Genomic DNA, 122,359 nt, shown 5'->3' with positions numbered 1-122,359 from the left:
GGGGTCACAGCCGTCCTCCGCGCGCTGTCCGGGACGATCTGCCCCCGGGTTTCTCGGGGGTCAGGAGGCTGGTGGCGGATGACAAAGCACCTGGGTGACATTCGCTTGATGCGGAGCGACCCGCAGTGGGCTCGAAGCGAAGCAGAGCTAACGTCGAGTGCGCAGAGTTAACGCGAAATGACACAGATCAAAGATCAAACTGGTCAAAGGCCGACGGTCACATGTCCCGGCGACAAAGAACTGACGCAGAACAGCATGCAGCCACGCACGCGTTGTCTGGACTAGACCATAAGTCCTCGGCCTGTGGCTCCTGCAGAATGATGCTCAAAGTCGTTGGGATCTGGTCGGCGTCAAGCTCCGTTTGCCATTCTGTAAATCGTGCCGCTCTTACCAGAACCGCCGAGTTCAGGCCTGACGGGTCGACAGAACGCGCGAAACGTTAGGCCCACCCTACTTATAGCCAAATGAGCGCAGTAAACAACTGAAGTTGTCCGTGATCAGGAACGCAATACCATGCTTATGTCCCTTGAAGATAGAGATGTTTTCAAGCAGAAGTGGAGTAAGCTTGCAGCGCCACATTACTTCGCACGCCTCGTCAGTTACGGCTGCATTGCATGGCAACGGGGTGTACCAGCTAATGCAACAATCCATTGCAGCTGACATGGGATGTAGCTTCGCGTGACAGTACGGCGCGCGGCATGCCAAGACACACGCTCCATTCTCAGACCGGCGAAGACAAAGGACGCAGCATGCCAAGACACAGACTCCATTCTCAGACCGGCGAAGCCAAAGGACGCGGCATGCCAAGATACGGACTCCATTCTCATACCGGCGTAGCCATAGGAGGCGGCATTCCAAGACACAGACTCCATTCTCAGACCCGCGTAGTCAACGGACACGGCATGCCAAGACACAGACTCCATTCTCAGACCAGCGAAGTCAAAGGCGGACCACTGTATTTCATCCGTTGGGATCTTTCGACTTTCATTATTTTAGACACCTTGCTCTTTATGTTGCCGAAAGACATGTAACATGTATCAAACAATGCCAATGACTTTTACAGTTGCTAAGGATGCTGCTCACCGAGTAGCGTATTTACCATTTATAACGCTCTGGTGGTCTTCCTTCATCGGTGAGATTGGCGGCCTGCGACGGAAGCTCCCGTCTGGCTCCTTCCGCCGCTCCCCCGCCCGGAAGGCACGGTCACCTATCACCGGTCGCGGACGACAGTGACGTCACCCTTCCCGGTATGATCTCACCGTGTGAGGTCACCTCACGAGACTGGGCCCCGCGCGGTATCCTCCGCCCACGAGCCGCGGTGAGTGACGTCATCGGACGCCGTGGCTATGGGGACGGTACGGAGGCGGAGGCGGAGAGGGGGGGGGGGGGGGAGGGAGCACTGTCGTCCGGGCCAGATGACTCGTCCTTCGGCCAGCTGACGACCACAATCCGTCACGTCCGACAAACAACCGCCGACGGCAGCGACGCGCTGGCGTGCGGGCACATCCACATACACGCGACCTATGCCCTCACGTCCCGACGATGGTCTCTCCTCCACCTCCGGCCGCTGTTGAAGTCTGCCGCTCCTCCACCTCCGGCCGCTGCTGAAGTCTGCCGCTCCTCCACCTCTGGCCGCTGTTGAAGTCTGCCGCGAAAGCAAACTTCCTGGGTGCACCCTTGATGGCGCAGTGGTCTAATCTGTTAGTCCCATGTCAGCTCAGCTGGCCAGAACTATTTAGCGGCCGTCTCAATGGCGCAGATTCGGCCCAAATGCAGACGATGGCGGCGATGCCAGCCGCTGGCTGTTTCTTCTGCTCGACACGTAGACGTTACGCCGCGTGCTGACAGCGGCAGCGGCAGCGGCAGCGACAGCTCCAGAACCCGTCGGCGACGTCATGAACCCAAATCGGTCTCGGTCATGTTGCGATGGTGATGATTCCGCGCCCAGTACCCATTACACTGGCGTGGTCTGTGTGCCATGTTCTACACGGTGCTACTCAAAAGCAATTCTTTGGCCATTAGGCACGGTGTACTCATGAGCAAAAATAACATCGGGTCAGCTTTTCGCTTTTCCTTGTTTGCATGCATGTGCGTATGTATGCGCATATTACTTCCACGGGCCCATTCACAATGGAGCGTGGCTATTGCAGACCCGTGTCAAAAGTGCAAGAGATAAGAACATGCAGGTAAGAATATCACACAGACACCCAGCCACCCGGCTACCAATAGCACACAGACACCTAGCCACCCGGCTATCAACAGCACACAGACACCCGGCCACCCGGCTACCAACAGCACACAGACGCCCAGCCACCCGGCTACCAATAGCACACAGACACCCAGCCACCCGGCTACCAACAGCACACAGACGCCCAGCCACCCGGCTACCAATAGCACACAGACACCTAGCCACCCGGCTACCAACAGCACACAGACACCCAGCCACCCGGCTACCAATAGCACACAGACGCCCAGCCACCCGGCTACCAACAGCACACAGACACCCAGCCACCCGGCTACCAATAGCACACAGACGCCCAGACACCCGACTACCAATAGCACACAGACACCCAGCCACCCGGCTACCAACAGCACACAGACACCCAGCCACCCGGCTACCAATAGTATTAGCGCTCAAACAGGTGCGCTCTCACCGCGCTTACGGAACACTGCTGTGCTGCGGTTCTTGGCCTACATAGGTGTAGGAGTCTGTCCAGTCGAGTGGGTCGCGAACGTGTGTCGCGACTTAGCACAAATATAGCCTTCACGAAGTGTCTCACGCAGGTCAGGCGCATGATGAAATCTGCGTCGGCCAAAAATCGCTTTGGCAGCAAGTTTGGGATCGTTTGGATTCTATCGCAAATTTCCTGTGTGCCGTTGTCGTAAGTCGTGAGATGGTATCTGACCTGCGTGGCACCAACGTCGTCACTGGAGTATGATGACACCATCTGGAAGGCAGTGTCGCACGTGGGACAGTCCTGTCAGCTCACAAACAAGGCGCTGTCAAAGACAACACCTAGGTTCCTCACTTCCGCATATGGTCGCAGCGCAGCTCCATAGAAAGTTGCGGTGAAGTCCGGAAGAGCGCATACATTTTGACGAATGCCGAAAGTGATAGCTTGCGTTTTTGTTGCATTCGCCTTGAGAAAATGCGCTGAGCAGCTAAAAGCCAGCAGCTAAGTGATGCAAGCAATGATTACATGCGGGAGATAAGTCCCCTAAGGTCTTCCTTCGGACCGCTCACCAAAACCTGGGTGTCATTTGCATGTTGAAAAACCCGTTCGTTTCCTGCGTGCAAAGACGGCTAATTTGAAACAAACTGTGAAAATAAGCGGGCCTAGTGCTGAACCTTGGAAGACACCCATGTTATCTGCGAGTGTCTCCGACAACACACTGCGTCCGGCGGATTATAGGAACGCACACTCTGAGTATGTCCTCGAAGATAGGCGGAGAACCAGGAGGTCTCAATGTCGTGCATCCGAAGCCTCTATAAAAAGTTGTTAACCGATGACTTCAAACCATTTGCTTAGACCAATAAGGCATAAAAGTGAGACCTCCCCTATCGATAGCGCCAAACATTTGATTGGAGACCGACAACAGTGCGATTCCCGTCGAGTGACGGAGACGGAAACCGTGCTGGGAGGATGCTAGGAGATGGTTGTAGGATAGGCAGTGGCAAGGAGATGGCTGCAGGATAGGCAGTGGCAAACACTTGGACGACTGCCGTTGGACGACCCGCTCGACCGCTTTGGTGATAACAGGCACGAGCGTATAGGACGGAAATTGGACGGGTCAGATGGGCTACCGGCCTTGAAAACGGGTTGAACCAAGGAATGTTTTCAAGCGTCGGCGTATCTGAATGGGTCCGGCAGAAACTGACAATGTGAAGGATGACATCACCGATAGCTAGGACGCCGGCCTTCAGTCCCCAGACACACGAGCCATCTGAAATCGCTGATAGCTAGGAAGCCGGCCTTCAGTCCCCAGACACACGAGCCATCTGAAATCACTGATAGCTAGGAAGCCGGCCTTCAGTCCCTAGACACACACACACGCCATCTGCCATCTGAACCACAGGCCGCTGAGCTCCGCACGCCGAGAACCGCGTGTCCGAGCGTCTCCCGAGTAGCAGGCGATACCACAGACGAGCAAGCCTCGACGCGAGCGAGACGTGTCGCCAAATGAAGCATTGGTTCTTGTGCCGCTATTTCGGCTGTAACACGAAGGCCAGCCGAAACAACAACAAAGCTCGTTCAGCTGATCAGCTGTCACATCTGGTCTGATTGATTTCTCGTCGCTCTTCCCAGTTTCCACCGTCCTCATGGCCACACTCTGCTCGTACTCTGCTCGTTAATCCCCTCTGTATCTCACTACATCGATCGCTACGGACGGCGGATGGAACGGCACGGTTCAGCTCACGGTATTCGCACTAGTCTCTCCGTAACTGCACCGAGGCGGCTCGGTGGCAGCCCATGAGACCACGAGTGGCAGTGGAGGTCGGTGGGGTAGTGGGGTTATGAATGATTAGTTTGTTAAGTGGGGCATGAGCGTCAACGTCAGGTAAAAACGTGTCACAGATGCGGTCCACTGATCACTGACGGTCAAGGGCAGAAAAGATGCCCCCAATGAACACAACGAAGGTCATAGTTAAAAGGAGCGATGCCAATGCATTCCAGGCAGTGGGATAAAATCACATTGGACTTAGCTCAAGGCTCGGGACGTTCACCAGTGCACTCATGACTTAACGTGGTCTAAAAAGCCAGAAGCTGGCGTTGCATTTACGCACGATGTCATGGTCATGGTTTCAAAAGATGCACATGTTTAAAAGAAAGACGGTGAAGAACGTTGGTACGGTCACGAGCACAAGGCAACAATACTCGCGTGTCCAGCACAAACTATGTCCAGAGGCGCACGTGCAGTTCGTAAAACACAATTCGAACCCGACATCGTCTGCGAATTAGACACCACTTATGGAGTCTTTCAGAGCTTTCCGAGCCAACCATGACCAGCGGGCTCTTTACTGGCTTCGTAACTTACCTTATTTTTTATCGTTGCTTTTGTTATTTTCAGATCTGGTCTCTTTATAAATTACGGCGGCGAATAAAAAAAGCTGCACCATCATACCTCTGCAAAGCATGTGAGTGTGGCACCTGCAACGTCACTGAGACATATTCCTGCAAAATTGCAATAAGGCTGCAGCTGTGAGCCGATAGCATAACATTGGCGGTAGCAATGAGATCTAGGTGACGGAACATATCACACACACAACAGTTGCAATAGACAGCAGCCGCTGGTGCATTCCTGTCAAATCACTTGCCGCGTGAACACTTGCCAGAGCTATGCGTGTGTATGCCGAAATCAGTAACTCGCGAAGTGTTCATCATGCCAATCGTTACGTACAGGGAAATGCCCACACCAAACATCTGTCAGCGCATATGTATGTTCTCTTGTCAACAACATGTTCGTGACCGGGACGAAGCCCGCATAATGAGCTGATGTTAGATGCATAAGCCTATGTGGATCTCGAAACTCCCCTGCCTGAAGTGCGTTTTTACGACCGATCTACATCAGAACACACGCATTGCTCCCTCAGCTGACTGGCTCGTGTTGGCAACCCGGTGGCGATGTGTCGGGACGTTCCCCGGGTCAGGGCGGAGACCGTGAGCGCCGCGCCTGACGCCTGCCGGCCCGCCCGGGAGGCTACCATCCCACGGACGGACACCGACGGAAGCACCCACTCTTCATTACGTTGTTTGGGCAAAAGACCGGCGACGGATGGATCTTGCGGTCAGATCATTCGCAGCACAGCTCCAGCTCGCTTGTCTCCCGACGTCCTCGGTCGTGTTCAGGGATAGATGATGAGCTTAAAGTCGTGCAAGATGTGCGCTCCGCGACAGCCATCCTCGCCGCGCTGTCGTCTCGGTGGACAGGTACCCTGGCCGTGAAAGAATACCGGAATAGCTCGAGTGCGGCCCAATACAAGCCTGATCGCGGAAAGTCGGCACCACTGGAACGTCACACCACCTGTGCACAGACGGGCCGCGCTCAGGCCTACGCCGAGCGGCGTTCTCCTCTGGCCGCTGGCATCCAAGGAAAGATTGGCTCGGGCCAGACTGGCCAGTAGTCAGGGGTATTGGTGATAGTTCTCTGCCCAGCCCTTCACCCCTCCCACACTCGACGAAACCGTCGCAGAACCTTTATAAGTCTGAGAAACCCTGATCCCGCCCTGAATCTCCATCGAAGGCTAGACTCCGAAAATACGCTCTAGCATGTCCAGATGCATAAATCATATGTCATCCACGGACGCTCTATGTAGAGACCGTGGACCGTTGGGACGGCGCTTCCACGACGGCAATCTCACCGTCTCGAAGCGTCGGGACTGGTTGGACCGGTGCGGCCGCGATGGTTGACGGCGGGCGCCAGCGTCCGGCTCCCGTCCCCATGCACGGCATGCCGGATGACGTCATTCGACTGACGTCACCCGACGCGGCGCACCCGTCTGACTCGCCGTTCGCCGACTGCAATACGACGCTAAGACTCGGAGTCATAAGCCGGTTTGGCGAGTCAGCCGGATGGCGATTCGGCGACCCGTGAGATCATCAGCACGTGAGCCGAGTCGGGCACTGAGTCAGCGCAGCAGCGACCAGTCGCCGTCTGGCATGGACGAGTGCACCACACACGTCACGGCGTAGACACGAGCGAGGACGCGGCGGGATTTGTAAGGTCACCCTGAGGTTTAGGAGTGCCGAAGCCGACGGCGACTGGGCCTGGGCCTATGCCCGCCTGGGCCCCTGACAGACGGTGGGATGGAGAGACGGAAATATGGGGAGAGAATCAAGTACAGATTAAAGTCATTTCAAAATGTCAACTTGCTCCTTGATCTTTACTCGATTTGACCACTTGACAGAACTTAAAGAGGGGTGGAAGAGATGCATTCGAGCCACACCAACTACATCCAAATTGGAATAATTACAAACATTTGTCATATCTGAAACAAACCATCACTTCGGTCACAAGTATTACACAAAGTGATGGTGCACTGGCTAGCTTGACAGCGTATAGGCGTCAGTTAACTTCTCACCACATCGCATCTTTGTCTGACTCGTCCGTACCGCGCCGACAAACAGAGGATGCGGACGCATCCCAGCACGTGACAGTGGTCGTCTCCTTTGACGACCGCTGAGACGCGCCCCTCCCCATCCTGACGGCTCGCTGGGAGCCGTCAGTGCTGGGCATGCACCGCAGGGCCCAAGTCCAGCACGGTCTCCCTGCCCTCACACGTGAGGCGCGCCTGCACCGCCGGGCCCGCGCTCACCGAGACGGAGAGGTTTCTAACCGCGGCCCGCGCGTGCCAGAATGCCCTGCGGATGCCCGGCGGCTGGCCGAGGCGCTTTCATTAGCGGTCTGACGCGGCTCGGCCCCTCAGTTTCACCTGGCCCACCGGTCGTGGGTGGGTTCAGTTGATTATGCGGGACGGCTCGGCCCAGACGCCTCCTCCGTCGCCACACGCGGCGAGCGTGGCGCGAACATGAACCGCTCCGTCGTGTGAGAGCCGTTTCTGACTGATGTGTGTGCGATTAAGAATGCGCTGAACACGCGTGCTTTTAACGATAATAATGTTACAGCTTAAAGCATATTTAGAGCTAAAGCTGCGCCACTTAAGCGGCCTTCAACCTTTCTCCAGGTGTCACCGATGTCAGATGCTCTCTCGCACGTGTTTAAACGTAGCCGATTCTTGCGCGTAAAGCAGTCACCCACGTGCACACGGCTTGGTTAAGATCAAGATCCTACGTCTTGCGCTTCGTGCTGTTCATACGTTCAAGGCGCGGCAGAACCATTGGATGCCCTGTGCGCGTGGAACGAGCGTTGTAGTAAACAAATGTCAGTGCTACTACCATAATTCCAGTAGCACTAGCTATATAAAGATTGCAAAGTTCCTACAATGAAAAGTAAACAATAACAAACCTAAAGGCTAACTGATCTGCGAAGCAAAACAATCACTATAAGTTAAATTAATTGCGTTATGTAAGTTGTCCAGTGCATTAGCGAGGAACAATAGTCACATAGATGAGACAGTAGTAATAGCCTTATTCCTCGGAGAAAACGAGGAAACACGAAACACAGGCTGTTAAGCCGGATGGCTACGATGGCTCATCCCCAGTACCACGTTAGATGATCGCTTACCACGAACATCAGACACCACGAACACTGGACGAACGCCACGAACATTTCCGGTATTCGGGTCCTCACGTCCTATAGGACACACTGTAGTGTCTACCTAATACACTGTACTGCTAAGTAACCGCTACCTGAAAATGCAGACGACTAAGGAGAAATGTTTCGAAGACCCGTTCGGAGCATCAAGATAGAACAAAATTCCAGCGGCCATCGGTGCGCATCTCAACATATATATATATATATATATATATATATATATATATATATATATATATATATAGATGTTTTGAAATGTGCATAAACCCAACAAACTTGTTCAAACTAGACCACGTGATATCTGAGTGTTCCACCTCGCACTAGGGCTACGAATGCGCAGCGGTGGGAACATCTTGGGGCCCGCGTTGTCTTAAGCTGTTGCTAACATTTATATTTCGAAGTAGGCATTTGTTGCGCTATGGTTCATAGCTGTATGTCGGTATAACATATGCTCACCTGGCGTTGTGTACGCTCTCCGAAAACGCGCATCTCCAAGGCGTTCATGACACCGATCACGACTGCTACGCTTTGCTTCTCCTCCATCAAATATTCCTGGGCAAAGATTGCATGAGATCTGAGACAGTGCAGTGTGCGCACTCCGCGTGCATCCTGGCAGCCCCATGACGGGCAGTCGTGCGCGCCGTGAATCACGCCGGGCAGCTGCGGGTGCCGTGTTTAGGTTTGCCAGTCCCGATGTGCCGGGGCATATCTGTCAAGCTGGCGCTGAAGTGTAAATCAGAGGTGCTGACGTCAGGTACCGCCGTTTTATAAACACGTTTCGTTTCATTCAAGGCGCGCCGCACCAGGCATGCAACGTACGACATACCTCCTGATGACTCGGCCTCGAGACGTGGCCTGCCAGCTCAGACATGGTCGTGTCCAGAGGCTGACCGGCAAGGCCTGTCACCTCACTTTTTTCTGTTAGCAGTAATCGTGTGTACTATTAAAACTCTCGGTATTAGCTGGGAAATTACACAGAGCCCAGGTTTTTGCTTTAGGACCGAGACAATGCCAATAGGCGGTCAACACCTCGCGTCAACACGGCCGAAGCCTGTCATGTAAATTGTTTCCATTGCATATAGTTCAACGGACGCAGCGAATGAGCTTGCGAAGACAACCCTGGGAACTGAACTTCTACTCTGGCGTATCCCACACCTTAAAGATGCTCACCCAGAGATGCTCCATAGCCGCCCATACTCGTCCATGGTCGGTGCCTGCCGTGACCTCGCTCCGCCAACTGACGAGCCGACGCGGCCTTCCAACAGCAGCAGACTGCCCTGCCACTTCAGGCCCGGCCTCGCGCTCGCCTCCGGGCAGAGCGGGAGGGTGTCTCCGATACACCACTGGCTGTGTGTTAGAGGGCCAGCTGTGTGAGGGGACGGGGCATGCCGACAAGCGAGCCAAGATGGCGCCATTAGTCATTTTGAGAATAAACGCTGGCCTTCGCCACACTTTTGTGAAGGTATAGCTGCAGATTAGCAGCGAGTTGCGTGCATCTTAACCCGTTTACTCTGATGCGTGGACACACGAGTTCATGGAAAGTCATAAGTGATACAGTGCGTCACAACACTGAACTGCCGGTGATGGCCGTCAACTTAAGCCTCCGAAACGGTGTTTAAATGCATCAAGAGGTTGTTTTGACCCGCACCTCGGTGACCGGCTGAATACGACGCGCTCATGTAGGGTTAGGGCAACTTTACTCTCTTATATGAAAAACTAATCACGCTAAAGACTCCAGATCCGCAAGGTAGGTAGGCTTTTATGTGAGCCCACTTTTCAATTTTTGAGGGCCCTATGCCATGATCTCCGGGTCAAACAAGATAAAACTCCCGATCGGTTTCCCAAATGCCCTCAGGCCTCCTCGTTGAAACACGTTTAACCAAAATACCTCTTCTAAGCAAAGTTAGTGGTGCTCATTTCAGGCCAGTAACCTAAAATGACTTAAAAAATGTCCTGGTGGCCAAAAATCTACGAGATTGTTTTGATTTATGAATTCAAACAAACGCCACCGATTGCGCTAGGAGACATCTTCCCAGCAAAAAAAGTCTGATTGCGGTCACCTTAAGTCAGTGCGCTTCTCTGGCCTTCATAAAGTCCAACAGAAATATCTGTTGATATCCCTGTGATCAAAAAATTATAAATAAGTGTCAAAGGCCACCTCACAAACCAAGTAACCAACTGCCAACTTGGATACTTACATATCGGTGACAAATTGTCGGAAAAAACACCCACGTGTTCTGTAGATGTGAAACCATCATCAATCGCGAATAATTACATCACTGCAAATAGTTATGAATGCAGGCGTAACTGCAGCAATTATAATACAGCACTTGTGACGTTTGTACATTTTTGGGCCGGCATTTGTTGTCAAGCTGAATTACAGGTTATTGAAAAACCTTTTCTGGCAAAGCTTTCGCCAGCTTAAAACATCAAACGAACTCAGTCATCACAAAACAAAACATGGAGCTTAGCAACGTGGCTAAGCTCTCTATGAATATATATATATATATATATATATATATATATATATTGGAATATTTTAGCAGAATTCTTCCTTTGATACATGTTTGATTAAAAATAACTGCTGACTCAGCATTAACGAGCCTTTTGATGCATCGTTCTAGTTTCCGGGCCTTTGACTTTGCGTCATCGCTTAGATTAAAGATGGTTCGCACAAAATTACTCATATATTCATCACTCCTTCCATTCTAACGTTTCGAGATCTTATCTCATCTTCGGAGAAGACTAAATTGCACAAGAAATAAGTTTTGAGTTTAAAAGGATGAAAAATTGTGCACTACTGTTGGAAAACATCTTTTAGTACGGAGGACATAAATGAAGCACAACTAATTGAAGTAAGAGGGATTGCTATTTTCATCTTCATCTTCAAGAAACACTCATAATGGGAACATCACAAAGACACAATGGGACACGTAGAAACCGACATACTACAAAATGACGACATAAGACCGGACATTTACTGCCGCTACGTAAACGATATATTTGTAGAAGTTAGGGACATTGACCAACTAGGACATCTCAAAAACACCTTTGAAGAACGGTCTGGCTTAAAATTCACAACAGAGCAAAGTGTGCAAAACGTAATACCCTTTCTTGACGTAGCTGTTGATGGACAAGGACAACAATTCAAAATGGCTGTATACCGAAAACGGACTAACGGCGGACGGTGCTTAAATGCTGACAGTGAGCGTCCTCGACGCTACAAAATTAGCGTCATAAGGTCCTTTCTTCGACGAGCATTTAAGCACTGCTCTAATTGGACAGGACTACATTCAAAATTGACACGAATCAAACAGATCCTGGTGAACAACGGTTTTTCAAATTCTGACATTGAAAACGAGACACAACGACATATGACAAGACACTTCGACAGCAAACCAAGGCAAGACATCCAACCGACAGTCAAACTGTACTATCAAAATCAAATGACATCTGCTCACAAACAGGATGAAAAAGCTTTACGGGAAATTATCTCTCAACATGTTAAAGGCAAAAACGACCACAAAATAGATATTGCCATTTACTATTGTAATAAGAAGATATCGAACATTCTTATGAGAAACAGCCAAGACAAACCCGACAAGCTGAAATGCACCAATGTAGTGTATCAATTCCAATGCAACATCGAAGGCTGCAAACTTCGTCCCACACACTACATTGGTGTGACCACAACGACACTCTCACGACGCCTGACAATGCACTTACGTGACGGGGCACCTCTGGACCACATGCGACAGGAACACGACATGACATTGACACGACAACAACTGACAGACAGCACTGACATTTTACGGACGTGCTGTGACAGAAGACGCCTTCAAATTTGGGAAAGCATGTTCATTAACGAACTCTCTCCGGCCTTAAACAGACAGACAAATTCTTGCAGAACTCTTGAGCTACTAGGTGGTGGGTGGTGAGCACTTCTGATGTGATTGTGACAATAGTGTTCCCATTGTGTCTTTGTGATGTTCCCATTATGAGTGTTTCTTACATGTATGAAGATGAAAATAGCAATCCCTCTTACTTCAATTAGTTGTGCTTCATTTATGTTCTCCGTACTAAAAGATGTTTTCCAACAGTAGTGCACAATTTTTCATCCTTTTAAACTCAAAACTTATTTCTTGTGCAATTTAGTCTTCTCCGAAGATGAGATAAGATCTCGAAACGTTAGAATGGAAGGAGTGATGAATATATGAGTAATTTTGTGCGAACCATCTTTAATCTAAGCGATGACGCAAAGTCAAAGGCCCGGAAACTAGAACGATGCATCACAAAGCTCGTTAATGCTGAGTCAGCAGTTATTTTTAATCAAACATATATATATATATATATATATATATATATCTTTAACTATGAATGGTTACGTTCCTGCACTCGCGTCGCCGCCGGCTTCCACACCCGCCCCCGCGCACGTGGCGCCACCTGGCCGACCGGCGACCGTGTTCATGCGCCAGTACACCTCCTCGATCTCGAGCAGCATGGCCACCAGCCACCAGCGCATAGATGAGCCAACGTGTGTTCTCTCCCAGCGACTTCACGAGAAACACGGGCAGCAGCAGACGACGTTCCTGCCCACGCCCATGACGGCACCGTCAGCGTGCGCCGGGACGGGGAGCTCAGCTCTGCAGCGTACTCGCACAGCAGCGGCGAGGCAGAACAGTTGAGAGAGGCAGCCAGCAGCGTCGAACAGCAGAAAATCGGCAGCGAGAGCGGCAATTAGCCGGCGACCAGCGCCAGCTGTCAGCAGCGTCGAACAGCAGGGCATCGGCAGCGAGAGCGGCAGCTAGCCGGCGACCAGCGCCAGCTGCCAGGTGAAACCGGCGGCGGCGCCCACCAGGAGGGCGACCAGCGTGGTCCGCAGGCGGCCGCTGAAGAGGTCGGTTAACCGTGCCACGAGCAGCGCCACCAGGCACCTGCTGACGCCGGCCCAGAAGCCGAGCCAGCCGGCCTGCGCCTTGTGGACGCCCAGGGTGCTGACACCTATGCAGAACACGCCGAAGTAGGCGGCCTACATGCCCTGCGACTCGCTGTAGGCGGCCACCACCCAGGCCAGGTGGCGCGCGCACGCCGCCCGCCGCTGGTCGCGCGACGCGCCGGCGGCACTGGCGGAGGGCGCCAGCGGCGGTCGCGACGGACAGCGCAGCAGCGCCACAGGGAAGGAGGCGGCCGTCAGCGCCGCTTCCGCGTACATAGGCGTCATGATGTTGTGCCGCGCGGCGCCAGCAGTCGCCGCGCCGTCCCCGGCGCCCGCGCCACGTACGGCCCGAGGAGGAACGCGTACGTGCCGCCCAGCTGGTTGGCGATGTTGGGTGGGCTGGTGGCCGTCGCGCGCTACACCTGCGGACACCACAGCTCTGAGATGTGCGGCGGAGCCGCCATGGCCATGATGCCGGTTATGCCGTTTAAGATAGCGCTGGTGAAGGCGGTGGCCGTGAAGACGGCCGGCTGGGAGGATTTGCAGCGGACGGCTGTGCCAGCCGCTGTAGCGACGGACATGATCAGGACAGCCGGCTTAGCGCCGTAAAGCGCCAGCAGCCAGCAGTACGGCATGACAAACATGACGACGGACAGACGAGCCACGCTGGTCAGCGTGGAGATGGTTTTGTTCTTCCAGTTGGTGAAGGTGGACAGTCAGCGGCCGTGATGGGCCGACGTGTTCCATACCGCGCCCTAGAGGAAGCTGTGCAGCGAGTAAGCCAGCAGAACGCACGGCAGTAAACCAGCGCCGCCTATCTGTCCGTTCCGGTCCTGGGTCGGCGGTCCGGTCCAGTCCGGGGTCAGCGGCTAGGACAGTCCCGGGACAGCGGCCTGGTCCGGTCCTGAGACAGCGGCCTGGTCCGGTCCCAAGACAGCGGTCCGGTCCGGTCCTAGGTCAGCGGTCCGTTTCGGTCTAGCGGTCCAGTCCGCCGACCTGATCCTACTGGGATGCCGCTTGTCGTCCGCTTGCCATGCGGACAGATCTGAGTAGTTGCCTACCGGAGTTAGACATTTAAAATATGGCGCTCACGTTATAGATACTTCAAATATGGCTAAATGCAGTCAAAATATTGCAATGCAAAATATGACCGTTAATCGTAAGGCGACTTTTTCAGTTTAATTACATTTTATTAATTCTCGAACATCCCAACGTTTACATTTCTACTTGTTTTGTATTCGAACAATCACGCAACGCCATACACACCGTCCTGGATCGCGACACCGCCCCCCCCCCCCCCCCCGCTGCGGGCGCCGCCCCGCGAAGCACCGCGGCGATCACCGCAGAGCAACATCCGCCGGCCGCCGGCCGCTCTAGCGCGCGAGCCGGCCAGCTGTGGACTTCGCCAGGCGGCAGGGCAGGACGGTCAGCCACACCCCCAGTCGGCAGCCCGGTGCCACAGCTACCTCTGAAGGGCCGAGCCAGGCGGCCACGGCGGAGAATCAACACCTGTAATGACGTCATGAAGAGTGACAGCGCAGACACTTACTAACACACTTCCTCATGATAGCGCAGACACTCACAAACACAGCTCCTCATGATAGCGCAGACACTCACTAACACAGCTCCTCATGATAGCGCAGACACTCACTAACACAGCTCCTCATGATAACGCAGACACTCACTAACACACTTCCTCATGATAGCGCAGACACTCACTAACACACTTCCTCATGCGCATACGTAATCGAACACTAATGGTATTGTGCTCGGTACTAACGGGAGTTCATCGCTGACTGCCTCCTCCACACGATACCATACGTTGCCTCTCCCCCCCCCCCCCCCGCCCCTTATGTGATGCTCAACCAGGTGAGTACACAGTCAGCCTCTCCAGAATCACAGACCACGTCTGGTCGTAAGTGTGGATTGGGTTGGTGCCCACAGCCACCCGTCTCTCTACATCGGAGTACCTTTGAATGAACCCACAGAAACCTCGGCTGTATGGCTCACGCGACGCATGCGACACCGCCAATATAATATACCGCCAAATGTGCTGCTTGTCAATATCAAGCACGGTCGGATAGCGGACACACTAAGTGTTTTGACCGGATCGACAGGACTATAAAGGCTAGTGATAACGCCATGTATAGTGGTTGTCTGTGGAGTCGCAATCGCGAGCTCAGGTCAGTCCAGAAAGTTGGCGACCCAGGGCAGAGCCAGGACACATGTGGTACATCCTCATTATGGTTCTGGCAGCGCGGACAAGGATTTTTTTCTTTGATCCCATAGAGGTGAAACATGCGCTTCGTCGGTAGGATCCTATGGATGATTCTAAACTGCAGCTACCTTAATTTGAAGTCATCTGTTGTGTCGTTCAGTACTTTGTATATTTCTGTCCATTGTTCTTACCCCATGAGTCCAAGCCTAAGTTCCCATTTCGCCTGAGCATTGTCTGATGAAACATAAGTCGAGGATAGGAGCGCACTATATCCCCACTTTACTGTTCCCACGTACTTGCTTACCTGCTCACAGGCGCATGGAAGGACTGCATTGGTGGGCTTTTCCTCAGCAAACGCTTCCTTCCAAGAACGGGGTATGGCATGCAACATGGATTGCCATGTGAGAAAATTCCCGTATCTGAATTGCATTTGCAACTGGTCTGCGTTAAGGAGCTTTCGGTCCTGGTGGTTGTAAAGGTCGTTTATTTGAAAGGCTGAGCGGTGAATCACCTGGTGCTTGTTCAATGATACATTCTGTTCAAAGATCATATCAGCGCTGTTCTGTATGTGGCCAGTATGTTTGCTCCTGAGAGTTTGGGCTGTAATGAGTGCGCGAGCCGGATCGAAGCTTTCAATGCTTGTTACCAAAACGTACTGCACTCCGGATTAAGCAGCTTCTTTATCCAGACCGATTTAAGACTGTATGTCTGTACTGATGGATCGGGCACCCCCAGTCCTCCCACGAAAAGACGGTTTTTTATCACCGACCGTTTACTCCTATCTGGAGATCGGTTCCAAATGAACTGGTACATCATCGCTTCTATCTTTTTAAGGACATATGGTTTGGCTTTTCTATGACAGTCATAAGATATATCAGCTGGGAGTGAGCCTCTGACCTTATCGCATGCACCTTCCCGCATGCAGTCCAGCCACGCCCGAACCACGGGCTAAGTTTGGCTCTCAAGCTTTCTATTTTTCCGGATAGTTAATGTTGCCCAGGTAATTGTATATCACGGTGAGTTTTACTCCAAGGTAGTTTATTGAGTTACGCTCCCACAATATTTTTATCTCTGGACAAATGACATCTACTCGGTTTCGTGCTGACCTAAGGCGTTTTGTTTGTGAATGTTCTGACTCTACTGCATACAACCCCAAAGAACATTTTTATTCTTGTTAGGGAGTAAATGGGCTGCAGCCTATTTATAAAGGTAACGCCTGATGAAGACAAGCAAAATAGCGGAGCAGGATCCGTAGTATAGCAATTCTGAGCACTCACCTGGTGTTCCTGTAATATGTGCCCGTTAATGCACTGCTAACAGCTCACTCGTTCCACTTTTACCATTTACCCGGCATTCAACAAATGACGACAGTTGCCGCTGCATCCCGCACGGCTGCTGAGGACAGCATGCCGAAGCGTGCCTCAGGTCAGCGCAGCGTCGCGACACTGGCAGGCCAGGTCAGCACAGCGTCGCGACACTGGCAGGCCAGGTCAGCACAGCGTCGCAACACTGGCAGGCCAGGTCAGCACAGCGCAGCGACACTGGCAGGCTAGGTCAGTGCAGCGTCGTGATACTGGCAGGCCAGGTCAGCAGACACTGGCAGGCCAGGTCAGCACAGCGTCGCGACACTGGCAGACCAGGTCATCAGAGCGTATCGGACATATTTGGAGTCGGATCGGACATATTTGGAGTCAAGGTAGAGTTTGGTTCTGTGTAAACTAGCCGCGCCGCCTGTACACGGGCCCTCCGTGACTTGATTACAGACGATTTTTCAATCATCTACACTATCTGCAGACTAGCACGCGGTCGATGCCTGCAGCTGGGCTATTTCCTGTTCAAGGCCAGGCATAACTAGCGTTAGTCTGCCCCGGCGCGGTCTCTTCGCATGGGCTACACGGACCGGGCTGCGGCTCGGCCGACGAGGCGTTGACTCATGCTCCTCGTTAACCCAGTCGAGTGAGCACATTTCCCTGTCTTTCATTCAAGAATATCCCTTACTGAGATATTCCAACACTCGTGGCTCGGACAAGTCGGAAGCGTGTCAGACAGCGTGTTTTTCCTTCTTCACGACTGGCGTTAGGATTCATCAGCCTCCGGAGGCTACTACTAACTTGGCGACACGGCGCGCCCCGCGCTCTTGTGACGGCGCGGTACCATGGAGCGCGGTCTTCTGTCTTCTTTTGCCATCAAACTGGAACCAGGGATGCCACCACTGACGCGTGATTGCAGCTCTTAATGCGTAGATCGCTTTGGTTGACCGCCACTGCCCAGTGAGAAGGATGCCAGTCTCTAATGCCCTTACCCTAGCTGGTCAACGACCCAGCCCTGTCAAAGTTTACGTTCGAGTGAGACAGCGCACGCCACACGTGGCTGTGTCTGCGCGCGTGAGGGGCCAGGACCGACTTCACACGGCCCGCCATCCCCTTCGAGTCGCCTCATTGTAGTAGGGCACGAGTTCCTGCGCGGAGGGATGTCGTCCGACGTCTGCAGCCGTTGCTGGCCAGCCTTCAAGAGGCTCGCCGTGGAAGCCCGACGCCGGCTGGAGCTGCGTCTGGTCTGCGGCGAGCCCGGAGGAGGCCGAGGTGACGGCCGACAGCGCAACCGGCACTTCACCGCCGAGAGGCCCGCACCGCAGCCGACCCACAGGTCGCAGTCACCACTGGCTGCAAGAACCCCCAGACCCCCTGCTGTCTGTGGCGCCGGCTGCTCGCTCCGACCTTTGGAACTTCCAGAGCCGGCAAAGCGTGTTCGACGCAAGGGCTCATCGTAAACGGTGGGGATAGATGGCATTCTGTTCGAGACTGCGTGTGAGCGGTTTTCATTCGTTGGTCTAGTTCATTTAAAGCCCATTATGCTGTCTGTCGGGACCAGTGTTCAGAGATAGCTGAAACACAGCATATGTCGTGCCAATTCCAAAGTCGGGTGACGAGGCTATGCTGTCTGACAATAGATCCACACCTCTGCTCTGTGTGTTATATAAATATTTCAAAAAGGTAGCATGTACACAGCTAACAGATTACCTGACGGTGGCAGGGCTACTACATCCATCCCAGTATGCCTGTAAGGCACAGACCACGCCACTCAACCGAGGATGCCTTGCTCGCCGTTCGTCGGCAAAGACGGTCGATCTTTCAAAGGCATGCAACAGCATCGGCAACGACAACCTACGTACTAAGAGGTCTTAGTATATACCTACGGATGTGGGACGGCTTGTTCAGGAATTATTTGAGTGGTTGAAGGTAGATGGCGCTTGGAGGACGGCTCGCTTTTCCGATTTCATACGGTGTATCCCAGGGCTCGGTCGTCGCTCCTATAATGCCTGCCAACCATCGAACTGTTGGGTACTTGACTCACGGCAGATTCATCCCCCGCGCTGGTGACACCATGCACGTGAATTGAGCGCTTCTTGACATGCTGGGTCTTGCCGACCTCAAGACGAGACTAAAGCTTGTCATGCCTGATGTTTAGTCCTGATTCAGGTTTATGGCTTCGACATGAAAGAAATACCCGCTGCCTTAAGGCGGTTGGTTCAAAGCAGCGTGAAACATAGTACGCACACTTTTACTTTAGGGTAGTCAAAAATCTCGGTGTTGCAATTTATTCTGGTGTGTGTACGTGTTGAGTGCTCGGAGGACACATGTAACGGCACCTTGTTTCTCCGTACAAATTCTCCCCGTACCTATTTTCGGACTTTCTCAAAATAATCATCCAGGTGCACGTGCCCATTACGACACGCAATCCTTATTTATGCATGTGAGGTGGGACGACCAAGAGTCAACTACGTACAATTCCAAACCATTCAAGGACTTAAAGACGTTGCTGCAAGAACCATTACCAGCAACAAAAAAAACATCACGATTTAATTTCGGCCCCGAGTCACCCAGGGTGGCTGAGGATCGAGGCAATGGTGGTGCACTGCTGCGTGATCAAAATGTCTACTGTGCTGAAGAAGAAAAATGCATTTCACAAGACCCGAGCGTGTTTCGTTCAATACTCCGCAGTGACATCACGGGAAACACATGCCCCGGACAGGGAAGGTTTGTTGCTGCGAAGAGAAAACACCGAGTGGCTAAATTAACAAGAAGTGTCACATTACACAGGCGGCGTTTTCGTATTGTGGCGCAGCCGTCTTGAACTACCCTTCTTCGCACGCCAGTGATACCGCAGTGTTGATTGCGTTTAAGGCATTCACACGTGAAGCGTTCATGACAAATGGCCACTGACTCTACTGAGTCAGGGGCCCTGTATCTCATTGACCACTGGGGCCATTTGGAGACGAGAAGCTTTAATAAGATACCATGTGGGATGCGGTAGTAGTGAAACCGAGGCTTGAATCCAGGACCGACGGGTCGTGAGTCGAGTACGCTTATCAGCTAACAATCACCGTGCGTACACCCGACCGCTAACGCCAATCTGACCCGGCTGATGCTGCGTAGGTAAGTCTGCTGTAGCTTAAACTATTCGATGATTACTCCTATCATTTCAGGGAACACTTTTGTGATACGCCTTGTGTGCCTTTTTAACGTGCCCCTTAGTGAGTACGTTACAGCATGTAGTCATGACTTGGGGCCGTAATAATCATCCTTTAGATAGTTTCCAATAGACCGATACTCCTTACTGCTAATTATGACCTAAGGCAAAAGCCGGTGTTCGTTTGACGTGAGCTGGCTCGTGTGTACGGTTCGACCGGCTGCTGGTTCGATGTGGTCGCTTGTAGGCCTCCAACGTCGACGTTTTCGCAGTATCGTGACTAAGCCGACACCCTTCCACCGCTGGCTCCCACGGACTCCGGACTTCTCGCCCCCGCGCGATCGCGTGCAGTCAAAACGCGGGTGCACCGGCTGACAAAACGGGAGCAATAAACAAACCTGCAAACGGCTGCAAGCGCGAGTGTTGTGCCGCACTGACGCAGCTTATCGCTCTGCACGGACATTGACACGATCTTTTTGAGTGCCGCACCATTTAAAAACTTGGACACGACATCGAGTCTACCAGAGGAAATAAATGCGGATCTATTGAGGTACACCGCTCGCAGAAGCGTATCACAGGAAAGCAGCTTCTCTGCTGCCCCGTCGCCCTTTCGCTGGTGCTGTGACCTTACAGCCGACCAGACACCAAGTCTGCACACTGGAGCGCCGTCTCGCCCCCTGTTAAGCCCTGACGCACACCGCCGCCACGCCATCTTGCCCCCTGTTCAGTCCTGACGTATATCGCCGCCACGCCGTCTCGTCCCCTGTTCAGTCCTGACGTATACCGCCGCCACGCCGTCTCGCCCCCTGTTAAGCCCTGACGTACACCGCCGCCACGCCGTCTTGCCCCCTGTTCAGTCCTGACGTATATGGCCGCCACGCCGTCTCGTCCCCTGTTCAGTCCTGACGTATACTGCCGCCACGCCGTCTCGCCTCCTGTTCAGCCCTGACGTACACCGTCGCCACGTTGTCTCGTCCCCCTGTTCAGCTCTGACGTACACCGTCGCCACGCCGTCTCGCCCCCTGCTGAATCAGCCCTGACGTACACCGCCGCCACGCCGTCTTGCCCCCTGTTCAGCCCTGACGTACACCGCCGCCACGTCGTCTCGCCCCCTATTCAGCCCTGACGTACACCGTCGCCACGTTGTCTCGCCCCCTATTCAGCCCTGACGTACACCGTCGCCACGCCGTCTCGCCCCCTGTTCAGCCCTGACGTACACCGCCGCCACGCCGTCTTGCGCCCTGTTCAGCCCTGACGTACACCGCCGCCACGCCGTCTTGCCCCCTGTTCAGCCCTGACGTACATCGCCGCCACGCCGTCTTGCCCCGTTCAGCCCTGACGTACACCGCCGCCACGCTGGCTCGCACCGCCGGGTGTGAGTCTGCACGGCGTCGCGTGCTCGACACCGGTTGTTGGGACCGGGCCGCTCCGACAGAGCCGCCCGCCTGCGGTTGTGAACCGGCGGGGAACATCTGCGTGGGCAAGCCCGTATCGCGTGGAGGAAATGGGACAGGGCGTTGTGAGGGACAGGGAAGGCTGATGTAAACAAGATGTTTCGCAATGTGGTTGAAGAATGGCACAATCTGCCTTACGTCAGTAACATACTCGATAATTAGGTGTGTTCAGCGACATTCCCAATGTTGAACTTGTGAAATTTGGTAGCTGATCAAATGTTTTCAGCGTGCCAAAAACACGCATGGGCGAATACCCGACGCTAGCTTTTATTCACGGCATTTACTAGAGCGTTTGCCTTTTAGTAGAAATATTTCACTCATTCGATGCCTTCTTCATATTCGCGTCTGAAAGAGCAAAATTTAGCCAATGAGCCTTGTTCTACAGATACATGCTGCAATCACAACCTGGAATGCATCGGCTGTTGAAGCAGACAGCAGTCATTTATCAGTTGACAACAGCGGACAATTGCCAGCCAGAGCTGAAGACAATTACGTCCGGAAAGGCCAGCTTACCCAATTAACAATATGGCGCGCTTAACGCTATATTAGTGACTGCAACGAAGCTAAAATGACCGGCTCCGAGGCAATCCACTCGCTGGAATCAGGCGTGCTCCGTGACATCACGCGGTGACGTCACGTCCAATAAGGAAGAGGCGTTCAGCTGGTAATGTATTTACCGAGCCTGCAAGCTAAGACGCGGCAAAACTGTGACCAGACCCGCGTCGTCCACAGCCAGGCAATCATACGGGGAACACGCAGCAAAACCATCGCGAGCTACAAAAGTCAGTAGAAACGACTGCGTCGCAAGGCCTGTTATCACATTCTCCATCGGCGAAAAAAGACAGCTGTTACAAACGGCTATAAGCGACATGAGCCTCGCACCTGCTCTACAGCCTACGCTTCGTAGCTCTCGCCACCTAAACACAAAGCGGGCCGCTGGGCGACACGGTTGATCACTTCAACAGGCACCAGGTGTCGACGGTGGTCGCGCAGCGCAATGTTACGCAACACAGCACGTAAAGCTGCAACAGTGGCTGAACGCTGAATGCGAGGCCTTCAAACCTCGCGTACCTACTCCTGAACCGCGCCAAGAGCTCGAGTTAAGTTTCGCGTGAGTCCAAAACACCGGGGAGCGCGGGTGGCCTGAACTATGACCTGCGCGCCTGCGTGACGAGGGTACGGTGCGATGGGCTCCCTGGCAGCTGCATTGTTCACGTGCTAGCTGAGCTGTGAATACTAAAACTCAAAGCTCCGCTCTCGAGGCGTTCAAACTTGCACTCCTCAATAAATAGTATTCTGAAACGGGGAGAGGACGGGGATCATTTAGAGTGCATCAGGCGCTCACTACGTGACAGTCATGTTCAGTCACGGATGGTTATAGTGGTTTGTTTGTATTAGGGCGTTTCAAAGACGTACGCGCCTGGCAATTACTCCAGTTTAAAAACCGTGTGAGGCAAGAACAAATACAGACCAGGTGACAAGTCCATGTGGCATGCAAATAAAGCGATGAGAAACCGTCTGCAAATGCCAAGTTCGCCATGCTCCCAAATTCCAAAAACAAAACACAAGATAAACGTCATTGCAAAAAGACCGAAAAAGCTAAAAAAAAGCTGCGAAGTCAAAATGTTGACAACTACGATTATTCAGCAATGTGATTCTCCCCCGTTACATCTCATTTCCATTTTCGTTCCACCCCCTGCTCTGTCCGTGCTGGTCCACCTCGCCAGCGGCCGGAAGCGGCCGACCGCCGCCGCCCGAGCTGCGAGCCCGGCGCCGCGCGACCCACGCGTCCCACTCACCATTGTCGGCCTGGCAGCTGTGACCAAGCCGCTCGGGGCCGCAGTCGCACAGGCCGGTCACCGGGTCACAGGGAACGTCCGGGGGACACCGGCAGCGGCGCCGGCAGGCCGGTCCGTAGCGGCCGGCCGGACACCGCCGCTGGCACCGGTCCCCCGCCCGCCCGGCCGGACACCGGAACTCGCCCGTCTCCGGGTCACAGGGCGTGCTGACGCAGGCCTCCTGGCAGCCGGCGCCGTGCGTACCTGACGCACGAGCGGCAGCGTTGGTGAGGAGGGGTGGGCGAAAGAAAAGGGAAAATAATATCAACTTATAAAATTAAAGTATACCTACTTACGAAAAATAATAAGTGAATACAAAAACCATGATTTAAAATAATGGTGATAGAACCCAAGAAGGTATCTGCTGAGTGTCGGTCTGATCGATGGTATGTTTGTGTGAGCTATTTACAAAGCGCTTTCCATCTCCTTGACGCCGACTTGTGAGCTTTGGTGCATGACCACCACGTCATAGTTCGGGCCCTGCCAATTTTTCAACGTCTCAAAAACAACCCATGTCAAAAGCATCCAGCATTCGACCTTCATTACACCAGGAGATGCTGAGTAAACGATCTTATCGAAGACGCACTATCTACATTGGCAAACCCGACGCTTCAAGCCGCGCACATCGCTTCAAGTCGCCATTAGCACAGTTCAAAGCGTCGAATTTTGATAATATATTCAATATTTACATTATAGTATCGTTCAGCTAGTACCTACTGGCATGTTGTAGGCAGGTTGATGGTAAAAGAACTTCCAACCCACAATCGCGAAAAAGGGAGCTAAAGGTTTTTCTCGCTAATGTCAAGTTCGTGGTTGCATGCGCTGCAAATGACTGAACAACACAATGAACATATTCCAAGAGGTGATATGGACAGATTCCACATGAATGATGTGCAAATGATGTAACCAAATCGTGAAGGATGAAAGACTTCAATCAACTGGATTTGTTGGAGCTGCATTATTATCAGCTAAATGTAACGTAGCGATTTTCACCCTGCCAAGCAGACAAATAAGCACAGCACGCCATGTAACACTGTTCAGCTCGGCATGCATGATCACGAAATGGCTGCTGCGCTATTACCGCCAGAGTCTCGAACGCCCTGACTTCGAGGGCTCATGTGTGTACGTGTCCGACAGGCACGTACCCTGAGGGCAGACGTCCTGACACAGCTGGCCGATGTAGCCTGGCGGACACGTGCAGGCCCCAGTAACGGCGTCGCATCGACCGCCGTTGTAGCACCAGCACACCTGCAGCAGAGCGGGCCATTGTTCAGCCGAGATGGCACTCTATTGGGCACGAATAGATGGACCTGCTCGCGCGGATGAAATTGAGGAGTTGCGAACGAGATCCGCCCAAAACATCCTGTTGTGCCTACAGGGGAATGAAATCGTACCTGCGCTCTGCAGCGGGCAATGTTTGGTATCACGGCATTCCGATCTATCTCATGCTTAGCAGCAAACACCTTGATAGGGAACAGGTATGGGAGTGGCGCCGATCATGGTTTCAGCTTCGCGAAGCCGCATGTTTTGCTCCAATGGCTTCGGCTTCCGTCTCGTGCAAAATTATAAACGGGTGGGTTCGGTTTTGTTTTCCGGTGTGCATCATTTCTAGCAGCTGGCTTCGGCTTCGGTTTCAAATATTATTTTTCTGAATTATGGCTGCTGATTTAGCATCTTCAAACCTTGCCTTGCTTTGTCAGTATGTCCTTCTCCGCCATGCTGTTGCGACTGTACGTCCCCACAGTCTTGCCCGTCCTGTCGCCCGCACAAAACACACACCATCTGAGGCTTCCGCTAGCGCGTGGCTGAACGTCAACACAACCAACCATTCTCAAACAGCCGGCCGCAAAATAGTCGGTCATTGTCAGGGCAGGACCACCACCTGACCACAGCCGAACCGCCAGGGCAGGACCACCACCTGACCACAGCCGAACCACCAGGGCAGGACCAACACCTGACCACAGCCGAACCGCCAGGGCAGGACCAACACCTGACCACAGCCGAACCACCAGGGCAGGACCAACACCTGATCACAGCCGAACCACCAGGGCAGGACCACCACCTGATCACAGCCGAACCACCAGGGCAGGACCACCACCTGATCACAGCCGAACCACCAGGGCAGGACCAACACCTGACCACAGCCGAACCACCAGGGCAGGACCACACCTGACCACAGCCGAACCACCAGGGCAGGACCACCACCTGACCACAGCCGAACCACCAGGGCAGGACCACCACCTGACACAGCCGATCCACCAGGGCAGGACCAACACCTGACCACAGCCGAACCACCAGGGCAGGACCAACACCTGACCACAGCCGAACCACCAGGGCAGGACCACCACCTGACCACAGCCGAACCACCAGGGCAGGACCACCACCTGACCACAGCCGAACCACCAGGGCAGGACCAACACCTGACCACAGCCGAACCACCAGGGCAGGACCACCACCTGACCACAGCCGAACCACCAGGGCAGGACCACCACCTGACCACAGCCGAACCACCAGGGCAGGACCACCACCTGACACAGCCGAACCACCAGGGCAGGACCACCCTGACCACAGCCGAACCACCAGGGCAGGACCACACCTGACCACAGCCGAACCACCAGGGCAGGACCACCACCTGACCACAGCCGAACCACCAGGGCAGGACCACCACCTGACCACAGCCGAACCGCCAGGGCAGGACCACCACCTGACCACAGCCGAACCACCAGGGCAGGACCAACACCTGACCACAGCCGAACCACCAGGGCAGGACCAACACCTGACCACAGCCGAACCGCCAGGGCAGGACCAACACTGACCACAGCCAACCGCCAGGGCAGGACCACACCTGACCACAGCCGAACCACCAGGGCAGGACCAACACCTGACACAGCCGAACCGCCAGGGCAGGACCACCACCTGACCACAGCCGAACCACAGGGCAGGACCACACCTGACCACAGCCGAACCACCAGGGCAGGACCAACACCTGACACAGCCGAACCGCCAGGGCAGGACCACACCTGACCACAGCCGAACCGCCAGGGCAGGACCAACACCTGACCACAGCCGAACCGCCAGGGCAGGACCAACACCTGACCACAGCCGAACCGCCAGGGCAGGACCAACACCTGACCACAGCCGAACCACCAGGCAGGACAACACCTGACCACAGCCGAACCGCCAGGGCAGCACCACCCCTGACCACAGCCGAACCGCCAGGGCAGGACCAACACCTGACCACACCGAACCCAGGGCAGGACCAACACCTGATCACAGCCGAACCGCCAGGGCAGGACCACCACCTGACCACAGCCGAACCGCCAGGACAGGACCACCACCTGATCACAGCCGAACCGCCAGGGCAGGACAAACACCTGACGACAACCGAACCGCCAGGGCAGGACCAACACCTGATCACAGCCGAACCGCCAGGGCAGGACCAACACCTGATCACAGCCGAACCGCCAGGGCAGGACCAGCCCCTGACCACAGCCGAACCGCCAGGGCAGGACCAACACCTGACCACAGCCGAACCGCCAGGGCAGGACCAACACCTGATCACAGCCGAACCACCAGGGCAGGACCACCACCTGACCACAGCCGAACCACCAGGGCAGGACCAACACCTGATCACAGCCGAACCGCCAGGGCAGGACCAACACCTGATCACAGCCGAACCGCCAGGGCAGGACCAACACCTGATCACAGCCGAACCGCCAGGGCAGGACCAGCCCCTGACCACAGCCGAACCGCCAGGGCAGGACCAACACCTGATCACAGCCGAACCGCCAGGGCAGGACCAGCACCTGACCACAGCCGAACCACCAGGGCAGGACCACCACCTGACCACAGCCGAACCGCCAGGGCAGGACCAACACCTGATCACAGCCGAACCGCCAGGGCAGGACCAACACCTGATCACAGCCGAACTGCCAGGCCAGGACCAATACCTGACCACAGCCGAATCGCCAGAGCAGGACAAACACCTGACGACTGCCGAACTGCCAGGGCAGGACCACCAACACCTGACGACAGCCGAACTGCCAGAGCAGGACCAACACTTGACGACAACTGAACTGTTGGAAACGTCCTGTACACACTAGCAAATGATGATGACGATACAACGAAAAACATCCCGCCAGTAATGCATCACTTTGCAAGACCCTATCCTATTTTCTAATCCCATACAATTTCAACAAACACGAAAATCGTTTTTTCGCATTACAACGTTGTTCACTACATACGGCCTCAGCTGGCTTCGACCTGATGATTTCAGCCAACTGGTTCGACTTCGGCTTCTTTTTTTTCTAAGTTTGCAGTTGCAGACTTCGGCTTCAGCTTCACGTGTGCAAAGTTCGAAGCCACTGGCTTGGGGTTCGGCTTTACGTATAAAGAATACAAAGCCTCTGGTCTTGATGTTGGCTTCATAGCCCAAATATCAAAGCCACCGGTTTTAATTCAACTTCGGCTTCATGCCGTTATCTTGTCTTGGCCCCGGACTCATGCCATTGTCTTGCCTTGGCTCCGGATTCATGCCATTGTCTTGTCTTGGCTCCGGATTCCGTTTCGAAGGTAGGAACCTGGAGTCGTCCTTGTGCATGATGGGGACCTGAAGTAATCAGTACTTATCGCTGATGGACAGCCGTAACGTAAGTGGCACGTGTTGATTATCACGCTAGAATTTGCCCCACCCGCAGACTACTTCCTACACAATACATCTAACATCTATGCAGACCCGAAGATGCATGGCTGCTATTGCTGAATCCCATTTACGCCATGAAAAGTCACGGAAGACGTGCTGCGCGCTCAAGCATTTGGTTTTTGTTTAAGCATCAATTGAATTTGTGTGTCAGCCGTCCATATGTCGTAGATGTATTTAAAATGCTTATGTCATTGCAGGGGAAACCACTGGCGAGGCACGCCACTCAGTCTTGTAAAATTGACTTTTGCACATTCTCGTCCCCCACCACAACTTTGGCCTTGACACAAACGGTTATCGCATTTACTCCGTTAACAAATGTCATTGGAAGTCAGAAGTTTCTCAAATTTGTCTTAAGCCTCCTCGTTCTTGGCACCCGGTAACGCTACATCTGCACCTGATGTCTCCCCCAATGTCGTGATGCGCTTTTCGCTGGCTCGGAGATGGGGACACCCACCTCGGAGCACTGGCGGCCATAGAAACCGTGCGGGCACTTGGTGCCGCACAGTCTGCCGAAGAAGCCGGACGTGCACAAGCACGTGCCGCTCACGTGGTCCAGGGCACCGCCATTGCGGCAGCGGCCACGGTACCGGCAGTTGGGCCCGTACCGGTTACGGCGACACGGGCTGCGACATCTAGCGACAGGAGACGGCCGCTCATGCCCGGGTCGCTGGTGCAGAAACGTGAAGGTATACACCGCTTTATATGCACTTGACGAAACAATAGCACGGCCAATCATGGACATGTTCAAGAAACAAATAATGGACATGACAAGTAAATGACGGACTGAACGCGCCTGCTTCGAGTGAGATTGTGCTGCGAAGAGTTACAATCGGTGGAGTCTCCATCGTAAGGATAACTGTCACTTCGGTGAGATTGAGAAGTGCTGTGAAAGAATAGATAATGGGCTAAGGCTTACCTACGACCTCTGAAGCCTGGTGGACATACGCAACGCCCCTGTTCATTGCACACCCCACCGTAGCAGACGCATCGCCTTCCTGAAACGTGCAAACATTACAATCATTGATGGCCACAAGGATGCTTTACGATCTCATTTGTCATTCTTTCGTCATTCTCGCTTTATCCTGCATCATCGCGACGCCCTGTTTGCCTGGGGCAGCTACACGCGCCAGCCATATGAGTGGGTTTGAATGCCGGCTGTCGGGACCTCGTCCGAGTAACCAGCACATACCTGGTACAGCGGCCCCTGTGCTGGTTACACCTCGCTGGATTGACCCCTAGATGCATCTAGTTTGTTGACTTTCCCTCGCCTCATAGCTCTGAAATAGCCATACTGGCCGCAAGGGCTCTAATCCGATGAAAAACGAAACCTTACGGTCTCTTACTGAAGCTCGCATGACCAGTGCACTGGACTACTATGTTTCAGATGGATCGCATGTGCTGACGCCTCTGGACTCCATACCTATGGTGACTAAAAGTGAGGTGCTGAGATATTCGTACAAGAGAAAATGATGATCTTATAAGACAGGTGAAACACCATTCATCTTCATAAACAGAGTTGAAGTTAGCACGCAACTTCTGATCTACCACGAACTCAGCGTGTCTGCAGTCTGTAGATGTCTTTGTATGGAAAGCGATCGAAGCCATTTCAGCCAGTGGTGGCCATTTCAGGTCCATAACGATAACGAGGAAAGTAGCAGTGGGGCCACACTTCGGCCGACTTGGGAGCCTTCGGCTAACGTGCCTTACTCCGCGTATGGTACAGCCTTGTCAGGGCTCGCGCGGGCGCTCTGTCGGCTGTCCGGCCAGCGGGGCCGTGTCACGGACTCTTGACTCGTGCCGTGTCGTGCTCGTGCCGCAGTATGGTGCGGAGAGACGGACGTTACGAGTGTTTAAGATGATGCGGTGAGCGAGGAGAGCAGGGTGGGTCGCGCTTGTCGTCGGCGTCATGGGCGGCGTGTCTTCTGCGTGGTCATCGAATGCACAAGACTAAAGATCTCCATGTCACAAGATATGTCTGGCACAGATGCAAATGGATGACATGGCGTATTTGGATTACCAGTTAAGGCTTTGTGCTCACCACCACAACCGCGTTTCCCACTGGTTTTGTGCTTGCGACTCCAGATCGCGCCACTGCGTTACCTCGCCTCTTTTTCTCGGACGGCACAATCTCGTTGTTTCGGGTGTTGTCTCCCTTGGAGGCTGGGCCGGCAGCAGAAGTTAAACATTTGCCCGTCAGATGGTGACACCGTGCCCTGGGACAGTTCTCGCATCGTTGCGCGCATCCAGCTCCAAATGAGCCCCTCGGACACTTGGAGCGGCATTGTTCACCAGCGAAGCCAGGCTTGCAGATGCATTCGCCCGTCTGGGAGAGAACAACAGACGATGACATCAGCCGACCGCGTCCGTCGTTTGTTCATGGGCAGACGACGAAAGGTGTCGATATTTTCAAGAAAGGGCACTGCACGTCGTACAGGGAAACTACAGTCATCAGTCGTCAGCCGCTACGGGTGACGATGCCAACAGCCAACCCATAACTGAGCTTCGGGGCTGGAACTGACAAGAGAGCTCCTTCCGGCGAAGAGTGCTGACACTAGAGTGCTGTGGTTTTCCTTTTAGGCAGCAGGGGCGCATACTAACGCAGCCGGAGTCAGTCAATGTCAAGTGAAGGTCAATCGGAGCGGATGCTTACCATGACATTGGACGACAAAAAGGCGTGCACCACTACCAAGGCTATCTTTCGATGACGGCAGCTTCGCGGCGTCATGGCCAGCAAAAAAAAAAAAAAATCAAACGAAAAAAACCCGGATGTGAGGCAGTACAGCCAAACGCCCCCGTTAGGTGTGAAATAGTTGACAGCTGAAGCTAAGCGCCACAACAGGATTTCGAGACCAAGCCACGCGGCGATGTGGTCTGACAACACGCTCAAACCTTGAGAGACCACGAGACCGGTGCTGCAGCCAGTACGGCACTTACCTCCGCGTTGCATTTGTACGTGTTTCGGCTGTAGCAGGTGCACTTGTTCTGACAGTTGACCCCGAACGTGCCTTGTGGGCATATCTCAAAACACTGCGGGCCGAAGTATCCCGGAGGACACTCACAGTAGCCAGATTGGCGGTTACATCTGCAAACGGCAACGAAGCACCAGTTAGGAAGACACTCATAGTAGCCGGATTGGCGGTTACATCTGCAAACGGCAACGGAGCACCCGTTAGCTTATGCATTGGTCAGGACACCTTTTCCTTTGAAGAGCAGGACTTTTACATGCCTAACAAAAGAAAGCGGTGCATTCTTTTATCTAGCAAGAAAAAGGCGAAGAAGCATGAACCTTACGCATGTCTGTAAAATATCTCAGGAGGCACCATAACTTATACACGACATCAAATTTGCCTAACCTTGTCTCCGAATGAACTTGAGTTGCTGGTACAAGCGATTACTAAAAACGGTTGGCTGAACCCACAACTGAATCGGCAGAAAACAAACGTCAAACGCCTGCAGCGATACACCGGTCTGTGCAGTCCGCCTGCGCTGTGCATACCTCATGACGGGAGGAACTCTCATATGTACGAACAGGCTGTTCCTAACACCCCCGATGCCAAACAGCCGAGGAAAGAGAGGCGACTCAACAGGTATCTACACCCGGCTTGACGAGTCCAGGGCGTTGCACCTGCCTGTTGGCGGGGCAGCGGATCGGACAGCGCTTCTCGCAGTCCTGTCCGTACTGTCCGGCCGGACAGCCGTGCTCGCACCGCTCGCCGCTGACGCCGGCCGGGCAGCTGCAGCGACCTGCACCGCCGGACATCCGCCAGACGTCAGGTCACGGCAACCAACGATAGGACAACGCGCTGTGAACCTACGACATGAAGTTACCAGCTTTTCGACTAACGTTTGTACAGACGCAAAAAATCTTACCACGAGCGTGCTACGCCTAAGGCAGACAACTGACCCCACGAACCAGTGTGTACCGGACGATCCTGGCGGACCTTCCTGTCAGAGGTCTTCACCGGCACCCATGGGTAACCATGTGGATTGAGCCGCACGATGGGTTGGGTACAGATTTTGGGAAACTTATGGATGCATGCCAGACACGGGTAAGACGTTTATGCAATGCTGGGTAGATGCTTCAATAAATACTCCGCAATGTTACCCTGTGCTTTTCTCGGTCATTACCTTTACTCACACTAATTTTGAAGTTATTAGCGCAAAAGTATAATATTGGGTGCAAACTCTCCTGAAAATAGTGTCCAGGAGCAGCTACTTAGGAATCGGTAGCGGCCGGGTATGGGCACGGACCTATGTGTAGCCCGTGGATGGGGTAAAAGCAATCTTGAAGGCCTCTCCTCGCTCCCACCACCGCTGGCTAGTACAGCTAGCGAGAGGTCACCCGCCACGTGGTAGCAGCTGGTAGGAGCTCGCCCGTCGCGTGGTAGCAGTTGGTAGGAGTTCACCCGTCGAGTGGTAGTAGTTGGTAGGAGCTCACCCGTCACTTGGTAGCAGCTGGTAGGAGCTCACCTGTCACTTGGTGGCAGCTGATGGGAACTCACCTGTCACGTGGTGGCAGCTGGCGCCATTCTGGCAGACACACAGCTGGTTACAGCCCTCGCCGTAGGTGCCGGCTGGACATGGGGAGCCACACAGCGGACCGCTGAAGCCCAGCGGGCAGTCCCCTGGAGCAGAGCGGGAGAACTAGCAAGGCCAGCAGACCGCCGGTGAAAGGCAGGGGGCGCTGCCGCTGCCGTCACACCACAGGATTGGTGGAACGGGCGGGGAACCGATGATTATGATTGACAACGCTTTTACGACAGGCCAACACAGCGCGGGCCGCTGAGGATTAGAGAAGCCCGTGGTACGCATGCTGAAACAAGCTCGCATCAGCAGTGATAAGGCATATCAAATTTTTCAGTAAGGATCGGGCACATATAACAACTTCCCAAAAAGAAGTTGCTGCTCCCCACTTCTCCACCACCCGTTGCGGGCCAGAATCGGCACTGCAAACTCTTCATCGTTGGGACAACTAGCATAATGACGATCGGTGTCAGAGACATTGATTTTCCCTCGCTTGTGGCAGATATTTGGCAATGAAAACGCGATTAAAATTCCGACTTCGAAACCTTCGATACAGGGTTGACGCTCATGCAAACATTCATGGCATCACTGAGTACACAGTGTTGCCAGCCGTTGCGATGAGTGTGGCCGCGTGTACCTTGCCGGTGGGTGGTCGGCGCTGGAGGCGGCAGTCGGTCGCCCTGCAGCTGAGGCCTGCGGTCCAACTCCGCAGCGGCGTCCAGCCAGCCCGCAGCAACTGGCGGAACAGCCACCGCACAACTCCCACCGATCCCATCACTAACGGCTGCCGAGCGGCCGCCGCCACAAACTAATCCGAATTGATTGCCGGAGGTGGAGGCGCCGACGGCGCCGTTGGCAGGTCAGAGCCTGCACCGGGGCGAGCCGGGCCTGGGAGCCTCCAGAACGACAAATATTGTAATCCCGTCTGTGGCGCCGCGCGTAAATCCGTCAACGTAGCCACGTCGCCTGCCCATGTCTGCCGCATTAGCGAATACTTTCGCTGCGACTTATCCGCCGTAACTTCAACGAGACTTCCAGCGCGCATATCCCGGCGTCACTGCACGTGATAATCCCCAATGTGACGCGCAGGGGCGTCGATCGCAAACCAAATGGGGGGGGGGGGGGGAGGAGGGGAGGAAGCAAAAAGGAAAAATGGGATTCTATCAAATTTGATCTGCTCCCATCAAAGTTGGAGGGGGCGGGTTTCCCAACTAAACCGGCAACTACACCCATGTTAACATGGGAACAGAGTGCCGCTATATAGGGCACTCAGGCGGAGAAACACCTCTGGCACTCACTGACGCACGAATGCTGGTCCTGCACGAGCTGGTAGCCGGGCCGACACGAGCAACGGTACGAGCCCTCTGTGTTGTCGCAGACCTGCTCACAGCCACCGTTCTGTACTGAACACTCGTCCATATCTGAGAAACAGAACGTTCGTTCATGTCTGCGAAACAGAGCGCTCGTCCATATCTGCGAAAACAGAACCCTCGTCCATATCTGCGAGACAGAACGCTCATCCATGTCTGCGAGACAGAGCGCTCATCCATATCTGCGAGAAAGAACGCTCGTCCATATCTGCGAGACAAAGCGCTCGTCCATGTCTGCGAGACAGAACACTCGTTCATATCTGCGAGACAGAACGCTCGTCTATATCGGTGAGACAGAACGCTTGTCCATATCCACGGCATAGAGTTCTTGTCCATATCTGCGAGAGAAAACTCCCGTTCGTGTCTGCAGAATATAGCATACGTCCTGGTCCGAGGCAAAGAGCGCTGGCGCATCTCTGCAGTAGAGGGCGTTCGGTCCCGTCTTCGGCATGGAACACTGGTCCGTGTCTCCACAAATGGTCCGTGTCTGCGGGAGACACCACTGGTCCGTGTCTGCGGGGAGACCACTGGTCTCTGCCTGCGGGGGAGACCACTGGTCCCTGCCTGCGGGTGGAACACTGGTCCGTGTCTACGGAGGAGACCACAGGTCTCTGCCTGCGGGAAGACCACTGGTCCCTGCCTGCGGGTGGAACACTGGTCCGTGTCTACGGAGGAGACCACAGGTCTCTGCCTGCGGGGAGACCACTGGTCCCTGCCTGCGGGTGGAACACTGGTCCGTGTCTACGGAGGAGACCACTGGTCCCTGCCTGCGGGGAGACCACTGGTCCCTGCCTGCGGGGTGCGACGCTGGTCCGTGTTTGCGGAGGAGACCACAGGTCTCTGCCTGCGGGGAGACCACTGGTCTCTACCTGCGGGGAGACCACTGGTCCGTGTTTGCGGAGGAGACCACTGGTCCCTGCCTGCGGGGTGAAACACTGGTCTGTATCTGCGGAGGAGACCACTGGTCTGTGTCTGCGGCAGGAAACACTGGTCCGGTCTGCGGGGAAGACCGCTAGTCCGTGTCTGCGGGGAGGACATTCGTCCATGTCTCAATCATATATAGGGTATGTTCGGTTTGCTCACACCCATGAAACAGCGCACTTGGTCATGTTTGTGGAACAGAGCACACATCTCCGCCTGTGGGGGAACGAGGCACTCGTTCACGTCTGCCTGCGACAAAACACCTTTGTCGACATCTGCGGAACGTATTCCGTATGAAATGGTTCCGGAAGCGAAATCGCTGCTAAAATGCGGCAGTGGAACGTCCCCTCGCCCATGCATACTACACAGGGAGACGCACACTTCTGCGTCCTTGTGTAATGATCGCAGCCTAGTTGTGCATTGTAGCCTGATCGTCGCACGCGCATGTTCCCTAGCGGACGAAACAAGGAAAACCATGCCGAATTCCTGTAAATGTTGACCGGTTGCATCGAGCGTAGGCGATTAACTTAAGACAGCATTTACTACTCTGCACAAAGGGCCCGCGACTTGATTTTACGATTGGCAAGCTTTGATTTATGACACTATAAAACGGCAAGTATTTTGAATCGGCCGCCGTGCTGGGACTGAGGTGACCAATTCTGCTTTCGTCTCCAATCATGCAAGCATGGCGTTGCCATCAGGTTGGCCTCTATGAACTGCCTGCACAGTACACAACTGATTCTGTCTGTGCGCCTTATCAAATCAGATGTTATCTCACAACTCCCGACACACGGCCACCCGTTTTCGTTTCTTGGTCCCAGTGTTTATTAGTTCATTCCCATCCAAAGTCAACGCCACCGGCATTCCGACTGTATCTCATGACACCATCAGATAAATTCTCGATGCCACCTGGCCTGGGCGAGCCATGCGGCGGACGATCAGACCTTGGCAGTCGGTGCCGTTGAGCAGGAGGTAGCCGACGCGACAGGAGCAGCGGTAACTGCCAGGAATGTTGTCGCACTGGTGCTGACATCTGTGAGCGCCCCCTGTACACTCGTCCACGTCCTGCGAAGCGATAAAACCGGCGTGAGCGAGGTGGTCTTAGAAAATATTGTCCGGATTTTTTTTAGGCTAGGCAGACAACGATGCTTACCTAGTTAGCATTTGAAGTTAGCAGGAGACTTCGGGTACCGCTTGTACATGCCACCGTGCAAGGATATTTTTCCACCAGGTTACTTCAGTGCACCCTATTGCAGATAAACGTTAATAGCTTTATGAGTTGAACTTAGGTATGGTTCTTCTACACCCAACAAATCACAATTTGAAATAATGTTGTTTGAAAAATGATGGCAAAACTAAGGGCACACCTGTCTCACGAACATTGGTCGGTAAAAATTGTATGATACGATAAGAACCATAGGAGCATGCAGGTGTTATAACAGTGGACAGCGTCACTTACTAGCAGTAAATTAAATGTATGCCCAGCGTTTTCAATGAACTGACAGGAAAGGCAGCACAAATCGAGAGATACCAGGTATAAGCTGTGCTGTATGCTGAACACTGATTGTCGTGCGCAGATAGAGGTTCCTTGTTTGAAACGGAAAGAAAATGGACGTGGACAGCAAGCACTTGGCTCTCTTCGGGGACTACATTATGGGCTGGTAGCTTCTTAATGTTACCAGATAGTTCAGAACATTAAGGCTCCTTCGATATCATCGCAGGACGAAAAAAGCACCCTACGCAAACTGAACCTGACGTTGCACGACTCCGAGTGAATTAATCGTTCCGACGAAAGACGAAATGTGGCCATTAAGCATCGCGCGGGCTGACGGCCAAGCCATGTGCCTCTCAAACGCCGGAGCCACTTAGGCGAGGCGTGAAGCCTGTGCCATTTGCCATGTCACTGTGTTGGTAGCTCTCGGACGACTCGATCTTAAGAGTGCGGATCTGTGGCCTTCGGATCATACTAATAAAGACACCATTGACAAAACGCCCGGAGCGCGGACCGAACATGACGTAAGCCAGTAGACATATATGGATTATTATAAATACATGGGCATGGTCTTAGTCTTGGAAATAGTGGCGATACTCCTGGAAATTCCAAGCCTTTTATTTGCTATGCAGCAATAGTAACCAAACGATCTCGTAACCCGTCAGGTATCTGGCATACCCAGTCGTCCATGACAAGCTTCTCCATGGTACATTTGGTAACCCCTAGTGGTGCCTATCCGCCCCTGAATTGAGATATCCATCGTTTCCGTCCCAACTCTGGCCTGACGCTTCCGTGATCCGTGATTCAGACATCCCCGAATGCACGGATCTGACGCATCCGGCCATTCCGGACCAATTCTGACCAGACAGATCCGGCCTTCCCTGACCCTCCCTGACCTCACACATCCTTTGGTCGTCGGCCAGCTGGTAGCCCGGGTGGCAGGAGCACGTGGTGCCGGCATCCGTGGTGGAGCACATGTGGTCGCAGCCGCCGTTGCCATGGAGACACTTGTCGACCAGCACGGTAAACACACCTGAAGAGCGCCGCGAGAGGAGGGACTAAACATGTGACGTCACGCCCGGCCCGGCGGCGCTAAATGGGCCTCTGGCGCTGGGAGGGGCCGGAGACACCGGGTGGTGTCTCGCGACAGAAAAAGGTCATGACTCAGCGGACAGAGCGGCCAGCAGATGACCACGGGGCAGCGGAGGACAACGGCGCAGCATGGGGCAGAGCTGTCGCGTACAACAGCGGGCTCTGTCAGAGATGCACGTTTTGACGCGTGGCTTTTCATGATGAAAAAAACGGAAAGTTATGTTTAAAAAGAACCAAAAACTCTGGTTTTCGTGTGGCTAAGCTCGCCGACTCGTAGCTAGCGAGCTCAATTTTCCTGGTAAAGACATATTCAACAGCACGCATTGGCTGAAATCAACAGTGAACACTTTTGTTTTTCTGCAACATTTGGGGTTATGAAGACACAGGCCAACGATTTTAGACTACCAGCGCTTTTCACAGCATGTCAAAGCCATAGAATATGTACTATATGTGCATGCTCATTAATTAAGGTTGCATGATGTAACTGTCGAAAATCATGCGGCCGCCGGCCGCTCGCTTCCCCAACCGAGGCCCATCAACTCTAAGAGCCGGAGGCAGTAGCCGGGAGATTGCATCGCACAATCCGTGACGTCCTGTGCCGTGCCTTACCTCCACAAGAGCAGTCGTCTCCGTGCAAGCCTGCCCTGTTCGCCACCGTTATCGATTACTTGCGCCCAAATCTGGCCGTCTACCTCACTGAATGTTTCGCGGCAGGTCTCGATCCGCTGTTATGACCCGCCGCCCGCCCCCCCCCCCCCCCTCCCCCCTCCTTCACCTCAGCGCGACACACGACCCAGGCCTCGCACTCCAGCAGAGTTTGCCGGGCGCGGCTGCAACCCTTCGACGGACCGACCCGGCGGCGCCGGAGCGCTCACTGTAGCATGTTCTGGCATCGCTGGCCAGCTGGTGGTCCGGCCGACAGTGGCACAGGTAGGAGCCCGGTGTGTTGGTACACAGCTGGTTGCATGGCGCCTGCTCGCTGCACTCGTCAATGTCTGTGAAGACGAATCGGCAGGGCGCAGGTAACCGCGCCCAGGTTGATTAGATACTTTATCTCCACAGGACCAGGGAGATTGCGTTTGGGATCTCATATCCTGGCATGATCGTGCAGCGTCGCTCGTGCCAACGCATTGCTGGATCCAGACGTAACGTTGGCATGACGCATGACTCATCCCTTATCCTTTGCACCACGCCACGCTATATGCAAAACGTAGTGATGGAGCCGCTGGCTTTCGTGGAACAGCATTGCATCACTCAGTGGCCATCCGAGACAGCCGCGTCTCGCATTCACCTTCGCAGGAGGTACTGTCAGTGCCGCGTCTGTAGCCGCTGTGGCACGAGCAGCTGACCTGACCTGACCTCAGGCCACACACGTGTTGACAGCCGCCGTTGTCCAAAGCGCAGGGACTCCGCGAGCAGGATCTGCCGTCCGGCCCCAAAGAAAACCTGGCAGACACGTCAGCGATGTGGTCGGAAAACATCGGACAGCCATGTCGTGAGACCGCGGCTCAAATCTAGTGCATGGCATAAATATTCTGTTGCTCCCATTGCGACAATCGGTGTGGGACGCTAGCGGAGCTAATAGCTGAATGCCTAGAACGAGATTATGATATTAAGAATACGATAACGATAGGGAATATAAATACGATGCACACATACATGAATATATATATATATATATATATATATATATATATATATATGTAACATATGCGATATTGGTAGGCAAACCCACAGTGGAGGACTCAAAGGTCGCCAGCAGCATGTGGAAAACCGCTGTGGGATGCTGTGCAGCATGAACGCTAAAGCGCCGGCGATAGCCCATGCGATAATGAAATCCCCTCCACACAGCTTTGTGGCGGCAGGTTTCTATCCCCAGACTTCATCGCTTACCCGCTCTACCTTGCCCAACTGCAATGGCTTGTGGCTGCTGCAATGTAGGCTTTTCCACCAGAAATCGCGCTCTCTTATGTGACATAGCGTTTTCCCACGCAAAGTAATATAATTCGTCGACCACGAATTATTCGTCGCGAGCAGGCGTGCAATTGTCAATGATTCCTGAACATCGCTAAGCACTAATTACATCTGACACATTCAAGATTAAGAAATGGGACAAGGAAAATATACTCGCTATTCTTTTCTCCACTTCCCTCGAAGGTCCATTAATCGATCAATGCCACAGGTAGCTCCGAATTCCAGCGCAATCGCCACAAGGAAGTCACGAACATGGTGGAACAAGGAACTTCTCACAAAAATATCCAGCATTCAGCATAGCAGCCTAAGCGCTGCATTGTCAGCCCAACATGCCCATCGATTCAGCCGGTAACACAAGCGGCGGGCGGGCGGGCAGGCGGGCGGCCGCGGGTCTCAAGCTGCTCGACAGGAGTGGCTGTCGGCGTCGGAGGTACCGTCGCGCCGCACCCCTCCCCCCTCGAGCTCAGAAGCACGCGCCCCGGCGGGGTTCCGGGGCTACCGGTCCCGCGTCCGGCGGCGCGAGACAGACGTCACGTGCAGCAGGCCTGCGCGGCCGCCGCCGGTCGCCACCGGCAGCCAAAGAAGGCGCCGTGTCCGACACGGTCCTGCCGCCACTCGGCCGCCCAGCGCCGCCGCGCCGAAGGTTATTTACGAGACGCTGCCGGTGGCGCGGCCGGGCCCGTCCCGTACATCAGCGGCCTGTTGATCCTGTACAGCTGGGACAAGGACAGATTGGAAACGGGTCTCCCTCTCCCTCCCCCCCCCCCCTCTCCCTCTCTCCCTCTCTCTCTCTCTCTCTCTCTCTCTCTCTCTCTCTCTCTCTCTCTCGTCCCCCTCTCCCCCCTGTGCTGCTTCAGCCATGGGTCCCAGGGTACCCGTTCCTCCAATTTGTATTCTCGTTGCCTCCGTGGATGTGCCAGTGTCTGGCTGGGTCAGCTAGGCCGTGACCGTCCCAACGACGCCTCACGGCCGCCGCGTGCGTCCGTCGACCACCCACGGCCACCGTGATTAAGCAAGCAGACGGGTGCCGGCGATCATCCACGCCGTCGGCTAATCTGGGCTGATGACGGCCAACAGAGGTGCGGACGACAGCGGCGGCGGCGGCGGCGGCGCCGGTGAGCGCGCTGGCGCCCGCGCCTCCACCGACGGCACCGCCGGTGAGCACGCCGGCGCCCGCACCTCACCGACGCCGCCGTCGGTGAGCACGCCGGCGCCCGCACCCTCACCGACGGCACCCGTCGTGAGCACGCCGGCGTCCGCGCCTCACCGACGGCACCGTCGGTGAGTACGCCGGCGCCCGCACCTCACCGACGGCCGCCGTCTGCCCGCCGACCAGAGGCAGCGCCGGTCGGGCCCCAGGCGCGCGCGCCAACTCGACGGGTTAACCGGAGGCCGACTCGACAGGTCAATCGAAGGTCAGCTCGACAGGTTAACCGGAGGCCGCCAACCCGACAAGTCGATAGGAGGTATGATCCGGACGGCCTTGGACAGAAAACGGATGTGACGTCAGATAACGCAGACATTTCGGACGTCGGTGCCTGTGCAAGAAAGAGTCTTCAGAGCTTATATACATATATATATATATATATATATATATATATATATATATATATATATATCGTGGGGCCAGCTCCCTATATCGCCCCAGGGCCATTTTTCGATTGTCTTTGTATCTCCGCCTACTTGCAGTCGTGCTGACTGATCTCGTATAAAACCCTGCCAAAACGAAATTCGGGACTGAGTGAAGTGAAACGAGTCAGTCTTTTAAAAAATACTCACCCCGGATGACACCGACACTGGACCTGCCCTCGAACGTCTTCACAGGTGTGCTCGCACCCTCCATTGCCGTCGGTGCACACGCCAGAATCTGTAAGAGGCAGGCTCGAGGGAGTGCGCTGTATCGTCACCGAGCTGCTTCGCCCCCAGCGGCGTCGCCACGAGCCGCTGCAGCCGGCCATAGTGCGGCCATGCCTCAACGTGTCACCTCCCCATACTTATGCCGTCGGACAGTGAGGCACGAGTTAATCAGGATATCCCACCGGTCTCCGCGACAGCAGTGAGACCGACGGTGACCAGCAGCCGTTCGTCAACGAGTCTGGCTATGACGCGTTTACAGCCTGGACACAACATTCAGCATGTGAAGATCCCCTTTTGTACGCGTTACTATTGTAGGAGTTTGTGTTTGCGATCCAGTGCGAGTTCCCCGCGACATGAATCGTAGGGTCATGTGTCAAATTGAATGAATTATCACAGTATAATCATATACATCTGCCAAGAATGCCTCTTGTACTACTGCTCCATCGTCTTCATGTCTACATTCGTGCCATGGGGATATGTAAGACACAATCCTGGCAACTTATTCACCAGTCCAATACATCATTGTTTTTTTACCGTCACCAATGAGTGGGCAACCAGAGGTACCACTCCCACGATCCCCGGCGATGCCAGAGGAAACCACTCCCACGATCCCGGCGATGCCAGAGGTACCACTCCCACGATCCTGCGATGCCAGAGGTACCACTCCCACGATCCCGGCGATGCCAGAGGTACCACTCCCACGATCCCGGCGATGCCAGAGGTACCACTCCCACGATCCTGGCGATGCCAGAGGTACCCACCCCCACGATCCCGGCGATGCCAGAGGTACCACTCCCACGATCCGGCGATGCCAGAGGTACCACTCCCACGATCCCGACGATGCGCAGAACCGTAAGTAACACCGAACAACATCCAGAGCAGTGCGGGGCACTCTCTACTAAGAGATCGAAGTATACATAAAAAGGCGAATAAAGTTAAGCAAGGTCAGTACAGATCAGCGCGCATGGGCAGCCTAAGTGTGTTGTGTTTGCTTAAGTTTGCATACCGAGGTCCCGGCCGTCACCCAGGAGGTCCGCACGCATTCGTCATGTCAGTTTACAAGGAGCACACACACGCTTCAAATAAGCTGGGCCCAACTGGTCAGGGTGGCTGCTCGCCGTCTCGGTGTCCGTGAGCCCACTCACATAAGCGGAGTTTGTTACGGGATGGACTCAAGGAATCAGCGCCGCTTAGGGGTTGATATTCATCCTAATCATGAAAATTATTGAGGTCTCACTGTGACCAGTTATGTTTGTTATACATGAAATGGGATGAAGGCTACTGGTTCTGTATCAGAGACGATTTTTCAATCAATTACATTGTGGGTAGGTTTGCATTGATTCTAACACTACGACGCTCTTGCTATATTTTCCAGACTTCTGTTATAAAGAGCAAAATAATATAAAGTAAAGTAAAGTAGGCCGTTAGTTCCCTGGATAGGCGATTGCTGTGGAAAGAGTGCTAAACACATCTAAGTTTTTGTGATTATGGGGTTTTAAGTTCGTCGTCGGTTTTAAGTTAAGACGTCGGCTTGGGGCATACCACCGAAGTAAGTGGTAATCTTCGGGGCGAAGTGCCGGGTGGGACCATCATGAAGTTCCCGAGTCGGTTTGCCAGACCCGAAAAACCCGAACGGTGCCGAAGAATCCACTGGACCACTTCCAAGGTGTGACTAACATTGCGGACTGGGTACTAGCGGCCAGCACAACTAGCCTGACGCCTGTGAGGCACCAGTACGACGCGTTTTGCAATGTGAAGCGATTTATAAGACTGAAGACGCGATTGCTGTCACCATTTGGATGGTACTGAGATGCAATATGTAATGTATTTTGCATATGATGTTTATAATACGTAAGGCGTATATATATATATATATATATATATATATATATATAACACACAAATGAAGCCTCTCACTTTTGGAGCCCCCACAACTAGGAATTATCGCATTGCAAAGAAATGATTCCATGAGTTTACCAAGGAGAGGTGTGAGGTGCATGTTTGGCACTCGTACGATATTTCACAAGAGACATGACCTGAAAATTGACCGGCTCATGCTTGACCTTACCTGACAATTTTAGACGATGTGATTCAACTTTTGACAAATCACAATGTTTTTACACTGCTCGTAAATGCCAGCTAGAAAATTGCAAAAATTAAAGATATTTTTGGTGGGGTATTGGTCATGATCAAGGGCACTAAGCGCGTGTGTAGTTTCGACGACCCAATTTCCTTAGTTTACGCCACAGCGTTTTAGGTTCAAGCTCGGGTTCAGCGAAGACGAAATCAGTCACATTACGACCGACCACTGACAGCTGCCATAGACCGAACTCGTGGTGAGCTCTGTCGTCAGTGGCTTGGGATCGGGGCATTTACTCGCACCATGCCATCGTTTTAATGTTTTCATCTGCGATGGTTACTGAGATCTGACAAACACATCCACAAAACGCCTGGAAATGGGCGCATTGAAGGCTAACATGAGACGACGTGCCATGTTCTGCGAACAACGACCAACATCTTCTCCATTAGAATGTCCGCTTCCTCTTGCCTGTATTACCTATAGTCTCATGTCGCTGCAGTGCCTCGCTGAGATTTACACCTGTCTTAGGTCGGTTCTTCACAGCTCACATGATTTTAAAATGTTTGGTTTTCCATGCGAGCAGAAATGCATTCTGTTCGCATGAAACACACAACATTTGAAAACGTTTAACTCCCAATTTGAATCAGGAGGTGAAAGAGTACTGGCATTGCGGCGTTCCAGAACCACGCCCATCTGACCGGGCAGACTGCATGTGAATGCTATCACAATATTACGGTACAAGTTTTGAAGACTTTTACTACATGTTCATGAAAACTTTGTGGGGTTAAGACCGGTGGTAGCACAGATATAAGCCAGCAAAAAGTGTGGTGGGTCTAGCTGAGCCGCCGAAACCGCAAACTGTCCAGCGAATTTACGCTAGACTCGCTGGGCCTCGTGTCCTTACCTCGATGGCGTACAAAATAAAGCAGGGGCCGAACAACAGCATAGGCAGCTGAAGTTCAAGTATTAATCTCGGCTAACGATGGCTGTCACGAAGCCGTGTGTTGCTATGTGAGACCTTTGCTTTGAGAGCCCCGTTAACCGCTACCACCAGAATGTCGGGATTTTGATGTTTATGTATAGACGACCCACACACTGGACAGACCCGTGATTATATGTACAGTACTTTAGTCACACCCGGATCTTGATACGCGCAACTTATTCGTCGATGTCGGAATAGACGTGCAGACACAGACACGACGTGCGTCTACTTCCCCCCACTCTCCACGCGTATAACCGCCCCCCCCCCCCCCCACTGCCCAGCGTATACTGCCCCCCCCCCCTGCCAAGCGCGGGAGCGTAAGTCGAGCGGTCGCCGCGTTCTCCTACAGCGTCACGAATAAACGAGTGCAAACCAAGGAAGAGATCACAGTTCTAACAAGTACAGTTACTTTATTTACCGATAGATCTGTGTTGCGGGCGAAACCTTATACAAAGGGTGGCCAAATGTGGTAAGAAATTATGGGAGAAAGTGTTTCACGCAAACATTATAAGACGTTCTTCCTGACGAACAAACTGCTTTACACATTCGATGTTAAATGACCACGATGAGCGAAGGCGCAAAGAAAACAGGTGAAGCTCCGTATCTCCGTTTCCTTTGACCTCATTGTGATACTTTTTCCGTGTCCTGATGCCGTGAACCCGGAGTGGCAACGTTGAAAAAGTACCCCGTTGGTCAAGCACAAAGGCACATGCAGGAGTTAGCAATGGGGGGCGGGGGAGGGGGCAAAGCTGGAAATGTGTCGCCGTAAAGCCCATATATGTACGTCGCCGGTGCGCTAGATTTTTTGCATGGCGCATAACAACATCGTATGATTTCCAATCTGTGTATTTTGAAGTGTATACTTCGAATTTACTTGTCGACACTCGCTGACGCGCATATCAATGGATGTACAAATTGATGAGGGGGCGTAGAGTCCCTGTCCGCCCCCTACTTTACATATGTCACTGACTGAACGCTGGCGGTACCAATCCTGTCACAAATTTTTCGAGGTGAAACAAGATAAACCACGCCGATTGCCTGAAATATGCTAGGTCCTGACCAGCGGACAACACCGGTCGCATGTTGGCCATATAGGGACGGATCAGGCCTTTGTCCAAGCGCATTTTAGCATGCCATCGCCTATGCATCAAACTGTTTCAGCGGGCCTCACGCGCGTCCCGATGCCAGCGAGACGGGCGATAGTAAACGAGAAGCTGCAACCAGGGCATAAACGCCAGCCTTCTCCGAAATGACATCACCGGAAAGGCCCTATCAAAGCAGCACCGAAAGTCGGCCCAGATCGAGACCGAGCTGTCCATCCGTGTCGTGGCTGAAGCGCCTCCATCATCACATGCCCAAGACCGCAGCATTCATCACAGGGAGCGGCCGGTCAGCTGTCCTCGCCGGCCACGCCCAGGCTATGTCCTGTGTCAGATTAGCCAGCCGGACAGGCGGCCTCACTCGGACACTGAGTAACGACCCAGTCTGGACCCATCATTGCGCGCGGGACCGTGTCGGCTCCATCGACGATAAATTCAGGCGATGGCACGTGGCGCCCCTGCCCCATCATCCTCGTGGCGCCCCTGCCCCATCATCCCCCACAATGACGGCTTTCGAGGGGGAGTTTTTCGTTTCCCAATTCCACCGCTTCTCATGGGTCTGTGACGGCGCCCATCCGCTACCATTCCCAAATCAGTTTTACCCATCCGTTACCCTTAGTCAGTATTTCTCCAGCACTTTGTATCTAACTTGTAAAAGATTATCAGGAAAGCTTATACCCAAACTCACTCTTTTGATTTTGCAGTTAGTGCAACAGCAGTGTGAGATGAGTCAATCGTGGTTTGAACAAGCGCAAACGTTATTATCGTGAAACTTTTCTTGAAGTGTCCACCATTTGCGCAAACGTATTACCAATTTCGATACCTCATGCACGCAAGTTTCCCAATTTCTGCACTCAACCCAATCCGTTGCCCATTTGGCATGGGTAACCATGGGTTTACCCAACTCGTGAAGGCCTCTCTGCGCGAGCCGCCATTGACGCCTGCTCCCGATCGTTTTTCACGGCGGACGAGGTGCGAACCCGCTATGTTAGAGCAGGCCGGATAAACACCGGCGGTGATTGGTCTTGTTCAGCGCCGCAGTCGGACAAGCAGTACGTCGGCGCCCGGGCGGCGCCCGCGGCGAGGCGGGGTCACCGGGTGAGGGGAGACAGGGCACCATTCGTCAGCCGTCGTGGCCAGAGGCGCACCAGCTGACGCCCACCGGCTTGTAATAACGACGGTCCCGCGGTGCTGGGGAAAGAATGCTACAGCCGGCCGCCGGATCTACTCGGCCGTGTCTATCACTGAGGACGTGTTGTTGTAACGGCCGTATCGCATCGGCGCCACTCTGGAGCTGATGCAACGTTTCAGCGCTGGTTTACGGATTGTCGTGCTGTTGGCGCCAAGTCTGAGCATGCTGTCCCTTGCTGACCAGATTTCAGGTTTGGTGCAACTTCGAAAAGCGCTAATGGTTGTGTCGGGCCATCAGTGTTTATGTCATTACTGCTCAGTGTGAGCTTTTTACCCGGGCCCGTGCAAAGACATATCTGATCAAGCATTCTTCACCAATCTCATCCTAAGTGATCGCATGGCTCTCGTCCAGTTAAAACGTGGTGGTCATTTTATCTGCAAGTAAAACCAACGACAGCTACATCCCCATCTATAACCGCTTCATCTCCACTACCACAACAGTGACCAGCCTGTTTGACCGCGAAGGGTGCTTTGCGAGCATGACAAGCGGGTGTGTACACGAAGGCGGTGCTCATGGCAGCGTTTATCGCGTCATCAGCGCTGACACGGGCCAAATGGCCCAATCAACGACCGCTGCAGACAGGCATCCCATTCTGGAGGGGGGGGGGTGTAGGGGGGGGGGAGAGACTTAACACTCACCCTGGCACGTGTGTCGGTCGGCGCCCAGTCGCATCTGGTCCGGGCAGAGGCAGATGTAGGAGCCCGGCGTGTTCACGCAGGAGTGGGAGCAGCGGCCATTATCGTCGCCGCACTCGTCCCAGTCTGCGGCCAGGGAGCAGAGAGTCACGGACTCCTGCGGTCCATGAGCGGAGGGTCAGGCTCTCCTGTGGTCCGTGAGCGAGGGCCAGGCTCTCCTGTGGTCCGTGAGCAGAGGGTCAGGCCCCCCGGAGGTCCGAGGGCAGAGGCCAACGGACCTCAGGAGGGCCTCAGGACCTCAGGAGGCTAGGCTCTCCTGAGGGCCGTGAGGTGTGTCAAGCGCAGGACTCTCACAGGATCAGAGCACCATCAGGGGCACATTGCCAACTCTTGGGCTAAGATCGAAGGAGCGTGAACTGGGATACTTGGGGCGGTAGAAATGTCAACTGAATAAATATGCACTCGGGCTTATATTGAGGACTGTGGAGCGATGCGGACACGTTAGGACACATGAACGCTTCTCTCAAAGTCAACCGTTGCCCAATGCCCAAGACGGCAGGCTTGTCTATCTGACTCGGTCACTGTTCACCCGCATCCACCATCTTTAGGGTCGACAAGCTACCCGGATGTCTTTGAAAGCTCCGCCGGTCTCACCACCTGCGCACGGGGTATGAGCACGACCCGTCGCTCGCTGGACATCCGATGTATATGTTACAGCAACTGGTCATCAGCTCAGCATGTGTTTCTACAACTCCTTTCCGACAATGCTCAGCAAACTCTGACGGTTGACCCGTCGGGTCGGATTCAACGTCGCAGCAAGATGTTTTTGTCACCCCATCATGGGGTTTCTTTGTTCATGGGATGTATCTGCCTTAAGTCAAGGCATTCCATCATGCACCTGCCGAAGAAATTACGAAAGAGGCCACCTGATGTCATTTCGCAATCCCCCATTGCTTTGACCTTGCATCGATTTGTACTTGAAATATGGATAAGCGACGATTTTGCTGGTACGCTGTAAAATGCCCTCCTAAAATTGATTTGGGTGCTTTTCAAAGCTTGACGTGACCAAACTCTGGAATGACTCTCTATCATAATTGACGCATCTCATCTCCTCCGTGCAGTCTGCATAATCACGAGGTAATTTTCTAGCTTTCTTCCAGGGTACACACTTGATGTCTGCAGGCCAGGTACAGGTGTGCCATCTGTCTTGGCGAAGGTCGCCTACAATCTTTTGATAAAACATTTTGTTCTTCGTTTCTCAGAATGACTCGTTCCGGACAAGCGTTTTTATGCTGTGGTTTTTACATTTTGATCTAACAATTTGCGCTCCACAACGTTTAATGTGCGTACAGATGTCTGCATCACTAGTTCTCAACTATCGATAATAAAGACGAGGTTCTTATGAAGGATGATCTGCTTGCAACGCCTACGTGTCCGTTTCCGTCTTATATAATTTACGCTATTGCGCCATGCGCGCTCACAAATCCACACACAATTTGCTGCCATTCAGGCTGTCAGAAATCTCACAACCCTGAGAGCCTCACGAGGCCCCATTTGCCAGCTCCGGGACCGAAGCATACCACATCTTCCGCTGCGTCATCTGTCTCTGGCGATGCGCCATTCATCAGCGCCTGAAAACACGACGGCCGCTCGGTACTTACCAGGCTGACCCGGCCTGAGCGCGCCAATCACCGGCCCGCCGCGCCACACCGGCCCCGTACTCATCCATCTGACGGGGGCGCGCCGCGGCGGACGCGGCCGCGACGTGTCGGCGGACCCGCGCCCCCCACCCGGTGCCTGTCTGACACGGCTCGGCCGGGGGCGGCGCCCGCCCGAAACGGCCCGCCGTGCACCGGCTGCCACCCGGCTCATGGGCCGAGGTTCAGGCCCAGACACGCACTTTGCTTGATGGCTTTCAGGGCTGAGCGCTAGCTCTCTGTGTATGGAGTCGCGTGTGCAGGCGGTGTTGCCAGTGTGTGCAGTGCTGGCCGGGTGCAAGCCGGCTTTTGTCGGCTGCCCGCCCTGCGACAAACGGCCCATTCATGGCCTGAACGCCAGGTAAATGCCGCCTGCCACAGCACTGCACGCTGAATGGGCCTAGATTAGAATCAAATGAGACGCCGTACAGGTCAAATAGGACCCTCGTCTATGCCTGTGCAGGTAAGATCGATTGAAATCTTACGATCTCAGACGAATATTTAATCACAGCGCGCTACATCTCATCCAGGCGCGGCTTTTCCATGACGGACGGCTTGAGCGAACTTCCTTACATGGACATGCGAGTTCCCTGAAACACAAGAGTGACATACCATCAATCCCATCTGATCAGTGACGGGATCGACGCGTCGTAATAGGACGTTCCCGTAGCGTCCTCGCGTCCTCGCGTAATCAAAAGCCCTTACGGCGTAACCGCCCTTCCCCGCGGCGTAACAGCGAGTCCTCACAACGTTCACGTCTCCGTGGTCTCGGGATTGATGACTACGCTGTGCGGTTACCGGCAATGATTGAGCCGTCTCGTTAGCTGGACAGCTGCGCCGGAACGCACCCAGCCGGTATCGACAGAAAGGTCACACCGCGGCCATGGGAACGTCAGCAGCCACGGCCGCACTCAGGGCCGAGGCAGCGGCGCGCCCCCCCCCCCCCCCCCCCCGTTTTTCGTCTCTAAGGTGGACAGGCTCGGCGCAGACATTTGGCACTTCGTGATTCGGAGTTTGTTCCCACCCCCGATGCTTGCTGAATCCGCCGCTGAAAAGCAGCCGCCGCGGTCGCCCCGTCTCAGCCGCGGCAGATGGGAGGCGCCGCCGCGCCCCTCCAGCCCCGCTCGCCGAAAGCGCGTGGCACGCGTCAGGCGCGGGGCGTCACGACCGAGCGAGTCCCGGCGCGCGCGCCCTGCACACTGTGGCCAGAGGGCGCGCCACCGCCCGTGGCGCGTGGGCGGGCGGTACTGTCCAGCAGCGGGCCGTGGGACCCGCTGGAGACGGGCGCCGCTGGTCATTCGTGTGGCGCAGGCAGCGGGACTGGGGGGCTCTGCGGACGCGGTCGGCCTGCTGGGTAGCTCAATGATTTTTAACAGTGGCCATCCGCCTGATACACCATGGGCTGCGGCATGGACTGCGACATGGGCTGCGGCATTCTAGCTTTCATCCCTGAACGCCTTGAGGCGCAGAGCGCGCAATGCACGCAGCTTCCTGGCCCTGACCCAGCAGACTATGTTCGGGATTGGTCCACTAGGCACCCGGGCGTGTCAAGGACAAATCTTGATCGGCTGCCAATCAAGCCCCCGACCGTATTCACACTGGACTAACTTCTCATTGGCTGCAGTGACGTACCGACCTTTGGATTGCAAGGCCACATATGTCAGTACTGCTCGGCTTCAGCTAACGTCGGTACTGTTTTAACTAGCGTAAAAGGGTCGTTTGCCGGCGGAGTGTTACAGTGCACCTCACACAGTGATAACTGTTTACGCCATAGATGGAATTTCAGTGAAATCAAGTCTACCCGTATGCGAAGTGAAGCCCGAGGAAAGCGTAACTAATGAAGCCCATGTTTGGGATTCATCTGCAGCAGCATCCTTATGAATCATATCTCAGCGCATCGTGTGACATCATGTTGCTAGCCGTATACATAGGAAAGCTGTCAACCCATTGCTAATCTGACACGTCACTTGGAACAGGGCGTGAAAGGTTCGAAGGTGGCAGTCATGACAGAGGTGGCAGGGAGCTAGGCACAATATGAACCAGCTTTTGGGCCGTTGCACTGGGAGCTAGGCCACAATATGAACCAGCGTTTGGCCGTTTGCACTGGGAGCTAGGCACAATATGAACCAGCGTTTGGCCGTTTGCACTGGGAGCTAGGCACAATATGAACCAGCATTTTGGCCGTTTGCACTGGGAGCTAGGCACAATATGAAACCAGCGTTGTGGCCGTTTGCACTGGGAGCTAGGCACAATATGAACCAGCGTTTGGCCGTTTGCACTGGGAGCTAGGCACAATATGAACCAAACCAGCGTTTGGCCGTTTGCACTGGGAGCTAGGCACAATATGAACCAGCGTTTGGCCGTTTGCACTGGGAGCTAGGCACAATATGAACCAGCGTTTGGCCGTTTGCACTGGGAGCTAGGCACAATATGAACCAGCATTTGGCCGTTTGCACTGGGAGCTAGGCACAATATGAACCAGCGTTGGCCGTTTGCACTGGGAGCTAGGCACAATATGAACCCAGCGTTTGGCCGTTGCACTGGGCGGATCGAGGGAAACCACGGTCAAATGCCGACTGGTACCGCTCATCGCTTGGCCTTCATCCTTATGTAGTCCGAATCATCTGGACATGTCCTTTATGATTGAAGACATGGTTGTAAATCGATGGGCGCACACATAAATTCTGGTACAGAGGAGGCGGGTGGGGGGGGGGGGGGGGGGGAGGTGAGAGGGCACATCGCCGGCCCAAAGTCCCCGAGCCAAGGGGCCTTTATTCTCAGCTAGCTGCGTTGTGCTTTGTTGGTACCCCACGACGCAGCGAGGCTAAACTCCAAATGTACCGGAGTTATGCGATCTCATCGACAGCCAACGCTGGATGCGTCGATAATGAGGGTTAGTTGGTCACTTCTACTATGCACGTGCATAAATATCCGTCATAACACGTGAGGCATGCTCCTAGTATGTGTGTCAGTCAAAAATGACTGACTACGGCACCGATTAACATGAAATTTTGAGGCTGTTGGATGCAAGTTCGCAAAGATCCTATGGATAGCGGCAAAATCACCTCCAAAATATAATGACTCTTTTGGGGATTAAGCTCGGGTCTGCTGAAGCGTCATCCCACACCAGGACCGCGTCCCGCGCAACCACACGTTTGGACATTCAGCTTAAGCATGAGCTGAGCTATGAGGGTGGACTTTGGCAGCAGTGCGCACCGGACCATGAATTCGGAGTACGTTCTCGTCATTGACTTTGGCAGCAGTGCGCACCGGACCATGAATTCGGAGTACGTTCTCGTCATTGACTTTGGCAGCAGTGCGCGCCGGACCATGAATTCGGAGTACGTTCTCGTCATTGACGGGTTGCATCACCAGAATCAAGCTCCCATGCGAACATGTTGAATGCGACGGTTTTTACGTTCAAGTCTTTCTACAGTGACATATTGGAGTCCACTGGACATTTGTGATCTCATTCACACAAAATATTTACATTTAACTTGACTGAATTTGCACTTGACAATTTTCATGCAACGACTTGCGTTTCACTCACGGGACTCTGACCGACTCACTTGCGTTTCACTCACGGGACTCTGACCGACTCACTTAGTGTGCATTTAATGTCCCAAGTCGTGTTGCGCTTCGTGTATCAAAACTCGCCGTGCGTATACTTGAGGTTTGTTGAGATCAATCCACGCCCTCGGTTTGGAACCCAAGCCGCATCTTATTTCGGGATAAACAGGCGCCGTCGATTGCAATTTCTGATCACAAATGAAAGCAAATTGCAGACCACCTGAGCGGGGTCAGCTGGAGACTGCGCATGCTCAATCCAATAAACTACATCGGATAAAAAGTGACCCCACTGTATATATGCAACGACCTGACTTAATTACATTATACCTTCTCAATGAGAGGGTGTGCTGCATAGGTGAACGCGCAAGGTATCATGCCCAAGCGCACCGCGTGATGCTCCTCGTACACGCGAGGCTTGACTTGGAAGTGGCCGCTTCCCAGGCTGCGGGTTCGCCACCAGGGACACGTACAGGACTCGGCAGCCCTTTACGTATGTTTAATGGCCCTGTCCACTGCCAGCAGGTAAAATCTCCGCTAAGTTGGATCCCGCACGTCACCTGCTAATCAACCATTAATCACTGATAGTATTTACATAATATATATTATATATATCTATATATATAGATATGTAATCATATAACTCTCTCTCTTCTCCTCTCTCCTCTTCTCCCTCTATCTCCACATCTCCCTCTCTCACTCTTCGATCTCCTCCTCCTCTCCTCCTCTCTGCTCTTTCTCTCTCGCTTTTTCTCTCTCTCTTTCCTCTCTCTCTCTCTCTCTCTCTAACATGTTTTGAGCAGTCACAGCATCTTCTGGACGGCGAGATCAATCAGCGCGCCTGGTCTCAGCGGAAGAAACAGCGCTCCGGCGGGTGTAATCAGCCGACGCAATGCTACAAAACGGTAGGCGTTCGAAGGCGTCTGCATTTGCACGGAGTATCCAACAGTCGCAACGATGTCGTTCGTTTTCTCAGGGCGACGTTGGCGACGGGTCACCACCTGACTTCTGTGACAAATTCGCAACCGTAATCCCTTCGAGGAAAAACATTCTTAACATCTGGGCACTGGACCACGCGCCAGGCTGTCCTCGAAGTTCTTGACGATTTACATGATTGGCTTTGGACCTGTTGGTGGTACGTAATATAAATATAAATGGTTCATAAATTTGGTCCTTGCCTGTTATCTGCAGTCTGAGCTATAGACATTTTTGTTAGGCAAGAGATGCTTGGCGCTGAATTTTAAAGTTTGATCTTTGGTTACGAAACTGGAAAAAAAATCCTTGTGTTTTTAAATTGGCAAAAAAAGAACTTGTCGCGCCTACATACCGTACATGTGCTAAACATGTGAGTCATATAGAGTACGGAAGTAGGGCCATTACTTCTGAAGTCCACAGGCACGGCGCCATGCTAAAATCTTGCGGCGCGGCGTGTCTACAGCGGGCCTTAGGTCACAGCAGTCGTGTCCGAGCCGTGCCATAATAGACCGCCTCGCGGTGCTCTCATGCTCAAATGACTTTGTTAGTACGCTTAACAGCAGACGCATCACCGGGAATGCTAGGCGGTCCCGAATACCTAATATTGTCACTTAGAAAGTTGCTGAGTATCTTGCAGCTAGTTCCATAAAAAGCTGACCATTGTTATCTTCACAAAAGCTAAACGTACGACATCCGCATTTCAAAATATGTAAGAAAACCATGAATACATATTACTGTTTCGAAATGCATTGCGATGCCATTTATTTATTTTACATGGCTCGCCTGATTTTAGAACATTCGTATCAGGAGATCATAGCTCACAACTGTACATGTTTTTGCCATTAACAGCGCCTTTGCAATGCACTTTTTACTCACTTCAACGTTTCACGCAGACCGCCACTTCAAAAATGGCTAATATGTGAGTCGCAGCACTATTCGTTAGGCTTCAGCTATTTAAATCACGGTAAACGTCATCATTTTCCGTGTCGGATACCAGGTGGAATGTGCTAGAAGCACATGGCATGCTTCCAGTTGCCGATCATTATTTATCGTGATCGCACTATCCATCCACACGCCCTGCCTGTTGCCATATCGATCAGCCACAACTGGGCTTCCATCGCAAATCAAGCGATGACATCTCAGCAGTTTAGTATTCCAGTCCAGGGGGCGTTTACAGTCATTAGCGGAGACGTGAATGTGACGCCTGCATGATCCACACGCTTCTTACATTCCATTTGGGATCCCTCATCCCGCCTGTCACCGCTGTCGCTACTCGCTCATGGGAACAGCAGGGGCGGCGGGGGGGGGGGGGGGGGGCGTGAGAGGTGTCTCCCGCACGCGTGCCTGTGAACGCCCGTGCACGCGAACGCGCTTGCCAAATCATCAGTGGTGCGTCTCAGCCAGAAGGTTGCTTTATAACTGCTACACTGCAGAAGTGCCCGAGTTCTGGGTGGAAGTAAACAATACTGGCTTTGATTCCCGATACCATCAATGCCAGGGATTTCGACGCTGATGGCAACCGCAGTTAAGAGCGCGCAGGGGGCAGCCGGGCGAGAGCGGGCCCTGCGCTGCGGCGTGGGTGCTGAGCTTACCGGGGGTCCGCAGCGCTCGGACGGTGCCCATCGCCGCCAGCAGCACAGCTGCCGCACACCAGCCGTGCATGCTGACCGCTGGGCGTCGTCGTCGGGCGCAGCAGGTCACAGGCCGACCTGACCTGACCCGGCTCAGCAGGGCTTCACGCTCCTCCACACGTCAGCGGACGCTCGGCGCGAGCCTGCCTACACTGTCGGCACTGTCGGCGCGGTCTGACGCGGTCCGGGGTGCCGCTCAGCCCCAGTGATGGGCGCGAGCCCCACTAGCACGCCGTCCGGCCTGGACAGCCGTCTGCCGACCAGGCGAGTCCGTCCGTCCCGGCGCGCCGTCCCCGCCGCGCTGCGAGCCCGCGCCGCCCGGTTGACAGCTCTGCTGGCGGCCGCCGGCCGGGTCCCTTTTCTATCGGCGCCTGCGCCCCCTCGGCGGCCGACACGGCGGCGGGGGGCCGGGACGGCGGGGGGGGGGGGGGAGGGCAGGGGTCGCCACGCTGACACGGGCGCTGGAGCGGGCGCGACGGACGGCGGCCGCGGGTCCGACGCTAACGGATCGCCTCGACGTGCCGCCGGTGCGGCTGATTGCAGAGCCGTCAGGCCGGTTCGCGCGCGGCGCCATCAGACTCCTGATGACGTCATCGAGCGGCGCCGGCGTGATCACGCCATCAGATCGGCTCGACATGCCGCGCTTCCCCAGCCCTCCTGGGCATTCTCAAGCCGCGTTTACATGACAACTGCCATTAGCTTTTGTCGGGGCTTCGTGCACAGAAGTTTCCTCCCGGCGGAAAAAAACGAGGACTGTGTGCGGCCATGTTTCTTTTACGACACGCGGCCGGGTGTGTTTGTTACGTGGCTGCTCTGTGCGGTGCTTTACATGGCACGTCACGGTCTCACCTGGGGCGGGTACAGCGAAGTAAATGCACAAAATAACAGGCTGTTGCGCATAGTTATAACTTAATTAAGTGGCTTGCAAGAAGCTGCAGCTTTATGCCAAAAACCGGTCGCCGATGTTCTGATGTGACGCCGCCAGCGTGCTGACGAGGTGAGCTGCCGGTTATGACTACACTCGCCTGAGGGGCTGCACTGCCGTTTGATGTGTGCCGGACCTCGCCGGCATAACTGATGGTCACATGTCATGTCGAATGGCCAGGTACGGCGTCCTCGGACGTGAACCTGACAATGGACGCTGCGCGGAAGCCGCATACCTGCCCATGGCTTATCTTCTTTTGCGGTGGTGAACCAAGCAACAACAAAAAAACATCAATCTCGGAATCACGGCAAAGGACGTTTGACATTGAGCATGCAGGCATGGCGGGTGACTTCTGCATTCCCACCAACTGCGGATAATAACCTAGCAAGTCAAGATTGCTATTCGAGGAGCACCATATGGCTCAATGATCGTCTTTAGAGATCATGGGCGTGCCATGGTCTTTAGAGTGCTTTCTTCCAATCGTGCTATGAGTGTATTAGGCCCCCTTTCAACGCCCAATAAGTGAACGAATCATTCCTGACAACCTTCAATTGCATCCGTCACTAGTGCCTTGCAGTCATGTCATGCTGCACTTGGCCCACCCGTTTACCCACGCAAGTGCATGACGTTTTGACTTGCGCTGCAAATATAAAGGCGAAAATGCTGGCGGAAGAACAAAACATAGGTAAATGGTGCTATATGGGCAAGTTGCCGCCTTTGTCAGCGGTCAATTAGCGTGTTGCACACATCGCCGTCAAACCCTTTATCTCCGAATCATTTGCATTAAGACTAGAGACACACCACGCATAAACAAGCCTGGTTCCAACGCAGGCGCTCCTAGCGGCATCACAAACGATCGGCCCCTCCCCCCGCCCCCCACGCGCACGCGGTCACGTCACCAAATTTCTCGTCGTCGCCATGTGACGCTAGGTCGGAGATCCGGATGGTCATTGGACTGAAGACCTCGTGCGGGACCGAGCCAGCGGGATAGCCCGTGCCAATCACCTTACACTCGATCAATGTCCCACGCGTTCCGCAGTCGCCGTGGACGACCTCGCCACTATTGCCACTATGCCAGTCAACCAACGCGTGACACGAGAACGAATCCGTTGTGTTCGGCCAAACGGGCAGCGCGCGCGCGCGCGACACCGCGAGTGACCGCCCCGGTGCCTCGGGGGCGCCATGGGTTTCCAGATGACGTCACAGCTCGGGGACGTCCTCATCTGCCGCAGTGGAATGCAAACTGAGATCAGTTCTCGATCGAACTGAACTAGACATACTGCGAAGAACACAGTATACCCTGTGATAGGAAAGTATGCACAGACCGTGTCCAAACAGACCTGTGTCCAAACGGACCTGTGTCTAAACAGACCGTGTCCAAACAAACCAGGCATCGTGACAAAATATTTCAAAGTTCGTGACATCAAATTCTTTCAAGGTGACGACAATTGCGTGATAATTGATGTGATAATCGATAGCAGCTGATATAATTGGTCGGCAGGCACATTGCTGCGGCCATCAACACTGTGACCCTCGCGTCGTCTGTCGTAGTGGTGTCGGAGGAATACGCTATCGGCAATGCGTCACTCACGATCGAACTGGATCACGACAGCCTGTGTCAATGACCTATCTCTGTCGGATGTTTGTGTATGCTCTCTGCGCGAATGATTGAGGGCTCGCCCTGTTGCAGGCTTCATGCGGACGAGATCCACGCCCGATCGTTCCTCGCAGGAACGTCCCTTCGTAGCGAGAACGTTCTCGGGTCCGTGAGCCTTATCTCCATTAAATCGAATGTGCGAGGAGTGACGCGCACTTCCTGGTGATCATAAAGATATATCGCCGCATTAGGAAACCATGGATGAAAGCCTCAGTTGTCAGAGAACGTGACTTAGGAAACACCAAACCCGAATAACCCCTTCACCGGGAAGTACACAATCGGATAAACTTACTCCGATTCCCCGGGACTGGAATCCAGCCACTGAAGCGGCCCATTGGCAGCCTTGTGTGAGGAAGCCCCGGGCTGAGATCGGGCCATCGGGAGGGCCGGGTCCGCCATGCCGGGGTGCGGCCCGGCCCTACCCTGTTGGTCGGGCCGCTCTGCAGGCTCCCTCCGGTGACGGTGGTCATCCCTCAGCGTCAGACTGACGGCCGGCCGCCACTATTGTTATCGGCCGGCGGCGGCGGCGGCGGCGGCGGCGGCGAGCGCGACAGCCAGCGCTTTAGACGCGCCGTCCTCGTCGCTGCGCGCGCGAGTGACGCAACGGTGGCGCGGCCCCTGCTTCCCGTGCGCGGCACCTGTCGCAGCCGATTGGCTTCGACGCGAAGCGTTACTCTGCTAGTGAGTCGAGCACTGCATCAGCACTGCCCCCGAGGAGCACGCGCTCAAGTTATCGGGCACGGACCGGGCGGGAAGACATATTACACGTGCAGATAAGATGTTTAACAAGAATGCCGGTCGTGTAGAAACACAAAGCTGGCTTACAACTTTCAAGAAGTCTTCAACAATTTATGGCATAAACAAGCGTTTCCTTAAAATGTTGTTTAAACCGTGCTCCTAAAAAGGGCACAATAATGATAACTGGCCTCAGCGGTACCATAGTTATATATATATATATATATATATATATATATATATATATATATATAAAGTAGTGAATATCGGCGGTGCGTTTTGTCTGAGGTATTCATCGGTGAAGATGACAGCACATGATGACAGCAGTGCCTTTGACGGTTCCTTGCTGGGGTTTCCTTAACATGAGGGAAGACATTTGACGCCCAGGGATTAGAGTGATAATGTGAAACTTCATGTACTGCAATGCCAACCAGAAATATTTGTTTGACCCTCCGCAGGTGTCTTATTGCACGCACACGTAAGTGCTCCCACCTTCGTATTTCATTGCTGCATGGAATATCTGAAGTAATGCATCTTTTTTATACGTTCTCATATTTAGCATGCCTTACCTTGCACGCATTTTATGGATCTAAATGGAGCATGTTTGAATTCAACGGGAAATGCCTATAGGTACTTCACCGAGCCGAGACGTTGTCTACGGTGTTATATTATGCTATCATGCCTGCTTTGTACGTCAGATGACGTTGATGGATTTAACGTAGGGCTAAACGATGACAATATATCCAAAATCCTACATGTCTTTTGGAATGATTGGACAAGGATTGTCCAGAGATAAAACCATGTTGGCAAAAGCAAACGAAAGCACAATGCCCAATTTCGAAATACCCGGGGAATATGGCGAGCACGAAAAAACAGGCATGGTCATAAATCTTATTGTATTCATGTGAAAACGGATGGTATGATCACAGGTAATCGCTAATACGGGTAAAACTTTGACAGCTGGTGAACAAGACCAGTTGATCCATGCAATCCGTTTGCTATTCAATGAAAGGCTGGATATGACCCGGCCAAGCAATGAACAAGTTGCAAACAGACAAGAGGTCATACTGCATTGCGTCGCGTGCCACGTGAAACAACGATAACGTAATGAAAACGTAACGCACGATCAATGACCGTCTACCTGGGCGGGCAAGCAGTTGGCATGGCACATACACAGTCAGGTCATGACCAGAGACCCCAGCGGGGGCCCAAGCCGCCGAACCGAGGTATGGGGTCGAGGCTCCTCACGTGCCACAGCTGTTAGCTATTCCTATTTATGCACAGATAGACGGAAATGGCCAGCGTCGTCCCACTCACAAATTGGGCTCCGTGTCTGGCTGACCGGTTATGGTGCGCTTTATATGGGCCTGCAGCCGCATGCCGATGAGCTGCGAGCAGTGCGCTAATAGGGAGCCAGGCGGCTTGTGCCATGTAAGGACTCGGCCGCGAAGAGATTTGGCCGAAGGTTTCCCGCAGCGAGTGTCTGGACTGAGTGACCTCTGTGCCGTCCTTCCAAGAGCCTTCGCACTCGTCGTAACATAGGTCCCACCTCGGGTGCAGCGTGCGGACCTGGCCGTGCTGTCAGCTTTGGCTGCTCGCTGTGCTGTCGATTTATGAGCATTGGTGAATGAAAACTGCCGTACAGTAATCACGCAATTGACCAATGTGACCATTGAATCAACTGCGATGAAGCATGGGTTTCGGCTTTATTCGAATGTCGATATGGTAATCTCGCTTAACTGGCCGTTCGTAACGAAACCGCACATCAGAGGTGCACTGGTGAAATCCCCCGGTCACTAAAACGTCCTGCAGGCATAACAGCAGGACCGCCGTTAGATTTAACGAGACATCTCCTGTATCCAAAGCGTAAACTATTTGGGCCAGAAAGCGTGGAACGTAATTATATATAAAATTAGAAGTCATGGACATTAGGTCAATGTGAAAGATTAGGAGTGGAGGCATGAAGAGGCTTGCAAATTAGGTGGGCACGAGAGCACTAGAAGATCCGGAAATCAGACGGCTTGATTTTTAGACACGGCATGCACAACTGAATAGCAAATCACGTAAAATAGAAGAAACGAAGTACGAGCTTCATTTGCATATGCTCGTTCATATGTGCCCGAATGACGCGAGACGAGCGCGGCAGCAGGCGCGACACTGAAATCTTAATTCAACGCACTACGTCGGTCGACATGGGCGCTAATAAACATTTGGTTCGTGTCAGCCTGTCTGCAACGCTGTTCCTTGTGACTTGTGGAACTGGTTCACAGTAAGTCGGCACACTCCACCCGACTAAAGCGCCAGGCTCGGCCGCGTCTGGTCGCACAGGTCTGGTTCTACAAGGTGTGCCCCAGGACCCTCATATAATTCCTCCGGCTGCAGCCCCTCTCCGCAGTCCAATCTCCCAACTACAATTAATTTGGCCGTAATGCACGAGGCGGTCATGACAGCACGTAATTAATACGACGCCGAGCTTATCCTGCGGACGGCTATCTCGCTGACACATCTCCCTACAGCATGCATGCCGGCGGCGCATCGGGCACTCCCGCTCCAGAGCCAGACCTGCCCCCGTAACTCGACGGCGGCGCACCGGGCGCACCCGCTCCAGAGCCAGACCTGCCCCCGTAACTTGACGGCGGCGCACCGGGCGCACCCGCTCCAGAGCCAGACCTGCCCTCGTAACTCGACGGCGGCGCACCGGGCGCACCCGCTCCAGAGCCAGACCTGCCCCCGTAACTCGACGGCGGCGCACCGGGCACTCCCGCTCCAGAGCCAGACCTGCCCCCGTAACTCGACGGCGCGCACCGGGCACCCCCGCTCCAGAGCCAGACCTGCCCCCGTAACTCGACGGCGGCGCACCGGACGGTCCCGCTCCACAGCCAGACCTGCCCCCGTAACTCGACGACGGCGCACCGGGCACTCCTGCTCCAGAGCCAGACCTGCCCACGTAACTCGACGACGGCGCACCGGGCACTCCCGCTCCAGAGCCAGACCTGCCCCCGTAACTCGACGGCGGCGCACCGGACATTTCCGCTCCAGAGCCAGACCTGCCCCCGTAACTCGACGGCGGCGCACCGGACATTTCCGCTCCAGAGCCAGACCTGCCCCCGTAACTCGACGGCGGCGCACCGGGCATTCCCGCTCCAGAGCCAGATCTGCCCCCGTGACCCGACAGCGGCGCACCGGGCGGTCCCGCTCCAGAGCCAGACCTGCCCCCGTAACTTGACGGCGGCGCCGCACGCTCCCCACGGACAGTGGCGCCGCAGCCCAGCGGCCGGGCGGCCTTGTAGCTGGACACTTTAGAACCCGCCCGGGATCAGCCTCAGTGGTTTGTACTCTTTCGGAGAACGCAATGTCATAAATGAAATGAAGAGCATTTAGTCACGAATATAACAGGTGGAAAGCTGGAACAGAGTACCGGCTGTGGAGGCCGAGCGGTGGCCGTGGGATCACGAATGTAAGAGGTGAGAAGCTGGAACAGAGTACCGGCTGTGGTAGCCGAGCGGTGGCCGTGGGATCACGAATGTAAGAGGTGAGAAGCTGGAACAGAGTACCGGCTGTGGTAGCCGAGCGGTGGCCGCGGGATTACGCCACACGCGGCTTTCGTTCACCATGGGCCAGACACTCGCATTTACACTCTATGAGACTGGAAGTCACGTCTACGGCTTGGAATGGTCACGTCTACGGCTTGGATTGGTCACGTCTGCAGTCTGGGATGATCATGTCTGGGGCTACGGGGTCGAGTCCGCAGACTGAAAGCCGGAGTCAGGCAGAGGTCAACAGAAACGACTAAAACCGAAATGAAACAAACTTTTGGCGGACGCCCGTGCTGAATCATACAGCAATGCGAAGGAATTAAAAAAGTATTGCGAAACAAAGCGAAGACGAATGGTCCAGCAGAAACGGGCTCAGTTCAACTTTGACCTACCCAAGGGCCTCTCGCCTCAGTAGGTCTATAGCGCTATTCCTCCCATTTAGATGATATAAACATCCTAAAATGATTACAATCTTTTAAGGCCATCTGTGGGTTAAGAGGTTAGATGTATAAAGATAACTAAGAACAATGTATCTTTAAAAATGAATCCATCCATAACAAACCGCAAGCCTAATGTGTCCCGACAACCCATTGTGGTGAGCAGACATATGTGTTATTCCAAAGGTTGAATCCCAATCAGATACGTGGAGCCATGCATCTGAGATTACAAAAATATCAGAACTGATAGTGGCTGTGATAGTGATAGATTCCAGTTAACGCGACAAGGTGACAAAAATGGAGTGCACAAAATCGCATTTTGTCAAGTAAGTGGCATTTCCGACAACCCTTTCCCAACTAGCGGTTACACCTATGCCTCATTCGCATGTACTGTTTAGGCAAATCGATTACTTGTGTCCTGCATCCTAGTTGACAATTTCCCCTCCCAAATAAAATGGATGTCAAATAAAAAGGGGCCTTTCGGCAAAGGTTCTAAAACATAGATCAGAGAAAGTCCTTCGGAAAAATATGTAAACGATTTTAGATCACACAAGATCATTCGATAAAATCTAAAACATGACCAGAAATGTCACACAAAAGGGTCGCGAAGGAATAAAAAAATGCCTTTTATCCACTGGAAACCTCTCCTCTTTCCGTGGATTTCAAATCAACCGCAAACTGGAACTTTTGAAGTGGAGTGTGGTATTTGAACCAACTTGCAAAAATATGTTATGACCTGTGAGTGCGTGTGTGTGTGTGTGTGTGTGTGTGTGTGTGTGTGTGTGTGTGTGTGTGGTGTGTGTGTGTGTGTGTGTGTGTGTGTGTGTGTGTGTGTGTGTGTGTGTGTGTGTGTGTGTGTGTGTGTGTGTGTGTGTGTGTGTGTGTGTGTGTGTGTGTGTGTGTGTGTGTGTGTGTGTGTGTGTGTGTGTGTGTGTGTGTGTGTGTGTGTGTGTGTGTGTGTGTGTGTGTGTGTGTGTGTGATGTGATGTCTTTTTACAGTTGACAAGCCCAAAAGCTATGAATTGAGCTCCACTTCCAGGCCGTGTTGATGAAAATATGGTTTCGATTTTCTTAGCAGGCAATGGTTGGATATTCATATGAGTCACTGGCCTGTGTGCCCTTCGACCAGCACGTGTTCGGCGCAGCACTTAGGCTGAGTGAAGCAGCGGAATTCTCATTAGGTGCATTTAAAGCATACCCGGCTACCCTCAGTCGCGGCGATCACAGCCATGCGCTCGTCACCGCCGACACGGCAGGTGCATGCACCATTAGTAAACATATTCTGCTTTCAGCCCGCGGAGGAAGGGCGGAATTTGTCGGAATGAGCTCCTTTCCTTCACCATCTCCACTGATGATAACATGCATTCATAATAAAGTGAACAACGGGCGGTGAGGACAGGCGGCGGCCCCAGCGTAGCTGCTTCACTGTGACCCTGTGCTTTAAAGTAGGCACAACATGTCATTCATAAATACACAGGCTTTGTCCAATGACACCACATCGCCTGCCGTGCTCTAGCACGCTCTCACCTGAGCGTGACCTCTCGCAGGCTGTGTTGAGAGCCCGCGTGCCCTGATCATGACACCCCACAGGCTCATGCGTGCTCAGGTCGGATTCGGTCCCCTCCCCACCACCTGTTCCGTTCGGCGCGCCGTTCCGCACGCCTCCGGGCCATCAGCGGCCGACAGCGGCGCCGGCCGGCCGCCGCCGCTGTCGGCCGCCGCCGCTACTGCCCATCACGGGCTGGCGCTGCCGGCGCCGCCCGCCAAACGAGCCACCCCGCGTTCGTGCACGTGCTGTGCTGATAGAGGCGCTGTAGCTGTTACCGGCAGCGCCGGGCGGGGGGGGGGGGGGGGAGCTTGGTGGCTGGAGGCATATTGTGTCTGGACCCCACACGGCGGGTCGTGCCGCCACTGTTTGGGACGGGGCCAGGGCCGCCGGTCGTGGACCGCGCTAGGCCAGAAGCCATGTCGCCACAGCACCACACATCGTCAATGTCATGTTCTCAGCCCAACCGACGGAGAGGCTCCAGCTGCAACAATTGCAGCCATGGGGTGCACACAGCAGGCGACCGCCAAGCCGCGACGATGGTTATCATCCGGCGCCCTCCCGCGCTGATTTGGCATGAATTACATCACTTCTGAGTCAGACGGCGGTAAATTTCCGTCTTCGTAGCGGGGGGCCGTACTGGAGTGACTGGCGACCATCAAAGCCACGTCAAAACATACTAACCACGAGTTACGGCAGCATTAATGCAGACGACGCCCCCAATAAGTCCCTGGGAAGGATGTCGAATCAAGCGTGATTCTGGCGAACCAGTTCGTCCGAGGTTTTGGCACGCGCGGGATGGAACGGCAGGAGAAATAACAGCAGGAAGATCGCGCCGCGCCGCGCACTACCTGCTGTGGTCGATGTCGCCTCCACCTGGCCGAACCAACGATTCAGTGTGCCACCAGCGTTCGGAGGCAAGGGCTGCTGACAAAACGACCGAGCTAGCAGAGAGCGGTTTCGATCCACGGACCTCAGGGATATGGGCCCAGCACGCTTCCACTGCGCCACCCCGCTATGGAAAAACCTCATTCGCAACGCATCTTTCATGTCCTTTCGCAAGCTAGTAAGGTCATTTAGGATGATCCTGTCTGTTTCTCTGACCTCTGATGATGCTATCTTTTTGCGGCAGGGCTAGTGCAAGATTATCGAAACCGCATGCCATTTTCCAGGCTCATATGTGCAGGAATGGCCCCGTGCACCGTCTATATTTTTCGAGACGTTAAGGAAAAAGGTTTAAATTTTTTGGAGCGCTGGAGCCAATTACATCTGACCATTAAAGTAAATTATATTTGGGTAAATATCTGCTCGGATCGCCTATACTTCTCATACCAAAGTCCTTGAGCACTGGGACTTCGATATCGCCAAAAATACGAAAAGTTTCAGCAATGAAACCGTCTATAACAACGATTGAGATTTTATTTATGGCTCACTGACTGACGAGACATATTGAAACGGCCACTTTTATTAGGGTGTCATGTGGGATACAGTGGTGGCGTGGCGGGGGCTCGAACTGATAACCTACAGGTCCAGAGTCGAGCGCTATAATCACTCAACAACCACCGTCCTTGGAAACGTCGATAAATGCGTCAGTTTAATACGCGCCTGGGTGACCGGCTAGATACCCTTCGCTCGGGTGGGGGGGGGGGGGGTCAATTTGACCCCCTGAGATCTCGGGAACTAAGAAAGCTAGAGACACTAAATTTACAGGGCGTGTTGACATATACCTGAACTCACTTAGATCAAAGTTTGATGTTTATGGGTAAAAACCCTTTGGATCAAACAAGGTGAAACAAGGTCAAATTCCAGGATGGTTTCCAAAGTGTCCCCAGAACCTAGATAACTGTTTCTAAGCAAAAGGTCACGTGCTCATTTAAGGTCAATGACTTTGTTTGACCTTTTGAAGGTCACGGTGGCCAAAATCATACTCATGGCTCTGAGTTTTGCATTTGAACAAGCGTCAAAGATTACGCCAGGCAGTTTGTTTCTAAAAACAAAATATTGATTTGGTCACTTTAAGTCTATGACCTATTCTGACCTCCAAGAAGTCCATGGAAGATGTGTTATGCGGTTTCTGCTATCAATCAATTCGAAATGAGCACCAGAAACTATCCAATACAGCAAGATCTAGAGTAATGTAACAGGTTGGTTTTTACCTTGGTCTGACCTTTATACCTGACCATAGGTCAGCGTAATTTGGTCATTTAATATTTGTATTCCCTGAGAAAGCATCTCAGAGACGTATCGCTTCGTCTCACACTCCGTTGTTGCATCAGATTGAAAGATCCCCTAGAAATTGACCTCGCTGAAACCATAGCCTGACTTTGATCTGCCATAGGTCAGTGACCTTACAAGGTACATCTCCATTTGTAATACCAAACGATTCTATATTCAACTGTTTGCAGCTATGCAACATTTGGCGCGGCTACGCCGCACCATTCAGAAACCACTCTGGAAAAACCTTGGGGAAAGGGGTGTCAAGTTGACCCCCTACGTGTGTAAGTCATTAGGGGTTCGATATCCTCCGAATGTTTCAAAGGTTTCAGCAATAGAACGAGGATGTTGTGGTACTTCGCAGCATCTTTTCACGGGTAGCGTGTTCATTTCGAACACGTGTGCTTAGCAAAAACAACTGTCCAAGCGCATGCAAACCTTTTGTCGCCAAAATCTGTCACGGTCGCTGTTTAACTGCCGTGTTACTGATATGACGCGATGATGCTGGCACTGGCTAACAAACAGTACTCGTCCAAGGATGTTATTCGGCAAAGATCATTCCGCAGGTTAATTGTTCCTTGGTGCAACATTTTATGTGGTTATTAGAGGGGATAAGGACCTCTCACAACTCCCTGGTTTTGTATCGGGCATAGATACCTATAGAGGGGTATCGATTTTGAGCTTTTTGTGCTCCGAAAGCTTTCAGAGACTTTCACTCCCCTGCTCAAAAACATGTACGAAAGAAAATAATTCCAGGGTTATTCTTGCATATATGAGCCAGCCGATGGCGTGCGGAGCCGCTACTCTAGCATCGTCGCTTACGCGAAGGGATAGGAGCAACCCTGTCCGAGCAAAAGCAGAAGCGCCACAAATAGCTCTTACTGACTTGAGACAGAACGAGGTTAAGAAGTCACGTTTAGCGAAGCCACGTCTGCGGTAGCACAGTGGCGTAGTGGAAGCGTGCTGTCCCATAACCCAGAGGTCTGCGGATCGAACCCACGCTCTGTTAGGAAGGTTTTGTCAGCAAACCGTGCTCGCGATTACTCGGTCGCACAGTGAATGGGTTCCTCACGGCGTTCCATGCGCTTGCATAGGGGTATTGGACATGAGCTGAACATATGCCCAAACACAATGCATCTTTACACCATGTGCAATAAAGGCCTTTCCTGTGGAGGCTGAGGTCACAACCTGATTTATCCAAAGTTCATCTCAGGTTCGGGTTGCTGCTTGTGACAGGTGTATACTGTAGAGACCGGCGAAGCGAGTGTGGGTGGGACATAGCCCATATGCCTAGGGATTGGGGGCCACCAGTCTTCCTGAACGCCTTACATAGACTTTGCATAACGCACAGTGGCCCTGGGCAATGCAAGGAACGAATGGATTTTGGGACGACGATGGCTCAAGCATTGGTTACGGCGCTCCTGCGCCCCCGCTGTCCGTTACACTACAGCATGGCGGGCCAGCAGCAGCTCGAACTCCTGCTTGGCTAGAGTGATATCATTCGATAGCACGTGGAAATGTCATCTTGAAAGTTGCCAGTTCGAACCGCAGAGGCCAATTCCAGCAGGGGTGCCTGAGCCGACGGGTCCAACTGACGTCATGACCGGGACGATCGACCGGTGACGGGGCCGGGCGGGCCGCGGCGGGCCGGTCACGCGGGCAGAAACGGTGCCCCGGGCAGCAGAGTGGCGCAGTGGAAGCGTGCTGGGCCCATAACCCAGAGGTCCGTGGATCGAAACCACGCTCTGCTAGGTGGGTGGTTTTATCAGTGGACCGTGGTCATAAATGCCTGGTCGCCCGCTGACTGAGCAGACGGTTCAAACTTCCAGGTGTTTCATGTGCTCGAGCGTAGACTGCTTGCGCCTGCATGAGATCGACCATATTGCAACTTCGTCACGTGTGCAATCAAAGCACTTGCTGTGAAGGGGAAGGTCACAATCTAATTCATTACTGTAGAGGGTGAGGTCACAACAGAATTTAACCAGAACCGAGTTGTGGTCCGGGTTACTGCTTGTGACAGGTAAATACTGTAGGGACCGGTGAAGCGAGTGCAGGAGGAGTGTTGCTCACAAGCTCAAGGACTGGAGGCGATCAGCTCTCTTGAAAGCCTTACATAGTGCAGGAGAACTTCAGGCAATGCAAGGGACAAGAAGACTTTATGACGGTCATGGTTCACGCACTGGATTGAGTGCTCGTACGTCTAACCTGTCCGTTACAAAATACGACAGCTGACGAGCAGTGCCTGAAACTTCTGTTTGGCTAGTATGTTAGCATTCGATGGCACGTGAAATTGTCATCTACGGGAATTGAAACAAGCGTCGGTTGAGAGTTGCCAGTTTGAACCGCAGAGGCCAATTCCAGCAGGGGTGCCTGAGCCGACTGGTCCAACTGACGTCATGACCGGGACGACCGACCGGTGACGGGGCCGGGCGGCCCGCAGCGGGCCGGTCACGCGGGCAGAAACGGTGCCCCGGGCAGCAGAGTGGCGCAGTGGAAGCGTGCTGGGCCCATAACCCAGAGGTCCGTGGATCGAAACCACGCTCTGCTAGAGGTGCGGATTTTGTCCCTCATGCATGACCGCCAGAGACATCGCCAGGCAGGCTAACGGCGTAGTAGTCAGCAGTCCACCCACACACGCGCGCTTAATTCGTACCTTGTCCTGAAAGCGGTCGAAACTGAAGTAAGCTTTGCGTCTTTTTCCGGACCCGCACGTTCTTTGTCTATTCGACCTCCAGTTGTGTGCGTTAGTTTAACAGCCCAGGCGTCGCCATTGATGGCCGCCGTTCCAATACATGATAGCTGGTCCAGTAAAGATCACAACGTCGTGCAATACACCGGCAGGGGAAGGGTAACGCCCCTTAAGCCGTTCGGATGAAGCAAAGCGCAGCATACCACGGACAGCCGGGCACGCCGGCAGCAGAGTGGCGCAGTGGAAGCGTGCTGGGCCCATAACCCAGAGGTCCGTGGATCGAAACCACGCTCTGCTAGACGGGTGGTTTTGACATCTCGCCGTGCTCACAATTGGTTGGTCGCCCATTGAATGAACAGACGTCCCCAGGTCACCATATGCCCGCGTGGGTTCAGGCACCCTGAAATTTCGCCGCATATGCAAGACGGCTCGTTTCTGCGAAGGGCGACAAATGAGCAGCAACCTATTATATCCAGCATTCACTTAATATTCAGGTTAATGCTTGTGGCAGGTATATAGGGTAGGAGCAGGTGAACCGTGTGCAGGTGGTATATGGCGACGTTCCCAAGGACTGGGGGCCACCAGCTTTCTTGGAAATATAACATGAGCCTTGCGTAATGCGAAGTAACCTTAGGTAATGCATGGGTCAAATGGACTTGAGGACAGTGGCGGCTCGCTCATTATCTGGAGATGCTGTCCACCCCACTGTCCACCACACCACAAGCCAGCGCACCGGCTACGTCTCGAATTTCGAGTTGGGTGTGCGTGCACACAACGGAAATACATTTCGCAGACTGCCCTTTTGCTGAATGTATTTAACGTAATGCTGTTTTGTCGACGAGAATTTTTACCACCGTATCAATAACGCAAATTGTTTTGAAAAATGCTAGAAGTCGAAAGGCAATTTGCCGACATTCCTTTTTGCCGACGTGTCACGTTGATGCGTTAATAGGTGGAAATGCATATTTACTGACTGCCAATCTGCCGAAACGTTTTTACGTCCAATGTCAATGGTTTGCGTGGAGTTATAATTCTCAAAATGTTCTTTAGCCGGGTGATTACCAGCCGGAATGCTCTTAAGTCGAATGCGTTGCTATATCTCAGTTTTGAGGAAATGGTATTTCAAGCACATCTATAGCCACTGCACCGAAAATGCTCTGCTATCTGGCAAGCAGATTGGTCACAGTCCTCACCACAGCACTCGAATGCAGCTGAAGTACATGGTAGTCAGCCTCTACAAAACACGACACAAAGTTCACGACTTTGCGGCAGTACCTTCGGATGTGACAAAATGCTTTGACAACATCTGGCACGCAGGGCTGTTCCAAAGGTGCACGCGTGGCTACACCTTGCTCAACGGCATACGGCTAAACCGTCACCGGCTGTCTAAACTCTCACCGGCCGGCTAAAATCTCACGTGACAGACTGCCGGAGAACCAACTAACGGCGTTTAATACGAAGAACTGTTTCGCCCGCTCCAATGATTATCACTGGCCGCCATTACAGATCGGCTTTAGGCCCTCTTCTTCTCAACCAAATCAAAATGACAGACTCCCAGGCCTATTGACAAACACAGCCCTATTGTCTGTAGACAACATGTCCCGAAGGGATAGCACACTGCTGACTTACTCGTTCAAGTACAAACGCCGGTGCAAAATGATGTGGACATCATAACAACTATGAAAAGGTTTGGAACGTCAATTCCGGCCCAGCAAAAACTATTACCTAGGCCCTCAAAGCCATAATTCAGCAGATCTGGCCTCGATAACTTTTCTGCGCAGTTCATTACCGAAAAAAATCAACCACTTTGGCCTATCATCAAAAGACTTCCGTTTATATGCTTTCAGACTTTTCAGACTTATATGATTTCAGAAGATGTAAATGCTATGACTCGCAAACCACAACCCCAGCCTATTTTACCCGATGGCGTGATTATAACTACAAGCGCTTCATAACATTTGCGAACATTTGCACATAAGACCTTGCATCGATGTCCAATGCTTAAGGCCTGTCTCGATAAGAGCGCCAGTTTTTGCACTATTCCGTAAAAGATGCCTGGAATGACAGTTACTTACAATGCATTTTTGCGGTTATTGTTGTAGCATTGCAGAATATGCTTTTTTGGATATACCAGCTAGCCGTCTTGGTTAAACACGAGCTATATATGTATATATATATATATATATATATATATATATATATATATATATGTATATATATATATATATATATAAACGCTATTGTTTTAACATTGCAGGATATACTCCTTTGCATATACCGGCTAGCCGTCTTCGTTAAACACGGGTGTTCTAAACCAACAATGCGGCTCGCGAAAGACCGCAGATGGCGTGTAAGCTAGCCAATCTCGCGCTGCCGCGTGTTCGAAAGGGTGCGAGTATCCCTGCAGGGGAGCGGATAGGAGCGGCATAAATGCCGCTGACTGACTTGTGAGCGGAAACGCAAAGTGCATCCAGAGTGTTGGATTTCCAAACTAGAGCGGCGCAGTGTAGGCTTGTTCGGCCCATAACCCAGAGGCCTATAGATGAAACCACGCCCCGCTAGGTGGGTGGTCTTGTCAATGCGACATATACCCTGTCGTGTTGGAACTGAACGACGTGTAGCGAAGAACCGATTCCCAGCAACTGACACTATTCATATCTCCTTGGGAATAGGTAATGTTATAAATTATTGTCATAACTATTTGTTGTTATTTTAGTATTTCGTGATTTCGAACTGGTTAATTCGCTTGTGCCTTCAGCATGAGCCCCAAGGGAGACAAGAGGTGTGTCCGCGGATTCTAGCGACATACAAGGGGCTAAAATTCGGTCCATAGAACAAGACCATCCGCCTAGCAAAGCGTAATCTTGATTCACGGGCCTTTGGGTTATGGGCCCAGCACGCTTCCACTGCGCCACTCTGATTCGGAGTCCAATCATTCGCTACGCACGTTCCATGTGGTTTCTCGTGCTAGTTGGAGTCATTTATGACGCTCTTATCCATTCCTCTGACAGGGCTGGCTTATCCTACCTTTTTGTGCCAGCACAGGTGCAAGGTTAGTGAGACCGCACACCATTGTCAATCCTTATACGTACGGGCACGCCCCTGCGCACGGCGGTTATGCTTTCGTGATGTTTATAAACAGAGGTGACGGTTTTCAGAAACTTTTGGTGCACTACGGAAGTTCGGAACAATTCATTAAAAGCAGACTGTTTTGCTTAGTGGCGAAATCCAAAACACTGAGAACGCGATCCCTTCTCAATGCAAGGAAAGGTACACCAATGGGGCACACCGCCGCAAGATGATGTACATTGCACGTCATCCTTTCACAAAGGATGGATTTAGCGATGCAAGTCGGACTCGTATAGTGTTAAACGAGATAAGAATGCGTGCCAATATCCGCTCTCCGGCAATTGGCGTACTTTGAAACGCCGGCGAAAATTGGTCTCACCGCAAATGTTCGTTTTGCTTGTATGCTCAGACTGACCCCAAAGGGAGACACGAAACTTCACGTGCGCGCTCGTGACGGGCTTGAGCCGTGTTCACAAAACCACCCGCCCAGCAGAGCGTGGTTTCGATCCACGGACCTCTGGCTTGTGAGCCCAGCACGCTTCCACTGCGCCACTTTACTGCCGGCGTGGCCGGCTGTCCATGGTATGCTGCGCTTTGCTTCACCCGAACGGCTGAAGGAGCTTTACCCTCTTTACCCTTCCTCGGCCGGTCTATTGCACAACGTTATGATGTTAACTGGACCAGCTAACATGTATTGGAACGGTGGCCATCAATGGCGTCGCCTGGGCTGTTAAACTAACGGACACAACTGGAGGTCGAATAGACAAAGAACGTGCGGGTCCGGAAAAAGTTGTTGTCTTCTCGAAGTTACGTGCACATCTTCGCGGGCGTGTAGCTCAGGAACTAAAGGAATCTAGTCCTTAAGGGCTATTAACTGCACCGAATGACCTTCAAGAAGAGTATTTAAGCTCAAAACCACCTGCAAGTGTAAGGCACCCCTTTAAGACGCTTCTGACCGCTCCTCTGACAGGGCTGCTGTTATCCTGTTGCATCAGCGATGGTGCAATGCTAGAAAAATCCCGCACTATCTGCATGCTCAAATGTGCAGGAACGCCCCTACAAACGGCGCTGATGCTTTCGTGACGTTTATAAACAATGGTGAAAATTTGTAGAAGCTTTTAGTGCCCTTTGAAATGTCAGATAAATTCCTTTTCGGCAAAGTCTCTTATGCCTAATGGCAAAGTCCGGAACACTGAAAACACGGTCCCTTATCAATACAAGGAAAGGTGCACCAATGGGGCACACACCTCGCAAAGAAACGTACATCGCACGTCATTCTGTCACAGACAATGCATTTACCGATGCAAGTCGGGCTCGTATCTTCTTAAACGAAATTAGCATGCGTGCAAAGGTTCACTCTTCTGCAGTTGATGTGATTCTAACTCTGTTGGAAATCGATCTAATCACAAATGGTCGTCTCGCTTGTGTGTTCAGCGTGCCCGCCCCCCCCCCCCCCCCGCCACCCGCCACGGGAAGGGGCGAAGTTTCGCGTGCGTGCTGATGACAGGATACGGGTAGCATGCACAAAGTCGCCCACCTAGCGATCCACGGACCCCTGGGTTATGGACCACGCACACTTCCACTGCACCACTCTGCCACAGAGACCGCTACTTCGCGGCGCTCTTTCCGTTTCCTGCCGCAAGCCGGGCCGAGTCTTATGGCACTCCTCTCCGTTCCTCTGACATGGCTGCTGTTGTCCTTTTGCATCAGCGGTGGCGCAATATTAGCAAGACCGCACGCCATCTGCAGGCCTATATGTGCAGGAATATTCCTGGAAACGGCCCTTATGATTTTGTGACCTTTATGAACATAAATGAAGGTTTTCAGAAACGTTTGGCACAGTACGAAATTTCAGATCAATTTCTTTCAAGTAAAGCTAATTATGGCTAATGGCGAAATCCGGAACGCTGAGAACACCATTTCTTCCCGATGCAAGGGAAGATTTACCAATGGGACACGCAACCCGCAACATACGGTACATCGTACGTTATCTTTTCACAGAGAATGGATTTGCTGATGCAAGTCAGACTCGTATCCTGTTCAATCTAGCTAGCGTGCATGCCATGCTTCGTTCCTCGGCGAATGATGTGCTTCGTATTGCCATTGGAAATCGATTTCATCGCGAATGGCCGTCTCGCTTGTGTGTTCATCATGACCGCTAAAACACACGCGAAACTTCACCTGCCCGCTTGTGACAAGACTCGAGCCGTGTTCACAAAACCGCCCATGTAGCAGATCTTGGTTTCGATCCACGGACCTCCGGGTTATGGGCCCAGCGCGCTTCCGCTGCGCCGCTCTGCTGGCGGCGTATTCCCGCTGTCCATGGTATGCCGTCGGTTGTTTGATCCAAACGGCTGAGGAAGCTTCACCAGTCCCCGGTCGGTCGATTGCACAACGTTGTAACCGTGATTGGACCAGGCAGACCCAGTGTATTACAGCACGCAGTCCCACATGCCAGACAATATCGTTCACAACGCTCCAAGCAGCCGGCGAATTGGGGATTTCAGGGTATCCCTGCGGTTTTATACTCGGTCGACGTCGTTACCACGTATTGGAGCAGTGGCTTTCAATGGAGTCACCTGGGCTTTTAAACTAAGGGACACAGCTGCTGGAGGTCCAATAGACAAAGAACGTGCAGGTCCGGAACATAACGCAAAGCTCACTTCAGTTTCGACCGCATTCAGGACAAGGTACGAATTAAGCGCGCGTGTGTGGGTGGACTGCTAACTACTACGCTGTTAACCTGCCTGGCGACGTCTCTGGTGGTCTTGCATGAGGGACATTCCCATTGTGACCTCCACTGCGGCCTTTCCCTTTACGGTAAGTGCCTTTATTGCGCATGAGGCGAAGTTGCAATATGCTCGATCTTATGCAGGCGCAAGCAGTCTACGCTCGAGCACATGAAACACCTGGAAGTTTGAACCGTCTGCTCAGTCAGCGGGCGACCAGGCATTTATGACCACGGTCCACTGATAAAACCACCCACCTAGCAGAGCGTGGTTTCGATCCACGGACCTCTGGGTTATGGGCCCAGCACGCTTCCACTGCGCCACTCTGCTACAGAAATGCAATGTTTGCGACGCGTTTCCCATGTCCTGTCGCAAACATCCGGCGCCACTGAAAGGGAATGCTCCTCGTTGGAAAATATTGAAGCAAGCATCAGATATGATGAAATAAGCTCACTTACCACTATACTGGTATACTTTACTAACTAATGGTATACTTTACAGTGAACACAATTCCCAATGCAACATAATTCCTTTGTTGAGTAAATGTGCTCCTTAATACGTCATTATGAGATTACACCATTGCAACTTGCACAACATTAATTGCGACCCAATCGAAGTCGTGTCTGGAAATTGTGCTCACGAACACCAGATGTGAACGACACAACAATTTTATTTTCTTTGTCTTGATCGCCGCATGGCTAATGGATAGCAATATATGAATGCCCTATTATGGCATCACAGATGCCTGCATGACCTTGAAATAGTTTTCCGATGGTTCGTCACATCTTGGCAACCGTGTAGCTCAGAAATTAAATGAATTTAGTCCTTAAGAACTGCAAGAACTGGGCTGTGAACTGCACTGAATGATCTTCAAGATGGCCATTTCACTTCAAAACCCCTTGCAAATGTGAAACACCCCTTTAAGACGCTCCTGTCGCTCCTCTGACAGGGCTGCTGCTAAGTTTTGGCATTAGCGATGGTGCAAGGCCAGCAAAATCGCGCTGTGAAGGATTTTTAGAAAAATTTTGTGCATTTTGGAATTTCAGATAACTTCCTTCCAGGCAAAACCCGCTACGACCCATGGCAAAGTCCGGAATACTTAAAACACGGTCCCTTCGCAATGCAAGGAAAGATTTACCCAGGGAACAAGCAGCCCGCAAAATGCTATACATCGCACACTATTCTCTCACAGAGGATGGGTTTGCTGAAGAAAGTCGAACTGGTATCTTGTTCAACGTGATTGACGTGCATACGAATATTTTTTCTTCGTCATTTGATGTGTTTTAACTCCGTTGGAAATGGATCTCACCACAAATGGTCGTCTCGCTTCTCGTCTTCTTCAGCATAACCCCCAAAGGGAGATGCGAAGTTTCACGCGCCCGCTTGTGACGGGACCCGAGCCTTATTCACAAAACCACCCACCTAGCAGAGCGTGGTTTCGATCCACGGACCTCTGGGTTATGGGCCCAGCACGCTTCCACTGCGCCACTCTGCTGCCGGCATGCCCTGCTGCCTATGGTATGCTGCGCTTTGCTTCACGCGAACGGCTGAAGGAGCTTTACCCTCCCTCGGTCGGTCTATTGCACAACGTTGTGATGTTAACTGGACCAGCTATCATGTATTGGAACGGCGGCCATCAATGGCGACGCCTGGGCTGTTAAACTAACGCACACAACTGGAGGTCGAATAGACAAAGAACGTGCGGGTCCGGAAAAGGACGCAAAGCTCACCTCATTTTCGACCGCTTTCAGGACAAGGCACGAATTAGGCGCGCGTGTGCAGGTGCGCTGCTAGCTTCTCCGCTGTTAACCTCCCTGGCGACGTCTCTGGTGGTCATGAATGAGGGTCAAAACCCGCACCTCTAGCAGAGCGTGGTTTCGATCCACGGACCTCTGGGTTATGGGCCCAGCACGCTTCCACTGCGCCACTCTGCTGCCCGGGGCACCGTTTCTGCCTGCGTGACCGGCTCGCCGCGGGCCGCCCGGCCCCGTCACCGGTCGATCGTCCCGGTCATGACGTCAGTTGGACCCGTCGGCTCAGGCACCCCTGCTGGAATTGGCCTCTGCGGTTCAAACTGGCAACTCTCAACCGACGTTTGTTTCAATTCCCGTAGATGACAATTTCACGTGCCATCGAATGCTAACATACTAGCCAAACAGAAGTTTCAGGCACTGCTCGTCAGCTGTCGTATTTTGTAACGGACAGGTTAGACGTACGAGCACTCAATCCAGTGCGTGAACCATGACCGTCATAAAGTCTACTTGTCCCTTGCATTGCCTGAAGTTCTCCTGCACTATGTAAGGCTTTCAAGAGAGCTGATCGCCTCCAGTCGCTGAGCTTGTGAGCAACACTCCTCCTGCACTCGCTTCACCGGTCCCTACAGTATACACCTGTCACAAGCAGTAACCCGGACCACAACTCGGTTCTGGTTAAATTCTGTTGTGACCTCACCCTCTACAGTAATGAATTAGATTGTGACCTTCCCCTTCACAGCAAGTGCTTTGATTGCACACGTGACGAAGTTGCAATATGGTCGATCTCATGCAGGCGCAAGCAGTCTACGCTCGAGCACATGAAACACCTGGAAGTTTGAACCGTCTGCTCAGTCAGCGGGCGACCAGGTATTTATGACCACGGTCCGCTGATAAAACCACCCACCTAGCAGAGCGTGGTTTCGATCCACGGACCTCTGGGTTATGGGCCCAGCACGCTTCCACTGCGCCACTCTGCTACGAAGCACATCACCTACAACGCATATTCCATGTCCTGTCGCAAACATTCAAAGTCACTTAAAGGGAATGCTCCTCATTCGAAGATATTGGAGTAAGCATCAGATATGATGACAGAAGCTCACTCATAACTACTGGTATGCTTGGCAGTAAAAATACTGTACTAGACAACATCATTATTTTGTTCAGTAAATGTGCTCCTCAATGCATCATTATAAGATTGGGCTATTGTACCTTGCACAACATTAATTGAGAGTCCACTGAAGTCGTTGTGTCTGGAAGTTGTGCTCACGAGCGCCAGACATGACCGACTTGATAATTGTATTTTTCTGGTGTCGATCACCGCATGCCTAGTGGAATGACAAAAATTGAGTGACTTCACTTCACTTCATCATTCACGGTAAGAGTGCTAGCCATGTGCCCATGCAGGCATATGGGACGCCTGGTCGAACCAAGGTGCTCATCCATTGTGCGACGAAGCAGTCGTAGGCGAGGCTCGCGGACAAAACCATCCGTATAACATGCACCTCCGGGTTATGGGCCCAGTACGCTCCAACTGTGCCACTCTGTTACGGGAATACCTATTTTGCGACCTACCTTCCATGTCCTGTCGCAAGCCAGTTAGAATCATTTAAGACTCTCCTGTCCGTTCCACTCACAGGGTTGGTCCTATCCAATCTGAGATCTTAATAGGACCGCACGCCATCTGCATGCTCATATGTGCAGGAATGTTCCTGTAAATGGTGCTTATGCTTTTGTGACGTTTTTGAACAAAGGCGAAGGTTTTCAGAAACCTTTCGTGCACAATTGAATTTTCAAACAAATGTCTTCTAAGCAAAGCCTGTATGCCCAATGGCAAAATCTGGAACACTGAAAACGCGGTCCTTTTCAATGCATGGACACGTTCACCTATGCACCAACTAACCCGCGAAACGGTTTATTGTACCGCCGGCGGAAATTGATCTCATAACGAATGACCGTCTCGTTTGGGTGTTCAGCATGAACCCCAAATGAGACGCGAAGCTCCGTGCGCGCGCTTCTGGCAGGGTGCAGGTTGTATCCACCAAACCCCCCCCCCCCCCCCCTAGCAGACCGTGGCTCCAATCCATGGACTTCTGCGTTATGTGGGTCCAGCACGCTTCCACTGCGCCACGCTGCTACGGAAATGCATCATTCGCGAAGCACCTTCCATGTCTTTTCGCGAGCTAGTCAGAACCCTTCATGATGTTTCTCTCGTTCGTGAGACAGGCTTGATCGCATTCTCTTTCATTAGAGGTGATGCAAGTTAAGCTGGCTCGCAGCTTATCTGCAGGTTCATGTGCGTTTGAGCATGTTTGCTTTACGGATCTGTGGGTTATGGGCCCAGATATGGGATGAGAAGGAAGAAGGGATTCTCTACTTTCGCGACGTTTATGAACAGAGCAGTGAACGCCTTTTTAAGTTACAGGGCATCTTGACATTTGAAATTAACTCTTTGTTAGCGCGAAGCTTATATGCTCAATATTGAAATCTGGGAGCAGTTCGAAGACTGCTCCTTTCAACGGTCACGTAAAAACCTACACCAATGAGCAATCAGTTTGCGAAATTATAATCCTCGCATAGCATGCCCGGACGGGTACTGTTTTTTTTTTTGCCAGTGCCGACGTAATCACGTCATGTAAGTGACAGAGCAATCAGATATTGATCGCTACAGGTTTAAGGAAGCACATGTTCGGACAGCTGTCTTTGTTGTGCACGGGTGTTCGAAGCAAGCATGCAACAGGTGAAAGTATGTTTTACAGTGTCACATCTTTGTTTCATCGATGAACCCTTTGAAGGTTTTGGAGGATGCTAAGCTCCCAATGTTCCGGGGCTTTAACCTCGGGTCTGTAAATGGTTCCACTGAGGAATCGTTTCCCTTCGCTTAAAGGATATCAAATACCCACCGTTCAAGAGCTTTCATACGGAACGTACAAACGATGCATTTAAATAACGTCAAATGCAGTTGGTTTCTAACAGGTTTGAAAATTTTACCTCTTTCAAACCATCACGAAAACACGAGGACCGCTTACAGCGACATTCTTGCACATATGAGCCTCCAGATGGCGTGGGTATGGGGTGTTAATCTTGCACCATCTCGCTAATACAAAAGATAAGAAGTAGCCCTGTCAGAGGAGTGGAAGGAATGGAAGATGCGCCATCAATGGCCCTGATTAACTTGGGAATGGAGATCGAAGGTGCCTTTGGAATGCCAAAACTCCGTAGCAGAGTGGCGCAGTGGAAGCGTGCTGGGCCCATAACCCAGAGGTCCGTGGATCGAAACCACGCTCTGCTAGGAGTGCGGTTTTGTCAGCAGTCCGTGCTCACAATTGCTCGGTCGCACGCTGGATCATCAGTTCGGCCAGTTGCTGAGCAGGCGCATTAAAAAGGCGAATGGCGCCTCCTCAGCACCTTGCAGAGCATACCTTGCACTTTGCACCTTGGGTGTCCGCGGCGTGCGCGTGGGTACGCGCAGACATCCATTCGGAAACTGTTTTGGAAAAACCATTGGGGGTCAATTTGGCCCCCACCCGAGCACGTGTTCATGCACGCAGGTCCCTGGAGCGATGCTGTGCTTCCTTCATTCAGATAAAAGTGAATAAAAGTTGCGTAACTTTTTTGAGCATGCGCACTAGCAAGTATTAGAAACAAATAGCAAAAAATTCAAAATAAGCACCAGAAACTGCCACACACAGCAAGCTCTAGAGTCATAAAGCAGACTGGCTTTGACATTGGTCTAACCTTCATACCTGACCTTAGGTTAATGGAATTTGTCCATTTAACTGTTGCGTTGCCTAAGGAAATGTCTCAGAAATTGTGACTGTCTTTGACGCTCCGTCGTTGCATCAGATTGAACGATTCCCTAGAAATTGACTTTGCTGGATCTATGACCTGCCGCAGGCCAGCGACTTTACAAGGTAAGTCTAGATCTTTGATACCAAACGATTCGTTATGAAACTGTCTAGAGCTGTGCAAAATTCGGCGCCGTTATGTCCCGCCGCTCGGAAACTATTTTGGAAGAACCTTCGGGGGTTAATTTGGCCCCAACCCGAGCGCGCGTTAATGCACACAAGCCCCTGGAGTGATGCTGTGCTTCCTTCATTCAGATTAAAGGGGATACAAAGTTGTGTTACTTTTTGAGCGTGCGCACTCGCAAGTATTAGAAAGAAAGGGCCAGGCGTGTGACGATGTATCCTCTACAGACCGCGCGACATCGGCCTCGTCGCTAACATCAGATGAAAGCCAACGAGCGGACGGAATCATCAAAAGCCTGAGAAAAGCACCTTAACGCGTCATACATCAATTCATAGTTTAGCAGGTAGTTCGCGCTGTACGTTTTACCCGCGCGATTTTCAGGTTGATGATGCGAACGGATTCGCAATTTCCAACACTGCAAACTCCTTGCGTAAGGGAGGAATCTCTATTTTTCGTGTTGCTGTAACTGTTCGAATTTTGCCGCTAAGATATACGCCCCTGTTGAGATTTTGAAGGCTACGAAAAGATTTTAAAACAGTTTCGGAAAAACAATTCACGATAGATGGTCGCTTCGGCGTGTCCGGCGCCCGCCGCCCGGCGCCAGCTAGAGCGGCTAAGACCACTAGGTTTGACGAGCGCCCAGGCTTATAAAATATTGGGGCTTCGGAGCTTCCATCGCGCAGAGCTTAGAGGCTCAGACACAGCTAGTTTCACTACTCTGCTCTGGTGAAGAACAGAGTCCTCAAACAAACAGCGCTACCCGTGACACACGAATCTTTGACCATGTTTCGATTCACGCCACTGCAAAACTAAGGAGACCTTTACCTTTTACGTGTCAGGGGCTCTGTGGATAGAACGCTAGGTCGAGGAGGGAGAGACACGTAATCTTCCTATCAGGGGCTGAAGAGCTCCTCCATTCTAGCCCGGACCTCGGAGTGCCTTCTGGCTGTCCTTCTGACGAAACGAGGGCCGATGTCCCTTGGTTCATCCGGAGGCCCTCACAGAGGTGCGTAATGCATCGGGGCCCCTCCCTGATGCGAGATATCATCTAACCGGACCAAACTCCTCGAGACATTCGGTTGGAGCAGGCGACGCGATACCATGAGCAACGTGAAACATCATCATCAGAGTGGCGCAGTGCAAGCGTACTGAGCCCATAACCTAGAGGTCTGTGGATCGAAACCACGCTCTACTAGGCGGTTAGCGTTCTCAATATAGCTCGCATTTCGCTAGAACTAATGGGCGCCAATGTTTTAGATCTCGAGCAATAGATGTGGATCGTACTTCATTTCGGGAGTGACTTCGTTACAATTGGTCAGATCGCTTGTGCTGAAAGCGTTATCCCAAAGGAGACGCGGTCCCCACGGGTCTCCACCCTCGCCGACCACTTCTGCAGAATTCTAGACTTCTGGCTTCGCGCCCAGCACGCTGCCGATGCGTCACCCTGCTTACGTCTTATCCCACTGTCCACGGTGTGCTTGATGCTGACTTTATCCACGCTTCGCTTTGCATTGTAGATTTAATAAATCCAATGTATCAAACGTTTATCCAGTGTGAGGTTTGCCCGGTTCTCCCACCACCCCCAATACAGAATTGGTCCCAAACGAAAACATCACCGAAGTCCCTTCAGTGCTATTGCGGAGGTGTCGCCCTCCTTTTACACCCTAGATGGCACCTGATAGAAAGTAAAAAAATGGCACGCTAAGCTTCTTCCGGGCTCCATCCTCCCCACCCCACCCGTAGGACAATTCGACCTGTGCTCCTGTCTTATGGTCGTTCATCTACTCATTCAATGAAGCAAGAAGAGCAGTGATAAATATGAGCTCAAAGTTCTTATGCTGACTTAGATTCCGGCTTCGGCCGTGATCCTATTGACCCCTTATGGAAAGCGGAGCTTGGAACGCAAGGTATTGACGATAGCCGTTTTCACAATAAATTAATACGCTTTAATTAATCATCAGTTTAGAAGCTTTTGAATTCTTTTAAAAAATGTCCCTACCAGGCTGCATAATATACCGAGCATTGACAAGCAAAAGGATGCTGTCATGCTGTTTCGATTGCATGCAACAAGCAAACCACATGTACCTGAAAATAAGCCTTGTTACTATTGATACACTTTTTAAGTGAAAAATACTGCTCTAAACAGCACAATTCTCTGTTTAGCAGCTATGGTCCTCAATGCGTCATGGTTTGATTATGCCATGGCGCCTTGCACAACATTGATTGAGAGCCAATTGACGGCCGTTATATATGGAAATCACGCTCACGGACGCCAGGTATGAACGACTCGACAGTGATAATTTTCGTGGCCTTGATCGACGCATGGCTTATGGAATGACAGAATTTGAACGACATTATGACGTCATCAATGCAAGGTGGCTTTGAAATGCTTTCCCCAACATACCTTTTCCATTTTCGTGGGTATGTAGCCCAGAAATAAGAGGGGCTTAGGTCTTGAGGAGGTCAGAGTTGTGAACAGCACCGGTAAGTCCTCAGGATGGCTATTTCAGTTCAAAACCCCATAAAGATGTGCAAACACTCACTTTAAAAGAGATTCTTTATAGACATTTCTTCAGCTCACGCCGTTCGTTTACGCCAATTCTGGAACAATACTAGGACAACATTATTTTTAATTCACCCAAATTTTAGCATGCCGGCCGCCCCATTGTTAGATACATCGATTGTGTGCGGAACGAGGCGTACTTTTGAAGATCATTGTATACAAGGATCATTCATCTTTGATTATGTTAAGGTATGCAGGCCCTATGAGCTCTGTAAATACAGTAAGCGACCTCTGTAAGTGCTGTAAGTGAGCTCTGCAAGCACTGCACACCTATTAACAGGACGCTACAAGGACACAGAAGTTTGTTTTACCGCGTCTGCAACAGGGATGCAACGGACATTTTTATAAGCTTTGAAAAGTTTCGATATGAAGAGATCTGACATCATACCTGTCCATAAAAGCAAGATCTTGCTCATACGCAGCTAACCGCAATTTTATCAAATTATACGTCTTCACAAACAAACTTTAAATCTCTGAGAAATATTTATAGCCGAAAACCGCCAACTGAGTGTCCGTAGTTAGAAAATAGACGCTGTAAAGCTCTCGGGTGCAGTAATTATTTTGCGCAATACCATTACAAACAAGAATGCGGAAAGAATGAATCATTTTCATCTTCCGGGCTGCCTTTGGCACCCTGCAAATAACAAAATGGCCTGCTTTATCAAGCATTAAAACTGTGAGAGACCGAGTCGCATGCCACCATCCACACCAAACTTTACACCTAGTGATTCTCAAATCACCAGCCTGTGGCGTGGAGATGGCTCAGGCTTAGGAAGCGCTCGTGACATACCGATGGCACAGCCCTCCTTGTGAGACTGAGTCCAGCCGGCACAGCAGCGGTAGAGCGTGCGGACCTGAGGCACGAACATCTTCCGGTACCGGAACACGTGCTGTCCTCTGCAGAGCACACAAACCGGTACAGGCCCCGTTACACACAAGGCAAATATAATACGAAACATGCGCATGTTCATACAAGTCAGAATGGTCTTCACGAGTGGTCCTTTACGACAAGGGTTGCAGTGTGGCGAACGCGTGAGGGACACAATATATTAAAGTTTCGTGCTTTCTATGCCCACAGCACAATACGCGAAACGTTAAATTTCAAGACTTCTGTTGGACGCGATCCCCCGTTCCCCGCCGTGGCAAATGTTCTTTGCCAAGGCGCACGAGAATTCAAGCAAAAGACGTTGTTTTGAACTCTGAATAAACACACCTTCCTGCAGCGGTTAAAAATTTGATTTAGGGTTTGTCAGTTTATGACCTTTCAGTTTGCTTTCGTAAAAAGGATAGATGGTCAGCGCTGTGACAGTCCACTTAGACAAATATGCAGAGCCATCTGTTTGGAGTGAACGCTCTAATGTACGGGGTGGCATGATACTTTTATTCCGATGGCTAAGCCGGATCGGAGAAAATAATGGCAACATCGAGCCATAAATATCGTAAATCGGCTCAGCACGGCAACACACACGCCAGGCTGTTCAACGTAGCACATAAATCACGCACTCCGCTGCGGGCATATTCAAACTGTGGCGCATACAAATGATGCCGCGGTGCCAGCAAAAAATCCAGGCATAAGATGGCCATATCACTGTCTTCTTTTTACTTTACAATAAATCAGCAGAATCGCGGATGTGTATCGTTGCATATCCTATTTGGGTGTTAATATATATATATATATATATATATATATATATATATATATATATATATATATATATATGTGTGTGTGTGTGTGTGTGTGTGTGTGTGTGTGTGTGTGTGTGTGTGTGTGTGTGTGTGTGTGTGTGTGTGTGTGTGTGTGTGTGTGTGTGTGTGTGTGTGTGTGTGTGTGTGTGTGTGTGTGTGTGTGTGTGTGTGTGTGTGTGTGTGTGTGTGTGTGTGTGTGTGTGTGTGTGTGTGTGTGTGTGTGTGTGTGTGTGTGTGTGTGTGTGTGTGTGTGTGTGTGTGTGTGTGTGTGTGTGTGTGTGTGTGTGTGTGTGTGTGTGTGTGTGTGTGTGTGTGTGTGTGTGTGTGTGTGTGTGTGTGTGTGTGTGTGTGTGTACTTTACAGGCTGACACTTGTAAGCTATCCACTTCTTATAAACAGCAAAACCTCGAATTTCCAATCTTTCAAAATATTGAAAGCGCCATATTTCTATTTTGGTTCCCCAAGAATGCTTGGTTTCTAAAAAATACATTATCTGTATTACACTCATTACCATACTAGCCTGTTTGCTAGATTATTATACGATATTATGTGCACTACATTTGTATTCATAACATAAGTTGTATTGGTAAGACAAAAGTAAAAGCCTTATTCCTCGGAGAAACACCAGGAGAATGGAGATATAGATGGGTTGATATTTCGACAGCATGCCTTTATCGAAACAATAGCAGAAGCCTGTTATTGTTTCGCCAAAAGTATGTTGCCGAAATATTAACCCATGAACATCTCCATTCTCCTGGTTTTTCCGCAATGAATAAGGCCAGTACTACTGTCTTTTCTATGTGAATAATGTTTCTCGCTTATGCACTGAACGACATACATAATTTGTATTCATTGATTTGTACTTATTGATGACAGGCATATGTGTAGCTACAATGGCATGCCATGCATTTGTCATGCGGAGCTACTGTACACTATTTGCTTGTCATATGTGGGTTTGTGTATTCGTCGTTCCAGAACTTTTCCCGCACGAGGTGATCGATTCCCAAGCGGAACATTCCGTTCGAAAGGTCTCAGTCTCGTGTGTGACAGGTGCAGTGCTGATTGTGGTCGTCATGTGACACGTGGCTGGCGTGTGGCGAGGGCTATGTTATTTATTAGGCCCACAGGGATACCATTAGTCGCATTCGTTGGTGAAACAAGCGGGCCATCTTGTTTCATCTTGCATCTTCAACTGGATTTCGTATTTTCGCTTTTAAATTGCTGATTTGTGCTGACTGTGTGTGACTGATGTGCTGATTTGTGCGCTGGTGCATGAAATGTCGGATCGCTGACCGCCGACGATCACAGGAACTAGATGTGTAGATCATGCCTTACGTGACATTCGATGCCATCAGAACAAATGCAGGAGTGGTAATCAACTGGCTGTAAACGGAGGGAAACACAAACTAGATGGAAACATTGCCGCAGTGTTTAAGAAATCAAACGGCGACCGTGAAGACAACATGACTGGTTTGAAATTCCAATGAGCCAAAGAGCATCAGTCAATGACTAACCGAGAGCAGAACACAAGCCGTCGTTTGAATTTTACACGACGGCTCTGCACGTGGTACCATAAAAGGTAGGACCGGCTTGTCAACTCTACATTCGGTGTTTCCAGCCCACACCGCGTGCCGGTGTTTAATGGACTTCCAGGATATTTTCTGGCAGTTCGGCGATCGCTGACAAAGATTCAGACTTACCATAACAAGCTTTGAGTTGATGTGTGTGTTTGCTTGGAAGACTAGGCGTTTTCGGACGCAATATTTTAGCTTCATTAGCCATTAAAGACAAGAGCTTATCTCTGCACGGAGAAGAGTGTCGTGAGGAATCATTTTGAGGGCAATATGCGACTAGTTCAACAAAACTCTGTGCAAATCGCAACGGCTTATTATCATACCAGGAGCGTGGTGAACAGGAAGGTGTACATAGTGGTGAACCCAGGTGCCCATTGCTGATTAAGGGTACTGCTAGCTGGCGGTAGCTCTGATTGCCCAGTTACACCTGCTCGGGCCGCAACGGAGTGGCTTTCCAACACACTCTGAATTTCAGATCCGGATAACCGTCAAGGAAGCACGCGGTCTGCTGTGGCTGCTTCCTCGCGGCAGATCCGGATAACCGTCACGGAAGAACGCGGTCTGCTGTGGCTGCTTCCTCACGGCAGATTGCGTTTAAAACTATCAGGGACAGACAGCTCCAAGTAAGCGCGCCATATCTACATTAGCATTCTCTTCTCAGCATGGCTCACAATATCAGGAAGCTGTGAGCAATATCATTAAATGGTGTGTTAAGGTCTAGATGTTGTTGTTTGGGAAACCAAACCCGCAAACCCGGCCACACCTGCACTTGCAATGTCCGCCTCCTGATATCGAACTTGCGACAGTTCTGCTGGTTTTCAGGTCATGCATTTTTGGGATAAACCATGAAAGTTCGTCTGGGACACCATACGCAGATCACATTCCGAGTTCGGAGAGCTCAAAGGTCCGTCACGAACTGGGACGGGACCAGTTTGTCCCAGCTTATTCGTTCGGAACGAATAAGCTGGGACAAAGACTGCAACTGATGTTACCTGTGCTTGAAGTTGAAGATCTTTGGGCTGACGTCGTCCTCATAGTTGACCGCCTGGTACTCGCAAACATTGGGCCTGGAACAAGCGGACACATTTTTAACTTTTTTCAAGCGGAGCATATTTTCGTAAATGTTATGCCAAAATCGATCTGAGTCCGGTTATCTGATGTCTTGTAGTCTACCTGGCTGCTTTTGCGGTAAGGTTTAAAATTACTGCACGGCGTGAGCTATTTCTGACACGTCCTGTTTTCGAAACTACAGAAAAGAACACGTTTCGGAGGGGAAAAGGTGATGCATAGATGACGCTTATGTCACGTGCTCTGCGTATCTCAACGCCGCATTTATTCAAACATGAATCTGCTCAACCTTGCAGAGGATTGCAAAATGCACGATAATCTATTTTGTGTCATTTTCTGTGTTTGGGCGCCCTGCGTTGAGTGAATTACACCTATCGCCCAGGTAGCGCTAACTTACTATGTGCTTAATCATACCCGTCGTAGTAGCAGATAATGATAGTATCAGATGTTGCTAAAAGTTATGTACTTCCCAGAAAACTTAAAATATACCAATAGTGTTGCTAGGTGCGTTGGGTATTACACATATAGCTTGTTTAGTCTCATGCTTCGGTTTTTCAGTGCTACAACGGCTTACAACCGGTTTGAACAGCATGACATTTTTTTAACAAGACTACAATCAATAATGCTATGACATCGTTGAATGCTACGACAGAACTAAATTTTGGTTTAGATAAATGTACATTTATTGGATAAACAGCTTAATGAGTAACTTAAAATTGACGAATATAAACTCCATCTAAATATCGGCTGGGTATGAAAAATAGCCGTGGCAGCACACAGCTTGAATATCCGTCGTTAATTATCATATGCATCCAAGAAACCTTTCAGGGATGGCCTCTAAATGATGCAAGCAACTCATATCTACAAAAGGTGTTAAGATTCACGATGCCGAAACTTCATCAAGTTTTTAATCGTCAGCTTTAATGTAGTGCGCGTACTATATAATGTATTTAACGCAAATGTGGCCGAAAAACCCCGGAGACAAGCATAATCACCACGTGAAAATAGAACTAGAGAAGAAGAGCACGGACAAAATTTACATACCGTACCAACTAAGCACTTGAACACGCTATGACAAGCCAACATTCTATCATAAGCTGCCCACTTTATCTGAAAAACCACATTCCGATTCGTTCATTCTTCACGAAGCATGCATGCCACGGATAAGCGTGGTGGGAGAATCACAGACATATATCCTTCCGTGTTGGTGATGTGCTTTAAGAAAATGAACAGGTGGGTTTTCGTGCCCACGTAACAAAACTTGACCCATTTACAATAGCAAACTGAAGAAACCAGCAGTTGACACAGAAGCAACAGCATCAACAATACGACTTGGAATTGTGCCCTTCAATTTGCATCGATGCATTTTGCATCCCATATGTGCCAATGCCAATATGCCAAATGCCAAATGCCAATACATCTCTACATTTTGAGGAAATGGCAGCCGGAAACTTAAGAAGTGCTCCCAGTTGCTCTCAAGTGTTTCCAACACTTTTGAAGTACACGTCTTTGAAACTTAACGTTCTTTCGACATCCCCACGCCATCGACAATGCACGTGCTTTGGTGATTCGCTTAGCGTTCACCACAAAATTTCCAAGCAGCGCCAGTGAAAATCAGCAGCAGCCAACACATTTTAAATTAAACAATCGCGATGATACAGTACCCAATGCATAGCGTAAATCCGGGGTGGTTTTAAATCCGTTTCATTCACACATAGTCTCTTGTATTTTGATCTTAACCAAAGTGAAAAATGAACCAACACAGGACATTGCATTCCACCTAGTCGGCAAGACTGCGTTCGTATGTTTAATATATTCTATTTAAGTGCATTTTATATTCATTCAAGCTACTCACCACATGTGAATAAATAATTGCGCTATGTCCTGCAAGTAAACAAATAGGCGTGAACTAAAAGACAAAGTGCCGTGCCGTTGCTGTGGTAGACGTTTTCCATCTCTACCTGTCTCGTCCGCAACCTTCCCATCTCCACCGGTCTCGTCCGCAACCTTTCCATCTCCACCAGCCTAGTCCGTAACCTTTCCATCTCCACTGGTCTCGTCCGCAACCTTCCCATCTCCACCAGTCTCGTCCGCAACCTTTCCATCTCCACCGGCCTAGTCCGCAACCTTTCCATCTCCACTGGTCTCGTTCGCAGCCTTTCCATCTCCACCGGTCTCGTCCGCAACCTTTCCATCTCCACCGGTTTCGTCCACAACCTTTCCATCTCCACCGGCCTCGTCCGTAGCCTTTGCTCCAGGGATACCGACTGGCTGAATTAAAGCTTGAGCGGGGGCTAAAAGGTTCCGTTAGTTGCAACTTGTTAGTTGTCACTGTTGTCACTTTAAGTGCACATCAGTTGTCACTGATCCCAACCATTTCTGTCTTCTAGTGGCAGTTCCCAATGTTTAGATTCAAAGTTGTTTCATCGGAAGAGGGGGTAAAAATCTCGCCTGTCACCGGCAAAACAATTATGCAGAGCTAGATTTTCAACATGATCAGAAAACCGCGAGATGCTTCCATCTCTAAAAAAGAGCACATTCCAGGATTGTTGCCCATTTGTTGCAGGCGGTTGCCCGTCGTAAAATGCATAACATGCCTCAGTCATGAAGGCCGATTTCATTTCTTTAATCCATGGATGAACACTAAAACCGAGGAGTGGACAACCATCTCAAGACTGAGGAATGAAGAACCAAGCGCTAACCCCGAGTTTCGATTAAAATGTAGCATCAGCGCTGTGACGTCATGACAAATATACGATTAAAAGATGATCTTGCCCACAATTCGGTGGGTGGAGTGGAATCGCATCTGAGTCACCACGCATCACCTGAAGTGATCACTTATAGTGGCCTTGACTGGGTTCCTCCTCCCACGTAATAGCATCTTCACATGGTACATGATGACATAAGTACATTGTTCGGACAAAATCCAAGGGAATAGAGGGAGGCAAGAGACAGTCCCATCATACAAACGTGGGTGAAATACGAAAAAAACATTGTTCACAAGTTCCTGTGCTTCTGATATTTTTTACGCGCTCAGAAAGTGGCCTTGTGGTTCGTGAGACTTTGCACTGTGGAGTATGGGAGCGCAAACTCCGCTGGGCCGGCTCTTGTCCAAGTTGATAAGCCCAGGCTAGCTCAAAATGCTGTCTTTTCGGCGGATTTGGGTCAGTTTATGTTATGACTTAGAACAATCTAAACATAGTCCTACAATTTGGATCGCCTTTTGTTCCATGGCTTGGTGTGTTAGTTGAAGAGCTCTCTGCCAAATTGGGAGAGGGGGGAATCAAGTTTTAGGGTCCCGACGCTTCCCCCCTCCCCCCCCCCCGCACTGCTCGAACGATTACAACCCTCGAATTTTTCTCCATCCTCTTTGGTCAGAGCAAAATGTCCTTATTTTGAAACTTGTGACCACCACAATTGTAAGTGACTAAGTAGGCTTCGCACATATTTCGGAGCATTTGGATACAAATTTAAAATGCTTATGCGAGAGCATAGCGGACATACATCAGTCAGCGCGTGCATCCGACAATGTGCAATAGCAACATTCGTAACTACTTATATTACAAGGAAAACGATAGTTTTATTTTTGGCAATTTTTTCCTGACACCAGTCCTGCAGGCAAATGTTGTGCGTATTTATTTTATTTACTGCTGTAGCACAAAGTCAGGAGGTGTTTGTAGCCACTTACTAGACGATACAACAAACAAATATTTAGCTTCCAGTGGAGGGCTGGCAGAACAACATGGCGGCTGCATTCAGCTCTTTGCTAGCTGCTATAAAAATGGTCTTAGTTATGTGAGCTCCTGTCTGAGGGAATCTCATAAAAATCGTAAATGTATAACTTCTGAATGCCAACCGTGTCATCGCTGTCGCTGCCTTACGCCAGTTGTGGTGCTGATAATCCGGCAAAGGAACCCTCAAAGCGTGCTTTGGAAGGCTGTTCTGGCTGAGAAAACCTCTTCATAAAAATGACTCAATTGAAAATTGCAAAGACTGATAACATCAGAGGCAAATTCGCAGGGTTGGTCACAGTGACTCCATATACATGTATTGCATATATTTCATTTTATTTTCGTAAAGTAATGCCAACGATGCATACTCAAAGAATCTTTAAGATGATTTGGCACACGCCCCTGCAAGATTTCTGACCTTTGCACTCTATTACGCTATTGCCGCCGTTGCGCTGGTTAACTTTCATGAGTCAGGCATGGCCATTGGCTAAGCGCCAAAACAGCCGTCCAGACAAAAGCGCCACCTATATACGTATATGGTTTCAGCATCCCTCGGCAGATGCCGCACTGGCGATACCGACCCACGGCCACGGAGCAAAGCCAGACCTTTGCCCTCATATCGATGTGGTGCTGCCGGGAAGTTGCCACGCCTATGCTGTCCAATTCTCTTACGTTTTCAACTCACGATTCTGCCATAAGCTACCCAGAGAAGCTTGCAGCAGCTTAGGTATCTTAGATGGAGCTCTGAGAACCTTCCTGTAAATACGTTCAGATATTTGCAGAACAATGTGCTGGTGCAGACGGGAAGATGTGAGGTTCATAGAACTGCAACCATGGTGCCTTCATTAAAGATCCCGAGGCTTCACCGAGCATAAGCCGCGCCGCACAGCGTGGGTCGATCTGTGCGTCTATACGCCAGTGTCCTGCGCGCGGGCAGTGCTTGAGCCGGGGCAGCTTGATATATTTCTCTCCGCAGACAAGCTGCCTCAACAGCCCTGCGTGGTGATGTGTGCAAGGATGGAGGATATGGCATTAATAGCACAGGAAGGCGGACGGGATTGGGAGGAGGGCAGGCAGGTCGAGGAGCATGAGGCTGTTAAGGCCGTAAGAGGTTGGTGGGTGTGTCAGATCACACAAACCTCGCTCAGGTCTCACCAGGCCTTCAACTTGACTGACTCTGGCTCTGGCTCTAGCTCTGGCCCTGGCCCTGGCTCTAGCTCTGGTTCTAGAAGAGGAAGCTCTGAACCCTGTTTCACCGGACCAATGCATTAAACTGCCGAATTTTCCATATTTTTCTTTACCCCATATTTGCTACTTCTCAGTAGACCTGAGAGAGAGTTCGAGCCCTGGCCTTGATAATGAAATGCGATCTTGATCGCTAGGCAGTATTGCTATTCCTTTCCAAGACAAGCCGAAGGCACGCATGCGGCATCGTTGGACTGAGACCAATATCGATGAGAAATGCATTTGTAGCGCATTGGCCATGTGAGATATTGCTGATATTGCAGTCGCGCTCTCTCCCCTCCCCCCCCCCCCCCTACCACATGTCCACGTCTGCTATTGGCGTTCAGGGGTGTGTCAGATCACGAGGGCACGCTTCGATAACCGATGAGCCAGCGGCCGCTGGGAGTGTGCACGCTCCATCACTGCCTGCAGTCAGCTGCCCTCCGACCGCCAGTCAGCCGACGACGACGGCCTAAACGACGGCAGTCAGCTGCCCTCCGACCGCCAAACAGTCAGCCGACGACGACGGCCTAAACGACGGCAGTCAGCTGCCCTCCGATGACCAAACAGTCAGCCGACGACGACGGCCTAAACGACGGCAGTCAGCTGCCCACCGACGGCCAAACAGTCAGCCGACGACGACGGCCTAACCGACGGCAGTCAGCTGCCCTCCGACGACCAAACAGTCAGCCGACGACGGCCTAAACGACGGCAGTCATCTGCCTTCTGACGACCAAACAGTCAGCCGACGATGACGGCCTAAACGACGGCAGTCAGCTGCCCTCCGACGACCAAACAGTCAGCCGACGACGACGGCCTAACCGACGGCAGTCAGCTGCCCTCCGACGACCAAACAGTCAGCCGACGACGGCCTAAACGACGGCAGTCAGCTGCCCTCCGACGACCAAACAGTCAGCCGACGACGGCCTAAACGACGGCAGTCAGCTGTCCTCCGACGGCCAAACATGGCGGCGCCTGAGGCGAGCGGGGATTCAGCGGCGCCGGAAGGATGCCAGCCAAGACTGCGCGTGCGTCTCGGTCATGATTAATGTGCATTCACGCACGGCCCTGGGAGATGTCCGTGGCTTGGGATGGAGCTGAACCAAGCGGGATGTCACCCCAGGTCAGCTGAGCACAGCGGGTCCACGAAACTACTCGCGAGGACAAGCGGGATGTCACCCCAGGTCAGCTGAGCACAGCGGGTCCACGAAACTACTCGCGAGGACAAGCGGGATGTCACCCCAGGTCAGCTGGGCACAGTGGGTCCACGAAACTACTCGCGAGGACAAGCGGCACGAAAATCTGATGACCTTGCGTTGAGTAAAAAACTCGTGATGCCTAAAGGTTGGCCATCTCGTGCGCTTCGTTCAGAGAAATCGCTCGATGCTGGTCCTGGTCCATAATTATAGTTGTGCCTTTGCAGCTGTGTACAAAAGCTGCAATGCCTATAAGTACATCGATACCCAGTGTATTGCGATCATATAAAGCAAGAGTGGATGCTGCACCATTAACGTCATTGGTCACACATTTGCTGTCATTTTGTCGTTTGCCCATTTGTCGTCGAAAAAAATTGTGGATCTGTTGCAGGAAAAAAGGTGTTTTCGACTCGAGAATACACCATGCATGTGTTACAAGCTCGAGCTAGCTGCACTGTAGCATACACCTGAAGGTCTAGACGACTCAGAAAGCTCTACATATGCATTAGGAACCGATGCTATCACAATCCGTTGTCAATCACACCAGACGGTCAGGGATATGACATAGTTTGGACTATAAGCTATTTTTACTGATGAGGAATGAATACTTTAAAAATTGGATACATGTGGTGGTGTGAATTCCAACGACATCGACAGTGCCTTACATTCCAGGTATTAATATTTTGGGACACCTTGTATTTGTTCCGGCATTAATAACAATGCCCCAGATTCGTTCAAATTAACCATGGACGGTGATGAATTGGTCCAACGACTAAGTGAGTGTGATAATGGATATGCTAGGTAATGAATGATTATAGGATCAGAAGACACACCGAGTTGGATTCAGATATGATTTACGTCTTGCTTAATGCTACCTGTCTAATGCATTCAAAGCCCGTTTTAGCCAGTAAATCTGCCGAACATTAAATTTATATTTATTCATGCTGCTTTTCATCCGTTCACGGGACTTTCCGGTAAATGTTTATTAATGAATGACCAACGAGCTTAATACCAAGTTGCAGCTGAGATCATAGATGTAAAAAGACGATGTCACTATAACACAAAACAGGCAGCGGCAATCATATTTTTGGTTGAAATGCAAATATATGTGCTGCACCAATGACAAAGCCTGGTGCACACGTGAGGACACTTCAGTTATCGGGTGCGAGAAACCAAGAATGAGTTGGGAAGTTTCTACAAAATAATTGTTGGAAGCTGAGTCGATTAAGATGCTACGGAGAACAAAAAACAGTGAAAAGTGTCGTTTTGAATGCTTGCTGCACGCGCAAAAGGCGTGATTCAGACGATGGTACCCTTAGTTCTTTTGGTTGGCTCCGGAGACAAAAGGAGTGAAAGAAGGGTAGCGATGACCGGAAGCTCAAATCAAGGATTATGCACCAACATGACATCGCGTATCATGAAGAAAGAGTTACTAAAAGGAGGTCTCTCTATGTTTTAACAAAGATCGGTGTCAAGTTCGCGGGAGATTCGGTGTAACGCGCAGGAGCCCAATCATACGCGTGTTTTGGATAGGTCCCAGTTCCACGAGATGAGTTAACCCTGTTCCTCACCGACCACCGCTGCCGTACTGAATGGCCGGTTGAATAAGTTGCGCGACTGTGGCAAGACGACACAGGCATGCTGTGGATAAGCGGCCGAGCGCGCACTCGGCCTTTGAAACCACAACACATTTGGGGAAATTAAAACCGTCCATAGATGACGTTACGCATTTTTGGCCATTTCCCCACCCCTCCTGTTAGGCATCGCTTGCGCTGAGTGAGAACGCTCCCACTCCCCCCGATTTGCTATCAAAACTTCATTTAAGACGGCCATGGCTTCCGTGATCGGCGACCTCACCTGAGTACAACGTCACGCCGTCAAACTGTTGCACTGCTTCGGTTACGCTCCATCAAGGTGCCCACTTCCTCTCCGTGCGTAACGTAATCTATGGCCAGCCCCCAACTCTGCTGCACACCCCTTACGTTTGTGCGTGCGTGCGTCCGGCATCGTTGCCAATACGGGACATTTTCGCGAGGTGGGACACACTACGCTACATCTAGCGGACTTGGGGGTTGCGAAGTAGAAGACCAATGGGTCAGACGGCAGATATCGGCTTGAGGGGTGCAGGCATCGTCCTGCCTGCTTACAGCGACCACTGACCGCGGTCCGTCGGGTAGCACCGGATCGGTGAGGTCTCAGGTGGGCCAACAACGTCAAATGGGTGTTAAGCTTTGTTTATCAGCAATTTGTGGATGCCACGAATAAAAGCGGCCCGGGACTGTTTGCACATCCGTGACTATCGAGACCTGAGTGCGCTTTAAACACCACGGCACGCTGGCGATGGTGCTTTAAACACCACGGCACGCTGGCGATGGCGCTTTAAACACCACGGCACGCTGGCGATGGCGCTTTAAACACCACGGCACGCTGCCGATGGCGCTTTAAACACCACGGCACGCTGGCGATGGCGCTTTAAACACCACGGCACGCTGCCGATGGCGCTTTAAACACCACGGCACGCTGGCGATGGCGATGGCTCGGGTAAAAACCAAATACAAACACGGTGGATTAGAGAATACGCAACATATGTCAAGCCATGCTGGGTTGGTCGTGAAAAGTCAACCAGTGTCCGAGCAATTAGTCAATTATAGCCTTATCTAATGCACTCAAGACTGTGCACAGCGCTGGTAAGTTCCATGCGAAAGCTAATGCCAAAAAGGCCTGCAAGCGTCCATCGAATAAATTGCTTACGTATTATTCCGTTACCAGTTTTACCGCCGCATTAAACCCTGGGTTAGCCTGTTGGGTGATATCATTCGATGTTCAGCTAATGCAGCGCAAGAGTGTGGTCAGAAACATTGCGATAACAATCTTTATTGTTAAATCTGTAGTGCCTTCCACTGCTGCAGTGAAGTTAATGATGATCAATTCAGGATTGGTCTGAAGTTAAATGGACATCCCGTGGAACAAAAAGAAGTCGGGTGTCAATCAGCGTCTGTTAGTACGGATATTCCCACAGAGCTGTTCTACAAATCTGGTACGATCCGCTTGAGGTATCCGCTCCTCCTGGTTTTTTGGTAGTCTCTCTGAAACGGCTTGGAGCAGGCTGTTGAACATTTTTGATTTTCTAAACATCCTTTGCATCCCCTGTCCGTGCGGTGCCTGACATACCAGTTGTAATCGTTAGCTCTCAGTCTCTGTAAGTTGCGTCGAAAGTAGTTTATAGACGAGCTACTGCTGATTGTTGGTTCAATGACGCCATAACCATTTCTTCTTATTTTTACCTCTGGTTGACACCTGACAACAAATATTTCAAACGTTTTGTTAATAACGTTATCATTGTCGGCAGGAGACGAACGTCATCCTAGTTGTGATATAGCCAATTAAATCTCAACACGATTATGATGTGGGGCGAATGAGTCCCCTAAACCTGACGTTTTTCTTCATCCTTAAAAATACGGTTAAAGGAAGCATGCATACATAATTTTGCGCTCAACGGACAGGGCAACGCGCTGTGGGTTGCATGTCGGAAATAAAATACACAAATAGGGTTTACATCAATAAGCTGAGACACTTATAACGAGGTAAAGATGGGCCTACAGGGGTGGATTGGTGGTCATAAAACTGGTCGCTGACGTTTTCAGTGGCTGTTTGCTGGAAGCCCCGCCTAGGTAGTAGAAACGGCAGACCTACGGACCACTAAATTACGTCACTCCATTGGAAATAAGCGCCGCCGGCAATACTCGTTTGATCCAGGATACTAATGGTTTGCTCGCTCCGCTTGCAGAGGCCATCTGCAGTCGAGCGAACCTCCCACAGAGCCTGGCGGCACCTGTGCTGTTTGCATGACTGCGTGCTAGTTAGGTCGCTTGCTGGTTCAGGCGGCTGGCGGATCCTCATTTCTGGGAAGAGAAGCCTTACATTTGCTTGGTAAGAGCCTACGTATCAACGCGTTTGTCACCCCCCCCCCCCCTCCCCCACCCTTGATCTCACTCCCCAGAGGGTTGGTCACCAATGCTTAGCGCAGTTTCGTGTCAGAACGTGAACTCCAGCTCTCATGAGCAACTTTCAGTTTTATGCGAACGCGATGATTATAGTACTCGGGCCGCTGCGTCCACGCGGTGATTACAGTATTCGGGCGGCTAAGTCCACGTATAAGCTCCTCGCGCTGAGCCGCACGGGCGGCGATCGATCTGTCTTGTGAAGTCAGGCAAGCGATATCTGTCGCGTTATTTTGGCAGGTGAGTGGCCCAGATTCATATAAATTTATGTGAAACTGGCGGAACAATTGCAATTGGAATGCGCCTTTGTTTTGACACATTTATCTATGAAGCAAGCTTTCGCGATGATTTCGCTGTGAATGAACTGCTTAGAATTATCCAAAGAGTGCAGAGAACCAAACCTCATGGCATTACTCGTATAAATTTGGCCAAATGATTTATACCCGTTCTGTTATATTTGTCTGTAAGGGCTCACCATGCATGAAGCCCACACAGGCGACCTTGGAAGCATGCGAGAATAACACAGGTGAATATACTGGCATTAGATAGCATTCGTGATAAACGGCGTGCCTTGGCAATGAAGGGTACTGCTTTTTAACGAAATTATGATGACAGACTAATGCTGGCATAATGCCAGTATCCAATATTTATGCAATCTAACACCACACATCAAACCATTTTCTCACATATTCGTCTGCCGAAGTTCGTCCGCTCACATCCGGCGGAGGCGTGCGAACTTTCTCACCTTCAGACATGTGCTTCTTCATACGGACCGGACACCAAAAACAGACGTCCAGGCGGCCAGTTAAACAAAGAAGCTCGCCTCGGCCGCAAGTTGCCGGCGGAGTTGGCATCCTCTGACGGAGCGCTTGTCGCCTACGGGCGAGTGTGCCCTCGGCCCTGACGTAAACACGTCACCGCCATTAGCGCGATGCGGCCGATAATCAGCGACTATTCAGCCCAACCTAGCGCCCCCCCCCCCCCCCCCCCACCCGTCTGCAGCTCGGGGGAGAAGCAGCAGCCGTCCTCGCCGTCGTCAGGCGCCCTGGGAGCTGCGCCTCGCCTGGCGTCGTTGCGCGCGGGGGGGGGGGGGGGGGCGGCGAGGCGGCGGGGAGAACGCCGCCGATCCCTCCCATCCCCGCCTTCCGTCGGCGCCGGCGGCTACTCTGCTGAGCTGCTGAGTTAGCGAGGACACTGGCAGTGACTATCGCACGGGGGTGTGCCCCCTGACCCCCAGCGGTGCTGGGTCAGAGGTCACGTTCGGCCGCCGCCGGGCTCAGCGCGTCGTCTGCTGGCTGGATGTGGGTCGGAGCGGCGACTGAGCGGCACGAACAGGTGTTCGGCTGGCCGCCGCGTCAGGTTTGCGGTCAGCGGGCCACGTGCGTTAACGAGGTCGTTACAGCGCTCAGCAGCCCGGCGAGCCAGCTGTCACCTGGCTTAGCAGGGAGATTGCTCGTGAAGCTGCGCGCATGCTGTCTCGAGCCCAGCGGAGACAACGGCAACAGGTGGAGAGGCGAGCTTCTGCTCAGCGGCCTTTAGTGAGAACATGCCTTCGCGTGCACCAGTCGAATGCACGCTTTGTCGCGTTTAAAAGGCGGCATGAGGAGGTGGGGCGGAATGCAGCTGGAACTAATTACATGGAATGTCATATTTCAGATTTAACGGCGATCACATTTTTCCGGATTCGCTGACCTGATATCTTGGCTATTGAAGGACAAGAACTAATTGAACCCTGATTCACTCCTAATTGTGGCTAGCCGGTATTGTTCCATTGGCTCAAACACAGTACACCGCTCATGTGTGCTCATGTCGGCCAATGAAAGGCTGTCTGACGTGTTCAGTTTTTACAACGGTCGACCTCATAGAAGACCGCTCCAACCGCTATTTTGTACCAGTTTTTCGTTTGACTCATGCTGGGAACCATCCACCGAATATGTCTGGACGGGGTCAGACCTGATGAAGCCGTGCACATCCAACCCCACTGACGAGGATCTTTTACTCGCGATGGTACTCCACGCGGCGCCAGATCATGAAAACGTTCATTGTAAACAGAAAATCATCGTACTGTCACAAACAGCAGCTGTACTATGTGGAGAGCCTACACACGTGAACGCTGCGTAGAACATCACGCAGAGCCTCCAGCGGTCAGGCCGACGAAAAGCTGGCGCAACGTGAAGCGCTCGGCAGGCCGGCACCGTTCGGCCATGGCTGGAGCCAGGCCGAGCGGGGTCTTGCCACACCCCACAGCAAGAATGCTAGGGGTCGAGCAAAGTGGAACATCGCAGTGGTCTGCACGCTGTCCACTCAGGGGCTGTGAAAAACGATCGCCATCACTGACGACAGCCGGTCAACACCACTGCAGCCACAAGCTCTGTCGTCACCCATCATAAATCGATCCCAGTCTACACTTGGCTCGCCACAGGACCGAAGAGGTGTACGGGTGCGTTTCTGTAACTCATTCGTGTTGAAGCTGTCAAAGTTACTAATGGAGCGGATCGTAAAGAGTCTGATTGATATTGACAGAAGCTGGCAGCCAGGCTTGATTACTTAATACGGCAGAATTCCGCCACAGGCTGCTGATTTTAGCTTTCTGTCAGGAGAAATCTATGGTGAGAAAAAAATCGGGGGTAAAGGAAAGACAGGTCAACGCCCTACCCCATGGATGCACCTGTGCTTGCCCCCACCCCGCCGTCTTTTATTGAATTTGTACTTGTATGGACATAAATAAGTGTACACAACAAAAAATTGAGGTAAACGTGATGGGGAGCAAATTTAACACATGCCACGTTGATATACACATGGTCTAGATTTCCGTGCCTGCACACTAAAATAAGGTTTTCATTGAAATATTGGAAGCTGCGCCCCAAGTGCGAAATCCTGCATCTGCACTTGTGCCAAACATATCATTTGGGAGGCGACATAACGTCGCACAATCTCAGCAATGCCCGACATGGTGTTGTTCGACGCACAATATGACGTAGGCGTCGATTCGGCGTTTACTGCGTTATTCATGTCGGCCCGACTCGAGTTGCATGACCTGAGCACATTCTCGATGCCGAGAGTCCTTTGCTGAGGCTCCGGCTTTTGCTACGGGGCGCTGTCCATCCCGAAGCGTACTGAGGTTTAGCAGCTCGAATCTCGAACTTGTTTAGACGCGGCTGAATGTGTGGTTTAAGCACATATGCTTTATGCTCAAACCACGACGAGCCGTAAAACCCTAATTCTGCAAACATTTGCTGAGCATGCCTTCATCTCCATAATTACATTAAGTGAGACTTCTGATTAGCTAATGAACGACAAAGCGACGTATCCATTACGACCACGTGACCAATTCGGTCGGCCGCTCCCCTTTATTCCCACGTACGTGACCCCGACCAGGAGTGCTGAGCCCCCCCCCCCCCCTCCCTCCCCACTCTTCCTGGCGTGCACTCTGCACTGTGCAGTCTGCAGTGCAGCGATGCATAGGCTCCGACCTGGTCATCCATCCTGATCACGGCGCTGTCACCATGCGCCGCCGCGCGCCGCGGGCGTCACGCAGGTGCGCGGCGGACGCGGCGCAGCACGCGGCCGTGCATGCCGTCTGCGGAGGCGGGGCGGGACGTGTGTAAGCAGCCGCGGCCGCCCGCCAACGGTCGGTGGAGGGACGGAGACAGCCGCGCCGGGCCTGCGACAACCGGCGCTGCCCGCCTTGTCCTGAGCAGCGTCCCCGGTGGCGGCCCGGCTATGAGCGGCGGACCATCCTCGGACTAAGCACGAGGAGTCGGTGGGAGGGTCTGTCGCCGGCCGCCTCGTCCTGAGCAGCGTCCCCGGTGGCGGCTCGGCTATGAGCGGCGGACCATCCTCGGACTAAGCACGAGGAGTCGGTGGGAGGGTCTGTCGCTGGCCGCCTCGTCCTGAGCAGCCTCCCCGCCGCCGGGCTCGGCTCTTAGCGGCGGACCTTCCTCAGACTAAGCACGAGGAGCCGGTGGGAAGATCTGTCGCTGGCCGCCTCGTCCTGAGCAGCGTCCCCGGTGGCGACCTGGCTATGAGCGGCGGACCTTCCTCAGACTAAGCACGAGGAGCCGGTGGGAAGATCTGTCGCTGGCCGCCTCGTCCTGAGCAGCGTCCCCGCCGCCGGGCTCGGCTTTTAGCGGCGGACCTTCCTCAGACTAAGCACGAGGAGCCAGGTGGGAAGATCTGTCGCTGGCCGCCTCTTCGGTTCCCGCCCCGGCTATTGTTAATGGGCGGCTGGACCGGCCAACGCTCAATGACTTGCATAAGTCACGTGCCACTCATCGTAAGCATTTAGTCACGCTGTGCAAAGAGACGCCGTATTAGAGAATGCACCACGTGACGTGGTGGAGGTTTTATCTAACTCACATCATTAGTTCTGACCTTCTTTGCCTTGACATTGCGATTACGTAATTATAATGCAAACGATTCGGAAAGGTGATCAGCAGTCTTGGCACTGAGACAGCAACTGTTTATTTAATCAAACTGGGAAATAGTGCTGCGGAAGTTATGCGTCTTCCAAAGTCTTTTAACGGACGATGTATTTGGCACCTTTGATTAACAACGACTTTGTTCTGTTTTATCTGCGTTGCAAAAAGATGGGACGGTAAAGTTTCTTTCGTAAACAAATTACGGCGGCCAAGGTCAGCAGCCTTGCAGACTCCCCGCAGCCTTTCTTCTCTGATCGCGCTCATCCCAGTGCACCGAACCCCAGGCAAGGGACGCCGGCACGTCAGCGAGTCGAACCGGTCTGGGCTGTTGCAGCCTGCTGGAGGGCGGCTGTGGTGGGGGCGGCGTCCGTGGCTGGGCTGAGCTCGGCGATCCGTGGCGCGCGGCGCCCCCCCCCCCCCCCCCCCAAGCCCAGCCGCTGCATCAGTCAGGAGCCCCGCTATCGTGCAGCAGGCGGCTGCCGCTGCCGGTAATACACCGTCTGGTCGTCTAGCACACGCCCCGGCCGTCTGACGTCACGGCCCGGGCGCCGGCAGTGGAGGGGGGGGGGGGGGGGGGCACGTGGCAGACGGTCACGGACGGGCCGGGCGTGGCGGCCGCAGGCATGGCGGACTCGTCTCGCGTGCCGCTGCACGATCTCAGGGGCTCACCGCCGCCGGTCAGCCCCTGAGCCTCTGCGAGCGGACGGCTCGGATGCTGGACCAGCAGCAGGACCCGGTCAAGTACGGTGTTTTGCATTTGGTGTGCAACTGGAGAAGACCCAGCGGGGCCGGCCGGCCGGCGCGGGATTACTCTGCCTCTCATGGGTCGTATGTGTCGGTCTTTATTTTTATCGGTGCATCAATCAGCGCGTTAGTGGTGTCTTAAATGATGAAGGAATTGGACGCTCCCTGGTTCCGTGCAGTACACTCATTAGTGCTCGGAAGCAGTCAACGGAGACGGGAGATTGATTTGTGAGCCAGTTAAAGGGAATCACGGGACTATGGGGACAATTAGCAATACATAGACGGGCAAATGGCGATGGCTGGCCACTTGCCCCCCCCCCCCCCGCCCCCTCTCTCCCCCTCTCCCTCTCTCTCTCCCTCTCTCTCTCCCTCTCTCCCTCTCTCCCTCTCTCTCTCTCTCTCTCTCTCTCCTCTCTCTCTCTCTCTTTCTCTCTCTCTTTCTCTCCCTCTCTCTTCGCGCTGTAATGGCAGGGTGCTCACAATGGGCAGGGGCGTTGATCCCGTGAATTTGTCAAATGAGTTTTGGGAATGAGCTTGATTGCCATCAGTCACGTGCCTCTCTCTTCACCCGGACACATCCTGGACGTGCTCCTTATTTGGTTCCAACTGCCTTCAGGGTCAAAATTATGATCCAACCCTGAACATAAAACATGCCTGCATGGTGAATGTAAACGCCAAGCGCATCTAATGCAAATCTGCAATTTCCGGGAAAAAATGCACCCAGATGTTTGGAAACAATGGCATCCCGGTAGATGAGGTTAGCATTATCAATCAAGACATCTGTCCCGGAATATCCTCAGCATGCTGTCACGGACACCGTTGCCTCCCGGGCGACCATCTGCTTCCACGTGGTGCGCGCAGAGAACTTGACAAAATGGAATATGAAGGCTTGGCCTGGCCCTGCTCAGCTTTTGGATCATGACCGCTGTTGATTCGCATTGCTGATGCCGCAAATTAAATATAAAAATTCCAGAGGAGATAACCCTTCGGTCTTCATCGTCATGATCGTTTGGTGATGTGTATGGATCGAAGGTTCGGAAGTCCGCGGCAAAGAAGTAAAGACCACCTGATTTGAGCAAGAAGGGCATTCAGCTACTAGTTTTTCGGCATTGTGGGCAGCGGTGAAAATGCATATGATTCACCGAATATGATCGGAGACAAACCTGATACTTTTGCGAACCAATTGATGACGAAATTGCGAAATTAAAAACGAACGTCAACAGACCAAACCATATTTCAACAAATCATTTCAGCTAGACAAAACTCAAAGTTCAGTGTTGATCTGTACTAGCTAACGTTTGCAGCGTGAGCATGTGTAGAGCACATATCGAAACGTTGACGTTGCGCTATATGAGCAAGATCAGCCATAAGATGCTGCCAAACATAGCGGTTTTAATCAAGATAGTTTCAGCAGGTGTCAGAAACATACTACAAGCTACACTATATCAGTGCTGACGTCACAGACCAGCGGCGAGACAGTGCTTTCCAATGAATCTCAGATCAGCGCTTTTCACAAATCTCCCAGCCGAGGTTCACTTCACATACTAAGCAGCATAAAACACCAAATAAGGTTAGGATTTTTACCAGCCGTAAAAATTGTTGATGGCCGCAGCGTCTTTCACGACTGCGATCTGTTTGCCACGCAGCGTTTTAAAGCGTCTTGCCATTTGAGACAGATGGGCTCGATTGCTCACCACACGGTAATACGTTGCGTTCGGTACAAGGCTATACGCTGCTGTTGGTTATGTTCAGTAGCGCAGGCAGGGGGGGAGGGGTACGTCCCCCCCTTATGTTCCGAGGGGCCCTTCGTCATTCAGGGGCCCCGGCCAGCAGGGCCGGACACTCAAATGCCAGCCAGAGGGCCCTGCGCGCTGATCAGGGGCCCACTGAGTCGATAAGGGTCTTTATTTCGGTCAGACGCCACCAGTAACGCATAGTCGGCTCTGTGGCGGCATGGGCCCAAGGGACCATTTTCCAAGCAGAGACAAAGCCGGAGCCAGCGATTTACATTACTTGGGGTCCCACAGCGCCTAACAGCCAACAGGGGCCCTCTGTTATCAAAGGCCCCGAATTCGCCCGAGGGAATGTTCGAGGAGGCCCGAGGAGCCTAAAGGGCCCACCCTGTCCGACAATCAAAGACCTGACTGGATGGTCAAAGGGCACAAAGAACTGGCCGAAGTCTTATTCAGGGTCTCAGACCTGCGAAGACACACCCTCAAATGGCGTCAGAGGGCCCCTTGCGCCGATCACGGACACCCTGAGTCGACATGAGTCTATACGCCGGCCAGGTACCACCGTAGCACATAGTCGCTCCGTGTCGGTATGGGCCCAAGTACCCACTTTCCAACCAGCTATAAAGCCGGGGCCAGTGATTTACACTGGTCAGGGGCTTTGTATCTTTCAAGGGCCCACAGCGCCCAACAAAGGACCCTGTTCTCGCAAGGCCCCCGAGCCGACTAAGGGAAGTATTTTATGAGGGCCGAAGAGGGGCCGCGGGCGGCCCACCAGAACCGACGATCAAAGGCCCGGTTGGAGGGCATAAGGGCCCGAAGGACTGGGTGTGGGTGTCATCAAGAATCGCGGCCTGTAGGGTTGTAACCTGAAATATCAGTCAGAGGCCCTCTTGCATGGTTTTAGGAACCCCTGAGACAACGCGGGCATCTCACTCGGTCAGAGACCACAAACACCGAGCAGTCGTCTCCATGTCCGTCCAAACCCTTGAGACCCATTTCCCACGCAGAAACGGGGCCGGAGTCTGTGATTTTCAATAGTCGGGCATGACACAATGAAGGGCTCCTGTGTCGGTTAGGGGTCATAGCGCCGAACAGAGAAACTGTGGCGGCAAGTGGCTCTGAGCCGGAGCGGCGTTTGAGGGGGCCCGAAGAGGGTTCGAATGGTCTGTCGAGACCAAAGATCAATGGCCCGATGTGACGGCTGAAGGGTCCGAAGGACTGGCTGTAGGTCTGATTAAGGACCCCCGTGGGGTCCTTAATGAGACCTGTAGGGACCTCAACGGGTCATGTAGGGCCGTGATCTTAAATGTTAGTGAGATGATCTATTGCACCGATAGGGACCCCTGAGAGAGATCGTTCCTCTATTGCAGCCAGAGTTCACGAACAACTAACAGTCGGCTCCATGTCGGTCTGAGCTCTGTGGGTCCATTTCCCCAGAGGGACAAGGCCAGGCCCGCGATCTACGTCGGTCGGGCTCCTGTATCGTTCAGGGACCCACAGTGCCTAGCAGGGAATTCTGTGTCAACGAGGGGCCTCGAATCGGTCAGAGGAAGATTTGTTCAACAGGGCTGGGACGGGACGTCAATTACGGTACATGCGTCGATCCGGGGTCAACTGCGCGGGTCAGAAGGCCTCCAGCGTCAGGGAGCGGACCAATGTGATATAATGTATCCCTCTAAGGGCCTCCGGATCGGCCAGGGGATGCCGCCCCGCGTCGCCAGAATGACGGCTGGAAAACACCTCGGTGTAACAGAAGGGCCCTTTAGATCTCGACCGGTAACAACAATGTTCCCCGTAGCGTTGTACTCAAGGAGCCCTTTTACCGGAAAGAAATAAGGGGTCTCATTAGTGCTGAATGGAGTGGGTCGAAACGAATTCAAAACGCATAAGGTCGTTCCATGTTTCCCTGAGAGTGTTTAGTATTTTGCAGAATCGACTAGTGAAACATATAGCACCAAGCGTTTGAGCCCACGCACCGGGCGCCGATAGTGCAGTGGTTCACGCGTATGCAGTCACCACTGGACTCAGCGGCTAAACGCGTTGTAAAGCCCCAGTAACAGGCCCGCAACCTCGAGGGGCAGGGACAGCGATGACTTGGGTCGCAGTTTTCGCTAACCGAACGGCGTTGGCCACTGCAAGTAACGCCAGGGGCCGGGCGCCGATCGCGCGACAATGACCATAGTAAAATAGTGTTTCGGAATGTCTTTCAAAATTAATTTGCACAGTTTAAAATTTACACTGGGCGAATCTTTTTCTACAACTTTGAGAATGTTCTCTGGACAGATTAACAGTTACAGCAATACGACAAAAACACATTTTACCTTTACTCTTCCAGTTCCACAGCCAGATTCCAGCACCAATTGGCGGTGCTGTAAAGACCGATACGTTGTCATGAACCTTAAGACTGCACAGGTGAAATAGACGCCCAGGATATATTTAAATGTACGATTCGGCGTCCAAACGCGTTCAAAGGTATTTCTTTCAAACGCGTCATTATATTCGTCCTCCTGTTGTCCATGGCCAAGTGAAACCCGCGGGGCCAACGCTGCGCGGCATCAGGAGATTGCAACGCCAGGTGTCGAGTTTGTTGTCTAAGATATGCGAACGCGCATACTTCTAACTACGTTACCTAATTTGTACCACTAATCAGTTCTGACTGAACCTGAAAGATATCAGGACGAACATGGCTTGGCTGTGCAAATACAAACTGCTGACCTATTCTCATCTTCAATCTACATTCGCGGAATCCTTGCTATTTCTGTACAACTCGGATAAAAGCTCTGACAAAGTTTCTGGGTTCTTTCTGTTGAAAAAGAGCCCACTGGCCCATCGCAAAATAAATAGCGCCAGAGATTTACTTCATACAGTCATATAATGCGTGATTTTAACAGTATATTTGCGATGAACTTAAAGCAGGACTGATCTCGCGGTAGCAGGACTGATCTCGCGGTAGCAGGACTGATCTCGCGGTAGCGTCTGGCCTACATTCCAGTTTTAGAAGGCAAAAATGCAAACATCCTATCTAAAGCAAATGGGGAGTATCCGGCGATTTTGAGTGACCTTTTACTGTCAGGGGGCCCTTTGTCAACCCTGTGCCCCCGCACGAAGGCTCTGACTGCGCCCCTGGTTGTTTTCATGTCGTGAGAAGCTGACTGGCTAGAAGAACGTGGGTAAGCATCAGTTCTTCGTTAAGGTAATAGCGTCAAAAAGCTCTGCCGATCTAGGACCACTTTTGTTGATGGATTCCTGAGCTGTAGCTTCAGAGGTAATCGGAGGTCGTTCGAGCGACGGATGTCAAGGATTCATCCGGGGTTCCTTGCTGCTGAGAGGAACAGCGGCTTTGAAGCAAGAGGCCGAGCATCGCTGGTGTAAGCCTCTCACATTGCCCGCTGCACCTCAGATTTAGCGTGCTGATCGGTGGACAGGCGCAAGACAAAACACTATTAGTCGTCACCATATTGTATATAAAGCAAAATAAAGGTGCCAGAGGTGTTCAAAAATGTAGTTCGCATCTGTTGCTACCAATATTGCATAGGTCTTATTTTTAATAATCATACTAGGAAGTGCGCGTTCTGTACCGACAATGCTTATGCGAAAATTGATAAGGTCGGCAGCGCTTCCAGCGGATTGTGCGATGACGTCATACAACTGAAAGTGATAGTGTTTCAGGTGCTTGTAGAGCCATGTTATTGGTGGATGTAGGGCTACAGGAATGTAGTTTTGCAAAGTACATAGGTCTGAGGGAGGGAAGGGGACGAGGGTGGAATAAGAAACAATGGCTAAACCAGTCCCCGAAATGCACTTAGAACAGTTTTCTCCCCAGATTTGACGCACTTTCTTTTGAGAGTTGGGAGCAGGGGCGTAGTCTTCCAAGAATAGCTTTTGGGGGCTGAAACCCCAAATTATGATACATGAAAAAGTAATGGATGAAAATGGTAACCAAAAATAGGAAGCTGAATCCCTGGCTAGGAGGCATCCTCCCGCCTTCCCCCCCCCCCCCCCCTGAACTGAACTGAATAGGAGACTAAGCCATAAGCCATATCGAGCCACTGCATCTCTAAAATATTCATCATTTGAGATCTTCCCAGGATTGCAACGCTTATCTGTGTATTTGTGCCTTCGTGTTCTCGGCCACCGGCCAACGGCAAAAGCGCATTGCTGTTACCCTCCACACATTTCAGGGGTGTGAGTGTCGATTTAGAGCTACGGGTGCATAACAACTCTGATGGCCGCCATCAGGTTACTATGGTGCGTAAAAGTACAGTGGTTAACATGAAACCAATATAAAGCTCGAGCCCGATGTCATCCTGAACACTGCGACAAATGGGTAGCGACTTAACGTCCAAAGTGAAGCAAACGGAAGGCGACGCACACTTCATTTTCCACACTTGCCGCCCCTGTCCCCTCCCCCCCCCCCCCGTCCACGGCACTGCCTAACCAAGGAGCCGTTGTGTGGTGACCTCCCCCGGCAGGAGAGCAGGGCCGGCGCCCGCGGAGCGCCGTAGCTGAGCCGTAACTGGCGCCGCCGCCCATTCAGTAATGGCCAGCGGACGTCGTTGGGCCGATGAAGCTGCGTCTGACGAGCTGGCGGCGCGCCTCTGTGGCGTGCGGGGGGAGGCGCGGGGCTGGAGGTCCAGGCTGGGGCGGTGGGGCGCCGGCAGGCGGCGCAGGGGGGAGGGGGGGGGGGGCGCCGCGTGTTGTGCGCCGGGGGCAGGATGGGCGGTGTTGTGCGCCGGGGGCAGGACGGACGGTGTTGTGCGCCGGGGGCGGGACGGACGCCGCGTGATGTGCGCCGGGGGCAGGATGGGCGGTGTTGTGCGCCGGGGGCGGGACGGACGCCGCGTGATGTGTGCCGGGGGCAGGACGGACGGTGTTGTGCGCCGGGGGCGGGACGGACGCCGCGTGTCGTGCGCCGGGGGCAGGACGGGCGGTGTTGTGCGCCGGGGGCAGGACGGGCGGCCGGGCGGCGTGCCAGGATACTACCGCGCGATAGGAGCAGATGGGAAGCGTAACCGTGCGTCGTGTGTGCGGCGTGGGTATCAACAAACCAGCTAAACCATGGCAAACCATGACACCATCGCACCATGACAAAACGACATCATATCAAAAGGCATGATCTGGGTGAATGCGGCATCTCGCATGCATATGTGTTTTTTCGCTTTCTAGCTGACTTCGCTTTCGCTTTCCATATTTTGCTTTCTAGCTGCCTGCTGTGCACGCGGCACGTAGGATGTAGCACGTATGCAGCCGTATGACGACTACCTTCTCAAAGAAATGCACGCATCTTGAAATGAAGAGCGTTGGGCTGGATCGAAACCATCATAATTTAAAATTCAAATGAGCAAAATGAATTGCATGCATGAACATCCAGCTGTTAAGCGCGCTAATCACAGGGGCCGCGCCCACCAAATGCCGTCATATCCTGTTTATTCCACCAGCGAAGAATTATAATTTCATAAACCAGTTTTTCCTCTCCATGAATCCTGCAGAATTGAAATATTGCCAGCATCAGGCTACGACATGGTCCAATATGTTACATGTTTTGAAATGAAATGCCAACTTTTTCCAAAGAAATCTGATGTTTCCTCGATGAAAGTAACAAATATCTGCAGAAAAAGGCTTAAGAAAGGTTTTTATTCCATGGCATCGCTTAGCGAAGGCTAAAAATGAGAGACAATTCGACCGTCGCAGGGCCTTTTCCAAACGCATGCCACACATCACCGCATGACCATCTAATCTAAGAACAACCACTCGGCGTTCCAGCATTACAGAGGGAGAAAAGCCTTTAAGACTCGAAGTTGATTTATACCTTTATGCCTTCACACCTGCTAAAGGACTTCACAGTTTACATCACCGCAATGGTTACATGTTACGATCTTCATTGCAACACCATTTTATTCAGATATATTCATACAGTTGATTCAGTTCCATTCCAAGTTTTTCATCGCAAATACCCTTCATTCAAATGCATTTCAAGTCTTAACTTCATAGTGCACACCACACACTCGCTTCGCTCAAATACCTTGACATTAACCTTGCATTGCATTCGCTCAAAGATGATGACCCCCCCCCCCCCCTCCCCTCCCTCATTACTGGCCAGCGTTTAGTGCTCGCGCATGAGACACTGTAAATGAAAACGGTCGTATCAACGGCACAAAACGGTCGCATCAACGGTACAAAACGGTCACGTCAACGGCACAAAACGGTCACATCAACGGTACAAAACGGTCACGTCAACGGCACAAAACGGTCGCATCAACGGTACAAAACGGTCACGTCAACGGTACAAAACGGTCACATCAACGGTACAAAACGGTCACGTCAACGGCACAAAACGGTCACATCAACGGTACAAAACGGTCACGTCAACGGTACAAAACGGTCACATCAACGGTACAAAACGGTCACGTCAACGGCACAAAACGGTCGCATCAACGGTACAAAACGGTCACGTCAACGGTACAAAACGGTCACATCAACGGTACAAAACGGTCGCATCAACGGTACAAAACGGTCACGTCAACGGCACAAAACGGTCACGTCAACGGCACAAAGCAGTTGTTCAGTGCATTAGCGAAGAACATCATTCACATAGATAAAACAGTAGCATAAGCCTTATTCCTCGGAGAAAAAACAGGAGAATGGAGAGAAAGTTGGGTTGATGGTTTGGCAACATGCCTTTATCGAAACAATGGCTGGCTGTTGTTTCGATAAAGGCATGTTGTCGAAATAGGGATCCAACTTTATCTCCATTCTCCTGTTTTTTTCTCCGAGGAATAAGACTAATACTACTGCTTTATCTAGGTGCAAAATAGTCATTGAATATAACAACTGAAGAAGCAGCCCACGAGTTACGCAAGGACCAAGGATGTCGCGTTTGACTTTTACTTCATTTGACACTCTGCAATACAACATTGACTCAGCTATGTTTCTGTCTGCATGGTCCCCAGCTTTATAAACAAATTAGAATTTGTGGGGATGGGTGGGTGGTTAACACCTGATTACGCCTCTGTCGAATGTTGACCCAGTAACCTATCCGGAGTTTATTTTTTACGGCCTGAACGTTTTTTTTTGCCTAAACTTTAGATGCACCGGTATTCTTCTTTCGCGACAAACACGATGGTCTTGCCCCCGGTCCCGAAGACCACATTTTGTGTGATATAGTTAGGAGAAAGAGGGCGGCCGGTGCGATTAAGTATATTGAACACACCCAGGTCGCAATAACAAAACTTCCAACGCCACGATGGGTGCACGGTTTACAGATAAGCATCCGGGTGTTGCCCCTGCGTCCGTTCCCCATTTTTCAATCAAATCAATCTGCCTGCAGGCCACGGACCAGGCCACCGGACCAAAAACTGAGTCGAGCGGGATTCGAGAGCATCGGGTGAAACTGAATTCAAATCTCAGATCGTGGCCCATCACATAAGTCATGGCCTGGCTTGGCATCGCCTGTTCGTTTAATGTATATGTTCCATGGCTGTTTGCACTCCTCGAATGACTGCTTTTGATCAGCGTCTGAATCGTGTGGGTCAAACTCGAGTGAAGAACGCATTAGGCAGGCCGGAGTTCGAATGCATTTGAGCAATACATGGTGTGTGTGTAGCATGTAACATGCACTCGGACATTTGAGCGGCAGCAACAACAGCATGCAGTCTCTTAGCAGGTGTCTATTCATGCATGCTTGTATGAAGTATGCTTGCGTCTCCGAGGACTCACTACTTTATCAGTTTCTCCATACTTCTTGTTCTTAAATTAGGATGTCATGCGATTGTAAGTGACCCTCATTTTAAAAGGAGCTGCAGTGGTTAGAAATTCCTCTTTTTCATCGACAAAACGTTGTGCCCGACATTTAAGCAATGCCATGCATAAAGCTCCGTTCAAATTTTCTGTTTACTTTCTTCAAGACAATTTTAGGACATTGCAGAGTACCGCGCTAAACCAATGTTCCTCACACAAACAGCAAGACATAATGCGACCACGATACAGTATCACTACTGCGTATTGAACTCCACGATACAGTACCACTGCTGCGTACTGACCTCCCATTGCGTCTATGCTATGAGCCCGATGCTTTGCTGGATTGTTATAGCTTGGATATAACACTACAAGAAAATACACATACCAAATGAATGAGGAGCGCATGCCGCAATTTCTACGCATGCGACGCAAAATGACTTTTAGGTAGGCCCATTCCCTTCCGTGAGTTTCCCGTCATGAAGGCAAACAACAGCTTAATGGCACTGCGCCGCCTCTACCTATGCATGAGGGAAGAGCCCCAGCAAGGCCTTTTAGCCGTGCTCATCTGGAGCAATGCCAATTTGCCTACATCAACGAATAGACAATCTTGCAACCGGCCTAGAATTAGGCTATATTCTGCGAGATGACAGGCAAAACAAGCTTTGCCTCACATTAATCATATTTACGGCTGATTGTAGCGTTGGTTATCATGGAAATTGGGCGAAGTTTGCGGCACAACAATTCAGCCCGGCGTGGGACTGAGCATCTGACCCCAGACGACTGACCGGACTTGCAAGGCTCTGAGTACACGGTGCGAGCAAACGCTTCAACCGTAATTCCCTGCAGCCTGCGGTCTGATCTACACTGACACAAATCTCTGCTGGAATTCGAAGGCAAACAGTCCGCTTGATGACAGTGACAGTTGTGTTGAAATAACCTGTCAATTATAGGCATAGCTCAAACGATAAGAAGTTGTGATTGCATTTTTATTTTTCTCTGACCTTGAGCGTCGAATATTTCTAAAAATTATTACATCAGGTGCGAGGCGCAAAGCGAGTGTGAGTCCGTGCCGTCACGCATCTAGGCTCTGTTTTCGTTGGCCCTAACGCCGGCTCATCATTGGCAATTGAGTCGCATCATCCAAACACGCCCATGGGCCACTCTGCACTTCGAAGAAGCTCGTCACAGAAAATAAACCTCCCCGTCTCGAGCACCGCAGAGTGAACGGTGACGGTGCCTCTGCTGCTGCCGTGGACGTCCCATGAGGTGATTTGGGAGACATCGGCATGCGCCTCGTGTTGGTCAAAGAAATCGGGGTTGTAAGACCGTGAGGTGCGGTTGCAGCCTTCAACTCCGAGGATCTACGCCGTCACATTTGAAATCCCTAGTCCTCACTCATCACCTGCTCTGCTTTTGCAGGGGCGGCGCAAAGACATGACGTAGCAGTGAATAAACAATCATGTTATTATAGTGCTGGTGAGGCGTTGTGGCTGCCAGAATGTAAAACGGGCCGGACAGGTATGTCATAGTCTCACTGCAGAGCAAGCAGATCACGTGTGCAATGAACGCGTTGCATGGTTTACTTTGTCTTTGTTCAAGAGGACGGTATGCCATACACTAAATCACCGAGGGGTGGGAGCTGAGTAATGCGGCTGCAGCGTATCTCGTGGTTATGCATATGTAATCGAACATCATATTTACTGGTTCGTCACCATAATCCAGGCTGTACCCTTGCAGACGAGGTGTATACGTCGAGCACCCACATTCCACAATTGGTCAACAATGCAGCTATCATGTTCCAGTCAGCTTTTCAGGTGCTGCGGTCTCCTGAGCGCCCTTTCCGCGATGACGGCCGTCACGCTGCAGAAGATTGGGACATCAGACAAGGTCGTGCATGCCTGTGTCGCATCCGGCTGGCGCCAGACACGTCTGTGCGCTGTCTCGGTCGCATCACAAGAGCCGGATTCAGCCAGTGGTCTCGCTCGGAAAACACAGGCTGCAGCGACCGAACCTGCTACCTAACACGAGTTGGAAGATTCACACGTCATAATACAATAACTGTGTTGTAGTGATTTAAACGTGTTTGAGCATTGTTATGTGGAAGGAGTATGTCCTGAAATATGTTGAAGAGCTCTCACAGGCATTGTCTACCTTGTTCATCAATTACCTCCAATTAAAGCGACACAGGAACATCCTAAACCACGACCGTAATCTACTAAGTTTAATGTCGTTCACTTCGCACTTAAGACTCCACTGAATGGGTTAAAATTTATCAATGATTCAATACCAGTTGGTGAAATAGTTGATGGACAGTTCATGGCTATGCACCCACCAATTGCTGTTGACTGAGTCCAAATATTGTGAGCCGATAGGATGCATACGCAAAATACTTTCGCAAACTATGCTGAATCAGACCGAGCTTCGAAACTGTAAGAAAGCCTGATCGGCTGGCAAGCTGAATATTTGACTGGGACATGATCGGGCTGAATCATAAAAGGAATCTATATAACGTGCGCTCCAGTCTAAGTCGGCGGACAAAACGAGAGGGTACATCCATTGCAGTCCAAACATCTCTGACATGTGCAAACGATATTTGACTGGAGGTTCAGCCCTACAAGCGTGCGCTTGGGGTGTGCGTTGCCGCTGCTGCACCAGAATAAGTCATACCACATCACAAAGTATGTCGGGAGCTGTTAATGATACGTGAAGATCAAATAACTCTCATCGTAGGCCAGCTGTTGATGACCGCCACCGCTGGCACGGCTGCGGCGCCAGCCTGCTTTATGGGTATCAGTCGACTGCGTGACGCTGTTCGTCAGACGAGAATAGGGAGCGGCTGACGGTGGAGCTCGACACTAGTACACGGGAGGAGGGAGCGGCTGAGGGCGCAGCCCGACGCCCTGGTGCATGGGAAAAGGGAGCGGCTGAGGGCGGAGCCCGAGGAGAATAGGGAGCGGCTGAGGGTGGAGCCCGAGGAGAATAGGGAGCGGCTGACGGTGGAGCCCGAGGAGAATAGGGAGCGGCTGAGGGTGGAGCCCGAGGAGAATAGGGAGCGGCTGAGGGCGGAGCCCAAGGAGAATAGGGAGTGGCTGAGGGCGGAGCCCAGAGAATAGGGAGCGGCTGAGGGCGGAGCCCGAGGAGAATAGGGAGCGGCTGACGGTGGAGCCCGAGGAGAATAGGGAGCGGCTGAGGGCGGAGCCCGAGGAGAATAGGGAGCGGCTGAGGGCGGAGCCCGAGGAGAATAGGGAGCGGCTGAGGGCGGAGCCCGAGGAGAAAAGGGAGCGGCTGAGGGCGGAGCCCGAGGAGAATAGGGAGCGGCTGACGGTGGAGCCCGAGGAGAATAGGGAGCGGCTGAGGGCGGAGCCCGAGGAGAATAGGGAGCGGCTGAGGGGAGCCCGAGGAGAATAGGGAGCGGCTGAGGGTGGAGCCCGAGGAGAATAGGGAGCGGCTGAGGGCGGAGCCCGAGGAGAATAGGGAGCGGCTGACGGTGGAGCCCGACGCCCTGGTGCACGAGAATAGGGAGCGACTGAGAGCGGAGCCCGACGTCCTGGCGCACGGGAATGCGAAGTAAGACGCCAGGCACTGGGGCGAGGCTTCCAAGTGTGCCGACACGGTCTGGGCCAGGCTGGCCGGGTCTGGGCCGGGGCCTATCCCGGGGCAGCGCGGCGGTGGCTGGCCGAGTCTGAACCGGGATCCGTTCCAGGGCAGCGCGGCGGTGGCTGGCCGAGCCTGGGCCGGGATCCATTCCAGGGCAGCGCGGCGGTGGCTGACCGAGTCTGAGCCGGGGTCCATACCAGGGCAGCGCGGTGGTGGCTGGCCGAGTCTGAGCCGGGGTCCATTCCAGGGCAGCGCGGTGGTGGCTGGCCGAGTCTGAGCCGGGGTCCATTCCAGGGCAGCGCGGCGGTGGCTGGCAGCGCTCTGCTGACTCTATGCTCAAACTGGAACTGGCTTGTCGAAGCGAGCTGCAGACTTTTCTTTGCTTTTGGAAATCACATTTGCACCTAAGATTGTTTAATGCACAAGCAATGTTTATGCGACTATGAATGCAAATAATCTTAACGCCTTGCATAGATCGCGCATAGGATCATGCATACACAGTGAAGGCATGTCTATTTATGATCCATATCATGCTAAAAGGCACAAAGCGTATTCATTCTTGCATTGTTTGATTGCAAGGTTTAACATTCTGCCATGGAAAGCCGGCCAATTGCAAACATATGCATCATTCCTGGATTTTGCTAATGCATCATCTTAGCAGTGACGCATCATGCCACCACCACACGGCAACATGCACAGAATGCTGTGCAACAGGGATGGAAAGGACCGCGCGTACGAGTTCGAGCGGGCATGCAATGCCGAACGGACGGCTGTGGGTGGGACCGCCGGTCGTCCGGTCACCGAACGGGTGGCTGTGGGTGGGACCGCCGGTCGTCCGGTCACCGAACGGGTGGCTGCGGGTGGGACCGCCGGTCGCTCGGTCACCGGGGCACCCAGTTTTGTGTGCCTAGCGCGCAGGAACGGGCCACTGTCAACACGACGACCCTCAGCTCATTCTCGACACGACCGAGAAAACAAATAGCTGGGCTGGGAGAGGCGGCACGGGCGGTGCCCCCCAGAGCGGTGCCACTGACGGACGAGCAGGCTCGGCTCGCGGGTTGAGGGGTGGGCTCCCTCAGAGGCTGCTCCCTTGGGGATCGGGGTCAGACGGGCGGACACGCCCCGACTGTGCGCTGTGAGCCCCGAGCAAACAGGACAAACAGCGGCGGTGCAGCGGTCCACTCTGCGCAACAGCTGTCGGAGAACACGGCTGGCATCAAGATATGCGTTCCTGTGCGAGTTGCTCGGTTCAGCAGTTAGGTTCAGCACTGTCATGTTGCACTTTCGTGAGTTTTTCGATGACTAAATAACGCATGAAACACACCAATTGCCGCATTTTTTGGCGTGACTTTCCACGTACATTCACACGCTAACCTGTATTGACCCATTCTAGTCCATCATGGCGCTTCCTAAGTTAAGCTGATTATGCTATCAAGCATGCTATAAGCCGTGACAGTAAATGTTTGTTTATTTCGAGAAGGCAGCACTTTATCGATGACAGCACCGAGTGACAAACGCCACATGTCCTCAGCGGGCCACAGGCTCCTGACCAGGCATCAGCCGGCACCTGAACAGCGATCGATGTGTGCGGGTTGACCCCGGCTAACAAAACGTTGACCCAAGCGCTGAAGAGTTCGCGTCGACGGGTGCCGCGTCGCGTGCTGATCATTTGACGGCAGCTGCTGGCCCCGGCGAGGTGCGAATGACACGAGGTCATGCGTCACGTCACGTTTGCCATGGGCGGAGAACTGATCGGCGCTGAGCTGATGACGCGCGTGTCATCGCCGCTGCTCGGCTGCCCGTTGTCCCGCTGGGGGGACACCCACCGGGGCAGTCGCGTGGCAGTGGCCGATTTCAGTGATTAATTAATGCCGTAGACGGGCACCCGCTGCGAACTGCCCGTGCGCTCCTTAAGCAGCAGGATTGTCTCATGTTGTTGGTTTCGAGAAGTGGTAAGTAAACTTTTACTTCAGACATACCCCGAAAAATTTCGAATGGTGCTCGGTCGGCTTTTCTAAAAGGCATTTTAAATCTGTTCGGCATGCTTATATTTATGAAAGGGTGCCCGGTAAATTTGTTTTTGAATCGAATGTGTAGAAGCTTGATTGAATAATTCAGGACAGTGGTAAGCCTAAAATGGACCCATGTAAGAGACGTGGGACGCTTAATGGCAGTACAAAATATTGCAGTACTTAAAGTATATTGAGGCAGGATCAGTCGCACTGATAACACGAAATTACCAAATCACGTTGTCGGCATTTGTATAGTCACACAAAGTTCCTTTAATCATGACTTTTGACTTCTTTTATTATTCTGGGCAAGACCTATTCGACAAATGTCTTTGCTTGTCCCAAGCCCTTAAATGAAAAAACTCGTGCTGTTTTGGCGTCAATAACCAATGCGTTCACGCGCCCTTAATACCCAATTACTGACGTCGTGGTGGGACCGACATAAATCGTGAAGCGCACACACGACTGGCAGTGTGCCAATGGACCTGAGGTCGGTACCAACAGAACAGGTCGGAGCCAGCCGGCGTATAGAGCCTGTCTAACGAGCCATGCCCTCGTAGTACGGATCGTGGTCTATAATAACAGGCGATACTGATCAGGATGCCGCCGCCATGACCATGACAGCGTCTGTTCCTGATTGGTGGTCTCCAACTGAGCAGGTAGTCAGCTGGAAAGCCCATGCACGTTGAAAGATGATCAGGAAACATGCCGGTTACGGGTTTGGAACATAAGGAAGTGATGTTTTCAAATGCAAGTGCGCGAAATCCCTTGCTTGTAAGGTGAGAGAGGTGAGAGAGAGAGGAGAAGAGAGAGAGAGAGAGAGAGAGAGAGAGAGAGAGAGAGAGAGAGCAGAGAAGAGAGAGAGAGGAGAGAGAGAGAGAGAGAGAGAGAGAGAGAGAGAGAGAGAGAGAGAGAGAGAGAAGAGAGAAGAGAGAGAGAGAAGAGAGAGAAGAGAGAGAGAGAGAGAGAGAGAGAGAGAGAGAGAGAGAGAGAGAGAGAGAAGAGAGAGAGGAGCGAGAGGAGAGAGAGAGAGAGAGAGAAAAGAGAGAGAAGATAGAGAGAGAGAGAAGAGAGAGAGAGAGAGAGAGAGAGAGAGAGAGAGAGAGGAGAGAGAGAGAGAGGAGAGAGAGAGAGAAGAGAGAGAGAGAGAGAGAGAGAGAGAGGAGGAGAGAGAGAGAGAGAGAGAGCGAGAGAAGAGAGAGAAGAGAGAGAAGAGCGAGAGAGAGAGAAGAGAGAGAGAGAGAGAGAGAGAGAGAGAGAAGAGAGAGAGGAGCGAGAGAGAAAGAGAGAGAGAGAGAGAGAAGAGAAGAGAGAGAGAGAGAGAGAGAGAGAGAGAGAGAGAGAGAGAGAGAGAGAGAGGGAGTTGCGTACGTTCCCAGCAATGTCGTTGTTCCAGCGCTTCACTCCTGATACCGTGTGCCGATTAGGGTGGTGGCGGGGCCGGTGTGTGCGCGTGTGTTTGCGGCCGGCAAACAGCGATACGGCGCGGTCGGCCGGTGCTGCCAGAGCAAACGGCCACGCGGCGCGACAGCCCCACAGATGCGGCGCCAGAGGCCTCAGCTGCCCCGGCAGGCGTCCAGCCGGCACCGACCGCACAAACTCTGCTTCTAGTGGCCGACGCCTGTTATAAAACTGTTGTGTACAATTATTAGGATGCATGCTTTAGGAGGGAGTTCGGTGGAGTATTTCTTATTAGAAGCCAGCGCCATGGAAATGTCACAGCAACAGCTCCAGAGGCTCAGTAAGTCAACATACTTTGAAAATGATGTTCTGCATCTTCGTCAGCTAAAAAGCTACGCTATTTTACTAAAGTAAACCAATTTATTTCCAGTCTATATGTACAAGTTGATCCCTTCATGGTCTGCCAGAACAGGGGGGCTCCACGAATCCACACTTCTGCACGGACGTCCACGATAACCAATCAGAGATCGACATCAGGAAAGCATTCCAAGGCCACGGGCTCGTGACGGCCATGCCGTTGTCAAATGATGCAGTGATTGATTGCCTGACGTTGAGTGACAGAGACTGATGCTCAACGGCCAAATGACGTCATAAAGTGACTCGCACTAAGCAATATACTTCATTTATTATGCCTGTTTGTGAGATTTGTCAGCGTCAGCCCCGGTCCCGGGTCATTTACCCTATTTTGGTTGGTTTCTTGACATTATTAAAGCTGCAAAAATGAGCCGTTCTGAAACCATTTTGAGACGCTTATTGCTGGATACAGCAAACAGAATTAGAGCTATGAAGACCTGAGATTGTTTCAAAGAGTAAAACATAGCACACTAATTTTAAATTGTGGGTGGAAATAATTCAGCGCAAAAACTTGCTACTGACAAAGATCTGAATATGTTTCATGACAGACTAGAACGGCCTCCAGAGCTAGCTGAGCAACAGCCAGTGCGGCGCCGTACTCACATGCCCTTCCGGAGCTGCCGCGCGGCAGCGGCGGCGGCGCAGCACCCCGCCAGCACCGCCAGCGCCAGCGCCAGCGCCGTCCTCATGGCCGGTCGGGCCGGGCCGGGGCGCTCACTCGCACCTCTGCACTGGCGCTCACACCTGCGCCGACACTTGCCCGCCCGCCGGAGCAGCCAGCGGAGCGGTCAGCGGCCGCCGCGGACGGTCAGCGGGGCGGCCGCCACCGCCGCGACGCCGGCATGCGGCCGCCCGGCACGCGCCGGCCCTGCGTCGGTAGCGACGCGCCGCGGTGTCGACGGCGACGATCTGCCGGTGTCGGTCGAGGGCCCTGGAAGAGGATTGCGTGTCACCGAGAGTCCGAGACCGGGTCTGCAACGTGACTGGACAGTCGCCGCCGACAGTCAGACAGACAGTGACAGACAGTGACAGACAGTGACAGACAGTCGCCGCGAGGGCGTGCTGAACTGCCGCACGCCGGAAGTGGGTCCGTGTCTCGGGCGGCTGCAGCGGGTCGCCGGCCGCGTCGTTCGGTGGAGCAGAGGTGTGAGTGGTCTGCATAACAATGGTGCCGTGGTTGTACGGTGCAGTTCATTTCACACAAGCGTCCCAGAATGGTCGTGCTGGTGGTGGTTGAATGAACTGAACCGATTTAGCCTCGGCAGTTTCGCTGACAACCTTGGCCTGTTTGGATGTTATCTATTCATGTAAAGCTTCGAGAGGCTATACAGCTTATTCACATATAGATGTTGATTTGTGGAAATGATCCATTTGTCAGCAAAAAGTTATTGCTCCGATTGCATTTCTGATAACTGGAGAAGGCATGGCCGTTTATATCATACTTAAGAGCTTTAGTGACTATGAATGGTATAAGCACGTTGGTACTACCATAAAACATTATTTCAGGTGGTTTCGTTGCTTAACTTTTAGGTAACTATACTGTTACGTAACTGGGTTGCTGAGTTAGGTTAGGTCAGCTAACTTTAAGCAAGCCAGCCGCACCATATCTGTACAGTTCCAAGTATGGACTGGACATCTAGCAGCACCCATTGAAGGATGTCCCGCTCTGTGATGATCTGTCATGGCTGTCGCAGCTCGTGACACGTCTCGCAGCGTCACGAACGGCAGCGCGTGACGCCCGCTCGGCGGAGGCGTCACGAGGCCGCTCGCTATGGAGCGTGGCTTCCGGCTCTGTTCCCCGGGGCTAATGAATTACCGGGGAGTGAGGGGAGGGGCAGCACGCGAGCCGGCACCCCGCCCCCTCCCTCTTCCCGTCTCATTGAGGGGAGGGGGCAGCACGCCAGCCGGCACCCTCCCTCTTCTCGCCTCAGCGAGGGCATGTTCACGTGCCGCTGTCAGCTGGCGATTGGCCATGGAACGCTGGGGCGGAACTCGCCACACCAGCGCCTGGCGCTGGCGTCTGGCGCCGCTGGATTTACTCTCGGAAGCGCCGGCCGGTCGGTCCGCAGTCTCCCTGGGGCTCGGCGGACGCCGGCGGTTAGCGCTCGTCGCTCTGTTTGGCGGAAGGTAAACGAATCGCGTCACGTTCATTGGCGACGCGCTTCTGCTTTGATGTGTGTCTCGTCTCCTCTGTTGGTCTCCGTGAGTCGCATTGCCGACAGCCATCAAAGTTATCAACCGACACCTCACAGCGCCGCGTTCTCGATCACCACAAAAACGAACGTCACTTGGAAACAAGACGTAAGCTATCTCGGTCTCGAGTGATGCCTCCTCGCCGCGGTGGGGTGCCGCCCAAGCCGGGCGCCGGCGCATCGGTCGACCTTCGGCGCCGTCTGGACGGGGTATAAATACCGCGTCTCCATCCGGCGGCCCAGTGGTGTGAGCACGGATCACACGGCATTACATTCATCGGCCCAGCTTCGATTTATGGTGCTCTGCGGATGACTGGCTTCGCCGACGGGTGGGGCCTGCCAGCCGCAGATGTGGCTGACAGTGCGGCCAGCCCACAGTCGCCGAGGTAGTCGTGAAAACAGGTAACGCTGTTTAACTCCAGGGATGCTCAGCACCGCGCCACTAGCTCCTTAAAACGCGCATAAGATGGAAAGATCGATCACTAAAAGGGTGCATTAACCCCAGACATGTAGCAATGCATAACGATGTTACAAGGGGTATCAAATAGTGCCCGCCGCACCCTGACGGGATGGCTGGCTGCAACACCGAAGTGCAGAAACCAAATATCGCCTCAAAGCCTTCCGTACAACGGGCTCGGAATATCTAAATGCTTTCTAATGCGTTTGGCAACGTGAAAGATTAATGACGAATAACAAGCAGAGTATATGTGGAGCAATGTGCTATCGACTCATAGAGCCATCCAGGTGATTGTGTCGCAAACAGCAGCCTCCACGGCCGCGGGGACGCCGGAACAGGACGGCGTGGGGGCATTCACGCCCAGCGTCACGGTCCGTCGGCAGATCTGAATGGACATCAGCCCGATGTACATCATATGCCATGGGTTCAC

At 52.3% G+C, this 122,359-nt stretch overlaps 1 protein-coding gene and 8 non-coding genes across 10 annotated transcripts; 4 read left to right on the top strand and 5 right to left on the bottom strand.

Annotated features, from left to right (window-relative positions):
- Positions 1 to 21,948: 21,948 nt before the first annotated feature.
- LOC119096209 (multiple epidermal growth factor-like domains protein 6) lies at positions 21,949 to 87,978 on the bottom strand. 2 transcript variants are annotated; one of them, XM_037219008.1, is made up of 19 exons: positions 86,997 to 87,978; positions 83,535 to 83,641; positions 47,055 to 47,177; positions 40,985 to 41,072; positions 38,523 to 38,677; positions 38,107 to 38,226; positions 37,036 to 37,172; positions 35,592 to 35,712; positions 33,655 to 33,777; positions 32,994 to 33,092; positions 32,335 to 32,457; positions 31,462 to 31,576; positions 30,767 to 30,914; positions 29,933 to 30,155; positions 28,749 to 28,827; positions 28,287 to 28,464; positions 24,276 to 24,378; positions 23,092 to 23,334; positions 21,949 to 22,588 (listed from the first exon to the last, which is right to left on the bottom strand). In XM_037219008.1, exons 1-19 carry the CDS (start codon positions 87,113 to 87,115, stop codon positions 22,536 to 22,538), a joined length of 2,457 nt encoding a protein of 818 aa, XP_037074903.1. In that variant the 5' UTR covers positions 87,116 to 87,978; the 3' UTR covers positions 21,949 to 22,535. The 2 variants fall into 2 exon arrangements, with proteins under 2 accessions (XP_037074903.1, XP_037074904.1); XM_037219009.1 differs by lacking the exons at positions 83,535 to 83,641; positions 86,997 to 87,978 and adding an exon at positions 54,883 to 55,121.
- Positions 67,651 to 67,722, top strand: TRNAM-CAU (transfer RNA methionine (anticodon CAU)). The gene has a single exon. It is a non-coding gene; the product is annotated as a tRNA-Met (tRNA).
- TRNAM-CAU (transfer RNA methionine (anticodon CAU)) lies at positions 68,448 to 68,519 on the top strand. The gene has a single exon. It is a non-coding gene; the product is annotated as a tRNA-Met (tRNA).
- TRNAM-CAU (transfer RNA methionine (anticodon CAU)) lies at positions 68,887 to 68,958 on the top strand. The gene has a single exon. It is a non-coding gene; the product is annotated as a tRNA-Met (tRNA).
- TRNAM-CAU (transfer RNA methionine (anticodon CAU)) lies at positions 74,717 to 74,788 on the bottom strand. The gene has a single exon. It is a non-coding gene; the product is annotated as a tRNA-Met (tRNA).
- Positions 75,882 to 75,953, bottom strand: TRNAM-CAU (transfer RNA methionine (anticodon CAU)). The gene has a single exon. It is a non-coding gene; the product is annotated as a tRNA-Met (tRNA).
- TRNAM-CAU (transfer RNA methionine (anticodon CAU)) lies at positions 76,321 to 76,392 on the bottom strand. The gene has a single exon. It is a non-coding gene; the product is annotated as a tRNA-Met (tRNA).
- On the bottom strand, positions 77,118 to 77,189 carry TRNAM-CAU (transfer RNA methionine (anticodon CAU)). The gene has a single exon. It is a non-coding gene; the product is annotated as a tRNA-Met (tRNA).
- Positions 79,430 to 79,501, top strand: TRNAM-CAU (transfer RNA methionine (anticodon CAU)). The gene has a single exon. It is a non-coding gene; the product is annotated as a tRNA-Met (tRNA).
- Positions 87,979 to 122,359: the final 34,381 nt, after the last annotated feature.

Source organism: Pollicipes pollicipes, unplaced genomic scaffold (assembly GCF_011947565.3).
Source record: "Pollicipes pollicipes isolate AB1234 unplaced genomic scaffold, Ppol_2.1 Scaffold_4295;HRSCAF=5057_pilon_pilon_pilon, whole genome shotgun sequence".
Classification (NCBI taxonomy): Eukaryota; Metazoa; Arthropoda; class Thecostraca; order Pollicipedomorpha; family Pollicipedidae; genus Pollicipes; species Pollicipes pollicipes.
This window is presented reverse-complemented; position numbering and strand designations above follow the sequence as displayed.

Excerpts from the sequence above, each read along its gene's own strand:
- LOC119096209 (XM_037219008.1), bottom strand. The coding sequence starts at position 87,115 with ATGCTCCGCTTGAAAAAAGTTAAAAATGTGTCCGCTTGTTCCAGGCCC. Across the intron at positions 47,178-83,534 it reads CAAGGAGGGCTGTGCCATCG|ACTGGGACGAGTGCGGCGAC; the intron begins GTATGTCACGAG and ends CCCTGGCCGCAG. Across the intron at positions 35,713-37,035 it reads ACGACCAAAGGATGTGTGAG|GACGTGGACGAGTGTACAGG; the intron begins GTCAGGGAGGGT and ends ATCGCTTCGCAG.